The following is a 140,317-nucleotide window of genomic DNA, read 5'->3' as shown; positions in this document are numbered from 1 at the left end:
CCCTTTAAAACTCCAATGGATATTTCTCCATAACTGCAGCAGAAAACCTTCCTCATGGACTGCACCAGACCAGAGGGAAATCAAGGCAGAGCCGTGGTTTGTCAGGACTTGCTTGATCCCAGTGAGCCCCGTGGTGCATTTGGTGCTGAGTCCTTGAACCTCAGGGCCTAGGAGGAGATTGCACAAACCCTTTGAGGAGTCCAATTCAGAAGAACCTTTCAGCTGCTGCCCATGCCTGTGCCTTGGGCTGGCCCAGACTCCTTCTGGGGGATGTGTTGCATCTCAGCCCTGCTCTGGGAGAGAAATTCCTTCTCCTTGTTTCCAGTCTGGGCCTCCACAGCTGCCCTTGGTATTAATTGTTTCTTTCTCTGGATATTCTCTGTCAAAAGAGCCATCATCTCTGAAACTGCCCATCAATCCCTCCCAGGGCTCTCCTCTGCTGTCCTCAGTCTCCAGCCCACTGAGCACAGAACTCCTTTCTCCACTCCTTTGACCACTATCAAATGGTCATGTGCTTGAGGCCATGGGCACCTGGACAAGAAGGACAGTTCTTTTCCATAGAAAGGAACGTAGGGAGCCCCAGTGTTTCAAAGGCAGGGAAGAGTCGGCCCTCAGGAAGCCAAGGTAACCTACATAGTCCTGGCAGCTTTTGTCTGGGAGCTATCCTTGTATATATCCAGAATTTCAGAGGCAGTATCCCAATCTTGGCCGTCAAGGACTGTGCTTGAACGATGTTTTATTCTCCATGGAAAGAAAAGGCTCAGGGGCTGCCCCCGGGGTGCGCGGGGCTTGGCACAGGGCTGAGAAGGCAACGGAAAAACGGAAAAACGGCCATGGGGACAAACGGCCCCAGGGCTTCAGTTGCAGTTGCAGCAGCAGCAGCAGCAGCGAATCAAGCGACTTTGTCGACCCTCTGGATCTCCTCTCCCTCTCCCGCAGTCCCACAGCCTCTCTCAGTCTCCGTTTCCCGGTGTCTCCCTCCTCTCCCAGTCTCCCTCTCCCCGTTCCGAGCCGGCTCATGCCCCCAGCTCGCCCTCGGCCCCGGGCGGGGCTTCCCCGTCCCCGTCCCCGTCCCCGGCCGTCCTGCCGCGGTCTCTCCTCCGCCCGGCTCTGGCTGTACTGACAGTGGCGCTGCTGGGCGGGGATCAGTGCCTGGTGCGGCATCGCCTCCCTTTGGCTCCGCCTGCCCCGGCCCCGCCTGCCCCGGCCCCGGCCCCGCCTGCCCCGGCCCCGGCCCCGGCCCCGGCCCCGGCCCCGGCCCCGGCCCCGGCCCCGGCCCCGGCCCCGGCCCCGGCCCCGGCCCCGGCCCCGGCCCCGGCCCCGGCCCCGGCCGCAACGTGGGCTCCGACCTCGGCCTCAACGCGGGGTCCGGCCCCGACCCCGGGCCCGGCCGCAGCCCCAGCCCCAACGTGGATCCCGGTCCCGGTCCCGGTCCCGGCGCCGGCTGCTCCCGGAGCCCGCAGAGCGCACACAGGGCGCGGCCGCTCCCGCCGCCTCCGTTGGGGCTTCCCCGGCCCGAGCTCCGCCGCTCGGCAGCGCGGCCGCTGGCCCCGAGCCGCCGCTGTCGCGTTCCAAAGAGCGAACGCCAGGGGCTGCCCGGCCCGGGACGGCTGAGGGGCGCTCGGGGCCCGTGTCTGGCCCCGGGCCGAGCGCTGACAGCCGCGTCTCGCCGGCAGGGAAGGTGGAGCACGGCATTAAGGAGCGCTACCAGCTCGGTTCGCTGCCGGGGCGCGGCGGCTTCGGCAGCGTCTGGGCGGCGACGCGGCTCTCGGACGGCGCCCCGGTGAGTGGAGGGGCCGGCGGCGGGCGGAGGAGGAGGAGGCTGAGGAGGGGTCGGGGAAGGATGGGGCTCGGCAGGGCGGGCGGCGAGCTAAGCCCTCTGCTCCCCTTGGCTTGCAGGTGGCCATCAAAAGGGTGCCACGGAACCGCGTCCGACACTGGGGTGAGCTGGTGAGTGAGCGGGGGTCAGCGGGAGAAGCCGGGGCGTGCGGGGTGGGCATGAGCCGAGGCCCAGCAGGGTGGACAGCGCGTGTGGGGCCAGCAGAGCATCCCGGGCTGGGTGAGGGCTTCCCGAGCCCTGGCACGGCATCAGCCCCGCTGACGGCATCGTGGTCCTCCTGCAGCCCGACGGCACCAGCGCACCAATGGAGATCGTGCTCCTGGACAAGGTGTCCACTGGCTTCCCTGGTGTTGTCCAGCTGCTGGAGTGGCTTGAGCTCCCCAGCGACATCCTGATGGTGCTGGAGCGCCCGGAGCGGTGTCAGGACCTCTGTCATTTCATTCGGGCACGGGGGTTCCTGTCCGAGGAGGTGGCGCGGCAGCTGTTCCGCCAGGTGCTGGAGGCCGTGCAGCACTGCACCAGCTGCGGAGTCCTGCACAGGGATGTCAAACCGGAGAACATCCTCGTTGACCTGGCCAGCGGGCAGGCAAAACTGATTGATTTTGGCTGTGGCACCTACCTGCAGGACACAGCCTACACTCACTTTGCAGGTGAGCCCACACAGCGCCGTCTTCCCGCTCCCAGCATCTCCTGGCCCAACAGCTCAGGGCCCAGCCTGGCTGTGGGAGCGCGGACTCTCCTTTTTGCTGCCAGTCATGGCACTGAGTCTTCAGCTGAGTTGCTTTCCACTGGGGGGGGCTGGGGGGACAGCTTCCAGCCCTGCTGGCAGCCTTTGCCAGCCGCTGTGCCCAGGACTGGGGCTGGGGCAGCCAGCCTGACAAAAACACCCATGGGTGGGGGTAGTAGGGGAGCAGGGGAGGGGCAGAACCTGCGCACCCGCTGTTTTGGTGTGCAGGTGAGAAAGGGCTTGCACTACTGTGCTCACCTTGTTTGCCTTGGCCTCATAATTGTTTTTTGGGGCAATGCAGGCAGGGAGGATGGAGACATGGATTTCCCCACCACTGAGTGGGTTTTTCCTTGTCATGCTCAGGCCTTGCTAGGGCTTCTGCTGCCCTCTTGCAGCACCAGTGGCTCCTTTTCCAAGCCCAAGTTTGTACACAAGTCCCAGGTGCTGGCCAGAGGCAAGGGGTCACACCATGTGCCATTGGTGCAGCCCTAGCATGGCCAAGGATTCTGGGGCCAGGCTCTGGGAGCAGCAGCATTCCCCTGATGAACTCCATCTCTGTCCCATAGGAACACGGTCCTACAGCCCCCCGGAATGGACCCGCTTTGGCTGGTACTATGGCAAGCCAGCTACCATCTGGTCCCTGGGCATCCTGCTGCACCAGATGGTCTGTGGGAAGCACCCTTTCAGGAGGGGCCGGAACATCAGCTGGAACCATCAGCTCTCACTGCCACAACGGCTCTCTCAAGGTGAATCCTCATCTCTGGGCACGGGGGGAATGGGAGGCAGTGCTGGGAGACAGCAGTGGGCTCGTGAGCATCCCGCTCTGGCAGCTGCTGAGCACGTGGCACAGGTCCTGCTCTCCTGCTCTCCTCCAAAACAAAGAACTGATGGGAGGCTTTAGGCCCAGCTCTGAGCACACGCAGCATGGCTTGGGCATGGGAATAATGGGGCAAAGCAGACTGCAGCCTCCTCCAAGTGACCGGTGGTTTCTGCTTTCTCTCTCCAGACTGCCAAGATCTGATCAAAAGGTGTTTATCCATGCTCGACATAGAAAGGCCCTCATTAGAAGACCTGCTTTGTGACCCTTGGATGCAGCAAATTCACCTGACGTAGAAGAAGGGAGAGAGCCACAGGCGCACTTTGATGCAGGGCTCTGGTAAGTTCCAGCTCCACACAGGCCTTGGCAATCAGAAGCAAAGAAGCCCAGACTGTTTTGTCCTGCCTGTGCCACTGCACCCAGGTCATCAGATGGGAACACCCAGCCCTTGGGCTGGAGCTGAGCTGCTCTCTGCCCAGCACTGGTGGCCACCATCTGAGCTGGTTTGGCTTGTCCTGGTTCACTGACAGCTGGGGCCCTGGGCAGAACACTGAGAGCCTGGTCTCCCCCCCAGGGAAGGAGAAGGAGCCCCTGGAGAAGCTGTAGCAGGTGGGGCTGCTGCTGCTGGGGACAGCGAGGATGACATCAAGGATGACAACCTCTTCCTCCACCTGGCCACTGGCAAGCTGAAGATGACAGACTTGGATTCTGGCACCTTCTTCAAAGCCAGGCTCCACACAGCAAATTTACAGATGAGTCCAGACCCAGGGGGATGCTCCCAGATTTGGGCATTGCACAGCCTGCCCCGGAAACAAAGGTTCCCCCTTTGCTGGGGAGGATAAAATTGATTCTTCTGTCGTCTGCCAAGCTGCCTTTTGGCAGGACTGGGGGATGGGCTGGGGTGGGTACGAAATGGGAGTTGGCTCCTGGCCCTGCCAACAGCCCCCAGCACCCACCGTGCCCCAGCTGGGGCTGGGGCAGCCAGCTTGACACAAACAAAGCCCCGTGGTGGGAGCAGAGGTGGGGCTCCAGAATTGTGCTTGGCTGCTTTGCTTTGCAGGCAAGGAAGGGCTTGGGCTGCTCCACTGCCCTTGCTTGCTTTGGGATCACCATAACTTTTGCGGCAGCGCAGGGGGAAAGGGAGAAAGCACGGGCTTCTCTCAGCCATGGGTGGCTTTTTCCCTGGCATGTAGGGTTGGGCCTTCCTCAAGCCCTTGATAGAGATAAGATTTTTTACCATTTCTCTTTTCCCCCCCTTTGCACTGTAACCTATTTTCATTATTTTGTTGTTTGTTTCTCTAAAGGAAGTGTTCCAGGTGGGGTCCAGTGTGGATCAGGAGGTGCTTGGGACCAGCTGCGGTGTGGACGGGCCGTGCGCTTGGAGAAGGCTGAGGACATCGTTTGGGACCAGCTTTTCTGCCAGCAGCGATGGCATGAGGTGAGTCCCCGTCTTCTTTGCATGGTGGGATAAGAGCTTTTGGGAAATGGCAGCAAACACCGGAGCATCCTGCTGTGGCAGCTGCTGAGGAGGAGGATGTGCCATGGCTGGCTGCAGGCTGGGCACATGTCCTGCCCTCCTGCTCTGCTGCCCAATGAGGGGCAGCAATGATGGGCAGCTTTGGGCACTGCTCTGGGCATGGCCAGCGTGGCCTGGGCACCGTGGGAGCTGGGACAAGGGTGAGCCTTCAGGAGCCTTCAGCTGACGGGCAATTTCTGGTTTCTCTCCTTGCAGCCGGGCCCTGTGGATGCTGAGGCTGCTCTGGGCTCTGCCAGGGCTCTGCTGCAGCTCAGCACCGGGCCCGAATCAGCCAAAGGAGAAATGGTGTGACCTGCAGCAGAGACTTGCTTGAGCATTTTGGCAACGCAGCTCAAGTTTGCAGAGTGTACACCTCCAAGGGAACACAAAGTAAACCTGTTCAATACCTTCTGAAATGAAATCAATCTGGAACGACCCCAAATGACATTTTCAGCTTGCACAAGCTGTAGCTCAGCCCTCCTCTGAACAGTTCTCTCCCCCACCTGCCTTTTACTTCACAACTGCTCCCTCCTTTCCCCCACTGAGTTCCCAGCCCATCACAGTGTCCATCACGTTGTTGCCTTCCTTGATGCCCCTCACCACGAGGAACACTGATCCCCAGGCTTAGGATCTCATGCTGTCACTGGCTGAAGAGCAGCAATGTCTCAGAGGTCCAGTGAGATTTTAGTGTCATTCAGAGCTGCTCTCCAGCCCTCAGTTCTCCTCACTGCTGAGTTCCCACTCCCTTTTCCTCGTCCTTCCAGCAGGATGAACTCTGTGAATCCCCCTGAGCTTCCCCACTCTTCCCAGCCCACCCATGCACCTCAGTTAGGCTGAAGCTGAAGCTTCTTTGTCTCCTCTGGCACAGCAGTGCAGTCCCCTGTGCAGGGAGCCCCAGCCCCAGAGCACAGCACACAGCAGTGCTGGGCTGGGCTGGACCAGCTCCCCTCCACCCCTGCCTTGGCTGTCTGTGGCAACTGAATGCTCCCTGTTTGGAGCTGTCATTGCAGGACGGCCCCAGGGCAGAGCCCAGCCGGGCTCCCACTGCATCCCCTGAAGCTTGGGGCAGACACTGGGCCCTGGGCTGAGGTTCGTGGGGAGCACCCAGAGCTGTGGCTTGCAGTCAGTGTTTGCAAGCCTTGTGTTCTCATCTCCTGCAGCCTGTGGGGAAAACAACCTGTGCTGCCAGGCCAGCACTGCCCCTCTGGGCAGGGACAAGGCTGAAGGGCTTTCCCATTTCAGAGCAGCCAGCATTGAGCCTAGGCAGGGCCTGGCAGGGCTGGAGCCAGGTTTGTCTCCCGTCCAGGACTCACTGCTCACCCACCCCCACTGTGCTCACTTACCCATGGACAGAAGGGTCTGTCTATGCCAGGGGCTCTGGGATGTCTCTGTACCCATGGACTGAAGGGTCTCTCTGTGCCAGGGTTTCCATGATGTCTTTGTACCCACGGGTGTAGAATGAACACAGAGACTGAAAAGTGTCAGTCACGTTGCTTTCACACTCCTTCTTTTCTGTACAAGACACATCCATGTACTCCACCATGTATGGCTATATTAAAAGGGTTGGAAAGGATAGAGATTTCCCACCGAGCTCTAACTTTGGCATAACTCACCTTGGAAGCCAGTGGCCGGGGGATTTTTTTCACAACTCTGTGAGTAGGTGTCCAGGAGCTGAAGGGAGCAGCATTTAGAAGCAATTTCATGCCGGATTTCTATGCAGGAAGTGGAGTTGACAACCATCTGCATCTCTGCAGCTGTGCTGGGACTCTCTTCCCTCCACCTCTGCTCACAGGCACTGCCCCTGCAGGGACAGAAAAGGGTGAGGAAGACCTGTCTTGGTCACACAGGGCAGAGCAGGACGCTTTATTGTACCTCAATGCACAGTGATCATGCCTCTTTACTGTATGCTTAACACAAACACAGTACCTGCTGATGTAGCAATACTGTGACTAAAGGCATCCCTCTATGGAAAATATTATCAAAAGATAAGAAATGAATAGTAGAACACACCAAATAGAGTAACAAAAAAGACACTTGGCACAAAGCAGTCTGGGCAGTCTGTAATGAGTTCCATTCTTAAGTTTATACAGACAACAAACAGGCACTTTATTAATAGTTTCTGGAAAGCACAGAGTTGTTATATTTCTCAGGGCATCCTCAAGCTCAGGCTGTAGAGAAGGGGGGTGCAGTTTTGGAGGCACCACCAAGTAGAGAACCGACAGTGCCAGACCCAGGGATGGGCACCAGGGTGGCACAGGTGACCTTTAGGTTTTGCAGGGCCCAGGCACAGGGGCTCTTGCTTTCCATGGGTAGGTCAGCAGTGCTTCCAGGGAGAGGGGTGAGGACAGGGTCCATCTCTTGTCATGTTGTGTCCTGTGTCACCCTCTGGATTTAGGATTGCAAGAGTTGGTGACATCCATGTCCAGCCTGCTCCGGAGGCATCAGGAGATGATCATCCCTGAATGACTCCCCTGTTTTCTCTTGAGCCCAGCGACATTTCTCTTGAATAATCAACAAAACCCTTCAGACAAACCTATAGCCGTGTGTGCACGTGTATGTGTGTGTCTGGATTTATACTGTCCTGGTGTTCCACTGGCCAGGGCATTGCAGAGACCCTCTGTGGGGACGGGGCCCTTGGGGAGTGGTGGTCAGCTCCCAGCCTGGGCCAGTGGTGGTGTTGGAGCCCTGTTGAGGATGGGGTCCCTGGGACTCGGTGTGTGGGGCAGCTGTGCAGAGAGGGACCAGGTGCTCTGAGAGGGCAAAGGGGCTGCAGGTGTGACAGAGTGAGGGGCAGGGTGGGAGATATTCCCCTCTGGACTCTGCTCTGGAGCTGGAGACTGCACCAGTTTGGAGCCTGCAGGGTTGGGAAATGGGATGCTGTGGACGTGGGAAGTGCTACAACTGAGCAATCCCTGAAGCCTCAGCCTTATCTGCAGGTGATCACCATTCCCCATTGCCTGAAGATCCCAGCTATGTGGCTGATCCTATTGCCCATGACCCCATGTTCTCCCCTCCCACATGCCATATTTGGGGCTGGGGTCAGCTCTAGAGTGTCCTGCAGGGAAATCTCCAGGAGGGGAGGAGCACTGGGAGATGCAGGGACCTGGCTCTGGGGCACTGTTGAAGGATGGATTGTGTTGGAGTAGGGATACGCTTGCCATTGGCTCCATTCCCAACCCTTTGGCCCCCAGAGGCACTCAGGCCCTTGCAGGGCCATTGCCCCATGCAGGAAGTTGGAGAGATGCCAGGGGAGGGGCTGGATCTGTGCAGCAGGTGGGATGGAGTCTGTGCCAGTGCTGGGCTCCCAGCCAGTGCTGGGGTCAGTACCAAGCTAGGCTTTAGCCTGGGGGCTGTTGGGGAGGGGGCAGGGAGGAGCCCCGGCAGGGATGAAGGTGCTCCTGCCCTGGTGCAGCCTCAGGGAGCGCTGCCAAGTGCAAGAGGAAGATGAAGGTGACGGTGCTCAGTGTGACCCTGCTCTTCTCTATCCTGTTGTGTCCCTCACTACAGGCCAAGGTGAGGCCTGATATCATGATCTTGCCCTGTAGCCTCCCATCCCATCCTTTTGGCCCTCTCAGACATCTCCTCACCACGTTTTCCTCTTTGTTGTATTGCTCTAATGCCCTCCCACTGATCATTCCCAATTCCATTTCCTCCCTTTTCCCCCTCACTGCTTTGCCTTTCTCCCTGGCCACGCAGGGCTCTCCTGATGCCATTCCTGGACTCCTTGCCTACTCCCAAACCATCTTCCAGTCCTGTTGGTTTTCCCCTCATCCATGCTGTTTTTTCTGTCTCCATCAAGCCACTTCCTTGCAATCCTGTGTCCCTACAGTGGAATTCCTTTGGAATTCCTTTCCTCTCCCCAGCATCCAACAGGGCCCCTTCCCTACCCTCAGCCCAGTCCTTTGGGCTCTTCAGGTCACCCCACTTCAGTGTCTTTGATCATCCTTGGAGGCCCTCAATTCCCATCCCATTGTCTCCCCCTCCACCCTGATCCCTGCACCTGTGTTCCCCACAGTCCCACAAGGCCCAGTCCACATCAAACCTTTGTTACCCTTTCCAGGCACTTCTGCAAGGGATGGAAAATGATCTCTGGGAGGTGAGTGGGGTGTGGGGATTGGAGGGCATCCTCTCTAGGAATTGCGGGGCAGTTTTGGTCCTCTCGTCCCTTGCTGGCACTAGGGACATCCCAGGGACCTGCAAGGTCTCCTGGTGCTTCTGGAGACAGATTAAGAGAATGCTGAGATCTTGAAAACCCTGCTTGTGGGCATCATGAATTCTGCCGGCTTCAGACCCTATCTGCACATGGTCACCATACTCCAGGCAATCCCAGTCTGTCCTAGCACAGCCCAGTGCACCCCTACTGATACCCTAGACAACACCCCTGCCCCATGGAATTTTCCCAGGGAACCCTTTTCTCCAGGGCCCCTGTTGCCTTCTGATCCCTGTCACCCCAGGACCACCCTGGATGACCTAGAATGCAGCCCCTGCCCCAGCTGTGCCTCTTGGCCAGGACCCCAGTGCTTCTGGGCAGGAGCACAGCAGCTCCTGCACCCCATTGCTCCCCGTAGGTCTTCTCACGGACCCTCTTCTTTTCTCCTGCCTCCCACTCCAGCCCAGCAGCCCTCAGTGCATCTCTAATAAGTCCTTTTAGTCCCCAGCCCTGTATGGCTGAAAAGCTGGTGGGTGTTGTGTGACAGAAATGCCTGACTGCCTCTGTGGATGACTAGGTCAGCAGTGCCTGCAGAGACAGGAGTGGGGATAAGGATTTTCACATGTCCAGTGGACAAGGAAGGGTCTGGCTGTCCTCTGCTGCCCCTGTGCGTTCCCTGCACCCAGTGACACAAAAAGACCAATCCTAAAGCCAAGCAAGTCAGGCTGGGGACTGGTAGCTCCACGATGAGGTCCCCCACATTTACATGATTCCTCTCAGCTCTCCCCCAAGAAGTTTGGTGTTTTGGAAATGGAGTGAAGCCCAGCTGTGGGCAATTTCAGTGGGTGAGTGTGTGGCCAGGCTGAGCAAAGGTTGGAGGCTCCTCAGGAGCGTGGTCTGGATGTGGAAGAAGAACATTTTCTTAATCATATTTCTGTTTAAACAGAATTTTTTGTGCTTGGGCACGAGAGCAGAGTGCCGTGGTGGGACCTGTGCCAGGGAGAGCCCGAGACGCCAAAGGCACCTTGGCAGCAGCAGCTCCCTGCAGGGCATGGCCACAAGCCTCCCTTGGCAAGCTGGCCTGGTGGCCACCACTGCAGAGCTGCTGGGTCAGGGGGGGATTTCTGGCTGGGGCTCTGCCTCAGCCCACAGAGTGTGACCTCAGCCCTGGCTCTGTGCCTGGGCCCTGCAAAACCTAAAGGTCACCTGTGCCACCCTGGTGCCCATCCCTGGGTCTGGCACTGTCGGTTCTCTACTTGGTGGTGCCTCCAAAACTGTCCCCCCCCTTCTCTACAGCCTGAGCTTGAGGATGCCCTGAGGAATATAACAACTCTGTGCTTTCCAGAAACTATTAATAAAGTGCCTGTTTGTTGTCTGTATAAACTTAAGAATGGAACTCATTACAGACTGCCCAGACTGCTTTGTGCCAAGTGTCTTTTTTGTTACTCTATTTGGTGTGTTCTACTTTTCTTATCTTTTGATAATATTTTCCATAGAGGGATGCCTTTAGTCACAGTATTGCTACATCAGCAGGTACTGTGTTTGTGTTAAGCATACAGTAAAGAGGCATGATCACTGTGCATTGAGGTACAATAAAGCGTCCTGCTCTGCCCTGTGTGACCAAGACAGGTCTTCCTCACCCTTTTCTGTCCCTGCAGGGGCAGTGCCTGTGAGCAGAGGTGGAGGGAAGAGAGTCCCAGCACAGCTGCAGAGATGCAGATGGTTGTCAACTCCACTTCCTGCATAGAAATCCGGCATGAAATTGCTTCTAAATGCTGCTCCCTTCAGCTCCTGGACACCTACTCACAGAGTTGTGAAAAAAATCCCCCGGCCACTGGCTTCCAAGGTGAGTTATGCCAAAGTTAGAGCTCGGTGGGAAATCTCTATCCTTTCCAACCCTTTTAATATAGCCATACATGGTGGAGTACATGGATGTGTCTTGTACAGAAAAGAAGGAGTGTGAAAGCAACGTGACTGACACTTTTCAGTCTCTGTGTTCATTCTACACCCGTGGGTACAAAGACATCATGGAAACCCTGGCACAGAGAGACCCTTCAGTCCATGGGTACAGAGACATCCCAGAGCCCCTGGCATAGACAGACCCTTCTGTCCATGGGTAAGTGAGCACAGTGGGGGTGGGTGAGCAGTGAGTCCTGGACGGGAGACAAACCTGGCTCCAGCCCTGCCAGGCCCTGCCTAGGCTCAATGCTGGCTGCTCTGAAATGGGAAAGCCCTTCAGCCTTGTCCCTGCCCAGAGGGGCAGTGCTGGCCTGGCAGCACAGGTTGTTTTCCCCACAGGCTGCAGGAGATGAGAACACAAGGCTTGCAAACACTGACTGCAAGCCACAGCTCTGGGTGCTCCCCACGAACCTCAGCCCAGGGCCCAGTGTCTGCCCCAAGCTTCAGGGGATGCAGTGGGAGCCCGGCTGGGCTCTGCCCTGGGGCCGTCCTGCAATGACAGCTCCAAACAGGGAGCATTCAGTTGCCACAGACAGCCAAGGCAGGGGTGGAGGGGAGCTGGTCCAGCCCAGCACTGCTGTGTGCTGTGCTCTGGGGCTGGGGCTCCCTGCACAGGGGACTGCACTGCTGTGCCAGAGGAGACAAAGAAGCTTCAGCTTCAGCCTAACTGAGGTGCATGGGTGGGCTGGGAAGAGTGGGGAAGCTCAGGGGGATTCACAGAGTTCATCCTGCTGGAAGGACGAGGAAAAGGGAGTGGGAACTCAGCAGTGAGGAGAACTGAGGGCTGGAGAGCAGCTCTGAATGACACTAAAATCTCACTGGACCTCTGAGACATTGCTGCTCTTCAGCCAGTGACAGCATGAGATCCTAAGCCTGGGGATCAGTGTTCCTCGTGGTGAGGGGCATCAAGGAAGGCAACAACGTGATGGACACTGTGATGGGCTGGGAACTCAGTGGGGGAAAGGAGGGAGCAGTTGTGAAGTAAAAGGCAGGTGGGGGAGAGAACTGTTCAGAGGAGGGCTGAGCTACAGCTTGTGCAAGCTGAAAATGTCATTTGGGGTCGTTCCAGATTGATTTCATTTCAGAAGGTATTGAACAGGTTTACTTTGTGTTCCCTTGGAGGTGTACACTCTGCAAACTTGAGCTGCGTTGCCAAAATGCTCAAGCAAGTCTCTGCTGCAGGTCACACCATTTCTCCTTTGGCTGATTCGGGCCCGGTGCTGAGCTGCAGCAGAGCCCTGGCAGAGCCCAGAGCAGCCTCAGCATCCACAGGGCCCGGCTGCAAGGAGAGAAACCAGAAATTGCCCGTCAGCTGAAGGCTCCTGAAGGCTCACCCTTGTCCCAGCTCCCACGGTGCCCAGGCCACGCTGGCCATGCCCAGAGCAGTGCCCAAAGCTGCCCATCATTGCTGCCCCTCATTGGGCAGCAGAGCAGGAGGGCAGGACATGTGCCCAGCCTGCAGCCAGCCATGGCACATCCTCCTCCTCAGCAGCTGCCACAGCAGGATGCTCCGGTGTTTGCTGCCATTTCCCAAAAGCTCTTATCCCACCATGCAAAGAAGACGGGGACTCACCTCATGCCATCGCTGCTGGCAGAAAAGCTGGTCCCAAACGATGTCCTCAGCCTTCTCCAAGCGCACGGCCCGTCCACACTGCAGCTGGTCCCAAGCACCTCCTGATCCACACTGGACCCCACCTGGAACACTTCCTTTAGAGAAACAAACAACAAAATAATGAAAATAGGTTACAGTGCAAAGGGGGGGAAAAGAGAAATGGTAAAAAATCTTATCTCTATCAAGGGCTTGAGGAAGGCCCAACCCTACATGCCAGGGAAAAAGCCACCCATGGCTGAGAGAAGCCCGTGCTTTCTCCCTTTCCCCCTGCGCTGCCGCAAAAGTTATGGTGATCCCAAAGCAAGCAAGGGCAGTGGAGCAGCCCAAGCCCTTCCTTGCCTGCAAAGCAAAGCAGCCAAGCACAATTCTGGAGCCCCACCTCTGCTCCCACCACGGGGCTTTGTTTGTGTCAAGCTGGCTGCCCCAGCCCCAGCTGGGGCACGGTGGGTGCTGGGGGCTGTTGGCAGGGCCAGGAGCCAACTCCCATTTCGTACCCACCCCAGCCCATCCCCCAGTCCTGCCAAAAGGCAGCTTGGCAGACGACAGAAGAATCAATTTTATCCTCCCCAGCAAAGGGGGAACCTTTGTTTCCGGGGCAGGCTGTGCAATGCCCAAATCTGGGAGCATCCCCCTGGGTCTGGACTCATCTGTAAATTTGCTGTGTGGAGCCTGGCTTTGAAGAAGGTGCCAGAATCCAAGTCTGTCATCTTCAGCTTGCCAGTGGCCAGGTGGAGGAAGAGGTTGTCATCCTTGATGTCATCCTCGCTGTCCCCAGCAGCAGCAGCCCCACCTGCTACAGCTTCTCCAGGGGCTCCTTCTCCTTCCCTGGGGGGGAGACCAGGCTCTCAGTGTTCTGCCCAGGGCCCCAGCTGTCAGTGAACCAGGACAAGCCAAACCAGCTCAGATGGTGGCCACCAGTGCTGGGCAGAGAGCAGCTCAGCTCCAGCCCAAGGGCTGGGTGTTCCCTTCTGATGACCTGGGTGCAGTGGCACAGGCAGGACAAAACAGTCTGGGCTTCTTTGCTTCTGATTGCCAAGGCCTGTGTGGAGCTGGAACTTACCAGAGCCCTGCATCAAAGTGTGCCTGTGGCTCTCTCCCTTCTTCTACGTCAGGTGAATTTGCTGCATCCAAGGGTCACAAAGCAGGTCTTCTAATGAGGGCCTTTCTATGTCGAGCATGGATAAACACCTTTTGATCAGATCTTGGCAGTCTGGAGAGAGAAAGCAGAAACCACCGGTCACTTGGAGGAGGCTGCAGTCTGCTTTGCCCCATTATTCCCATGCCCAAGCCATGCTGCGTGTGCTCAGAGCTGGGCCTAAAGCCTCCCATCAGTTCTTTGTTTTGGAGGAGAGCAGGAGAGCAGGACCTGTGCCACGTGCTCAGCAGCTGCCAGAGCGGGATGCTCACGAGCCCACTGCTGTCTCCCAGCACTGCCTCCCATTCCCCCCGTGCCCAGAGATGAGGATTCACCTTGAGAGAGCCGTTGTGGCAGTGAGAGCTGATGGTTCCAGCTGATGTTCCGGCCCCTCCTGAAAGGGTGCTTCCCACAGACCATCTGGTGCAGCAGGATGCCCAGGGACCAGATGGTAGCTGGCTTGCCATAGTACCAGCCAAAGCGGGTCCATTCCGGGGGGCTGTAGGACCGTGTTCCTATGGGACAGAGATGGAGTTCATCAGGGGAATGCTGCTGCTCCCAGAGCCTGGCCCCAGAATCCTTGGCTATGCTAGGGCTGCACCAATGGCACATGGTGTGACCCCTTGCCTCTGGCCAGCACCTGGGACTTGTGTACAAACTTGGGCTTGGAAAAGAAGCCACTGGTGCTGCAAGAGGGCAGCAGAAGCCCTAGCAAGGCCTGAGCATGACAAGGAAAAACCCACTCAGTGGTGGGGAAATCCATGTCTCCATCCTCCCTGCCTGCATTGCCCCAAAAAACAATTATGAGGCCAAGGCAAACAAGGCGAGCACAGTAGTGCAAGCCCTTTCTCACCTGCACACCAAAACAGCGGGTGCGCAGGTTCTGCCCCTCCCCTGCTCCCCTACTACCCCCACCCATGGGTGTTTTTGTCAGGCTGGCTGCCCCAGCCCCAGTCCTGGGCACAGCGGCTGGCAAAGGCTGCCAGCAGGGCTGGAAGCTGTCCCCCCAGCCGCCCCCAGTGGAAAGCAACTCAGCTGAAGATTCAGTGCCATGACTGGCAGCAAAAAGGAGAGTCCACGCTCCCACAGCCAGGCTGGGCCCTTAGCTGTTGGGCCAGGAGATGCTGGGAGCGGGAAGACGGCGCTGTGTGGGCTCACCTGCAAAGTGAGTGTAGGCTGTGTCCTGCAGGTAGGTGCCACAGCCAAAATCAATCAGTTTTGCCTGCCCGCTGGCCAGGTCAACGAGGATGTTCTCCGGTTTGACATCCCTGTGCAGGACTCCGCAGCTGGTGCAGTGCTGCACGGCCTCCAGCACCTGGCGGAACAGCTGCCGCGCCACCTCCTCGGACAGGAACCCCCGTGCCCGAATGAAATGACGGAGGTCCTGACACCGCTCCGGGCGCTCCAGCACCATCAGGATCTCGCTGGGGAGCTCAAGCCACTCCAGCAGCTGGACAACACCAGGGAAGCCAGTGGACACCTTGTCCAGGAGCACGATCTCCATTGGTGCGCTGGTGCCGTCGGGCTGCAGGAGGACCACGATGCCGTCAGCGGGGCTGATGCCGTGCCAGGGCTCGGGAAGCCCTCACCCAGCCCGGGATGCTCTGCTGGCCCCACACGCGCTGTCCACCCTGCTGGGCCTCGGCTCATGCCCACCCAGCACGCCCCGGCTTCTCCCGCTGACCCCCGCTCACTCACCAGCTCACCCCAGTGTCGGACGCGGTTCCGTGGCACCCTTTTGATGGCCACCTGCAAGCCAAGGGGAGCAGAGGGCTTAGCTCGCCGCCCGCCCTGCCGAGCCCCATCCTTCCCCGACCCCTCCTCAGCCTCCTCCTCCTCCTCCGCCCGCCGCCGGCCCCTCCACTCACCGGGGCGCCGTCCGAGAGCCGGGTCGCCGCCCAGACGCTGCCGAAGCCGCCGCGCCCCATCAGCGAACCGAGCTGGTAGCGCTCCTTAATGCCGTGCTCCACCTTCCCTGCCGGCGAGACGCGGCTGTCAGCGCTCGGCCCGGGGCCAGACACGGGCCCCGAGCGCCCCTCAGCCGTCCCGGGCCGGGCAGCCCCTGGCGTTCGCTCTTTGGAACGCGACAGCGGCGGCTCGGGGCCAGCGGCCGCGCTGCCGAGCGGCGGAGCTCGGGCCGGGGAAGCCCCAACGGAGGCGGTGGGAGCGGCCGCGCCCTGTGTGCGCTCTGCGGGCTCCGGGAGCAGCCGGGGCCGGGGCCGGGGCCGGGGCCGGGGCCGGGGCCGGGGCCGGGGCCGGGGCCGGGGCCGGGGCCGGGGCCGGGGCCGGGGCCGGGGCCGGGGCAGGCGGAGCCAAAGGGAGGCGATGCCGCACCAGGCACTGATCCCCGCCCAGCAGCGCCACTGCCAGTACAGCCAGAGCCGGGCGGAGGAGAGACCGCGGCAGGACGGCCGGGGACGGGGACGGGGACGGGGAAGCCCCGCTCGGGGCCGAGGGCGGGCTGGGGGCATGAGCCGGCTCGGAACGGGGAGAGGGAGACTGGGAGAGGAGGGAGACACCGGGAAACGGAGACTGAGAGAGGCTGTGGGACTGCGGGAGAGGGAGAGGAGATCCAGAGGGTCGACAAAGTCGCTTGATTCGCTGCTGCTGCCGCTGCTGCCGCTGCTGCCGCTGCTGCTGCTGCTGCAACTGCAACTGAAGCCCTGGGGCCGTTTGTCCCCATGGCCGTTTTTCCGTTTTTCCGTTGCCTTCTCAGCCCTGTGCCAAGCCCCGCGCACCCCGGGGGCAGCCCCTGAGCCTTTTCTTTCCATGGAGAATAAAACATCGTTCAAGCACAGTCCTTGACGGCCAAGATTGGGATACTGCCTCTGAAATTCTGGATATATACAAGGATAGCTCCCAGACAAAAGCTGCCAGGACTATGTAGGTTACCTTGGCTTCCTGAGGGCCGACTCTTCCCTGCCTTTGAAACACTGGGGCTCCCTACATTCCTTTCTATGGAAAAGAACTGTCCTTCTTGTCCAGGTGCCCATGGCCTCAAGCACATGACCATTTGATAGTGGTCAAAGGAGTGGAGAAAGGAGTTCTGTACTCAGTGGGCTGGAGACTGAGGACAGCAGAGGAGAGCCCTGGGAGGGATTGATGGGCAGTTTCAGAGATGATGGCTCTTTTGACAGAGAATATCCAGAGAAAGAAACAATTAATACCAAGGGCAGCTGTGGAGGCCCAGACTGGAAACAAGGAGAAGGAATTTCTCTCCCAGAGCAGGGCTGAGGTGCAACACATCCCCCAGAAGGAGTCTGGGCCAGCCCAAGGCACAGGCATGGGCAGCAGCTGAAAGGTTCTTCTGAATTGGACTCCTCAAAGGGTTTGTGCAATCTCCTCCTAGGCCCTGAGGTTCAAGGTCTCAGCACCAAAAGCACCACGGGGCTCACTGGGATCAAGCAAGTCCTGACAAACCACGGCTCTGCCTTGATTTCCCTCTGGTCTGGTGCAGTCCATGAGGAAGGTTTTCTGCTGCAGTTATGGAGAAATATCCATTGGAGTTTTAAAGGGTGGATTTTATTACTGCTGATTTTAGAGCAGAGGTGATTAGAGCATTGTGTGGTTGATATTGATCCAGGGTCTCTCCTCGGCAGGTCTGGCCTGCTCAGAGAAGCTGTGCCTTGAGGTCTGACCCAGTGTGGACAACCTTGCTCCACTTTGCCCAGCCCCATCCCGTCTGTCCTCCCTCATCTGGAACCTGCTTTGCTTGGAGAACTGGCTGCGCTCAGGCAAAGAGATGTTTTCCCTTTTTAATTTTTTTAAACAATCTAAAACTCCTAATTTTCTCCACTGCAAACAGACATAGTCCTCAGGAGTGTGCCTGCCCAAGGTGCCACCACAAGCACTGCAGAGCCTGCCCTGGGCCAGCTCTGCGGGTGGATCATCATCGCATCCTGCACTGGGCCACTGCCAGGGGCTGTACAGGGCCATGGACACTGCACTGATCCCACGGCTGGGTTTGTGTGCCACGGCAACCGTGAGAAGTTCAGGTTTCCTTGGAAACATTTGGGAGAACTGGGACATACTGGGGAACACTGGGAGCACTGTGGGAAACGCTGGGACATACTGGGAGTGATACTGGGGAGAAGTGGGTCAACGTGGGAACATGGGGAATGCTGAGGGGGAATCTGGGTGGACTGGGATGGACTGTGGGGTTGCACTGAAAACTACTGGGACATACTGGGATTGATACTTGGAAGTACTGGGACAAACTAGGGACACAGGGCGCACTGTGGGGATGGCTGGGGGACACTGACGCCTACTGTGGATAATACGGGGAGGAACTGGAATGGACTGGGAACTAAGCCAGGTGTATTGGGTGGGACTGGGGTGTACTGGGATGACCTGGAGGGGCACTGGGTTTGTACGGGGCTGTACTGGGGATGGAGTGGGCTCCTGCCTCTGGTGCCTCCCATTTGCCAAGACTCCCGCCCATCACTGCACACAACCAATCAGTGCTGGGTCTTGGCACTTTGGGGGCGGTGCCTGGTGTCAGCGCCATCTTTTCTGTTTTTGCCTGTGGCTCCCGTCATGCCCCACGGCCCAGTTGAGCCCCGTTGGAGCTGGGACAACAACGCCCGTCATGCCCTGGGCTTCACAGAACCCCAGTGTCCACCCACCACATGTCACGTATGTGTCCCCCAGACCTCCCAGGATCTCTAAGTGCCCCCGCAGCACCCATTTGGCTCACCCCAAAAGCATTCCCAGACTCCAAAGTGCTCCCAACCCCATAGATGGCCGTTACAGCCACTTCTGGGAATTCATCTCATGTCATCTGGAAGAGACGGTCCGAAGTTTCCCTCATTTGCCTCACGACCATCACAAGAAGACCCCGGTGAACCCCACTCGCTCCAGACAGGAGTTTTCTGGCCTGGTTGCCTTTGAACAGTTCTGGCCTGGCCGAGGTAGAGGTTTACCAAATAACTGTTTGCAGCTGTGCTGTGCTGTGCCGTCATGGTGCACTGCTCTTCGAGGCCACACTAGCCCAGCCAGATTGGCACCTGCTTCTCTGAGCACACAACGGTCCATAAATCTCCCCACCTCTTGGCCAGACATCGCTCACTTTGAGAAAAGACTGTAAAACGGTGACTCTTTGGAGAAGCCTCTTGAGATCTCCCCACGTAAGGAAGACACGTCTATTGGCCGAAGACCACGAGGACTCCGTCCCATCCCTTGGTAGCTATTTCCCTTCCCCTCTTTTCCCCTTTTGTTTCCTTAAACTCTCCCCTCTGTCGCACAACTGAATTGTTAGCATCAAATAAAGTGCTATATTGAAGCATACTGTTGTCCCCCTGCTGTGTGTCTTGCACCTCAAGATCAAAACAAAGCATCACGATCCCCGCCTGGATTGGCGGATCGTGACATTAAATTGGCATCACGGACTGGATTATGACAGACAGAAGGGCTGCAAGGTTGTGTGTAGTCTGTAATAGGGGAAGGACATCTTGCTCCAGCCGCACCTAGCTGGTCACCTCAAAAGGAGTGAGCTTGTCCAGAAAGCAAGGGGGGCAAGTTCAGATTTCCTGCAAACTGCACAGGCCTAGGTGGAGAGCACCCCCACACTTGTTTGAGGGCTCTGTCTGTAGAATTTCACTCTAGGATCTCTTGGTGTGGAAGACAGGACTGTTTTTGTTGGTTTTTATTGTGGTTTTTTTGACTGCTTGGTGTAGCAAAGAGACAACCAGAGATTTGTACTGAAGCTAGTGCCTCCCAAGCAGCTTCGGTCTCTTCACCCACACAGGGAAGTGAAAGGGAACACAGAGAAAAGTTGTGTGTGTGTGTGTGTGTGTGTGTGTGTGTGTGTGTGTGCGCGTGTGTGTAACTTAAGTGATATACCTCCCTGCAGTGGTTTTTACTTGCCCCTTCATAAAATGAGTGAAAATTGCAGTGCAACAAATAAAGCTGCATTTTTTGCTCTATTAGCTATATATAGTGCCAGACCCTCTCAGGGAGGAGAAGAGTGGGCACCAAATAATTGGTATAATTTAGAAAATGTGATTGATGGAATATGTTCTCTGCAAAGGGAATCAAAATTCAAACTGTACAAAAATAAAACTGTACTCTGTTCTGTTTTGGGAGCCTGTCTTAGGGCAGCTCTAGAAAATCACTTCAAGCAAACAAATGAGGAGACTACAATTATAAATTCTCTACAAAAATGAGTTCAAATTTTGCCAGAACAACTAAATGAAGAAAGGAACAAGTATCTTTGTTGAAAAAATGAGTGCTCTTTGTTGCAAAATGAGAAACAGTTGTTAGAAAGTGCTCTAAGAGAGGAACACACTAAAACTTTAGAACTTCTGGACTCACTGAAAGAAGCAGAGCAATGTACCAAAAATGGTTCCACCCACTCTGGGGGCCCCATTCCCTTTTCTCCCTATACAACCCCTTCTCAGCAGACACCAGGTTCACCTTCGCGTTGTCCTGCCAAGAGCCATAAAATGTGGACATTATTAGTGTTCTGGAGAAAGCACATTCCAGACTTTTCGTTAATTGCCAGGCCTCTTTATGACTTGCTGAGGGAAGGGGTGAAATGGGATTGGACTCTTTCTCAGGAGGAAGCACTGCAAGTGCTGATTTTTGAAGCAACAGCTCATCAAGCCCTGGGCCCTGTTCACCCCACAGACCCTTTCCAGGTAGAGTGGGGATTCCCCATCTCGGGGTTGTCAGTTCACATATGGCAACAAGGCCCTGATGGTCCTACAAGGCCTGTTATTTGTTTGTAGTTCCGTGGCTTTCAAGATGCTGAATAAAGATACGCTATCTGGGTTAAATGACTGTTTGCGGTTAGCTTAGCTCTCATAGAAGTGGAGAAAATTGTAGGGCAACGACCAATTACATTAAGAGGTCCTTTCAAAGTGATCGTAGTGGTCACTACTGGGGCTCCCCTGCCTGACGCGGTGGCCCATAGATCCTCAGCTAGGAAGTGGTATGCCCAGATTGAACATTATTGTAACATCTTCTCAATAACAGAAGTTGCTATAAAACATTGGGCTATACAAGAAACTGAGAGCTTGGGGAGCAGCCAAGACAAAGCTGCCTCGGCAATTAAAGTAGCCCCTCCTTTCTCCTCTGAACAATCAGCAAATTCTTGGTTCACTGATGCTTCTGCCAAACCAGAGGGAAAGGTGTGGAAACACAGAGCAGTAGCCCTCCACACTTCTGATGAATGAATCATTACTGAGGGAGAAGGCAGTGCTCACGTTGGGGAACTGATGGCTGCCTGGAGTGTTTTCCAGTGTGAGGTACACAATACCTCTCTTGTTTGCATCTACACTGACTCTTATGCTGTGTTTCAGGGATGTACAGAGTGGCTTCCTTTTTGGCAGCAAAATGATTGGGAAGTTAACCGAATTCCAGTATGGCAAAAGAGAGAGGTGGCAAGAAATTTGAAATATCGCAAGGTAAGAGAATTTTGCCATGCGGTGGGTAGCTTCACACATGCTAGATAGTTTCATCATTTTAATTTCCTGCCTCTTCATGGCAGACTCTGTTGCGTTTACTTTTCACAGAAGAGCACCGAGGGACATGAAGAACCAGATAACCCATGATAACACTGCTGATACTTCCTGACTGTTGGTATAATTTTACTTGAACTAAACCAACAAGATTGAAATGACAAAGCTTCATGGTTACAATAACACATAAATTCATTGCTGAATCCCTCATCAAACTTGTACACAGTTATGGCACAAGACCTCACGGCCGTGTTGTACTTTGTAAAATTTAAAATCAGAATTGTTGGCTCCATTTCATTGCTGTACAGTTTTCCCATAAAATCATGTGTGGTAAAAACAATACAAAATACTGGGGGGAATTTGATGTGACTATTGTGACACCTACTACTCCACCACCGCTTATCCTGAACCCTTTTAACAAACGAATGACAAGAGACATAATCGGCGTTGTGGGAGCAGGATTGGGAATTTTCAGTAGCATTGATTCAGAAGTACTGAGGAATAAATTGGCTACTACGTCTGGAGATGTCACCAAATTACAGCAACCACTGCAGTCATCTTTGACAGCTTTGGGAACCCAACAATGGTTCCTATCAAACATTTTGGCAAATTGGGAAAAGGTAAATGCAAATGACCGCAAACCGATAACTGATGAACTCGGTGCTGCACAAAATAACATCTCTTTAGGTCTCAGCTGTATCCAGGCTCACCTGTGGGTGCGGTTTGTTGCTGCCTCAATTATCAGAGAAGGCGAGGAAGGCACTTTTCCTACTGAAATTCGGCAAAGAATTTGGGATAGTGCCACTGACTTTGAAGGAGAATTCCAATCCTGGTGGAACTTGGTACATTTTAGCTATGACCCCAGCACAAACACAGCCAGAGCCTTTGTGCTGATGATACATAATGCTTCAGTGCATTCCATATTCGCCATCATTGCATTCGGGCTGAATCGTGATGGAGCTATTCTCTATCCTTTTAAGCATAGAGAATGGGCCCGTCAAATTGGTGAGAAGTGGGAAACTGTGAATTTGGAAACTTGTACTGTCCGGGAACAACAAGGGTTTATCTGTGAAAGTAACGCAATTAGAGCTCAAGATATTTGTTTGGACACAGAGCCAAATGTTTGTAACTTTGAAATACGTCCAAACGAGATTCCTGAAACGGTGCTGATTTATATAGGCAATGGTTGTGTATGCTTAAGAACTGCTGGCAACCTGTTATCATAGAAAATTTGGTAGTGCATACTAAAAATCATTCGAATGTTTGCATTTATAACTTTACTAGAATTGTAGGATGTGATTTCCTTATGTAGTCCCAGTTACGTCTTGCCGCCTTTTGCAGTCCAATTACACATGAATCCACCATTTATTGCCTACTCCCGTTGGAATGAACCTCGCTCTGGTAAAGCAATTGCTGCTTCCCCAGGATTTAATTGAAATTTTGGAAAGGATTAAGAAAAACAGACCAAAACTCTGATAACTCTTCATCACCATGTAAAGGAACTACATCATGTTTTGGAAAGAGTAAAGAAAGATGCTGAACTCAAGTGGTGGGATACCCTCTTTGGGTGGTCACCTACTGCCACAGGTGTCCTGAACAAATTGTGTCATCCCATCACTGTCCTTTTGATTTTGGTTTTGATTGGTTTTGCTTATATCAGCAATCCTGTACAACATGAATTGGAGAATGATGAAGCAGTTAACACACTTGACATCCATAATGAATATACACAAGTCAGTCACTGATGACGTCCCCAAGGTTATTGATGCAAGATGAAAAACACATGAGTATTTAAAATGTTATATTGACGACTTGTGTTTTCAAACTCCAATTACCTAGAAATTATTTTATTTTATTAATTATCTACTTAAAATACTTCTTAATTATTTTAAATTGTGTTGAAATGATGTACTGGTATTGACTTGTTTTTTAATTATCTTACTTGTGTTTTGTACTGAAATTGCTTATTCATTATTTTAAATTGTGTTCAATTTACTTATTAATTATTTTACTTGTGTTTTAAATTGAAATTACTTAAATTAGTGTTTCAAATTGAAATTACTGATTAATAATTTTACTTGTGTTTTAAATTGAAAATACTTACTTAAATTGAAATTACTTTGAAAGATTGAACTTGTTCTTTCCCTTTCCCTTTCCCTTTCCCTTTCCCTTTCCCTTTCCCTTTCCCTTTCCCTTTCCCTTTCCTACTTTTTTCTTTGGCTGACTTTCTGTCCCTGTTTTTCGGAATATGCTACCAACCTGGATGAGTCCTGAAGACTTCGCTGTTGGAGTTGGCGGGAGAAATGCAGCACTCAGTGTGAATGATCAGCAAGTCACAATTTATTGCATGCTCTTAGTTACATTTACATCATCAATAATTAAGCTCATACATAGTGCAAAATCAAGCTCATCACTGGCTACCGCAGCAAAGGTCAGTCCCACCCAGTTCCTCATTCTTGTGATCCTTTAGCTGCGGAGGTTCTGCATACTATCTTAACGGAAGTATCCTGTTATTGCAAAAGTGGTTCCATATCTATTGCTCAAGGAAAAGCTGTCCTTCAAAATACCCACTGTGTCAGTATTTTCCCAAAGCCCTGTCAGCTAGTTCTCGCATGGGAATATGGCCTTTCTCTCTAAGCCATTCTTCTACACTTCGCAACTGAAGACACCGCAGCAACAACACTACAAAGGAGCTCTCTCGACAAAGATTGTGAGTCACGGGGTGGCGTAAGAGACGGTCCAAAGGTTCCCTCATTTTCCTCATGACCGTCGCAAGAAGATGCCCGTGTACCCCACGTGCTCCTGACCTGGTCGGCTTTGAGCAGGAGCTCTGACCCGGCCGAGGTAGACGCGTGGCAGGTGGCTGTCACAGGTGCACTGTGCCGTGCTGTGCTGTGCCGTCATAAGTGCCGGCCCAGACATGTGGGTGCCTGCTTCTCTGGACACACAGTGGTCCGTAAAAATCCCTACCTCATGGCCAGAAGCCATTCGCTTTGAGGAAAGACTTTAAGAAGGTGACTCCTTGAAGAAGCCCCTTGAGATCTCCCCACAGAGGGAAGACCCGTCCATTGGCAGAAGGCCCCCGAGCACACCCGTCTATGACCACAAGGATGGTGTCTCATCCCTTGGTAGCTATTTCCCTTCCCCTCTTTTCCCCTCTTTCTCTCTATCTCTTGACTTTGTTTCCTTAAAAACTCTGCCATCTATAGCACATAACTGTGTGCTTAGCACCAAATAAAAGTGCTCTGCTGTGAGTATTCTGAAGCATACTGTTGTCCCCTGCTGTGTCTTTTGTACCTCGAGATCAAAACGAACCATCATGATCCCCGCCTGTACTGGCAGATCGTGACAAGCTCCCAGCTTGTCATCCTCTGTACCAGAGATACTCTGAGTTGTACTTAGAGAATGCATCGTCCGTGAAATGTTCCAGCTTTAGGAGATGACTCCAGGAGCTGCAGCTGCATTGTCCTGCAGCCAGAGGCTTCCTGTGTCAAAGGCTGGGAGTGATTCCGCCCCAGTCACCTCTGAGCATCTTCCCAGCCCTGACAGATTGAAGCTCTCTGTGCCCCTGTGCTGTAGCCGGGGTGGCCGCAGGCAGTGCCCCAGCCCTGCTGGGCTGCACACAGGAGCTGCTCCTCAGTAGAAATGTCATTTTGTAGATCTTCTTGATTGGCAGGATCACCCTCTGAGCCAGGAGCCCAGCCCAGCCCAGCTCAGCAGCACAGACACAGCTGAATGACTTTAATGACCCTCTCAGGGCTTTGATGTTGTTTATATCAGACTCAGTCCCTGAGAGTGTGCTCAAAAATCTTGTCAAGAACTCAAAGTGATATTTAAAGTCCAAAGATTCTAGAAGCTGTAATGGGTGCCACTGAGGGACACATCGGAGAAAGTGTCCCCAGGTTCCAGTTAGAGCAGAACACTGGTGGAAGCGATGACAGGTGCAGACAAACAAGGGAAAGGTGTCTCTGATGCTGAGCAAACCTCAGCACAGCAAGGCTCACTTGTCCCCTGCTGGCCGAGGGCCCAGGCCCAGCAGCCATGGCCAAAGTGCTTCAGGAGGTGGCTCTGGCAGGGCCTTTCAGCTGCTGCCCATCCCTGTGCCCTCTGCAGCCCAGGCTGTCCTACGGTGTCCATGCCCTGTGCCTCTGTCCCTGCAGGCTGTCGTCAACCCCCGGCTGCCCCACCTCGCTGGCCCCTTCCTTTGCTGCCAGCTTTGCGTCCTGCCTGCCTCTGCCTGGGCTCACAAAGCCTGGGGCTCGATACCTAGAAGGCCCTACTGGATTGCTCTGTAAGAATCCTAAGTGTCAAGTGCCCAGGGAGCAGGGTTTACATGCCATGGCGGGCACCACAGAGCCCTTTTCTCCCCCATGTGCTGAGGGTGTGGCACTTGCCATTTCCAAGATCCCTGCGGTTGCCAAAGGGGCCTTTTTGGCTGCGATGAGAAGAGTCCTAAATGTGAGCCTGTCTTTCACCTGCTTTTCCTGCAAATGTACTCAAGGAATCCACTTTTTTTTGAACTCTCGGGTCCTGTGTGTGTGCAGGTGTACCAACTGAAGGATGGAACAGGTCTGTTGGGGAGGTGATCTCCTTCTCTAGTGGCTTTTGGTTTTGTTTTGGTTGTTGGATTTGTTTGTTTGTATGGATTGGTTTGGTTTTGGGGGATTCTTTTGTTGGACTTTTTTGTGTTCTTGTTTTAATCAACTCCTCCTGGCAGCTCTGGGCAGGGCTCTGGAACCGTGTCTGACACTTGTCTGTGGCACAGTGAAGGCGGCCAAGGGGACCTTCGCTGAGCTGCGTGCAGAGGAATCCACATCAGCCCAGGCTGGGGGTGCTCAGTGGCAGGTCGGTTCTGTTGACTGGAACCTTTCCATGGAGCATGTCCAGGGATGGAATGTTGGGGCTGCCATGGCTGTGCTGTCACAGACAGGGGAACGCTGGGGCTGCCCCAGCTGCGATGTGCCAGAGAGGGGAAAGCTGGGGCTGCCCTGCTCCTGGCCAGCAGGATCCAGCACGGTGATTCTTGCCCTGTACTCAGCACTGTTTGGGCAGCACCTCGAGTGCTGTCTCCAGTTCTGGGCGCCCCGATTTAGGAAGGACGAGGAGGAGCTGAAGTATTTCCCGAGAAGGGCAACAAGGCTGGTGAGGGGTCTGGAACACAAGTCCTGTGAGGAGCGGCTGAGGGATCAGGGGTTATTTATCCTGGAGAAGAGGAGGCTCAGGTGAGACAAGGTGGTGTCAGGGCACAGGTGGGATTTGAGGATCGCTTAGGTCTTTTCCATCCTTGCTGCTTTTGTGATTCTCTGAAACCAGCCCTGGAGCAGTTGCAGGATGAGCGCTGGGCCCCCTCTTCAGAAGCTCCAGCAGCCCAGGTCCCTCAGCTTCTCCACACAGTCCCCAGAGCCCATCCTGTCAGTCCTGCAGAGCCTCTCCAGCCCCTCCTCAGTGCCCAGAACAGGGAGCCCCACAGCCAGACACACCAGCCCAGATGTGCCCCCCTGGCCTGTGGTGCCCCTGGCAAGGGAGCAGCACGAGGCACTGCAGGACCCTGCAGACAATTCCTGTGGCACCACTGCAGTTTGGGCGTGGCTGCCAGGCAGCTCTCCCTGTGAGCAATGATGTCTGCAGTGGGACAGGAAACTCACAACTCCCGTGAACAAACTTTCAGAGGCCACGACAAACCTGAGTGGTTTCCCTCCCGTCCCCCAGACCTTGCTGGCCCCAGGGGCTGATGGCGTTTGTGCTCACTGAGGTCCATCTCCCCACACCAGCACCATGCTCTGCCAGCACTGATCTTCCCTCAGCTCTGCACACAGACATTGCTGCTGCAGCTCCAGAGAAGGGAACAAAAGGGGCATCTCTAGAGAAAACTTTCCGGGCAGATCCTGTTATAAATGAGAAACAAAAAGTCTTGATATTTAGCAGAATTTAGGTTGCTTTATTTGATATAGACGGAGCAAGCAGCGCTGGGGAACGTGAGGGGTCAGCGCCCACCCCACGCTCCGTTGAACCTTGGTTTGCAGCTCCTTTCTAGAGTATGGTTTTCCTTGTAGTAATCAATAATTCTTAATTTCTCTTGTTGTCATAATTCTGCCAGGTAAGCAGTGGTGGTTAAAAAAACATCCGTGGGACCGCTGTGTGAAATCTCCGGACAATTTGTCAAGTAACCACCTGGTTTTGGTAGATAAAGAACAGCAGAAGTGGGAAGTCTGGTCTTAGCAGATAGGTTGCAGTTGATTACGCAAAGGCGGGAGATCTGATTTTGCAAAATCTTTCAGGCTCTGGGAAAACCTCATTTTGCAAACTGGTATCAAATACAATTTACTTAGGAAGCACAATATTCATAACGGGGGGATTTAAACAGAATGGTTTTAAAAATGTATTTCCCTTTATCGAGTTCCATGTCTTGTCTAAGTATTCTGGTTTATACAAACTCCAAAACTTTTGCGATTAACACGAATCATTTATCAATTATCACAATTTCCCCACTTCTCTTTTTTTATCCCATTAATTCCTGTTTGGGCTTTAAATTTTGTCAGTACTTCTTGTACTAGATTTAATTCATTTACTGCCATTAATTTCGTTGCCATCTCAGGGTCTCTTGGTATTGTAGCAATTTGCATTCCTTGAACCACTGATTGGACGTGTCAAATGAAACATGGAACAAGACAAGGCATGAACAGTAGTTCTAATAATGCACATGTTAACATAAAACCTAATTTCTTCCACCAAGTTCCCCCAACAGGTTACTTCACCAATTATCATTAAGCATAGAGTTCCAGGTTTGTACAGGTACAGGGGCTATTTGTTTTAATTTTTTTTTTCTGCAATTATAGTAATTATTTCACCGTTATAAATACCATTTTTAAGCAGCATTCATAATTATTAAACTTGCCACACACTCCTTCTTCAGCTAATAGATAGTGCAGGGCTAGTCGACTTTGATATACTGCTGCTCTAGTTTGAGTAAGTTGCTTAGCTATTCCTTTCGTTGCTTGGGCTTAATCCCTCCCCCCTCTGTGGCCATTGTTCAGTTTTTTGCATTTCTCCACAGATCCAGCAGGGGGGTTCAGTTCAGTTCAGTAGTAATTTCTTTCGTTAATTCTGCTAAGAAATTCTTTTCCGAGGTGGGTAAGTCCCGTTTGCTGCTTTGTTGTTTCAATTTCTCGTGCAAGTTAAAACTTTTCTTATGGTTTGTTCTTGTTTCCTTGAGCGTTTTAATTGTGTTCTTTATTCATTCCTCCTTGCAGTGATTTTGCACTCCTCCCTGATCTGAATATCCCCACAGACCTTCTTTTGTGAAGCAGGGGTACGCTTCTCCTACTGGGCAACTTTGGTATGCCAATAGAGCCCACCATTTTTTCCAAATTGGTGGCTACCCAGTAACTTTTTCCTATAACAGTGCACGTTTCTAAGTTGTGCTTATTATAGCAGGCTGAACTGATATGAGTGTGGAGGGCAAGGGTGGATTCTGTGCGTCCGCCGTACCCGATTGTCTGGTAACACTTGGAACAAGCATCAGCACTATTTCCTTTCATCATAAGGAGCAATAGGATGACTCCCAGGACTGTTCTCATCCCTCTGCCTCCCTCAAGGCCTACGGGGTTGCTGCCAGTAGCGGAGGTTTGTTTAATCTTCTTGGCAGCACGGACTATGTCCTGGGGTCTCGCCCTTTGTCTTTCTCTTTTGGTATAATTTCTTAATTTTGTCCCAGCTTTTGGTTTTAACATTCCGGTACGAGGTACAGCAGTAACAGCACGGTATACTCAACCCTTTCCAGCACTTTTTTGCCAGTACCTCCGCTTTGGCTTTCTTTTTTTTTTTCCTTTTCCCCTTGTTCTATTCTCAAATAACTCCCACCATTTATGATCATCAATTTTGATTTCTCCTCTTGCTGATAGAGTATTAAGTACCTTAACAGTTTCCTTATATTAATTTCTTCTACACTGGATACATAATGCGAGTGGGAGACACCCACCACAGGAATGACCCCGCCACAACTCAGTACAATATGGACACCGTTTTTTGATGAACGGGCTGCAGTCACACCCAGGTTTAGGACAGGTGACTTTCAGTCCTGACTGGGAGACCTTCGAGACGAGTTGATCCGGTATCAACATCCAGTCCTGTGAATTCGCACTTCGAGGTCTCTGAGCTCGGGTGTCGCTGTCCAGCCTACAGTAGGAGGGGTTATGGGACCTTTGACTCTACTCACATGTGTTCACTCCTTTTTGGCTGTCTGTACAGCTGTTTCAGTGGTTAACAGAACTAAATATGGTCCTTCCCATTTTGGATCCAGACTTTCTTCTTTCCACACTTTAATTAACACATGTTGTCCTGGCTTAATCTTACGTATGGCAAATCCTAGACGGATGGTTTGAGCTAAAATTTCCTTCCACTTAATTCTTGCAAGTTTTTGTTGATGGTTATTATGTAACTTTGAAGAGAAGTGTCCTGAACTAAGATCAGATCAAGGTGTACTCCTTTAGGGTAAGACATACCATACAGCATTTCCTGTGGTGAAATTGAAGTTGTTTTCCAAGTTGGCATTCTTTGTATATTAGACAGGGCTAGTGGGAGGCACTTTGTCCATGGCATTTCAGTCTTAATTCTTAATTTTAACAGCTGTTGTTGAAATGTTTGACTGATCCTTTCAACTGTCCCAGAACTCTGAGGGTGCCAGGGTGTATAGTACTCCCAGCTGATGCCTAGGGCCGAGGTCAGGAACTTAAGCACCTTTGATGTAAAGTGCATGCCTGGTCGGAGTCTATTGCTGGGACCAGGACATGCTTTGGTATTATGTGTTCTATGAATATTTTGGCTACCACTTGTAATGTGGCTCTAGCTGCAGGGTGTGCCTCTAGCCAGTGGGTTAATTGGTTTACTATTACTAGTAAATATTTCCACCTTCCTACCACCTTTCCTGTGTTCAAGGGAACATTAACAAATCCAATTAATTCAGTCTCTTGTCCTGCTAATGGCACTTGCCCCAGGGGGTAAAGGGGAGCCTTTGTGTCATTATCTCTGTCCTCTCTGCTGATACCATCTCTCCTGGTATTTCTTTGACTCCAGGGAGTCCTTTGAGCTATAGGGGGAGAGGGAGCAGAGACCCTGGTTGGAGGGGGGGGGGAGGCATGGGGAAGGGGGGTCTCCTGTATTTTCTGTATTATACAGAGGTGGGAGATTATCAAGTGTTCCCAGGTAACTTTTTTTTATCCTCATCCCTTTTTTCCTTTAAAGTATATACCGAGAATGGTTTATGCTGTTCTGTCCACAGAGCAGCACAGTCACACTCCTCTCTGTAAAATGGTTCTTTACAAGCAACATATGTGTTTAATGCTCTACAAATCCAACCCTTAAACGATCCCAACATGGGCCAGTACAGATTATCTCTGCGGATCATTTCTTTGGTCCACTTTACCATACTATATTGAATCAATTTTTCTTTGCTTTTTACTTTGTATAATTCCCTTGTGTCTCAAGGTCTTACTATTACTCCCAAAGGGCTGGCTGGTGGTATTTCTGGCAACCTGCTGGGCTTATTTTATTTCTTTGTTTTTCTTTTTACTTTTATGTTTGTGATTATAAGAACTTTGACCCCGTTTGTGGGTCGTCTGGACTTGAACCCTTTTACTCTTTCTTTGTCCTATTTTTACCTCAATGGACTGTCTTGAAGTGTTTTGTGCTCCACAGAGTGGAATTTTGCTGAAAGGGTGCATTGATTATTCAGGGGAAATGGCCCAGGGCTTAAAGGGGTCAGGGTGTTCTTCAAGGGATGATCATCTCCTCATGCCACTAGAGGGGATCAGGACACCAGTGTCCCCATTACTCGTAATCCTCAAAGACAAACCCCAGAACGCTCTGGTGCCCTCCGGGGTATGAGAGGGGCCTTGTTCCCACCCCTCTCCCTGCAGGCTCTGCTCACCTAGGCATCCAGAGAGGAAGCCTGGTGCTTCTGCTGCAGAAGGCCTGCCAGCATTTCAGCCACACAGGGCTGGAGAAAAAGGCAGCATTAGAGACACACTGGGGGCACTGGGCTGGACTGGGAGGAAAGAGGAAAGCAGGGAGATCCTTGGAGAAGGGGCCTATGGGAGCAATGGGGTGCAGGAGCTGCTGTGCTCCTGCCCAGAAGCACTGGGGTCCTGGCCAAGAGGCACAGCTGGGGCAGGGGCTGCATGCTGGGTCATCCTGGGAGGTACTGGAGTGGCAGGGATGGAAATGCAGTGGGGCCCTCTGGGCAAGGGGTTCCCTGAGAAAGATCCATGGGCCTGGGGTGTTGTCTAGGACGCCAGTAGGGGTGCACTGGGCTGTGCTGGGACAGACTGGGATAATCTGGGGTGTAGTGGCCATGTAAGGGGACGGTCTGACACTGGCAGATTTCATGGTACCCACCAGAGGTGTCTTCAGGATCTCAAAGTTTTCGAAATCAATCTCCAGAAGGACCAGGAGACATCAGTGAATGCTGTGATGTCCCTGGTGCCAGCATGGGATGGGGGGACCAAACTGCTCCCCAGTTCCCTGAGGGGATGCCCTCTAATCCCAGCACCCCACTCACCTCCCAGAGACCATCTTGGGTTCCTCCCACTCCAGCGCTGTCCCTGCCTGGGACTTGGCCACAGCTCCACAAGGCTCTTGACCCCACAGTGTGACTTCAATGCCCTGGCCCTTGGCCCAGGCCAGCACTGGCTCTGAGTAGGATGTGCCCATCCTAACAGACAAGGGGAAGTGGGCATTTCTCCTCGAGCAGCCACTGGAAGCTAATTGCGCAAACAGAGATGCCCTGTGACGAGGAGGGATGTTGCTCCCATGCCAGCATCTCTGATAAGCCCTGTTTACTCAGGGCCTGAAGCACCAGGAAGAAAGTGGCAATCTCGGGCTTCCTGGAAGGAAAATCCACAGTGAAGTTGTTCCTGAAAGCTGTCCCTGTCTGTGATTCCTCTTTGACATTTCAGAGCATTAGCGAAGGCTTCTGCTTCTCTCTTTCCACAGGGACCCTGTGGATCCATCAGATATGTGTGGTGGGAAGACGTGTGCCCAGATGGGAAAACATTTCAGGCCACTGCCTTGACTGTTTGCTCTGGAACTTGTCCAAGGAGCCACAGTAGCCACGGGGGAAGATTTTCCTCTGGAATGTTGCTGCTCTGTGCCCATGGAGGAGAGAGCAGAGTGTCCCTGTTGGGGATTCTTGGCCAGATGGACAAGTGCTGTGGTGTCATTGCTGTGCAGACATCACCTTGGAGAGGAACTCGGGAAGTGTCTGCAGGGTGCTAACCGGGAACTTTGGCTAGGGAGAGGTCCAGGCTTCCTTGGAGATCAGTGCCAGTCAGGGGCATGGCATTGGATGGCCACTGACCATGTGCCAACAGTCTGGGGACAGTGACCTGGACACACACAGAGGTTTCCAGTGTGGGTGCAGTGACCCCCATTTCCAGGGAACCCCGTGGGAATGTCCCTTCATCCCTGGGGGCTGGGTCTCAGCCCTCCAGAAACTGTCCCTACAGTTGTATTTTCCTACACTTGGGCCAGCCTTTCAGGACAAATGAGTTTCCCCTCTCCTACCGACAGTGACTTCAGTATAAGCAATTTGCAAGAGGGTTCTCAGCACAGGAAAGACTCAGACCTCATGAAACTGTTCCAGGGGAGGACACCAAGACACTTGGAGAGCTGGAGCACCTCTGTGACAGAGACAGGCAGAGAGAGCTGGCAGTGTTCAGCCTGGAAAAGAAAAGGCTGCGGGGACACCCCATGACCCTTTCAGATCATCAAGGCACCTCACAGGAAACAACAAACCTGTGTTAATGCCACAGAATGTCAAACAAGAATCAGTGGCATGGGCAGCTCTCAGGAACCATTTCTTGATGGATTTTTGCTTTGTGAAAGCCCAAGATATTTGAATGTCTTCCTGGTTCCTCAGGCCCTGGATGAACAGGGCTTATCAGAGATGCTGGCAGGGGACCAACATCCCTCCCCCTGAATGGGCACCTCAGTTTTCCCAGTTTGATCCCAGTGGCTGCCTGGGGACAAACACCAACTGCCCCATATCCCTCAGGATGGGCACATCCTGCTCTGGGCCATTGCTGGCCTGGGCCCAGGGCCAGGGTATTGCAGAGACACTGAGTGGGGACAAGGGCCCTGGGGAGCTGTGGGCAAGTCCCAGTGAGGGACAGTGCTGCAATGGGAGCCTGGTTGGACATGGGGTCCCTGGAACCTCCTGTGTGTGGCACCTGTGCATAGCAGGACCCAGTGCTCTGGGAGGGCACAATGGCTGCAGGTGTGACAGGATGAGGGTCTGCCCCAGGGCAGGGGATATTCCCACCTGGACTCCACCCTGGGGCTGAAGATGGGACCAGTTTGGGGCATGCAGGGAAAGGGAAATAATGGGGTGGTGTGGATGTGTGAAGTGCCACACCTGAGCAATTCCCCGGCCTTCAGCCTTGTCTGCGGGTGATCATCATTTCCCAGTTCTGCCCAGTGTCTCTAGTGCCTAGAGACCCAAATCACCTGGCTATTTCCTAGGTTTATGACACCGTTGTCCTAGCATGCCCCAGTTTTCTGAGATTCTGGAGTCTTGTTGTCACCAGAAGAGGGGTCAGTCCATCTCCTGTTTCTCCATGGGACAGGAGGGGGAAGAGTGATGATTCTGCACTGACAGGCTGGGTGAGTAGCTGGGGTCAGCTCTGGGATATCTTGAAGAAAAAGCCCTTGGAGAGAAGGGAAACCAAAGATGGGGGAATGTGACTCTGGAGGCTGTTGGAGGATGGATTGGGTTGGAGTGGGGGTGTTCTCCACAGGTGATCCAGCTTCCTTCGGCTCCCTGACAACCCCTCTTGGACCCCAGAGGTGCCTGGGCCCTTGCAGGGGCAGGTGGCCCATGCAGGAAGCTGGAGAGATGATGGGCAAGGGGGTTGGATGTGTGCCACAGGTTGGATGGAATCTGTCCAGGGCTAGGCTTGTGGCCAGGGCTAGGGGCTGGGCCAAGCCAGGCTTTGGCCTGGGAGCTGCTGGGGAGGGAGCAGGGAGGAGTCCTGACAGGCTAAAGGTGCTCCTGCCCTGCGGCAGCCTCAGAAAGAGTAAGGGTTCAAGTCCAGACGAGCCACAAAGGGGTCAAAGTTTTTATAATCAAAAACATAAAAGTAAAAAGAAAAACAAAGAAATAAAATAAGCCCAGCAGGTTGCCTGAAATACCACCAGCCAGCCCTTTGGGAGTAATAGTAAGACCTTGAGACACAAGGGAATTATACAAAGTAAAAAGCAAAGAAAAATTGATTCAATATAGTATGGTAAAGTGGACCAAAGAAATGATCCGCAGAGATAATCTGTACTGGCCCATGTTGGGATCGTTTAAGGGTTGGATTTGTAGAGCATTAAACACATATGTTGCTTGTAAAGAACCATTTTACAGAGAGGAGTGTGACTGTGCTGCTCTGTGGACAGAACAGCATAAACCATTCTCGGTATATACTTTAAAGGAAAAAAGGGATGAGGATAAAAAAAAGTTACCTGGGAACACTTGATAATCTCCCACCTCTGTATAATACAGAAAATACAGGAGACCCCCCTTCCCCATGCCTCCCCCCCCCCTCCAACCAGGGTCTCTGCTCCCTCTCCTCCTATAGCTCAAAGGACTCCCTGGAGTCAAAGAAATACCAGGAGAGATGGTATCAGCAGAGAGGACAGAGATAATGACACAAAGGCTCCCCTTTACCCCCTGGGGCAAGTGCCATTAGCAGGACAAGAGACTGAATTAATTGGATTTGTTAATGTTCCCTTGAACACAGGAAAGGTGGTAGGAAGGTGGAAATATTTACTAGTAATAGTAAACCAATTAACCCACTGGCTAGAGGCACACCCTGCAGCTAGAGCCACATTACAAGTGGTAGCCAAAATATTCATAGAACACATAATACCAAAGCATGTCCTGGTCCCAGCAATAGACTCCGACCAGGCATGCACTTTACATCAAAGGTGCTTAAGTTCCTGACCTCGGCCCTAGGCATCAGCTGGGAGTACTATACACCCTGGCACCCTCAGAGTTCTGGGACAGTTGAAAGGATCAGTCAAACATTACAACAACAGCTGTTAAAATTAAGAATTAAGACTGAAATGCCATGGACAAAGTGCCTCCCACTAGCCCTGTCTAATATACAAAGAATGCCAACTTGGAAAACAACTTCAATTTCACCACAGGAAATGCTGTATGGTATGTCTTACCCTAAAGGAGTACACCTTGATCTGATCTTAGTTCAGGACACTTCTCTTCAAAGTTACATAATAACCATCAACAAAAACTTGCAAGAATTAAGTGGAAGGAAATTTTAGCTCAAACCATCCGTCTAGGATTTGCCATACGTAAGATTAAGCCAGGACAACATGTGTTAATTAAAGTGTGGAAAGAAGAAAGTCTGGATCCAAAATGGGAAGGACCATATTTAGTTCTGTTAACCACTGAAACAGCTGTACAGACAGCCAAAAAGGAGTGAACACATGTGAGTAGAGTCAAAGGTCCCATAACCCCTCCTACTGTAGGCTGGACAGCGACACCCGAGCTCAGAGACCTCGAAGTGCGAATTCACAGGACTGGATGTTGATACCGGATCAACTCGTCTCGAAGGTCTCCCAGTCAGGACTGAAAGTCACCTGTCCTAAACCTGGGTGTGACTGCAGCCCGTTCATCAAAAAACGGTGTCCATATTGTACTGAGTTGTGGCGGGGTCATTCCTGTGGTGGGTGTCTCCCACTCGCATTATGTATCCAGTGTAGAAGAAATTAATATAAGGAAACTGTTAAGGTACTTAATACTCTATCAGCAAGAGGAGAAATCAAAATTGATGATCATAAATGGTGGGAGTTATTTGAGAATAGAACAAGGGGAAAAGGAAAAAAAAAAAGAAAGCCAAAGCGGAGGTACTGGCAAAAAAGTGCTGGAAAGGGTTGAGTATACCGTGCTGTTACTGCTGTACCTCGTACCGGAATGTTAAAACCAAAAGCTGGGACAAAATTAAGAAATTATACCAAAAGAGAAAGACAAAGGGCGAGACCCCAGGACATAGTCCGTGCTGCCAAGAAGATTAAACAAACCTCCGCTACTGGCAGCAACCCCGTAGGCCTTGAGGGAGGCAGAGGGATGAGAACAGTCCTGGGAGTCATCCTATTGCTCCTTATGATGAAAGGAAATAGTGCTGATGCTTGTTCCAAGTGTTACCAGACAATCGGGTACGGCGGACGCACAGAATCCACCCTTGCCCTCCACACTCATATCAGTTCAGCCTGCTATAATAAGCACAACTTAGAAACGTGCACTGTTATAGGAAAAAGTTACTGGGTAGCCACCAATTTGGAAAAAATGGTGGGCTCTATTGGCATACCAAAGTTGCCCAGTAGGAGAAGCGTACCCCTGCTTCACAAAAGAAGGTCTGTGGGGATATTCAGATCAGGGAGGAGTGCAAAATCACTGCAAGGAGGAATGAATAAAGAACACAATTAAAACGCTCAAGGAAACAAGAACAAACCATAAGAAAAGTTTTAACTTGCACGAGAAATTGAAACAACAAAGCAGCAAACGGGACTTACCCACCTCGGAAAAGAATTTCTTAGCAGAATTAACGAAAGAAATTACTACTGAACTGAACTGAACCCCCCTGCTGGATCTGTGGAGAAATGCAAAAAACTGAACAATGGCCACAGAGGGGGGAGGGATTAAGCCCAAGCAACGAAAGGAATAGCTAAGCAACTTACTCAAACTAGAGCAGCAGTATATCAAAGTCGACTAGCCCTGCACTATCTATTAGCTGAAGAAGGAGTGTGTGGCAAGTTTAATAATTATGAATGCTGCTTAAAAATGGTATTTATAACGGTGAAATAATTACTATAATTGCAGAAAAAAAAAATTAAAACAAATAGCCCCTGTACCTGTACAAACCTGGAACTCTATGCTTAATGATAATTGGTGAAGTAACCTGTTGGGGGAACTTGGTGGAAGAAATTAGGTTTTATGTTAACATGTGCATTATTAGAACTACTGTTCATGCCTTGTCTTGTTCCATGTTTCATTTGACACATGCAATCAGTGGTTCAAGGAATGCAAATTGCTACAATACCAAGAGACCCTGAGATGGCAACGAAATTAATGGCAGTAAATGAATTAAATCTAGTACAAGAAGTACTGACAAAATTTAAAGCCCAAACAGGAATTAATGGGATAAGAAAAGAGAAGTGGGGAAATTGTGATAATTGATAAATGATTCGTGTTAATCGCAAAAGTTTTGGAGTTTGTATAAACCAGAATACTTAGACAAGACATGGAACTCGATAAAGGGAAATACATTTTTAAAACCATTCTGTTTAAATCCCCCCGTTATGAATATTTTGCTTCCTAAGTAAATTGTATTTGATACCAGTTTGCAAAATGAGGTTTTCCCAGAGCCTGAAAGATTTTGCAAAATCAGATCTCCCGCCTTTGCGTAATCAACTGCAACCTATCTGCTAAGACCAGACTTCCCACTTCTGCTGTTCTTTATCTACCAAAACCAGGTGGTTACTTGACAAATTGTCCGGAGATTTCACACAGCGGTCCCACGGATGTTTTTTTAACCACCACTGCTTACCTGGCAGAATTATGACAACAAAAGAAATTAAGAATTATTGATTACTACAAGGAAAACCATACTCTAGAAAGGAGCTGCAAACCAAGGTTCAACGGAGCGTGGGGTAGGCGCTGACCCCTCACGTTCCCCAGCGCTGCTGACTCCGTCTATATCAAATAAAGCAACCTAAATTCTGCTAAATATCAAGACTTTTTGTTTCTCATTTATAACAGGATCTGCCCGGAAAGTTTTCTCTAGAGATGCCCCTTTTGTTCCCTTCTCTGGAGCTGCAGCAGCAATGTCTGTGTGCAGAGCTGAGGGAAGATCAGTGCTGGCAGAGCATGGTGCTGGTGTGGGGAGATGGACCTCAGTGAGCACAAACGCCATCAGCCCCTGGGGCCAGCAAGGTCTGGGGGACGGGAGGGAAACCACTCAGGTTTGTCGTGGCCTCTGAAAGTTTGTTCACGGGAGTTGTGAGTTTCCTGTCCCACTGCAGACATCATTGCTCACAGGGAGAGCTGCCTGGCAGCCACGCCCAAACTGCAGTGGTGCCACAGGAATTGTCTGCAGGGTCCTGCAGTGCCTCGTGCTGCTCCCTTGCCAGGGGCACCACAGGCCAGGGGGGCACATCTGGGCTGGTGTGTCTGGCTGTGGGGCTCCCTGTTCTGGGCACTGAGGAGGGGCTGGAGAGGCTCTGCAGGACTGACAGGATGGGCTCTGGGGACTGTGTGGAGAAGCTGAGGGACCTGGGCTGCTGGAGCTTCTGAAGAGGGGGCCCAGCGCTCATCCTGCAACTGCTCCAGGGCTGGTTTCAGAGAATCACAAAAGCAGCAAGGATGGAAAAGACCTAAGCGATCCTCAAATCCCACCTGTGCCCTGACACCACCTTGTCTCACCTGAGCCTCCTCTTCTCCAGGATAAATAACCCCTGATCCCTCAGCCGCTCCTCACAGGACTTGTGTTCCAGACCCCTCACCAGCCTTGTTGCCCTTCTCGGGAAATACTTCAGCTCCTCCTCGTCCTTCCTAAATCGGGGCGCCCAGAACTGGAGACAGCACTCGAGGTGCTGCCCAAACAGTGCTGAGTACAGGGCAAGAATCACCGTGCTGGATCCTGCTGGCCAGGAGCAGGGCAGCCCCAGCTTTCCCCTCTCTGGCACATCGCAGCTGGGGCAGCCCCAGCGTTCCCCTGTCTGTGACAGCACAGCCATGGCAGCCCCAACATTCCATCCCTGGACATGCTCCATGGAAAGGTTCCAGTCAACAGAACCGACCTGCCACTGAGCACCCCCAGCCTGGGCTGATGTGGATTCCTCTGCACGCAGCTCAGCGAAGGTCCCCTTGGCCGCCTTCACTGTGCCACAGACAAGTGTCAGACACGGTTCCAGAGCCCTGCCCAGAGCTGCCAGGAGGAGTTGATTAAAACAAGAACACAAAAAAGTCCAACAAAAGAATCCCCCAAAACCAAACCAATCCATACAAACAAACAAATCCAACAACCAAAACAAAACCAAAAGTCACTAGAGAAGGAGATCACCTCCCCAACAGACCTGTTCCATCCTTCAGTTGGTACACCTGCACACACACAGGACCCGAGAGTTCAAAAAAAAGTGGATTCCTTGAGTACATTTGCAGGAAAAGCAGGTGAAAGACAGGCTCACAGTTAGGACTCTTCTCAGTGGAGCCAAAAAGGCCCCTTTGGCAACTGCAGGGATCTTGGAAATGGCAAGTGCCACACCCTCGGCACATGGGGGAGAAAAGGGCTCTGTGGTGCCCGCCATGGCATGTAAACCCTGCTCCCTGGGCACTTGACACTTAGGATTCTTACAGAGCAATCCAGTAGGGCCTTCTAGGTATCGAGCCCCAGGCTTTGTGAGCCCAGGCAGAGGCAGGCAGGACGCAAAGCTGGCAGCAAAGGAAGGGGCCAGCGAGGTGGGGCAGCCGGGGGTTGACGACAGCCTGCAGGGACAGAGGCACAGGGCATGGACACCGTAGGACAGCCTGGGCTGCAGAGGGCACAGGGATGGGCAGCAGCTGAAAGGCCCTGCCAGAGCCACCTCCTGAAGCACTTTGGCCATGGCTGCTGGGCCTGGGCCCTCGGCCAGCAGGGGACAAGTGAGCCTTGCTGTGCTGAGGTTTGCTCAGCATCAGAGACACCTTTCCCTTGTTTGTCTGCACCTGTCATCGCTTCCACCAGTGTTCTGCTCTAACTGGAACCTGGGGACACTTTCTCCGATGTGTCCCTCAGTGGCACCCATTACAGCTTCTAGAATCTTTGGACTTTAAATATCACTTTGAGTTCTTGACAAGATTTTTGAGCACACTCTCAGGGACTGAGTCTGATATAAACAACATCAAAGCCCTGAGAGGGTCATTAAAGTCATTCAGCTGTGTCTGTGCTGCTGAGCTGGGCTGGGCTGGGCTCCTGGCTCAGAGGGTGATCCTGCCAATCAAGAAGATCTACAAAATGACATTTCTACTGAGGAGCAGCTCCTGTGTGCAGCCCAGCAGGGCTGGGGCACTGCCTGCGGCCACCCCGGCTACAGCACAGGGGCACAGAGAGCTTCAATCTGTCAGGGCTGGGAAGATGCTCAGAGGTGACTGGGGCGGAATCACTCCCAGCCTTTGACACAGGAAGCCTCTGGCTGCAGGACAATGCAGCTGCAGCTCCTGGAGTCATCTCCTAAAGCTGGAACATTTCACGGACGATGCATTCTCTAAGTACAACTCAGAGTATCTCTGGTACAGAGGATGACAAGCTGGGAGCTTGTCACGATCTGCCAGTACAGGCGGGGATCATGATGGTTCGTTTTGATCTCGAGGTACAAAAGACACAGCAGGGGACAACAGTATGCTTCAGAATACTCACAGCAGAGCACTTTTATTTGGTGCTAAGCACACAGTTATGTGCTATAGATGGCAGAGTTTTTAAGGAAACAAAGTCAAGAGATAGAGAGAAAGAGGGGAAAAGAGGGGAAGGGAAATAGCTACCAAGGGATGAGACACCATCCTTGTGGTCATAGACGGGTGTGCTCGGGGCCTTCTGCCAATGGACGGGTCTTCCCTCTGTGGGGAGATCTCAAGGGGCTTCTTCAAGGAGTCACCTTCTTAAAGTCTTTCCTCAAAGCGAATGGCTTCTGGCCATGAGGTAGGGATTTTTACGGACCACTGTGTGTCCAGAGAAGCAGGCACCCACATGTCTGGGCCGGCACTTATGACGGCACAGCACAGCACGGCACAGTGCACCTGTGACAGCCACCTGCCACGCGTCTACCTCGGCCGGGTCAGAGCTCCTGCTCAAAGCCGACCAGGTCAGGAGCACGTGGGGTACACGGGCATCTTCTTGCGACGGTCATGAGGAAAATGAGGGAAACTTTGGACCGTCTCTTACACCACCCCGTGACTCACAATCTTTGTCGAGAGAGCTCCTTTGTAGTGTTGTTGCTGCGGTGTCTTCAGTTGCGAAGTGTAGAAGAATGGCTTAGAGAGAAAGGCCATATTCCCATGCGAGAACTAGCTGACAGGGCTTTGGGAAAATACTGACACAGTGGGTATTTTGAAGGACAGCTTTTCCTTGAGCAATAGATATGGAACCACTTTTGCAATAACAGGATACTTCCGTTAAGATAGTATGCAGAACCTCCGCAGCTAAAGGATCACAAGAATGAGGAACTGGGTGGGACTGACCTTTGCTGCGGTAGCCAGTGATGAGCTTGCTTTTGCACTATGTATGAGCTTAATTATTGATGATATAAATGTAACTAAGAGCATGCAATAAATTGTGACTTGCTGATCATTCACACTGAGTGCTGCATTTCTCCCGCCAACTCCGACAGCGAAGTCTTCAGGACTCATCCAGGTTGGTAGCATATTCCGAAAAACAGGGACAGAAAGTCAGCCAAAGAAAAAAGTAGGAAAGGGAAAGGGAAAGGGAAAGGGAAAGGGAAAGAACAAGTTCAATCTTTCAAAGTAATTTCAATTTAAGTAAGTATTTTCAATTTAAAACACAAGTAAAATTATTAATCAGTAATTTCAATTTGAAACACTAATTTAAGTAATTTCAATTGAAAACACAAGTAAAATAATTAATAAGTAAGCTGAACACAATTTAAAATAATGAATAAGCAATTTCAGTACAAAACACAAGTAAGATAATTAAAAAACAAGTCAATACCAGTACATCATTTCAACACAATTTAAAATAATTAAGAAGTATTTTAAGTAGATAATTAATAAAATAAAATAATTTCTAGGTAATTGGAGTTTGAAAACACAAGTCGTCAATATAACATTTTAAATACTCATGTGTTTTTCATCTTGCATCAATAACCTTGGGGACGTCATCAGTGACTGACTTGTGTATATTCATTATGGATGTCAAGTGTGTTAACTGCTTCATCATTCTCCAATTCATGTTGTACAGGATTGCTGATATAAGCAAAACCAATCAAAACCAAAATCAAAAGGACAGTGATGGGATGACACAATTTGTTCAGGACACCTGTGGCAGTAGGTGACCACCCAAAGAGGGTATCCCACCACTTGAGTTCAGCATCTTTCTTTACTCTTTCCAAAACATGATGTAGTTCCTTTACATGGTGATGAAGAGTTATCAGAGTTTTGGTCTGTTTTTCTTAATCCTTTCCAAAATTTCAATTAAATCCTGGGGAAGCAGCAATTGCTTTACCAGAGCGAGGTTCATTCCAACGGGAGTAGGCAATAAATGGTGGATTCATGTGTAATTGGACTGCAAAAGGTGGCAAGACGTAACTGGGACTACATAAGGAAATCACATCCTACAATTCTAGTAAAGTTACAAATGCAAACATTCGAATGATTTTTAGTATGCACTACCAAATTTTCTATGATAACAGGTTGCCAGCAGTTCTTAAGCATACACAACCATTGCCTATATAAATCAGCACCGTTTCAGGAATCTCGTTTGGACGTATTTCAAAGTTACAAACATTTGGCTCTGTGTCCAAACAAATATCTTGAGCTCTAATTGCGTTACTTTCACAGATAAACCCTTGTTGTTCCCGGACAGTACAAGTTTCCAAATTCACAGTTTCCCACTTCTCACCAATTTGACGGGCCCATTCTCTATGCTTAAAAGGATAGAGAATAGCTCCATCACGATTCAGCCCGAATGCAATGATGGCGAATATGGAATGCACTGAAGCATTATGTATCATCAGCACAAAGGCTCTGGCTGTGTTTGTGCTGGGGTCATAGCTAAAATGTACCAAGTTCCACCAGGATTGGAATTCTCCTTCAAAGTCAGTGGCACTATCCCAAATTCTTTGCCGAATTTCAGTAGGAAAAGTGCCTTCCTCGCCTTCTCTGATAATTGAGGCAGCAACAAACCGCACCCACAGGTGAGCCTGGATACAGCTGAGACCTAAAGAGATGTTATTTTGTGCAGCACCGAGTTCATCAGTTATCGGTTTGCGGTCATTTGCATTTACCTTTTCCCAATTTGCCAAAATGTTTGATAGGAACCATTGTTGGGTTCCCAAAGCTGTCAAAGATGACTGCAGTGGTTGCTGTAATTTGGTGACATCTCCAGACGTAGTAGCCAATTTATTCCTCAGTACTTCTGAATCAATGCTACTGAAAATTCCCAATCCTGCTCCCACAACGCCGATTATGTCTCTTGTCATTCGTTTGTTAAAAGGGTTCAGGATAAGCGGGGGTGGAGTAGCAGGTGTCACAATAGTAACATCAAATTCCCCCCAGTATTTTGTATTGTTTTTACCACACATGATTTTATGGGAAAACTGTACAGCAATGAAATGGAGCCAACAATTCTGATTTTAAATTTTACAAAGTACAACACGGCCGTGAGGTCTTGTGCCATAACTGTGTACAAGTTTGATGAGGGATTCAGCAATGAATTTATGTGTTATTGTAACCATGAAGCTTTGTCATTTCAATCTTGTTGGTTTAGTTCAAGTAAAATTATACCAACAGTCAGGAAGTATCAGCAGTGTTATCATGGGTTATCTGGTTCTTCATGTCCCTCGGTGCTCTTCTGTGAAAAGTAAACGCAACAGAGTCTGCCATGAAGAGGCAGGAAATTAAAATGATGAAACTATCTAGCATGTGTGAAGCTACCCACCGCATGGCAAAATTCTCTTACCTTGCGATATTTCAAATTTCTTGCCACCTCTCTCTTTTGCCATACTGGAATTCGGTTAACTTCCCAATCATTTTGCTGCCAAAAAGGAAGCCACTCTGTACATCCCTGAAACACAGCATAAGAGTCAGTGTAGATGCAAACAAGAGAGGTATTGTGTACCTCACACTGGAAAACACTCCAGGCAGCCATCAGTTCCCCAACGTGAGCACTGCCTTCTCCCTCAGTAATGATTCATTCATCAGAAGTGTGGAGGGCTACTGCTCTGTGTTTCCACACCTTTCCCTCTGGTTTGGCAGAAGCATCAGTGAACCAAGAATTTGCTGATTGTTCAGAGGAGAAAGGAGGGGCTACTTTAATTGCCGAGGCAGCTTTGTCTTGGCTGCTCCCCAAGCTCTCAGTTTCTTGTATAGCCCAATGTTTTATAGCAACTTCTGTTATTGAGAAGATGTTACAATAATGTTCAATCTGGGCATACCACTTCCTAGCTGAGGATCTATGGGCCACCGCGTCAGGCAGGGGAGCCCCAGTAGTGACCACTACGATCACTTTGAAAGGACCTCTTAATGTAATTGGTCGTTGCCCTACAATTTTCTCCACTTCTATGAGAGCTAAGCTAACCGCAAACAGTCATTTAACCCAGATAGCGTATCTTTATTCAGCATCTTGAAAGCCACGGAAATACAAACAAATAACAGGCCTTGTAGGACCATCAGGGCCTTGTTGCCATATGTGAACTGACAACCCCGAGATGGGGAATCCCCACTCTACCTGGAAAGGGTCTGTGGGGTGAACAGGGCCCAGGGCTTGATGAGCTGTTGCTTCAAAAATCAGCACTTGCAGTGCTTCCTCCTGAGAAAGAGTCCAATCCCATTTCACCCCTTCCCTCAGCAAGTCATAAAGAGGCCTGGCAATTATTGAAAAGTCTGGAATGTGCTTTCTCCAGAACACTAATAATGTCCACATTTTATGGCTCTTGGCAGGACAACGCGAAGGTGAACCTGGTGTCTGCTGAGAAGGGGTTGTATAGGGAGAAAAGGGAATGGGGCCCAGAGTCAGTGGAACCATTTTTGGTACATTGCTCTGCTTCTTTCAGTGGGTCCAGAAGTTCTAAAGTTTTAGTGTGTTCCTCTCTTAGAGCACTTTCTAACAACTGTTTCTCATTTTGCAACAAAGAGCACTCATGTTTTCCAACAAAGATACTTGTTCCTTTCTTCATTTAGTTGTTCTGGCAAAATTTGAACTCATTTTTGTAGAGAATTTATAATTGTAGTCTCCTCATTTGTTTGCTTGAAGTGATTTTCTAGAGCTGCCCTAAGACAGGCTCCCAAAACAGAACAGAGTACAGTTTTATTTTTGTACAGTTTGAATTTTGACTCCCTTTGCAGAGAACATATTCCATCAATCACATTTTCTAAATTATACCAATTATTTGGTGCCCACTCTTCTCCTCCCTGAGAGGGTCTGGCACTATATATAGCTAATAGAGCAAAAAATGCAGCTTTATTTGTTGCACTGCAATTTTCACTCATTTTATGAAGGGGCAAGTAAAAACCACTGCAGGGAGGTATATCACTTAAGTTACACACACACACACACACACACGCGCGCACACACACACACACAACTTTTCTCTGTGTTCCCTTTCACTTCCCTGTGTGGGTGAAGAGACCGAAGCTGCTTGGGAGGCACTAGCTTCAGTACAAATCTCTGGTTGTCTCTTTGCTACACCAAGCAGTCAAAAAAACCACAATAAAAACCAACAAAAACAGTCCTGTCTTCCACACCAAGAGATCCTAGAGTGAAATTCTACAGACAGAGCCCTCAAACAAGTGTGGGGGTGCTCTCCACCTAGGCCTGTGCAGTTTGCAGGAAATCTGAACTTGCCCCCCTTGCTTTCTGGACAAGCTCACTCCTTTTGAGGTGACCAGCTAGGTGCGGCTGGAGCAAGATGTCCTTCCCCTATTACAGACTACACACAACCTTGCAGCCCTTCTGTCTGTCATAATCCAGTCCGTGATGCCAATTTAATGTCACGATCCGCCAATCCAGGCGGGGATCGTGATGCTTTGTTTTGATCTTGAGGTGCAAGACACAGAGCGGGGGGACAGCAGTATGCGTCAATATAGCACTTTATTTGATGCTAACAATTCAGTTGTGCGACAGAGGGGAGAGTTTAAGGAAACAAAAGGGGAAAAGAGGGGAAGGGAAATAGCTACCAAGGGATGGGACGGAGTCCTCGTGGTCTTCGGCCAATAGACGTGTCTTCCTTACGTGGGGAGATCTCAAGAGGCTTCTCCAAAGAGTCACCGTTTTACAGTCTTTTCTCAAAGTGAGCGATGTCTGGCCAAGAGGTGGGGAGATTTATGGACCGTTGTGTGCTCAGAGAAGCAGGTGCCAATCTGGCTGGGCTAGTGTGGCCTCGAAGAGCAGTGCACCATGACGGCACAGCACAGCACAGCTGCAAACAGTTATTTGGTAAACCTCTACCTCGGCCAGGCCAGAACTGTTCAAAGGCAACCAGGCCAGAAAACTCCTGTCTGGACTGAGTGGGGTTCACCGGGGTCTTCTTGTGATGGTCGTGAGGCAAATGAGGGAAACTTCGGACCGTCTCTTCCAGATGACAGGAGATGAATTCCCAGAAGTGGCTGTAACGGCCATCTATGGGGTTGGGAGCACTTTGGAGTCTGGGGATGCTTTTGGGGTGAGCCAATTGGGTGCTGCGGGGGCACTTAGAGATCCTGGGAGGTCTGGGGGACACATACGTGACATGTGGTGGGTGGACACTGGGGTTCTGTGAAGCCCAGGGCATGACGGGCGTTGTTGTCCCAGCTCCAACGGGGCTCAACTGGGCCGTGGGGCATGACGGGAGCCACAGGCAAAAACAGAAAAGATGGCGCCGACACCAGGCACCGCCCCCAAAGTGCCAAGACCCAGCACTGATTGGTTGTGTGCAGTGATGGGCGGGAGTCTTGGCAAATGGGAGGCACCAGAGGCAGGAGCCCACTCCATCCCCAGTACAGCCCGTACAAACCCAGTGCCCCTCCAGGTCATCCCAGTACACCCCAGTCCCACCCAATACACCTGGCTTAGTTCCCAGTCCATTCCAGTTCCTCCCCGTATTATCCACAGTAGGCGTCAGTGTCCCCCAGCCATCCCCACAGTGCGCCCTGTGTCCCTAGTTTGTCCCAGTACTTCCAAGTATCAATCCCAGTATGTCCCAGTAGTTTTCAGTGCAACCCCACAGTCCATCCCAGTCCACCCAGATTCCCCCTCAGCATTCCCCATGTTCCCACGTTGACCCACTCCTCCCCAGTATCACTCCCAGTATGTCCCAGCGTTTCCCACAGTGCTCCCAGTGTTGCCCAGTATGTCCCAGTTCTCCCAAATGTTTCCAAGGAAACCTGAACTTCTCACGGTTGCCGTGGCACACAAACCCAGCCGTGGGATCAGTGCAGTGTCCATGGCCCTGTACAGCCCCTGGCAGTGGCCCAGTGCAGGATGCGATGATGATCCACCCGCAGAGCTGGCCCAGGGCAGGCTCTGCAGTGCTTTTGGTGGCACCTTGGGCAGGCACACTCCTGAGGACTATGTCTGTTTGCAGTGGAGAAAATTAGGAGTTTTAGATTGTTTAAAAAAATTAAAAAGGGAAAACATTTCTTTCCTGAGCGCAGCCAGTTCTCCAAGCAAAGCAGGTTCCAGATGAGGGAGGACAGACGGGATGGGGCTGGGCAAAGTGGAGCAAGGTTGTCCACACTGGGTCAGACCTCAAGGCACAGCTTCTCTGAGCAGGCCAGACCTGCCGAGGAGAGACCCTGAATCAATATCAACCACATAATGCTCTAATCACCTCTGCTCTAAAATCAGCAGTAATAAAATACACCCTTTAAAACTCCAATGGATATTTCTCCATAACTGCAGCAGAAAACCTTCCTCATGGACTGCACCAGACCAGAGGGAAATCAAGGCAGAGCCGTGGTTTGTCAGGACTTGCTTGATCCCAGTGAGCCCCGTGGTGCATTTGGTGCTGAGTCCTTGAACCTCAGGGCCTAGGAGGAGATTGCACAAACCCTTCGAGGAGTCCAATTCAGAAGAACCTTTCAGCTGCTGCCCATGCCTGTGCCTTGGGCTGGCCCAGACTCCTTCTGGGGGATGTGTTGCATCTCAGCCCTGCTCTGGGAGAGAAATTCCTTCTCCTTGTTTCCAGTCTGGGCCTCCACAGCTGCCCATGGTATTAATTGTTTCTTTCTCTGGATATTCTCTGTCAAAAGAGCCATCATCTCTGAAACTGCCCATCAATCCCTCCCAGGGCTCTCCTCTGCTGTCCTCAGTCTCCAGCCCACTGAGCACAGAACTCCTTTCTCCACTCCTTTGACCACTATCAAATGGTCATGTGCTTGAGGCCATGGGCACCTGGACAAGAAGGACAGTTCTTTTCCATAGAAAGGAACGTAGGGAGCCCCAGTGTTTCAAAGGCAGGGAAGAGTCGGCCCTCAGGAAGCCAAGGTAACCTACATAGTCCTGGCAGCTTTTGTCTGGGAGCTATCCTTGTATATATCCAGAATTTCAGAGGCAGTATCCCAATCTTGGCCGTCAAGGACTGTGCTTGAACGATGTTTTATTCTCCATGGAAAGAAAAGGCTCAGGGGCTGCCCCCGGGGTGCGCGGGGCTTGGCACAGGGCTGAGAAGGCAACGGAAAAACGGAAAAACGGATAAACGGCCATGGGGACAAACGGCCCCAGGGCTTCAGTTGCAGTTGCAGCAGCAGCAGCAGCGGCAGCAGCAGCAGCAGCAGCGAATCAAGCGACTTTGTCGACCCTCTGGATCTCCTCTCCCTCTCCCGCAGTCCCACAGCCTCTCTCAGTCTCCGTTTCCCGGTGTCTCCCTCCTCTCCCAGTCTCCCTCTCCCCGTTCCGAGCCGGCTCATGCCCCCAGCCCGCCCTCGGCCCCGGGCGGGGCTTCCCCGTCCCCGTCCCCGTCCCCGGCCGTCCTGCCGCGGTCTCTCCTCCGCCCGGCTCTGGCTGTACTGGCAGTGGCGCTGCTGGGCGGGGATCAGTGCCTGGTGCGGCATCGCCTCCCTTTGGCTCCGCCTGCCCCGGCCCCGGCCCCGGCCCCGGCCCCGGCCCCGGCCCCGGCCCCGGCCCCGGCCCCGGCCCCGGCCCCGGCCGCAACGTGGGCTCCGACCTCGGCCTCAACGCGGGGTCCGGCCCCGACCCCGGGCCCGGCCGCAGCCCCAGCCCCAACGTGGGTCCCAGTCCCGGTCCCGGTCCCGGTCCCGGCGCCGGCTGCTCCGGGAACCCGCAGAGCGCACACAGGGCGCGGCCGCTCCCGCCGCCTCCGTTGGGGCTTCCCCGGCCCGAGCTCCGCCGCTCGGCAGCGCGGCCGCTGGCCCCGAGCCGCCGCTGTCGCGTTCCAAAGAGCGAACGCCAGGGGCTGCCCGGCCCGGGACGGCTGAGGGGCGCTCGGGGCCCGTGTCTGGCCCCGGGCCGAGCGCTGACAGCCGCGTCTCGCCGGCAGGGAAGGTGGAGCACGGCATTAAGGAGCGCTACCAGCTCGGTTCGCTGCCGGGGCGCGGCGGCTTCGGCAGCGTCTGGGCGGCGACGCGGCTCTCGGACGGCGCCCCGGTGAGTGGAGGGGCCGGCGGCGGGCGGAGGAGGAGGAGGCTGAGGAGGGGTCGGGGAAGGATGGGGCTCGGCAGGGCGGGCGGCGAGCTAAGCCCTCTGCTCCCCTTGGCTTGCAGGTGGCCATCAAAAGGGTGCCACGGAACCGCGTCCGACACTGGGGTGAGCTGGTGAGTGAGCGGGGGTCAGCGGGAGAAGCCGGGGCGTGCGGGGTGGGCATGAGCCGAGGCCCAGCAGGGTGGACAGCGCGTGTGGGGCCAGCAGAGCATCCCGGGCTGGGTGAGGGCTTCCCGAGCCCTGGCACGGCATCAGCCCCGCTGACGGCATCGTGGTCCTCCTGCAGCCCGACGGCACCAGCGCACCAATGGAGATCGTGCTCCTGGACAAGGTGTCCACTGGCTTCCCTGGTGTTGTCCAGCTGCTGGAGTGGCTTGAGCTCCCCAGCGACATCCTGATGGTGCTGGAGCGCCCGGAGCGGTGTCAGGACCTCTGTCATTTCATTCGGGCACGGGGGTTCCTGTCCGAGGAGGTGGCGCGGCAGCTGTTCCGCCAGGTGCTGGAGGCCGTGCAGCACTGCACCAGCTGCGGAGTCCTGCACAGGGACGTCAAACCGGAGAACATCCTCGTTGACCTGGCCAGCGGGCAGGCAAAACTGATTGATTTTGGCTGTGGCACCTACCTGCAGGACACAGCCTACACTCACTTTGCAGGTGAGCCCACACAGCGCCGTCTTCCCGCTCCCAGCATCTCCTGGCCCAACAGCTCAGGGCCCAGCCTGGCTGTGGGAGCGCGGACTCTCCTTTTTGCTGCCAGTCATGGCACTGAGTCTTCAGCTGAGTTGCTTTCCACTGGGGGGGGCTGGGGGGACAGCTTCCAGCCCTGCTGGCAGCCTTTGCCAGCCGCTGTGCCCAGGACTGGGGCTGGGGCAGCCAGCCTGACAAAAACACCCATGGGTGGGGGTAGTAGGGGAGCAGGGGAGGGGCAGAACCTGCGCACCCGCTGTTTTGGAGTGCAGGTGAGAAAGGGCTTGCACTACTGTGCTCACCTTGTTTGCCTTGGCCTCATAATTGTTTTTTGGGGCAATGCAGGCAGGGAGGATGGAGACATGGATTTCCCCACCACTGAGTGGGTTTTTCCTTGTCATGCTCAGGCCTTGCTAGGGCTTCTGCTGCCCTCTTGCAGCACCAGTGGCTTCTTTTCCAAGCCCAAGTTTGTACACACGTCCCAGGTGCTGGCCAGAGGCAAGGGGTCACACCATGTGCCATTGGTGCAGCCCTAGCATGGCCAAGGATTCTGGGGCCAGGCTCTGGGAGCAGCAGCATTCCCCTGATGAACTCCATCTCTGTCCCATAGGAACACGGTCCTACAGCCCCCCGGAATGGACCCGCTTTGGCTGGTACTATGGCAAGCCAGCTACCATCTGGTCCCTGGGCATCCTGCTGCACCAGATGGTCTGTGGGAAGCACCCTTTCAGGAGGGGCCGGAACATCAGCTGGAACCATCAGCTCTCACTGCCACAACGGCTCTCTCAAGGTGAATCCTCATCTCTGGGCACGGGGGGAATGGGAGGCAGTGCTGGGAGACAGCAGTGGGCTCGTGAGCATCCCGCTCTGGCAGCTGCTGAGCACGTGGCACAGGTCCTGCTCTCCTGCTCTCCTCCAAAACAAAGAACTGATGGGAGGCTTTAGGCCCAGCTCTGAGCACACGCAGCATGGCTTGGGCATGGGAATAATGGGGCAAAGCAGACTGCAGCCTCCTCCAAGTGACCGGTGGTTTCTGCTTTCTCTCTCCAGACTGCCAAGATCTGATCAAAAGGTGTTTATCCATGCTCGACATAGAAAGGCCCTCATTAGAAGACCTGCTTTGTGACCCTTGGATGCAGCAAATTCACCTGACGTAGAAGAAGGGAGAGAGCCACAGGCGCACTTTGATGCAGGGCTCTGGTAAGTTCCAGCTCCACACAGGCCTTGGCAATCAGAAGCAAAGAAGCCCAGACTGTTTTGTCCTGCCTGTGCCACTGCACCCAGGTCATCAGATGGGAACACCCAGCCCTTGGGCTGGAGCTGAGCTGCTCTCTGCCCAGCACTGGTGGCCACCATCTGAGCTGGTTTGGCTTGTCCTGGTTCACTGACAGCTGGGGCCCTGGGCAGAACACTGAGAGCCTGGTCTCCCCCCCAGGGAAGGAGAAGGAGCCCCTGGAGAAGCTGTAGCAGGTGGGGCTGCTGCTGCTGGGGACAGCGAGGATGACATCAAGGATGACAACCTCTTCCTCCACCTGGCCACTGGCAAGCTGAAGATGACAGACTTGGATTCTGGCACCTTCTTCAAAGCCAGGCTCCACACAGCAAATTTACAGATGAGTCCAGACCCAGGGGGATGCTCCCAGATTTGGGCATTGCACAGCCTGCCCCGGAAACAAAGGTTCCCCCTTTGCTGGGGAGGATAAAATTGATTCTTCTGTCGTCTGCCAAGCTGCCTTTTGGCAGGACTGGGGGATGGGCTGGGGTGGGTACGAAATGGGAGTTGGCTCCTGGCCCTGCCAACAGCCCCCAGCACCCACCGTGCCCCAGCTGGGGCTGGGGCAGCCAGCTTGACACAAACAAAGCCCCGTGGTGGGAGCAGAGGTGGGGCTCCAGAATTGTGCTTGGCTGCTTTGCTTTGCAGGCAAGGAAGGGCTTGGGCTGCTCCACTGCCCTTGCTTGCTTTGGGATCACCATAACTTTTGCGGCAGCGCAGGGGGAAAGGGAGAAAGCACGGGCTGCTCTCAGCCATGGGTGGCTTTTTCCCTGGCATGTAGGGTTGGGCCTTCCTCAAGCCCTTGATAGAGATAAGATTTTTTACCATTTCTCTTTTCCCCCCCTTTGCACTGTAACCTATTTTCATTATTTTGTTGTTTGTTTCTCTAAAGGAAGTGTTCCAGGTGGGGTCCAGTGTGGATCAGGAGGTGCTTGGGACCAGCTGCGGTGTGGACGGGCCGTGCGCTTGGAGAAGGCTGAGGACATCGTTTGGGACCAGCTTTTCTGCCAGCAGCGATGGCATGAGGTGAGTCCCCGTCTTCTTTGCATGGTGGGATAAGAGCTTTTGGGAAATGGCAGCAAACACCGGAGCATCCTGCTGTGGCAGCTGCTGAGGAGGAGGATGTGCCATGGCTGGCTGCAGGCTGGGCACATGTCCTGCCCTCCTGCTCTGCTGCCCAATGAGGGGCAGCAATGATGGGCAGCTTTGGGCACTGCTCTGGGCATGGCCAGCGTGGCCTGGGCACCGTGGGAGCTGGGACAAGGGTGAGCCTTCAGGAGCCTTCAGCTGACGGGCAATTTCTGGTTTCTCTCCTTGCAGCCGGGCCCTGTGGATGCTGAGGCTGCTCTGGGCTCTGCCAGGGCTCTGCTGCAGCTCAGCACCGGGCCTGAATCAGCTAAAGGAGAAATGGTGTGACCTGCAGCAGAGACTTGCTTGAGCATTTTGGCAACGCAGCTCAAGTTTGCAGAGTGTACACCTCCAAGGGAAAACAAAGTAAACCTGTTCAATACCTTCTGAAATGAAATCCATCTGGAACGACCCCAAATGACATTTTCAGCTTGCACAAGCTGTAGCTCAGCCCTCCTCTGAACAGTTCTCTCCCCCACCTGCCTTTTACTTCACAACTGCTCCCTCCTTTCCCCCACCGAGTTCCCAGCCCATCACAGTCTCCATCACGTTGTTGCCTTCCTTGATGCCCCTCACCACGAGGAACACTGATCCCCAGGCTTAGGATCTCATGCTGTCACTGGCTGAAGAGCAGCAATGTCTCAGAGGTCCAGTGAGATTTTAGTGTCATTCAGAGCTGCTCTCCAGCCCTCAGTTCTCCTCACTGCTGAGTTCCCACTCCCTTTTCCTCGTCCTTCCAGCAGGATGAACTCTGTGAATCCCCCTGAGCTTCCCCACTCTTCCCAGCCCACCCATGCACCTCAGTTAGGCTGAAGCTGAAGCTTCTTTGTCTCCTCTGGCACAGCAGTGCAGTTCCCTGTGCAGGGAGCCCCAGCCCCAGAGCACAGCACACAGCAGTGCTGGGCTGGACCAGCTCCCCTCCACCCCTGCCTTGGCTGTCTGTGGCAACTGAATGCTCCCTGTTTGGAGCTGTCATTGCAGGACGGCCCCAGGGCAGAGCCCAGCCGGGCTCCCACTGCATCCCCTGAAGCCTGGGGCAGACACTGGGCCCTGGGCTGAGGTTCGTGGGGAGCACCCAGAGCTGTGGCTTGCAGTCAGTGTTTGCAAGCCTTGTGTTCTCATCTCCTGCAGCCTGTGGGGAAAACAACCTGTGCTGCCAGGCCAGCACTGCCCCTCTGGGCAGGGACAAGGCTGAAGGGCTTTCCCATTTCAGAGCAGCCAGCATTGAGCCTTGGCAGGGCCTGGCAGGGCTGGAGCCAGGTTTGTCTCCCGTCCAGGACTCACTGCTCACCCACCCCCACTGTGCTCACTTACCCATGGACAGAAGGGTCTGTCTATGCCAGGGGCTCTGGGATGTCTCTGTACCCATGGACTGAAGGGTCTCTCTGTGCCAGGGTTTCCATGATGTCTTTGTACCCACGGGTGTAGAATGAACACAGAGACTGAAAAGTGTCAGTCACGTTGCTTTCACACTCCTTCTTTTCTGTACAAGACACATCCATGTACTCCACCATGTATGGCTATATTAAAAGGGTTGGAAAGGATAGAGATTTCCCACCGAGCTCTAACTTTGGCATAACTCACCTTGGAAGCCAGTGGCCAGGGGATTTTTTTCACAACTCTGTGAGTAGGTGTCCAGGAGCTGAAGGGAGCAGCATTTAGAAGCAATTTCATGCCGGATTTCTATGCAGGAAGTGGAGTTGACAACCATCTGCATCTCTGCAGCTGTGCTGGGACTCTCTTCCCTCCACCTCTGCTCACAGGCACTGCCCCTGCAGGGACAGAAAAGGGTGAGGAAGACCTGTCTTGGTCACACAGGGCAGAGCAGGACGCTTTATTGTACCTCAATGTACAGTGATCATGCCTCTTTACTGTCTGCTTAACACAAACACAGTACCTGCTGATGTAGCAATACTGTGACTAAAGGCATCCCTCTATGGAAAATATTATCAAAAGATAAGAAAAGTAGAACACACCAAATAGAGTAAGAAAAAAGACACTTGGCACAAAGCAGTCTGGGCAGTCTGTAATGAGTTCCATTCTTAAGTTTATACAGACAACAAACAGGCACTTTATTAATAGTTTCTGGAAAGCACAGAGTTGTTATATTCCTCAGGGCATCCTCAAGCTCTGGCTGTAGAGAAGGGGGGGGACAGTTTTGGAGGCACCACCAAGTAGAGAACCGACAGTGCCAGACCCAGGGATGGGCACCAGGGTGGCACAGGTGACCTTTAGATTTTGCAGGGCCCAGGCACAGAGCCAGGGCTGAGGTCACACTCTGTGGGCTGAGGCAGAGCCCCAGCCAGAAATCCCCCCCTGACCCAGCAGCTCTGCAGTGGTGGCCACCAGGCCAGCTTGCCAAGGGAGGCTTGTGGCCATGCCCTGCAGGGAGCGGCTGCTGCCAAGGTGCCTTTGGCGTCTCGGGCTCTCCCTGGCACAGGTCCCACCACGGCACTCTGCTCTCGTGCCCAAGCACAAAAAATTCTGTTTAAACAGAAATATGATTAAGAAAATGTTCTTCTTCCACATCCAGACCACGCTCCTGAGGAGCCTCCAACCTTTGCTCAGCCTGGCCACACACTCACCCACTGAAATTGCCCACAGCTGGGCTTCACTCCGTTTCCAAAACACCAAACATCTTGGGGGAGAGCTGAGAGGAATCATGTAAATGTGGGGGACCTCATCGTGGAGCTACCAGTCCCCAGCCTGACTTGCTTGGCTTTAGGATTGGTCTTTTTGTGTCACTGGGTGCAGGGAACGCACAGGGGCAGCAGAGGACAGCCAGACCCTTCCTTGTCCACTGGACATGTGAAAATCCTTATCCCCACTCCTGTCTCTGCAGGCACTGCTGACCTAGTCATCCACAGAGGCAGTCAGGCATTTCTGTCACACAACACCCACCAGCTTTTCAGCCATACAGGGCTGGGGACTAAAAGGACTTATTAGAGATGCACTGAGGGCTGCTGGGCTGGAGTGGGAGGCAGGAGAAAAGAAGAGGGTCCGTGAGAAGACCTACGGGGAGCAATGGGGTGCAGGAGCTGCTGTGCTCCTGCCCAGAAGCACTGGGGTCCTGGCCAAGAGGCACAGCTGGGGCAGGGGCTGCATTCTAGGTCATCCAGGGTGGTCCTGGGGTGACAGGGATCAGAAGGCAACAGGGGCCCTGGAGAAAAGGGTTCCCTGGGAAAATTCCATGGGGCAGGGGTGTTGTCTAGGGTATCAGTAGGGGTGCACTGGGCTGTGCTAGGACAGACTGGGATTGCCTGGAGTATGGTGACCATGTGCAGATAGGGTCTGAAGCCGGCAGAATTCATGATGCCCACAAGCAGGGTTTTCAAGATCTCAGCATTCTCTTAATCTGTCTCCAGAAGCACCAGGAGACCTTGCAGGTCCCTGGGATGTCCCTAGTGCCAGCAAGGGACGAGAGGACCAAAACTGCCCCGCAATTCCTAGAGAGGATGCCCTCCAATCCCCACACCCCACTCACCTCCCAGAGATCATTTTCCATCCCTTGCAGAAGTGCCTGGAAAGGGTAACAAAGGTTTGATGTGGACTGGGCCTTGTGGGACTGTGGGGAACACAGGTGCAGGGATCAGGGTGGAGGGGGAGACAATGGGATGGGAATTGAGGGCCTCCAAGGATGATCAAAGACACTGAAGTGGGGTGACCTGAAGAGCCCAAAGGACTGGGCTGAGGGTAGGGAAGGGGCCCTGTTGGATGCCGGGGAGAGGAAAGGAATTCCAAAGGAATTCCACTGTAGGGACACAGGATTGCAAGGAAGTGGCTTGATGGAGACAGAAAAAACAGCATGGATGAGGGGAAAACCAACAGGACTGGAAGATGGTTTGGGAGTAGGCAAGGAGTCCAGGAATGGCATCAGGAGAGCCCTGCGTGGCCAGGGAGAAAGGCAAAGCAGTGAGGGGGAAAAGGGAGGAAATGGAATTGGGAATGATCAGTGGGAGGGCATTAGAGCAATACAACAAAGAGGAAAACGTGGTGAGGAGATGTCTGAGAGGGCCAAAAGGATGGGATGGGAGGCTACAGGGCAAGATCATGATATCAGGCCTCACCTTGGCCTGTAGTGAGGGACACAACAGGATAGAGAAGAGCAGGGTCACACTGAGCACCGTCACCTTCATCTTCCTCTTGCACTTGGCAGCGCTCCCTGAGGCTGCACCAGGGCAGGAGCACCTTCATCCCTGCCGGGGCTCCTCCCTGCCCCCTCCCCAACAGCCCCCAGGCTAAAGCCTAGCTTGGTACTGACCCCAGCACTGGCTGGGAGCCCAGCACTGGCACAGACTCCATCCCACCTGCTGCACAGATCCAGCCCCTCCCCTGGCATCTCTCCAACTTCCTGCATGGGGCAATGGCCCTGCAAGGGCCTGAGTGCCTCTGGGGGCCAAAGGGTTGGGAATGGAGCCAATGGCAAGCGTATCCCTACTCCAACACAATCCATCCTTCAACAGTGCCCCAGAGCCAGGTCCCTGCATCTCCCAGTGCTCCTCCCCTCCTGGAGATTTCCCTGCAGGACACTCTAGAGCTGACCCCAGCCCCAAATATGGCATGTGGGAGGGGAGAACATGGGGTCATGGGCAATAGGATCAGCCACATAGCTGGGATCTTCAGGCAATGGGGAATGGTGATCACCTGCAGATAAGGCTGAGGCTTCAGGGATTGCTCAGTTGTAGCACTTCCCACGTCCACAGCATCCCATTTCCCAACCCTGCAGGCTCCAAACTGGTGCAGTCTCCAGCTCCAGAGCAGAGTCCAGAGGGGAATATCTCCCACCCTGCCCCTCACTCTGTCACACCTGCAGCCCCTTTGCCCTCTCAGAGCACCTGGTCCCTCTCTGCACAGCTGCCCCACACACCGAGTCCCAGGGACCCCATCCTCAACAGGGCTCCAACACCACCACTGGCCCAGGCTGGGAGCTGACCACCACTCCCCAAGGGCCCCGTCCCCACAGAGGGTCTCTGCAATGCCCTGGCCAGTGGAACACCAGGACAGTATAAATCCAGACACACACATACACGCGCACACACGGCTATAGGTTTGTCTGAAGGGTTTTGTTGATTATTCAAGAGAAATGTCGCTGGGCTCAAGAGAAAACAGGGGAGTCATTCAGGGATGATCATCTCCTGATGCCTCCGGAGCAGGCTGGACATGGATGTCACCAACTCTTGCAATCCTAAAGCACGGACACCAGAGGGTGACACAGGACACAACATGACAAGAGATGGACCCTGTCCTCACCCCTCTCCCTGGAAGCACTGCTGACCTACCCATGGAAAGCAAGAGCCAGGCGCTTCTGCCTCAAGGGACCCACCAGCTTTTCAGCACAGGGAGCTGGGGACAGAAACGACTTATTAGAGACACACTGGAGGCACTGGGCTGAACTGAGAAAAAAAGGGGAAAGTGAGGGGATCCTGGGGGAAGGGGCCTGTGGGAGCAATGGGGTGCAGGAGCTGCTGCTCTCCTGCTCAGAAGCAGTGGGGTCCTGGCCAAGAGGCACAGCTGGGGCAGGGGCTGCATGCTGGGTCATCCAGGGGATGCTGGGGTGACAGGGATGGGAAGGCAACGGGGAGTCCTGGTCAAGGGGGTTTCCTAGCAAAACTCAAAAGGTGCAGGGGTGTTGTCTGGGGTGTCAGTAGGGGTGCACCGGGCTGTGCTTCCAGCACAGGGATGACCTAGAGTACGGTGGCCATGCAAGGGGAGGGTCTGACACTGGCAGAACTCGTGGTACTCACCAGCGGCGTCTTCAGGATCACAACATTGTCTAAATCCATCTGCAGAGAGATCAGGAGACCTCACTTGTCACTGGGATGCCCTCGGTACCAGCAAGAGATGGGGGGACTAAACTGTCCCCCAGCTCCCTGAGGGGATGCCCTCCAATCCCACCCCCCACTCACCTCCTGGAGATCATTTTCAGTTCCTTGCAGGAGTGTCTGGGAAAGGAGGACAAACCATGGTTCTGGACTGGAACATGTGGGGCTGTGGGACAACAAGGGTTCAGGGACCAAAGGGGGGTTGCGTGGGGGGCAGGCAAAGGGATTGGAATTCAGGGCCTCCAAGGAGGTTGTGGTGAGGCAGCAGGGACCCAAAGGCACCGAGCTGGAGTGAACTGGGGAGGCCAAGGGACTGGGCTGGGGATATGGAAGGGGCCCTGTTTGGGATGCAGGGGAGAAGAAAGGAATTCCAGTGTAGGGACATGGGAGTGAAACAGAGGGGATTGGAGTGGGCAGAAGAAGTAGGACAGATGAGGAGAAGACGAGACTGGGACAGGGTTTGTGAGTGGCAGGTGAATTCACAAATGATGCCAGGAGACACCACTGCAGTGGCCAGAGAGAAAAGCAAAGGATTGAAGTGAAAAAAGGAAAGGAACTGGGAATGATCAGTGCGAGGCCATTCATAGACCCTGGGTGGGATAAAGAGGAGATCCCAGGGCGATTTTGCAAGAAACCAAAGATGGGAAGCTACAAAGGACAGCATGTGGGGACACCATGACATCGGGGCCTCACCTTGGCCTGTGTCAGGGGGCACAGCAGGATGGAGAAGAGCAGGGCCACACTGAGCACACACTGAGCCACCTTCATCTTCCTCTAGCACTGGCAGCACGGGTGGAGGATGCACCAAGTGAGGAGCACATTTATCCCTCACAGGACTCCTCCCTGTGCCCTCCCTGACAAGACCCAAGGCCAAAGCCTGGCTTGGCACAGCCCCCAGTCCTGGCAACAAGCCCAGCCCTGGCACAGAGTACATCCCACCTGCAATATGGATCCAGCCCCCTTTCCCAGCATCTCTCCAGCTTCCTGTATGGGGCAGCCGCCCCTGGAAGGGCCCAGGTACCTGGGGGAAGGGAGCTGGAGACAGGTGAATCCCCACTCCAACACCATCCATCTTCCACCAGACCCCCAGAGCGCTGGGGGATTGGGATCACCTGAAGATGAGGCTGAGGCTTGGAGAATTACACAGGTGTGGCACATCCCACATCCGTACCACCCCATTTTCCAGCGCTGCAGGTCCCAGCTGGTCCAGTCTCCAGCCCCAGAGCACATTCCAGAGGGGAATATCTCCTGTCCTGACCCTCAGCCTGTCACACTTGTGGCCACTGTGCCATCCCAGAGTACCTGGCTCCCACTCTGCACAGCTGCTCTACATGGGGCTTGCCAGGAACCCCATCCCCAACAAGGTTCTCACTCCAGCACTGTCCCTGTCTGGGACTTGCCCACACCTCCCCAAGGCCCTTGTCCCCCCACAGTGTCTCTGCAATGCCCTGGCCCTGGGCCCAGCTCAGTGCTCACCCCGAGCAGGATGTGCCCATCCTGAGGGTTATCGGGGAGTGGGTGTTTGTCCCCAGGCAGCCACTGGGATCAAACTGGGCAAGCAGGTTTCAGCATTTTTAAACCAAAAGCATCATGGTCCCACTCTTCATTTTCCACTGGGAGCTTTGCTAACAGAGGCTTCTAGGAGATGTTTGAGCCCATTCCAGGCAGAGCCTCCTACTCCAGGAGGAACTGCGTTTCCTGTGCCATGGCCAGAGCAGATCCTGCTGCAGGAAAAGCCTCGAGCCAACCCCAACACAGGAAAGGGCTCGGGCACAAGAGCAGAGTGCCGGGGTGGGACCTGTGCCAGGGAGAGCCCGAGACACCAAAGGCACCTTGGCAGCAGCAGCTCCCTGCAGGGCATGGCCACAAGCCTCCCTTGGCAAGCTGGCCTGGTGGCCACCACTGCAGAGCTGCTGGGTCAGGGGGGGATTTCTGGCTGGGGATCTGCCTCAGCCCACAGAGTGTGACCTCAGCCCTGGCTCTGGCACAGCCCCTGTGCCTGGGCCCTGCAAAACCTAAAGGTCACCTGTGCCACCCTGGTGCCCATCCCTGGGTCTGGCACTGTCGGTTCTCTACTTGGTGGTGCCTCCAAAACTGCACCTCCCCTCTCTACAGCCTGAGCTTGAGGATGCCCTGAGGAATATAACAACTCTGTGCTTTCCAGAAACTATTAATAAAGTGCCTGTTTGTTGTCTGTATAAACTTAAGAATGGAACTCATTACAGACTGCCCAGACTGCTTTGTGCCATGTGTCTTTTTTGTTACTCTATTTGGTGTGTTCTACTATTCATTTCTTATCTTTTGATAATATTTTCCATAGAGGGATGCCTTTAGTCACAGTATTGCTACATCAGCAGGTACTGTGCTTGTGTTAAGCAGACAGTAAAGAGGCATGATCACTGTGCATTGAGGTACAATGAAGCGTCCTGCTCTGCCCTGTGTGACCAAGACAGGTCTTCCTCACCCTTTTCTGTCCCTGCAGGGGCAGTGCCTGTGAGCAGAGGTGGAGGGAAGAGAGTCCCAGCACAGCTGCAGAGATGCAGATGGTTGTCAACTCCACTTCCTGCATAGAAATCCGGCATGAAATTGCTTCTAAATGCTGCTCCCTTCAGCTCCTGGACACCTACTCACAGAGTTGTGAAAAAAATCCCCCGGCCACTGGCTTCCAAGGTGAGTTATGCCAAAGTTAGAGCTCGGTGGGAAATCTCTATCCTTTCCAACCCTTTTAATATAGCCATACATGGTGGAGTACATGGATGTGTCTTGTACAGAAAAGAAGGAGTGTGAAAGCAACGTGACTGACACTTTTCAGTCTCTGTGTTCATTCTACACCCATGGGTACAAAGACATCAGGGAAACCCTGGCACAGAGAGACCCTTCAGTCCATGGGTACAGAGACATCCCAGAGCCCCTGGCATAGACAGACCCTTCTGTCCATGGGTAAGTGAGCACAGTGGGGGTGGGTGAGCAGTGAGTCCTGGACGGGAGACAAACCTGGCTCCAGCCCTGCCAGGCCCTGCCAAGGCTCAATGCTGGCTGCTCTGAAATGGGAAAGCCCTTCAGCCTTGTCCCTGCCCAGAGGGGCAGTGCTGGCCTGGCAGCACAGGTTGTTTTCCCCACAGGCTGCAGGAGATGAGAACACAAGGCTTGCAAACACTGACTGCAAGCCACAGCTCTGGGTGCTCCCCACGAACCTCAGCCCAGGGCCCAGTGTCTGCCCCAAGCTTCAGGGGATGCAGTGGGAGCCCGGCTGGGCTCTGCCCTGGGGCCGTCCTGCAATGACAGCTCCAAACAGGGAGCATTCAGTTGCCACAGACAGCCAAGGCAGGGGTGGAGGGGAGCTGGTCCAGCCCAGCACTGCTGTGTGCTGTGCTCTGGGGCTGGGGCTCCCTGCACAGGGGACTGCACTGCTGTGCCAGAGGAGACAAAGAAGCTTCAGCTTCAGCCTAACTGAGGTGCATGGGTGGGCTGGGAAGAGTGGGGAAGCTCAGGGGGATTCACAGAGTTCATCCTGCTGGAAGGACGAGGAAAAGGGAGTGGGAACTCAGCAGTGAGGAGAACTGAGGGCTGGAGAGCAGCTCTGAATGACACTAAAATCTCACTGGACCTCTGAGACATTGCTGCTCTTCAGCCAGTGACAGCATGAGATCCTAAGCCTGGGGATCAGTGTTCCTCGTGGTGAGGGGCATCAAGGAAGGCAACAACGTGATGGACACTGTGATGGGCTGGGAACTCAGTGGGGGAAAGGAGGGAGCAGTTGTGAAGTAAAAGGCAGGTGGGGGAGAGAACTGTTCAGAGGAGGGCTGAGCTACAGCTTGTGCAAGCTGAAAATGTCATTTGGGGTCGTTCCAGATGGATTTCATTTCAGAAGGTATTGAACAGGTTTACTTTGTTTTCCCTTGGAGGTGTACACTCTGCAAACTTGAGCTGCGTTGCCAAAATGCTCAAGCAAGTCTCTGCTGCAGGTCACACCATTTCTCCTTTGGCTGATTCGGGCCCGGTGCTGAGCTGCAGCAGAGCCCTGGCAGAGCCCAGAGCAGCCTCAGCATCCACAGGGCCCGGCTGCAAGGAGAGAAACCAGAAATTGCCCGTCAGCTGAAGGCTCCTGAAGGCTCACCCTTGTCCCAGCTCCCACGGTGCCCAGGCCACGCTGGCCATGCCCAGAGCAGTGCCCAAAGCTGCCCATCATTGCTGCCCCTCATTGGGCAGCAGAGCAGGAGGGCAGGACATGTGCCCAGCCTGCAGCCAGCCATGGCACATCCTCCTCCTCAGCAGCTGCCACAGCAGGATGCTCCGGTGTTTGCTGCCATTTCCCAAAAGCTCTTATCCCACCATGCAAAGAAGACGGGGACTCACCTCATGCCATCGCTGCTGGCAGAAAAGCTGGTCCCAAACGATGTCCTCAGCCTTCTCCAAGCGCACGGCCCGTCCACACCGCAGCTGGTCCCAAGCACCTCCTGATCCACACTGGACCCCACCTGGAACACTTCCTTTAGAGAAACAAACAACAAAATAATGAAAATAGGTTACAGTGCAAAGGGGGGGAAAAGAGAAATGGTAAAAAATCTTATCTCTATCAAGGGCTTGAGGAAGGCCCAACCCTACATGCCAGGGAAAAAGCCACCCATGGCTGAGAGCAGCCCGTGCTTTCTCCCTTTCCCCCTGCGCTGCCGCAAAAGTTATGGTGATCCCAAAGCAAGCAAGGGCAGTGGAGCAGCCCAAGCCCTTCCTTGCCTGCAAAGCAAAGCAGCCAAGCACAATTCTGGAGCCCCACCTCTGCTCCCACCACGGGGCTTTGTTTGTGTCAAGCTGGCTGCCCCAGCCCCAGCTGGGGCACGGTGGGTGCTGGGGGCTGTTGGCAGGGCCAGGAGCCAACTCCCATTTCGTACCCACCCCAGCCCATCCCCCAGTCCTGCCAAAAGGCAGCTTGGCAGACGACAGAAGAATCAATTTTATCCTCCCCAGCAAAGGGGGAACCTTTGTTTCCGGGGCAGGCTGTGCAATGCCCAAATCTGGGAGCATCCCCCTGGGTCTGGACTCATCTGTAAATTTGCTGTGTGGAGCCTGGCTTTGAAGAAGGTGCCAGAATCCAAGTCTGTCATCTTCAGCTTGCCAGTGGCCAGGTGGAGGAAGAGGTTGTCATCCTTGATGTCATCCTCGCTGTCCCCAGCAGCAGCAGCCCCACCTGCTACAGCTTCTCCAGGGGCTCCTTCTCCTTCCCTGGGGGGGAGACCAGGCTCTCAGTGTTCTGCCCAGGGCCCCAGCTGTCAGTGAACCAGGACAAGCCAAACCAGCTCAGATGGTGGCCACCAGTGCTGGGCAGAGAGCAGCTCAGCTCCAGCCCAAGGGCTGGGTGTTCCCATCTGATGACCTGGGTGCAGTGGCACAGGCAGGACAAAACAGTCTGGGCTTCTTTGCTTCTGATTGCCAAGGCCTGTGTGGAGCTGGAACTTACCAGAGCCCTGCATCAAAGTGCGCCTGTGGCTCTCTCCCTTCTTCTACGTCAGGTGAATTTGCTGCATCCAAGGGTCACAAAGCAGGTCTTCTAATGAGGGCCTTTCTATGTCGAGCATGGATAAACACCTTTTGATCAGATCTTGGCAGTCTGGAGAGAGAAAGCAGAAACCACCGGTCACTTGGAGGAGGCTGCAGTCTGCTTTGCCCCATTATTCCCATGCCCAAGCCATGCTGCGTGTGCTCAGAGCTGGGCCTAAAGCCTCCCATCAGTTCTTTGTTTTGGAGGAGAGCAGGAGAGCAGGACCTGTGCCACGTGCTCAGCAGCTGCCAGAGCGGGATGCTCACGAGCCCACTGCTGTCTCCCAGCACTGCCTCCCATTCCCCCCGTGCCCAGAGATGAGGATTCACCTTGAGAGAGCCGTTGTGGCAGTGAGAGCTGATGGTTCCAGCTGATGTTCCGGCCCCTCCTGAAAGGGTGCTTCCCACAGACCATCTGGTGCAGCAGGATGCCCAGGGACCAGATGGTAGCTGGCTTGCCATAGTACCAGCCAAAGCGGGTCCATTCCGGGGGGCTGTAGGACCGTGTTCCTATGGGACAGAGATGGAGTTCATCAGGGGAATGCTGCTGCTCCCAGAGCCTGGCCCCAGAATCCTTGGCCATGCTAGGGCTGCACCAATGGCACATGGTGTGACCCCTTGCCTCTGGCCAGCACCTGGGACGTGTGTACAAACTTGGGCTTGGAAAAGAAGCCACTGGTGCTGCAAGAGGGCAGCAGAAGCCCTAGCAAGGCCTGAGCATGACAAGGAAAAACCCACTCAGTGGTGGGGAAATCCATGTCTCCATCCTCCCTGCCTGCATTGCCCCAAAAAACAATTATGAGGCCAAGGCAAACAAGGTGAGCACAGTAGTGCAAGCCCTTTCTCACCTGCACACCAAAACAGCGGGTGCGCAGGTTCTGCCCCTCCCCTGCTCCCCTACTACCCCCACCCATGGGTGTTTTTGTCAGGCTGGCTGCCCCAGCCCCAGTCCTGGGCACAGCGGCTGGCAAAGGCTGCCAGCAGGGCTGGAAGCTGTCCCCCCAGCCGCCCCCAGTAGAAAGCAACTCAGCTGAAGATTCAGTGCCATGACTGGCAGCAAAAAGGAGAGTCCACGCTCCCACAGCCAGGCTGGGCCCTGAGCTGTTGGGCCAGGAGATGCTGGGAGCGGGAAGACGGCGCTGTGTGGGCTCACCTGCAAAGTGAGTGTAGGCTGTGTCCTGCAGGTAGGTGCCACAGCCAAAATCAATCAGTTTTGCCTGCCCGCTGGCCAGGTCAACGAGGATGTTCTCCGGTTTGACATCCCTGTGCAGGACTCCGCAGCTGGTGCAGTGCTGCACGGCCTCCAGCACCTGGCGGAACAGCTGCCGCGCCACCTCCTCGGACAGGAACCCCCGTGCCCGAATGAAATGACGGAGGTCCTGACACCGCTCCGGGCGCTCCAGCACCATCAGGATCTCGCTGGGGAGCTCAAGCCACTCCAGCAGCAGGACAACACCAGGGAAGCCAGTGGACACCTTGTCCAGGAGCACGATCTCCATTGGTGCGCTGGTGCCGTCGGGCTGCAGGAGGACCACGATGCCGTCAGCGGGGCTGATGCCGTGCCAAGGCTCGGGAAGCCCTCACCCAGCCCGGGATGCTCTGCTGGCCCCACACGCGCTGTCCACCCTGCTGGGCCTCGGCTCATGCCCACCCAGCACGCCCCGGCTTCTCCCGCTGACCCCCGCTCACTCACCAGCTCACCCCAGTGTCGGACGCGGTTCCGTGGCACCCTTTTGATGGCCACCTGCAAGCCAAGGGGAGCAGAGGGCTTAGCTCGCCGCCCGCCCTGCCGAGCCCCATCCTTCCCCGACCCCTCCTCAGCCTCCTCCTCCTCCTCCGCCCGCCGCCGGCCCCTCCACTCACCGGGGCGCCGTCCGAGAGCCGGGTCGCCGCCCAGACGCTGCCGAAGCCGCCGCGCCCCATCAGCGAACCGAGCTGGTAGCGCTCCTTAATGCCGTGCTCCACCTTCCCTGCCGGCGAGACGCGGCTGTCAGCGCTCGGCCCGGGGCCAGACACGGGCCCCGAGCGCCCCTCAGCCGTCCCGGGCCGGGCAGCCCCTGGCGTTCGCTCTTTGGAACGCGACAGCGGCGGCTCGGGGCCAGCGGCCGCGCTGCCGAGCGGCGGAGCTCGGGCCGGGGAAGCCCCAACGGAGGCGGCGGGAGCGGCCGCGCCCTGTGTGCGCTCTGCGGGCTCCGGGAGCAGCCGGCGCCGGGACCGGGACCGGGACCGGGATCCACGTTGGGGCTGGGGCTGCGGCCGGGCCCGGGGCCGGGGCCGGACCCCGCGTTGAGGCCGAGGCCGGAGCCCACGTTGCGGCCGGGGCCGGGGCCGGGGCCGGGGCCGGGGCCGGGGCCGGGGCCGGGGCCGGGGCCGGGGCCGGGGCCGGGGCCGGGGCCGGGGCCGGGACAGGCGGAGCCAAAGGGAGGCGATGCCGCACCAGGCACTGATCCCCGCCCAGCAGCGCCACTGCCAGTACAGCCAGAGCCGGGCGGAGGAGAGACCGCGGCAGGACGGCCGGGGACGGGGTCGGGGACGGGGACGGGGACGGGGAAGCCCCGCTCGGGGCCGAGGGCGGGCTGGGGGCATGAGCCGGCTCGGAACGGGGAGAGGGAGACTGGGAGAGGAGGGAGACACCGGGAAACGGAGACTGAGAGAGGCTGTGGGACTGCGGGAGAGGGAGAGGAGATCCAGAGGGTCGACAAAGTCGCTTGATTCGCTGCTGCTGCTGCTGCTGCTGCTGCCGCTGCTGCTGCAACTGCAACTGAAGCCCTGGGGCCGTTTGTCCCCATGGCCGTTTTTCCGTTTTTCCGTTGCCTTCTCAGCCCTGTGCCAAGCCCCGCGCACCCCGGGGGCAGCCCCTGAGCCTTTTCTTTCCATGGAGAATAAAACATCTTTCAAGCACAGGCATTGGCGGCCAAGATTGGGATACTGCCTCTGAAATTCTGGATATATACAAGGATAGCTCCCAGACAAAAGCTGCCAGGACTATGTAGGTTACCTTGGCTTCCTGAGGGCCGACTCTTCCCTGCCTTTGAAACACTGGGGCTCCCTACGTTCCTTTCTATGGAAAAGAACTGTCCTTTTTGTCAGGTGCCCATGGCCTCAAGCACATGACCATTTGATAGTGGTCAAAGGTGTGGAGAAAGGAGTTCTGTGCTCAGTGGGCTGGAGACTGAGGACAGCAGAGGAGAGCCCTGGGAGGGATTGATGGGCAGTTTCAGAGATGATGGCTCTTTTGACAGAGAATATCCAGAGAAAGAAACAATTAATACCAAGGGCAGCTGTGGAGGCCCAGACTGGAAACAAGGAGAAGGAATTTCTCTCCCAGAGCAGGGCTGAGATGCAACACATCCCCCAGAAGGAGTCTGGGCCAGCCCAAGGCACAGGCATGGGCAGCAGCTGAAAGGTTCTTCTGAATTGGACTCCTCGAAGGGTTTGTGCAATCTCCTCCTAGGCCCTGAGGTTCAAGGACTCAGCACCAAATACACCACGGGGCTCACGGGGATCAAGCAAGTCCTGACAAACCACGGCTCTGCCTTGATTTCCCTCTGGTCTGGTTCAGTCCATGAGGAAGGTTTTCTGCTGCAGTTATGGAGAAATATCCATTGGAGTTTTAAAGGGTGGATTTTATTACTGCTGATTTTAGAGCAGAGGTGATTAGAGCATTGTGTGGTTGATATTGATCCAGGGTCTCTCCTCGGCAGGTCTGGCCTGCTCAGAGAAGCTGTGCCTTGAGGTCTGACCCAGTGTGGACAACCTTGCTCCACTTTGCCCAGCCCCATCCCGTCTGTCCTCCCTCATCTGGAACCTGCTTTGCTTGGAGAACTGGCTGCGCTCAGGCAAAGAGATGTTTTCCCTTTTTAATTTTTTTAAACAATCTAAAACTCCTAATTTTCTCCACTGCAAACAGACATAGTCCTCAGGAGTGTGCCTGCCCAAGGTGCCACCAAAAGCACTGCAGAGCTGCCCTGGGCCAGCTCTGCGGGTGGATCATCATCGCATCCTGCACTGGGCCACTGCCAGGGGCTGTACAGGGCCATGGACACTGCACTGATCCCACGGCTGGGTTTGTGTGCCACGGCAACCGTGAGAAGTTCAGGTTTCCTTGGAAACATTTGGGAGAACTGGGACATACTGGGGAACACTGGGAGCACTGTGGGAAACGCTGGGACATACTGGGAGTGATACTGGGGAGGAGTGGGTCAACGTGGGAACATGGGGAATGCTGAGGGGGAATCTGGGTGGACTGGGATGGACTGTGGGGTTGCACTGAAAACTACTGGGACATACTGGGATTGATACTTGGAAGTACTGGGACAAACTAGGGACACAGGGCGCACTGTGGGGATGGCTGGGGGACACTGACGCCTACTGTGGATAATACGGGGAGGAACTGGAATGGACTGGGAACTAAGCCAGGTGTATTGGGTGGGACTGGGGTGTACTGGGATGACCTGGAGGGGCACTGGGTTTGTACGGGGCTGTACTGGGGATGGAGTGGGCTCCTGCCTCTGGTGCCTCCCATTTGCCAAGACTCCCGCCCATCACTGCACACAACCAATCAGTGCTGGGTCTTGGCACTTTGGGGGCGGTGCCTGGTGTCAGCGCCATCTTTTCTGTTTTTGCCTGTGGCTCCCGTCATGCCCCACGGCCCAGTTGAGCCCCGTTGGAGCTGGGACAACAACGCCCGTCATGCCCTGGGCTTCACAGAACCCCAGTGTCCACCCACCACATGTCACGTATGTGTCCCCCAGACCTCCCAGGATCTCTAAGTGCCCCCGCAGCACCCAATTGGCTCACCCCAAAAGCATCCCCAGACTCCAAAGTGCTCCCAACCCCATAGATGGCCGTTACAGCCACTTCTGGGAATTCATCTCCTGTCATCTGGAAGAGACGGTCCGAAGTTTCCCTCATTTGCCTCACGACCATCACAAGAAGACCCTGGTGAACCCCACTCGGTCCAGACAGGAGTTTTCTGGCCTGGTTGCCTTTGAACAGTTCTGGCCTGGCCGAGGTAGAGGTTTACCAAATAACTGTTTGCAGCTGTGCTGTGCTGTGCCGTCATGGTGCACTGCTCTTCGAGGCCACACTAGCCCAGCCAGATTGGCACCTGCTTCTCTGAGCACACAACGGTCCATAAATCTCCCCACCTCTTGGCCAGACATCGCTCACTTTGAGAAAAGACTGTAAAACGGTGACTCTTTGGAGAAGCCTCTTGAGATCTCCCCACGTAAGGAAGACACGTCTATTGGCCGAAGACCACGAGGACTCCGTCCCATCCCTTTGTAGCTATTTCCCTTCCCCTCTTTTCCCCTTTTGTTTCCTTAAACTCTCCCCTCTGTCGCACAACTGAATTGTTAGCATCAAATAAAGTGCTATATTGAAGCATACTGCTGTCCCCCTGCTCTGTGTCTTGCACCTCAAGATCAAAACAAAGCATCACGATCCCCGCCTGGATTGGCGGATCGTGACATTAAATTGGCATCACGGACTGGATTATGACAGACAGAAGGGCTGCAAGGTTGTGTGTAGTCTGTAATAGGGGAAGGACATCTTGCTCCAGCCGCACCTAGCTGGTCACCTCAAAAGGAGTGAGCTTGTCCAGAAAGCAAGGGGGGCAAGTTCAGATTTCCTGCAAACTGCACAGGCCTAGGTGGAGAGCACCCCCACACTTGTTTGAGGGCTCTGTCTGTAGAATTTCACTCTAGGATCTCTTGGTGTGGAAGACAGGACTGTTTTGTTGGTTTTTATTGTGGTTTTTTTGACTGCTTGGTGTAGCAAAGAGACAACCAGAGATTTGTACTGAAGCTAGTGCCTCCCAAGCAGCTTCGGTCTCTTCACCCACACAGGGAAGTGAAAGGGAACACAGAGAAAAGTTGTGTGTGTGTGTGTGTGTGTGTGTGTGTGTGTGTAACTTAAGTGATATACCTCCCTGCAGTGGTTTTTACTTGCCCCTTCATAAAATGAGTGAAAATTGCAGTGCAACAAATAAAGCTGCATTTTTTGCTCTATTAGCTATATATAGTGCCAGACCCTCTCAGGGAGGAGAAGAGTGGGCACCAAATAATTGGTATAATTTAGAAAATGTGATTGATGGAATATGTTCTCTGCAAAGGGAGTCAAAATTCAAACTGTACAAAAATAAAACTGTACTCTGTTCTGTTTTGGGAGCCTGTCTTAGGGCAGCTCTAGAAAATCACTTCAAGCAAACAAATGAGGAGACTACAATTATAAATTCTCTACAAAAATGAGTTCAAATTTTGCCAGAACAACTAAATGAAGAAAGGAACAAGTATCTTTGTTGGAAAACATGAGTGCTCTTTGTTGCAAAATGAGAAACAGTTGTTAGAAAGTGCTCTAAGAGAGGAACACACTAAAACTTTAGAACTTCTGGACCCACTGAAAGAAGCAGAGCAATGTACCAAAAATGGTTCCACCCACTCTGGGCCCCATTCCCTTTTCTCCCTATACAACCCCTTCTCAGCAGACACCAGGTTCACCTTCGCGTTGTCCTGCCAAGAGCCATAAAATGTGGACATTATTAGTGTTCTGGAGAAAGCACATTCCAGACTTTTCAATAATTGCCAGGCCTCTTTATGACTTGCTGAGGGAAGGGGTGAAATGGGATTGGACTCTTTCTCAGGAGGAAGCACTGCAAGTGCTGATTTTTGAAGCAACAGCTCACCAAGCCCTGGGCCCTGTTCACCCCACAGACCCTTTCCAGGTAGAGTGGGGATTCCCCATCTCGGGGTTGTCAGTTCACATATGGCAACAAGGCCCTGATGGTCCTACAAGGCCTGTTATTTGTTTGTAGTTCCGTGGCTTTCAAGATGCTGAATAAAGATACGCTATCTGGGTTAAATGACTGTTTGCGGTTAGCTTAGCTCTCATAGAAGTGGAGAAAATTGTAGGGCAACGACCAATTTCATTAAGAGGTCCTTTCAAAGTGATCGTAGTGGTCACTACTGGGGCTCCCCTGCCTGACGCGGTGGCCCATAGATCCTCAGCTAGGAAGTGGTATGCCCAGATTGAACATTATTGTAGCATCTTCTCAATAACAGAAGGAGCTATAAAACATTGGGCTATACAAGAAACTGAGAGCTTGGGGAGCAGCCAAGACAAAGCTGCCTCGGCAATTAAAGTAGCCCCTCCTTTCTCCTCTGAACAATCAGCAAATTCTTGGTTCACTGATGCTTCTGCCAAACCAGAGGGAAAGGTGTGGAAACACAGAGCAGTAGCCCTCCACACTTCTGATGAATGAATCATTACTGAGGGAGAAGGCAGTGCTCACGTTGGGGAACTGATGGCTGCCTGGAGTGTTTTCCAGTGTGAGGTACACAATACCTCTCTTGTTTGCATCTACACTGACTCTTATGCTGTGTTTCAGGGATGTACAGAGTGGCTTCCTTTTTGGCAGCAAAATGATTGGGAAGTTAACCGAATTCCAGTATGGCAAAAGAGAGAGGTGGCAAGAAATTTGAAATATCGCAAGGTAAGAGAATTTTGCCATGCGGTGGGTAGCTTCACACATGCTAGATAGTTTCATCATTTTAATTTCCTGCCTCTTCATGGCAGACTCTGTTGCGTTTACTTTTCACAGAAGAGCACCGAAGGACATGAAGAACCAGATAACCCATGATAACACTGCTGATACTTACTGACTGTTGGTATAATTTTACTTGAACTAAACCAACAAGATTGAAATGACAAAGCTTCATGGTTACAATAACACATAAATTCATTGCTGAATCCCTCATCAAACTTGTACACAGTTATGGCACAAGACCTCACGGCCGTGTTGTACTTTGTAAAATTTAAAATCAGAATTGTTGGCTCCATTTCATTGCTGTACAGTTTTCCCATAAAATCATGTGTGGTAAAAACAATACAAAATACGGGGGGGAATTTGATGTGACTATTGTGACACCTGCTACTCCACCACCGCTTATCCTGAACCCTTTTAACAAACGAATGACAAGAGACATAATCGGCGTTGTGGGAGCAGGATTGGGAATTTTCAGTAGCATTGATTCAGAAGTACTGAGGAATAAATTGGCTACTACGTCTGGAGATGTCACCAAATTACAGCAACCACTGCAGTCATCTTTGACAGCTTTGGGAACCCAACAATGGTTCCTATCAAACATTTTGGCAAATTGGGAAAAGGTAAATGCAAATGACCGCAAACCGATAACTGATGAACTCGGTGCTGCACAAAATAACATCTCTTTAGGTCTCAGCTGTATCCAGGCTCACCTGTGGGTGCGGTTTGTTGCTGCCTCAATTATCAGAGAAGGCGAGGAAGGCACTTTTCCTACTGAAATTCGGCAAAGAATTTGGGATAGTGCCACTGACTTTGAAGGAGAATTCCAATCCTGGCGGAACTTGGTACATTTTAGCTATGACCCCAGCACAAACACAGCCAGAGCCTTTGTGCTGATGATACATAATGCTTCAGTGCATTCCATATTCGCCATCATTGCATTCGGGCTGAATCGTGATGGAGCTATTCTCTATCCTTTTAAGCATAGAGAATGGGCCCGTCAAATTGGTGAGAAGTGGGAAACTGTGAATTTGGAAACTTGTACTGTCCGGGAACAACAAGGGTTTATCTGTGAAAGTAACGCAATTAGAGCTCAAGATATTTGTTTGGACACAGAGCCAAATGTTTGTAACTTTGAAATACGTCCAAACGAGATTCCTGAAACGGTGCTGAATTATATAGGCAATGGTTGTGTATGCTTAAGAACTGCTGGCAACCTGTTATCATAGAAAATTTGGTAGTGCATACTAAAAATCATTCGAATGTTTGCATTTGTAACTTTACTAGAATTGTAGGATGTGATTTCCTTATGTAGTCCCAGTTACGTCTTGCCACCTTTTGCAGTCCAATTACACATGAATCCACCATTTATTGCCTACTCCCGTTGGAATGAACCTCGCTCTGGTAAAGCAATTGCTGCTTCCCCAGGATTTAATTGAAATTTTGGAAAGGATTAAGAAAAACAGACCAAAACTCTGATAACTCTTCATCACCATGTAAAGGAACTACATCATGTTTTGGAAAGAGTAAAGAAAGATGCTGAACTCAAGTGGTGGGATACCCTCTTTGGGTGGTCACCTACTGTCACAGGTGTCCTGAACAAATTGTGTCATCCCATCACTGTCCTTTTGATTTTGGTTTTGATTGGTTTTGCTTATATCAGCAATCCTGTACAACATGAATTGGAGAATGATGAAGCAGTTAACACACTTGACATCCATAATGAATACACACAAGTCAGTCACTGTTGACGTCCCTAAGGTTATTGATGCAAGATGAAAAACACATGAGTATTTAAAATAAGGTGTTATATTGAGGACTTGTGTTTTCAAACTCCAATTACCTAGAAATTATTTTATTAATTATCTACTTAAAATACTTCTTAATTATTTTAAATTGTGTTGAAATGATGTACTGGTATTGACTTGTTTTTTAATTATCTTACTTGTGTTTTGTACTGAAATTGCTTATTCATTATTTTAAATTGTGTTCAACTTACTTATTAATTATTTTACTTGTGTTTTCAATTGAAATTACTTAAATTAGTGTTTCAAATTGAAATTACTGATTAATAATTTTACTTGTGTTTTAAATTGAAAATACTTACTTAAATTGAAATTACTTTGAAAGATTGAACTTGTTCTTTCCCTTTCCCTTTCCCTTTCCCTTTCCCTTTCCCTTTCCCTTTCCCTTTCCTACTTTTTTCTTTGGCTGACTTTCTGTCCCTGTTTTTCGGAATATGCTACCAACCTGGATGAGTCCTGAAGACTTCGCTGTCGGAGTTGGCGGGAGAAATGCAGCACTCAGTGTGAATGATCAGCAAGTCACAATTTATTGCATGCTCTTAGTTACATTTATATCATCAATAATTAAGCTCATACATAGTGCAAAAGCAAGCTCATCACTGGCTACCGCAGCAAAGGTCAGTCCCACCCAGTTCCTCATTCTTGTGATCCTTTAGCTGCGGAGGTTCTGCATACTATCTTAACGGAAGTATCCTGTTATTGCAAACGTGGTTCCATATCTATTGCTCAAGGAAAAGCTGTCCTTCAAAATACCCACTGTGTCAGTATTTTCCCAAAGCCCTGTCAGCTAGTTCTCGCATGGGAATATGGCCTTTCTCTCTAAGCCATTCTTCTACACTTCGCAACTGAAGACACCGCAGCAACAACACTACAAAGGAGCTCTCTCGACAAAGATTGTGAGTCACGGGGTGGTGTAAGAGACGGTCCAAAGGTTCCCTCATTTTCCTCATGACCGTCGCAAGAAGATGCCCGTGTACCCCACGTGCTCCTGACCTGGTCGGCTTTGAGCAGGAGCTCTGACCCGGCCGAGGTAGACGCGTGGCAGGTGGCTGTCACAGGTGCACTGTGCCGTGCTGTGCTGTGCCGTCATAAGTGCTGGCCCAGACATGTGGGTGCCTGCTTCTCTGGACACACAGTGGTCCGTAAAAATCCCTACCTCATGGCCAGAAGCCATTCGCTTTGAGGAAAGACTTTAAGAAGGTGACTCCTTGAAGAAGCCCCTTGAGATCTCCCCACAGAGGGAAGACCCGTCCATTGGCAGAAGGCCCCCGAGCACACCCGTCTATGACCACAAGGATGGTGTCTCATCCCTTGGTAGCTATTTCCCTTCCCCTCTTTTCCCCTCTTTCTCTCTATCTCTTGACTTTGTTTCCTTAAAAACTCTGCCATCTATAGCACATAACTGTGTGCTTGGCACCAAATAAAAGTGCTCTGCTGTGAGTATTCTGAAGCATACTGTTGTCCCCTGCTGTGTCTTTTGTACCTCGAGATCAAAACGAACCATCATGATCCCTGCCTGTACTGGCAGATCGTGACAAGCTCCCAGCTTGTCATCGTCTGTACCAGAGATACTCTGAGTTGTACTTAGAGAATGCATCGTCCGTGAAATGTTCCAGCTTTAGGAGACCACTCCAGGAGCTGCAGCTGCATTGTGCTGCAGCCAGAGGCTTCCTGTGTCAAAGGCTGGGAGTGATTCCGCCCCAGTCACCTCTGAGCATCTTCCCAGCCCTGACAGATTGAAGCTCTCTGTGCCCCTGTGCTGTAGCCGGGGTGGCCGCAGGCAGTGCCCCAGCCCTGCTGGGCTGCACACAGGAGCTGCTCCTCAGTAGAAATGTCATTTTGTAGATCTTCTTGATTGGCAGGATCACCCTCTGAGCCAGGAGCCCAGCCCAGCCCAGCTCAGCAGCACAGACACAGCTGAATGACTTTAATGACCCTCTCAGGGCTTTGATGTTGTTTATATCAGACTCAGTCCCTGAGAGTGTGCTCAAAAATCTTGTCAAGAACTCAAAGTGATATTTAAAGTCCAAAGATTCTAGAAGCTGTAATGGGTGCCACTGAGGGACACATCGGAGAAAGTGTCCCCAGGTTCCAGTTGGAGCAGAACACTGGTGGAAGCGATGACAGGTGCAGACAAACAAGGGAAAGGTGTCTCTGATGCTGAGCAAACCTCAGCACAGCAAGGCTCACTTGTCCCCTGCTGGCCGAGGGCCCAGGGCCAGCAGCCATGGCCAAAGTGCTTCAGGAGGTGGCTCTGGCAGGGCCTTTCAGCTGCTGCCCATCCCTGTGCCCTCTGCAGCCCAGGCTGTCCTACGGTGTCCATGCCCTGTGCCTCTGTCCCTGCAGGCTGTCGTCAACCCCCGGCTGCCCCACCTCGCTGGCCCCTTCCTTTGCTGCCAGCTTTGCGTCCTGCCTGCCTCTGCCTGGGCTCACAAAGCCTGGGGCTCGATACCTAGAAGGCCCTACTGGATTGCTCTGTAAGAATCCTAAGTGTCAAGTGCCCAGGGAGCAGGGTTTACATGCCATGGCGGGCACCACAGAGCCCTTTTCTCCCCCATGTGCTGAGGGTGTGGCACTTGCCATTTCCAAGATCCCTGCGGTTGCCAAAGGGGCCTTTTTGGCTGCGCTGAGAAGAGTCCTAACTGTGAGCCCGTCTTTCACCTGCTTTTCCTGCAAATGTACTCAAGGTATCCACTTTTTTTTGAACTCTCGAGTCCTGTGTGTGTGCAGGTGTACCAACTGAAGGATGGAACAGGTCTGTTGGGGAGGTGATCTCCTTCTCTAGTGGCTTTTGGTTTTGTTTTGGTTGTTGGATTTGTTTGTTTGTATGGATTGGTTTGGTTTTGGGGGATTCTTTTGTTGGACTTTTTTGTGTTCTTGTTTTAATCAACTCCTCCTGGCAGCTCTGGGCAGGGCTCTGGAACCGTGTCTGACACTTGTCTGTGGCACAGTGAAGGCGGCCAAGGGGACCTTCGCTGAGCTGCGTGCAGAGGAATCCACATCAGCCCAGGCTGGGGGTGCTCAGTGGCCAGTCGGTTCTGTTGACTGGAACCTTTCCATGGAGCATGTCCAGGGATGGAATGTTGGGGCTGCCATGGCTGTGCTGTCACAGACAGGGGAACGCTGGGGCTGCCCCAGCTGCGATGTGCCAGAGAGGGGAAAGCTGGGGCTGCCCTGCTCCTGGCCAGCAGGATCCAGCACGGTGATTCTTGCCCTGTACTCAGCACTGTTTGGGCAGCACCTCGAGTGCTGTCTCCAGTTCTGGGCGCCCCGATTTAGGAAGGACGAGGAGGAGCTGAAGTATTTCGCGAGAAGGGCAACAAGGCTGGTGAGGGGTCTGGAACACAAGTCCTGTGAGGAGCGGCTGAGGGATCAGGGGTTATTTATCCTGGAGAAGAGGAGGCTCAGGTGAGACAAGGTGGTGTCAGGGCACAGGTGGGATTTGAGGATCGCTTAGGTCTTTTCCACCCTTGCTGCTTTTGTGATTCTCTGAAACCAGCCCTGGAGCACTTGCAGGATGAGCGCTGGGCCCCCTCTTCAGAAGCTCCAGCAGCCCAGGTCCCTCAGCTTCTCCACACAGTCCCCAGAGCCCATCCTGTCAGTCCTGCAGAGCCTCTCCAGCCCCTCCTCAGTGCCCAGAACAGGGAGCCCCACAGCCAGACACACCAGCCCAGATGTGCCCCCCTGGCCTGTGGTGCCCCTGGCAAGGGAGCAGCACGAGGCACTGCAGGACCCTGCAGACAATTCCTGTGGCACCACTGCAGTTTGGGCGTGGCTGCCAGGCAGCTCTCCCTGTGAGCAATGATGTCTGCAGTGGGACAGGAAACTCACAACTCCCGTGAACAAACTTTCAGAGGCCACGACAAACCTGAGTGGTTTCCCTCCCATCCCCCAGACCTTGCTGGCCCCAGGGGCTGATGGCGTTTGTGCTCACTGAGGTCCATCTCCCCACACCAGCACCATGCTCTGCCAGCACTGATCTTCCCTCAGCTCTGCACACAGACATTGCTGCGGCAGCTCCAGAGAAGGGAACAAAAGGGGCATCTCTAGAGAAAACTTTCCGGGCAGATCCTGTTATAAATGAGAAACAAAAAGTCTTGATATTTAGCAGAATTTAGGTTGCTTTATTTGATATAGACGGAGCAAGCAGCGCTGGGGAACGTGAGGGGTCAGCGCCCACCCCACGCTCCGTTGAACCTTGGTTTGCAGCTCCTTTCTAGAGTATGGTTTTCCTTGTAGTAATCAATAATTCTTAATTTCTTTTGTTGTCATAATTCTGCCAGGTAAGCAGTGGTGGTTAAAAAAACATCCGTGGGACCGCTGTGTGAAATCTCCGGACAATTTGTCAAGTAACCACCTGGTTTTGGTAGATAAAGAACAGCAGAAGTGGGAAGTCTGGTCTTAGCAGATAGGTTGCAATTGATTACGCAAAGGCAGGAGATCTGATTTTGCAAAATCTTTCAGGCTCTGGGAAAACCTCATTTTGCAAACTGGTATCAAATACAATTTACTTAGGAAGCACAATATTCATAACAGGGGGATTTAAACAGAATGGTTTTAAAAATGTATTTCCCTTTATCGAGTTCCATGTCTTGTCCAAGTATTCTGGTTTATACAAACTCCAAAACTTTTGCGATTAACACGAATCATTTATCAATTATCACAATTTCCCCACTTCTCTTTTTTTTATCCCATTAATTCCTGTTTGGGCTTTAAATTTTGTCAGTACTTCTTGTACTAGATTTAATTCATTTACTGCCATTAATTTCGTTGCCATCTCAGGGTCTCTTGGTATTGTAGCAATTTGCATTCCTTGAACCACTGATTGGACGTGTCAAATGAAACATGGAACAAGACAAGGCATGAACAGTAGTTCTAATAATGCACATGTTAACATAAAACCTAATTTCTTCCACCAAGTTCCCCCAACAGGTTACTTCACCAATTATCATTAAGCATAGAGTTCCAGGTTTGTACAGGTACAGGGGCTATTTGTTTTAATTTTTTTTTTCTGCAATTATAGTAATTATTTCACCGTTATAAATACCATTTTTAAGCAGCATTCATAATTATTAAACTTGCCACACACTCCTTCTTCAGCTAATAGATAGTCCAGGGCTAGTCGACTTTGATATACTGCTGCTCTAGTTTGAGTAAGTTGCTTAGCTATTCCTTTCGTTGCTTGGGCTTAATCCCTCCCCCCTCTGTGGCCATTGTTCAGTTTTTTGCATTTCTCCACAGATCCAGCAGGGGGGTTCAGTTCAGTTCAGTAGTAATTTCTTTCGTTAATTCTGCTAAGAAATTCTTTTCCGAGGTGGGTAAGTCCCGTTTGCTGCTTTGTTGTTTCAATTTCTCGTGCAAGTTAAAACTTTTCTTATGGTTTGTTCTTGTTCCCTTGAGCGTTTTAATTGTGTTCTTTATTCATTCCTCCTTGCAGTGATTTTGCACTCCTCCCTGATCTGAATATCCCCACATACCTTCTTTTGTGAAGCAGGGGTACGCTTCTCCTACTGGGCAACTTTGGTATGCCAATAGAGCCCACCATTTTTTCCAAATTGGTGGCTACCCAGTAACTTTTTCCTATAATAGTGCACGTTTCTAAGTTGTGCTTATTATAGCAGGCTGAACTGATATGAGTGTGGAGGGCAAGGGTGGATTCTGTGCGTCCGCCGTACCCGATTGTCTGGTAACACTTGGAACAAGCATCAGCACTATTTCCTTTCATCATAAGGAGCAATAGGATGACTCCCAGGACTGTTCTCATCCCTCTGCCTCCCTCAAGGCCTACGGGGTTGCTGCCAGTAGCGGAGGTTTGTTTAATCTTCTTGGCAGCACGGACTATGTCCTGGGGTCTCGCCCTTTGTCTTTCTCTTTTGGTATAATTTCTTAATTTTGTCCCAGCTTTTGGTTTTAACATTCCGGTACGAGGTACAGCAGTAACAGCACGGTATACTCAACCCTTTCCAGCACTTTCTTGCCAGTACCTCCGCTTTGGCTTTCTTTTTTTTTTTTTTTTCCTTTTCCCCTTGTTCTATTCTCAAATAACTCCCACCATTTATGATCATCAATTTTGATTTCTCCTCTTGCTGATAGAGTATTAAGTACCTTAACAGTTTCCTTATATTAATTTCTTCTACACTGGATACATAATGCGAGTGGGAGACACCCACCACAGGAATGACCCCGCCACAACTCAGTACAATATGGACACCGTTTTTTGATGAACGGGCTGCAGTCACACCCAGGTTTAGGACAGGTGACTTTCAGTCCTGACTGGGAGACCTTCGAGACGAGTTGATCCGGTATCAACATCCAGTCCTGTGAATTCGCACTTCGAGGTCTCTGAGCTCGGGTGTCGCTGTCCAGCCTACAGTAGGAGGGGTTATGGGACCTTTGACTCTACTCACATGTGTTCACTCCTTTTTGGCTGTCTGTACAGCTGTTTCAGTGGTTAACAGAACTAAATATGGTCCTTCCCATTTTGGATCCAGACTTTCTTCTTTCCACACTTTAATTAACACATGTTGTCCTGGCTTAATCTTACGTATGGCAAATCCTAGACGGATGGTTTGAGCTAAAATTTCCTTCCACTTAATTCTTGCAAGTTTTTGTTGATGGTTATTATGTAACTTTGAAGAGAAGTGTCCTGAACTAAGATCAGATCAAGGTGTACTCCTTTAGGGTAAGACATACCATACAGCATTTCCTGTGGTGAAATTGAAGTTGTTTTCCAAGTTGGCATTCTTTGTATATTAGACAGGGCTAGTGGGAGGCACTTTGTCCATGGCATTTCAGTCTTAATTCTTAATTTTAACAGCTGTTGTTGAAATGTTTGACTGATCCTTTCAACTGTCCCAGAACTCTGAGGGTGCCAGGGTGTATAGTACTCCCAGCTGATGCCTAGGGCCGAGGTCAGGAACTTAAGCACCTTTGATGTAAAGTGCATGCCTGGTCGGAGTCTATTGCTGGGACCAGGACATGCTTTGGTATTATGTGTTCTATGAATATTTTGGCTACCACTTGTAATGTGGCTCTAGCTGCAGGGTGTGCCTCTAGCCAGTGGGTTAATTGGTTTACTATTACTAGTAAATATTTCCACCTTCCTACCACCTTTCCTGTGTTCAAGGGAACATTAACAAATCCAATTAATTCAGTCTCTTGTCCTGCTAATGGCACTTGCCCCAGGGGGTAAAGGGGAGCCTTTGTGTCATTATCTCTGTCCTCTCTGCTGATACCATCTCTCCTGGTATTTCTTTGACTCCAGGGAGTCCTTTGAGCTATAGGAGGAGAGGGAGCAGAGACCCTGGTTGGAGGGGGGGGGGAGGGATGGGGAAGGGGGGTCTCCTGTATTTTCTGTATTATACAGAGGTGGGAGATTATCAAGTGTTCCCAGGTAACTTTTTTTTATCCTCATCCCTTTTTTCCTTTAAAGTATATACCGAGAATGGTTTATGCTGTTCTGTCCACAGAGCAGCACAGTCACACTCCTCTCTGTAAAATGGTTCTTTACAAGCAACATATGTGTTTAATGCTCTACAAATCCAACCCTTAAACGATCCCAACATGGGCCAGTACAGATTATCTCTGCGGATCATTTCTTTGGTCCACTTTACCATACTATATTGAATCAATTTTTCTTTGCTTTTTACTTTGTATAATTCCCTTGTGTCTCAAGGTCTTACTATTACTCCCAAAGGGCTGGCTGGTGGTATTTCTGGCAACCTGCTGGGCTTATTTTATTTCTTTGTTTTTCTTTTTACTTTTATGTTTGTGATTATAAGAACTTTGACCCCGTTTGTGGGTCGTCTGGACTTGAACCCTTACTCTTTCTGAGGCTGCCGCAGGGCAGGAGCACCTTTAGCCTGTCAGGACTCCTCCCTGCTCCCTCCCCAGCAGCTCCCAGGCCAAAGCCTGGCTTGGCCCAGCCCCTAGCCCTGGCCACAAGCCTAGCCCTGGACAGATTCCATCCAACCTGTGGCACACATCCAACCCCCTTGCCCATCATCTCTCCAGCTTCCTGCATGGGCCACCTGCCCCTGCAAGGGCCCAGGCACCTCTGGGGTCCAAGAGGGGTGGTCAGGGAGCCGAAGGAAGCTGGATCACCTGTGGAGAACACCCCCACTCCAACCCAATCCATCCTCCAACAGCCTCCAGAGTCACATTCCCCCATCTTTGGTTTCCCTTCTCTCCAAGGGCTTTTTCTTCAAGATATCCCAGAGCTGACCCCAGCTACTCACCCAGCCTGTCAGTGCAGAATCATCACTCTTCCCCCTCCTGTCCCATGGAGAAACAGGAGATGGACTGACCCCTCTTCTGGTGACAACAAGACTCCAGAATCTCAGAAAACTGGGGCATGCTAGGACAACGGTGTCATAAACCTAGGAAATAGCCAGGTGATTTGGGTCTCTAGGCACTAGAGACACTGGGCAGAACTGGGAAATGATGATCACCCGCAGACAAGGCTGAAGGCCGGGGAATTGCTCAGGTGTGGCACTTCACACATCCACACCACCCCATTATTTCCCTTTCCCTGCATGCCCCAAACTGGTCCCATCTTCAGCCCCAGGGTGGAGTCCAGGTGGGAATATCCCCTGCCCTGGGGCAGACCCTCATCCTGTCACACCTGCAGCCATTGTGCCCTCCCAGAGCACTGGGTCCTGCTATGCACAGGTGCCACACACAGGAGGTTCCAGGGACCCCATGTCCAACCAGGCTCCCATTGCAGCACTGTCCCTCACTGGGACTTGCCCACAGCTCCCCAGGGCCCTTGTCCCCACTCAGTGTCTCTGCAATACCCTGGCCCTGGGCCCAGGCCAGCAATGGCCCAGAGCAGGATGTGCCCATCCTGAGGGATATGGGGCAGTTGGTGTTTGTCCCCAGGCAGCCACTGGGATCAAACTGGGAAAACTGAGGTGCCCATTCAGGGGGAGGGATGTTGGTCCCCTGCCAGCATCTCTGATAAGCCCTGTTCATCCAGGGCCTGAGGAACCAGGAAGACATTCAAATATCTTGGGCTTTCACAAAGCAAAAATCCATCAAGAAATGGTTCCTGAGAGCTGCCCATGCCACTGATTCTTGTTTGACATTCTGTGGCATTAACACAGGTTTGTTGTTTCCTGTGAGGTGCCTTGATGATCTGAAAGGGTCATGGGGTGTCCCCGCAGCCTTTTCTTTTCCAGGCTGAACACTGCCAGCTCTCTCTGCCTGTCTCTGTCACAGAGGTGCTCCAGCTCTCCAAGTGTCTTGGTGTCCTCCCCTGGAACAGTTTCATGAGGTCTGAGTCTTTCCTGTGCGGAGAACCCTCTTGCAAATTGCTTATACTGAAGTCACTGTCGGTAGGAGAGGGGAAACTCATTTGTCCTGAAAGGCTGGCCCAAGTGTAGGAAAATACAACTGTAGGGACAGTTTCTGGAGGGCTGAGACCCAGCCCCCAGGGATGAAGGGACATTCCCACGGGGTTCCCTGGAAATGGGGGTCACTGCACCCACACTGGAAACCTCTGTGTGTGTCCAGGTCACTGTCCCCAGACTGTTGGCACATGGTCAGTGGCCATCCAATGCCATCCCCCTGACTGGCACTGATCTCCAAGGAAGCCTGGACCTCTCCCTAGCCAAAGTTCCCGGTTAGCACCCTGCAGACACTTCCCGAGTTCCTCTCCAAGGTGATGTCTGCACAGCAATGACACCACAGCACTTGTCCATCTGGCCAAGAATCCCCAACAGGGACACTCTGCTCTCTCCTCCATGGGCACAGAGCAGCAACATTCCAGAGGAAAATCTTCCCCCGTGGCTACTGTGGCTCCTTGGACAAGTTCCAGAGCAAACAGTCAAGGCAGTGGCCTGAAATGTTTTCCCATCTGGGCACACGTCTTCCCACCACACATATCTGATGGATCCACAGGGTCCCTGTGGAAAGAGAGAAGCAGAAGCCTTCGCTAATGCTCTGAAATGTCAAAGAGGAATCACAGACAGGGACAGCTTTCAGGAACAACTTCACTGTGGATTTTCCTTCCAGGAAGCCCGAGATTGCCACTTTCTTCCTGGTGCTTCAGGCCCTGAGTAAACAGGGCTTATCAGAGATGCTGGCATGGGAGCAACATCCCTCCTCGTCACAGGGCATCTCTGTTTGCGCAATTAGCTTCCAGTGGCTGCTCGAGGAGAAATGCCCACTTCCCCTTGTCTGTTAGGATGGGCACATCCTACTCAGAGCCAGTGCTGGCCTGGGCCAAGGGCCAGGGCATTGAAGTCACACTGTGGGGTCAAGAGCCTTGTGGAGCTGTGGCCAAGTCCCAGGCAGGGACAGAGCTGGAGTGGGAGGAACCCAAGATGGTCTCTGGGAGGTGAGTGGGGTGCTGGGATTAGAGGGCATCCCCTCAGGGAACTGGGGAGCAGTTTGGTCCCCCCATCCCATGCTGGCACCAGGGACATCACAGCATTCACTGATGTCTCCTGGTCCTTCTGGAGATTGATTTCGAAAACTTTGAGATCCTGAAGACACCTCTGGTGGGTACCATGAAATCTGCCAGTGTCAGACCGTCCCCTTACATGGCCACTACACCCCAGATTATCCCAGTCTGTCCCAGCACAGCCCAGTGCACCCCTACTGGCGTCCTAGACAACACCCCAGGCCCATGGATCTTTCTCAGGGAACCCCTTGCCCAGAGGGCCCCACTGCATTTCCATCCCTGCCACTCCAGTACCTCCCAGGATGACCCAGCATGCAGCCCCTGCCCCAGCTATGCCTCTTGGCCAGGACCCCAGTGCTTCTGGGCAGGAGCACAGCAGCTCCTGCACCCCATTGCTCCCATAGGCCCCTTCTCCAAGGATCTCCCTGCTTTCCTCTTTCCTCCCAGTCCAGCCCAGTGCCCCCAGTGTGTCTCTAATGCTGCCTTTTTCTCCAGCCCTGTGTGGCTGAAATGCTGGCAGGCCTTCTGCAGCAGAAGCACCAGGCTTCCTCTCTGGATGCCTAGGTGAGCAGAGCCTGCAGGGAGAGGGGTGGGAACAAGGCCCCTCTCATACCCCGGAGGGCACCAGAGCGTTCTGGGGTTTGTCTTTGAGGATTACGAGTAATGGGGACACTGGTGTCCTGATCCCCTCTAGTGGCATGAGGAGATGATCATCCCTTGAAGAACACCCTGACCCCTTTAAGCCCTGGGCCATTTCCCCTGAATAATCAATGCACCCTTTCAGCAAAATTCCACTCTGTGGAGCACAAAACACTTCAAGACAGTCCATTGAGGTAAAAATAGGAGAAAGAAAGAGTAAAAGGGTTCAAGTCCAGACGACCCGCAAAGGGGTCAAAGTTCTTATAATCACAAACATAAAAGTAAAAAGAAAAACAAAGAAATAAAATAAGCCCAGCAGGTTGCCAGAAATACCACCAGCCAGCCCTTTGGGAGTAATAGTAAGACCTTGAGACACAAGGGAATTATACAAAGTAAAAAGCAAAGAAAAATTGATTCAATATAGTATGGTAAAGTGGACCAAAGAAATGATCCGCAGAGATAATCTGTACTGGCCCATGTTGGGATCGTTTAAGGGTTGGATTTGTAGAGCATTAAACACATATGTTGCTTGTAAAGAACCATTTTACAGAGAGGAGTGTGACTGTGCTGCTCTGTGGACAGAACAGCATAAACCATTCTCGGTATATACTTTAAAGGAAAAAAGGGATGAGGATAAAAAAAAGTTACCTGGGAACACTTGATAATCTCCCACCTCTGTATAATACAGAAAATACAGGAGACCCCCCCCATTTACCCCCCCCTCCCCCCCCCCTCCAACCAGGGTCTCTGCTCCCTCTCCTCCTATAGCTCAAAGGACTCCCTGGAGTCAAAGAAATACCAGGAGAGATGGTATCAGCAGAGAGGACAGAGATAATGACACAAAGGCTCCCCTTTACCCCCTGGGGCAAGTGCCATTAGCAGGACAAGAGACTGAATTAATTGGATTTGTTAATGTTCCCTTGAACACAGGAAAGGTGGTAGGAAGGTGGAAATATTTACTAGTAATAGTAAACCAATTAACCCACTGGCTAGAGGCACACCCTGCAGCTAGAGCCACATTACAAGTGGTAGCCAAAATATTCATAGAACACATAATACCAAAGCATGTCCTGGTCCCAGCAATAGACTCCGACCAGGCATGCACTTTACATCAAAGGTGCTTAAGTTCCTGACCTCGGCCCTAGGCATCAGCTGGGAGTACTATACACCCTGGCACCCTCAGAGTTCTGGGACAGTTGAAAGGATCAGTCAAACATTTCAACAACAGCTGTTAAAATTAAGAATTAAGACTGAAATGCCATGGACAAAGTGCCTCCCACTAGCCCTGTCTAATATACAAAGAATGCCAACTTGGAAAACAACTTCAATTTCACCACAGGAAATGCTGTATGGTATGTCTTACCCTAAAGGAGTACACCTTGATCTGATCTTAGTTCAGGACACTTCTCTTCAAAGTTACATAATAACCATCAACAAAAACTTGCAAGAATTAAGTGGAAGGAAATTTTAGCTCAAACCATCCGTCTAGGATTTGCCATACGTAAGATTAAGCCAGGACAACATGTGTTAATTAAAGTGTGGAAAGAAGAAAGTCTGGATCCAAAATGGGAAGGACCATATTTAGTTCTGTTAACCACTGAAACAGCTGTACAGACAGCCAAAAAGGAGTGAACACATGTGAGTAGAGTCAAAGGTCCCATAACCCCTCCTACTGTAGGCTGGACAGCGACACCCGAGCTCAGAGACCTCGAAGTGCGAATTCACAGGACTGGATGTTGATACCGGATCAACTCGTCTCGAAGGTCTCCCAGTCAGGACTGAAAGTCACCTGTCCTAAACCTGGGTGTGACTGCAGCCCGTTCATCAAAAAACGGTGTCCATATTGTACTGAGTTGTGGCGGGGTCATTCCTGTGGTGGGTGTCTCCCACTCGCATTATGTATCCAGTGTAGAAGAAATTAATATAAGGAAACTGTTAAGGTACTTAATACTCTATCAGCACAAGGAGAAATCAAAATTGATGATCATAAATGGTGGGAGTTATTTGAGAATAGAACAAGGGGAAAAGGAAAAAAAAAAAGAAAGCCAAAGCGGAGGTACTGGCAAGAAAGTGCTGGAAAGGGTTGAATATACCGTGCTGTTACTGCTGTACCTCGTACCGGAATGTTAAAACCAAAAGCTGGGACAAAATTAAGAAATTATACCAAAAGAGAAAGACAAAGGGCGAGACCCCAGGACATAGTCCGTGCTGCCAAGAAGATTAAACAAACCTCCGCTACTGGCAGCAACCCCGTAGGCCTTGAGGGAGGCAGAGGGATGAGAACAGTCCTGGGAGTCATCCTATTGCTCCTTATGATGAAAGGAAATAGTGCTGATGCTTGTTCCAAGTGTTACCAGACAATCGGGTACGGCGGACGCACAGAATCCACCCTTGCCCTCCACACTCATATCAGTTCAGCCTGCTATAATAAGCACAACTTAGAAACGTGCACTGTTATAGGAAAAAGTTACTGGGTAGCCACCAATTTGGAAAAAATGGTGGGCTCTATTGGCATACCAAAGTTGCCCAGTAGGAGAAGCGTACCCCTGCTTCACAAAAGAAGGTCTGTGGGGATATTCAGATCAGGGAGGAGTGCAAAATCACTGCAAGGAGGAATGAATAAAGAACACAATTAAAACGCTCAAGGAAACAAGAACAAACCATAAGAAAAGTTTTAACTTGCACGAGAAATTGAAACAACAAAGCAGCAAACGGGACTTACCCACCTCGGAAAAGAATTTCTTAGCAGAATTAACGAAAGAAATTACTGCTGAACTGAACTGAACCCCCCTGCTGGATCTGTGGAGAAATGCAAAAAACTGAACAATGGCCACAGAGGGGGGAGGGATTAAGCCCAAGCAACGAAAGGAATAGCTAAGCAACTTACTCAAACTAGAGCAGCAGTATATCAAAGTCGACTAGCCCTGCACTATCTATTAGCTGAAGAAGGAGTGTGTGGCAAGTTTAATAATTATGAATGCTGCTTAAAAATGGTATTTATAACGGTGAAATAATTACTATAATTGCAGAAAAAAAAAATTAAAACAAATAGCCCCTGTACCTGTACAAACCTGGAACTCTATGCTTAATGATAATTGGTGAAGTAACCTGTTGGGGGAACTTGGTGGAAGAAATTAGGTTTTATGTTAACATGTGCATTATTAGAACTACTGTTCATGCCTTGTCTTGTTCCATGTTTCATTTGACACATGCAATCAGTGTTTCAAGGAATGCAAATTGCTACAATACCAAGAGACCCTGAGATGGCAACGAAATTAATGGCAGTAAATGAATTAAATCTAGTACAAGAAGTACTGACAAAATTTAAAGCCCAAACAGGAATTAATGGGATAAAAAAGAGAAGTGGGGAAATTGTGATAATTGATAAATGATTCGTGTTAATCGTAAAAGTTTTGGAGTTTGTATAAACCAGAATACTTAGACAAGACATGGAACTCGATAAAGGGAAATACATTTTTAAAACCATTCTGTTTAAATTCCCCTGTTATGAATATTTTGCTTCCTAAGTAAATTGTATTTGATACCAGTTTGCAAAATGAGGTTTTCCCAGAGCCTGAAAGATTTTGCAAAATCAGATCTCCCGCCTTTGCGTAATCAACTGCAACCTATCTGCTAAGACCAGACTTCCCACTTCTGCTGTTCTTTATCTACCAAAACCAGGTGGTTACTTGACAAATTGTCCGGAGATTTCACACAGCGGTCCCACGGATGTTTTTTTAACCACCACTGCTTACCTGGCAGAATTATGACAACAAAAGAAATTAAGAATTATTGATTACTACAAGGAAAACCATACTCTAGAAAGGAGCTGCAAACCAAGGTTCAACGGAGCGTGGAGTGGGCGCTGACCCCTCACGTTCCCCAGCGCTGCTTGCTCCGTCTATATCAAATAAAGCAACCTAAATTCTGCTAAATATCAGATCCTCATTTATAACAGGATCTGCCCGGAAAGTTTTCTCTAGAGATGCCCCTTTTGTTCCCTTCTCTGGAGCTGCAGCAGCAATGTCTGTGTGCAGAGCTGAGGGAAGATCAGTGCTGGCAGAGCATGGTGCTGGTGTGGGGAGATGGACCTCAGTGAGCACAAACGCCATCAGCCCCTGGGGCCATCAAGGTCTGGGGGACGGGAGGGAAACCACTCAGGTTTGTCGTGGCCTCTGAAAGTTTGTTCACGGGAGTTGTGAGTTTCCTGTCCCACTGCAGACATCATTGCTCACAGGGAGAGCTGCCTGGCAGCCACGCCCAAACTGCAGTGGTGCCACAGGAATTGTCTGCAGGGTCCTGCAGTGCCTCGTGCTGCTCCCTTGCCAGGGGCACCACAGGCCAGGGGGGCACATCTGGGCTGGTGTGTCTGGCTGTGGGGCTCCCTGTTCTGGGCACTGAGGAGGGGCTGGAGAGGCTCTGCAGGACTGACAGGATGGGCTCTGGGGACTGTGTGGAGAAGCTGAGGGACCTGGGCTGCTGGAGCTTCTGAAGAGGGGGCCCAGCGCTCATCCTGCAACTGCTCCAGGGCTGGTTTCAGAGAATCACAAAAGCAGCAAGGATGGAAAAGACCTAAGCGATCCTCAAATCCCACCTGTGCCCTGACACCACCTTGTCTCACCTGAGCCTCCTCTTCTCCAGGATAAATAACCCCTGATCCCTCAGCCGCTCCTCACAGGACTTGTGTTCCACACCCCTCACCAGCCTTGTTGCCCTTCTCGGGAAATACTTCAGCTCCTCCTCGTCCTTCCTAAATCGGGGCGCCCAGAACTGGAGACAGCACTCGAGGTGCTGCCCAAACAGTGCTGAGTACAGGGCAAGAATCACCGTGCTGGATCCTGCTGGCCAGGAGCAGGGCAGCCCCAGCTTTCCCCTCTCTGGCACATCGCAGCTGGGGCAGCCCCAGCGTTCCCCTGTCTGTGACAGCACAGCCATGGCAGCCCCAACATTCCATCCCTGGACATGCTCCATGGAAAGGTTCCAGTCAACAGAACCGACTGGCCACTGAGCACCCCCAGCCTGGGCTGATGTGGATTCCTCTGCACGCAGCTCAGCGAAGGTCCCCTTGGCCGCCTTCACTGTGCCACAGACAAGTGTCAGACACGGTTCCAGAGCCCTGCCCAGAGCTGCCAGGAGGAGTTGATTAAAACAAGAACACAAAAAAGTCCAACAAAAGAATCCCCCAAAACCAAACCAATCCATACAAACAAACAAATCCAACAACCAAAACAAAACCAAAAGCCACTAGAGAAGGAGATCACCTCCCCAACAGACCTGTTCCATCCTTCAGTTGGTACACCTGCACACACACAGGACTCGAGAGTTCAAAAAAAAGTGGATACCTTGAGTACATTTGCAGGAAAAGCAGGTGAAAGACGGGCTCACAGTTAGGACTCTTCTCAGCGCAGCCAAAAAGGCCCCTTTGGCAACCGCAGGGATCTTGGAAATGGCAAGTGCCACACCCTCAGCACATGGGGGAGAAAAGGGCTCTGTGGTGCCCGCCATGGCATGTAAACCCTGCTCCCTGGGCACTTGACACTTAGGATTCTTACAGAGCAATCCAGTAGGGCCTTCTAGGTATCGAGCCCCAGGCTTTGTGAGCCCAGGCAGAGGCAGGCAGGACGCAAAGCTGGCAGCAAAGGAAGGGGCCAGCGAGGTGGGGCAGCCGGGGGTTGACGACAGCCTGCAGGGACAGAGGCACAGGGCATGGACACCGTAGGACAGCCTGGGCTGCAGAGGGCACAGGGATGGGCAGCAGCTGAAAGGCCCTGCCAGAGCCACCTCCTGAAGCACTTTGGCCATGGCTGCTGGCCCTGGGCCCTTGGCCAGCAGGGGACAAGTGAGCCTTGCTGTGCTGAGGTTTGCTCAGCATCAGAGACACCTTTCCCTTGTTTGTCTGCACCTGTCATCGCTTCCACCAGTGTTCTGCTCCAACTGGAACCTGGGGACACTTTCTCCGATGTGTCCCTCAGTGGCACCCATTACAGCTTCTAGAATCTTTGGACTTTAAATATCACTTTGAGTTCTTGACAAGATTTTTGAGCACGCTCTCAGGGACTGAGTCTGATATAAACAACATCAAAGCCCTGAGAGGGTCATTAAAGTCATTCAGCTGTGTCTGTGCTGCTGAGCTGGGCTGGGCTGGGCTCCTGGCTCAGAGGGTGATCCTGCCAATCAAGAAGATCTACAAAATGACTTTTCTACTGAGGAGCAGCTCCTGTGTGCAGCCCAGCAGGGCTGGGGCACTGCCTGCGGCCACCCCGGCTACAGCACAGGGGCACAGAGAGATTCAATCTGTCAGGGCTGGGAAGATGCTCAGAGGTGACTAGGGCGGAATCACTCCCAGCCTTTGACACAGGAAGCCTCTGGCTGCAGGACAATGCAGCTGCAGCTCCTGGAGTCATCTCCTAAAGCTGGAACATTTCACGGACGATGCATTCTCTAAGTACAACTCAGAGTATCTCTGGTACAGAGGATGACAAGCTGGGAGCTTGTCACGATCTGCCAGTACAGGCGGGGATCATGATGGTTCGTTTTGATCTCGAGGTACAAAAGACACAGCAGGGGACAACAGTATGCTTCAGAATACTCACAGCAGAGCACTTTTATTTGGTGCCAAGCACACAGTTATGTGCTATAGATGGCAGAGTTTTTAAGGAAACAAAGTCAAGAGATAGAGAGAAAGAGGGGAAAAGAGGGGAAGGGAAATAGCTACCAAGGGATGAGACACCATCCTTGTGGTCATAGACGGGTGTGCTCGGGGCCTTCTGCCAATGGACGGGTCTTCCCTCTGTGGGGAGATCTCAAGGGGCTTCTTCAAGGAGTCACCTTCTTAAAGTCTTTCCTCAAAGCGAATGGCTTCTGGCCATGAGGTAGGGATGTTTACGGACCACTGTGTGTCCAGAGAAGCAGGCACCCACATGTCTGGGCCGGCACTTATGACGGCACAGCACAGCACGGCACAGTGCACCTGTGACAGCCACCTGCCACGCGTCTACCTCGGCCGGGTCAGAGCTCCTGCTCAAAGCCGACCAGGTCAGGAGCACGTGGGGTACACGGGCATCTTCTTGCGACGGTCATGAGGAAAATGAGGGAACCTTTGGACCGTCTCTTACACCACCCCGTGACTCACAATCTTTGTCGAGAGAGCTCCTTTGTAGTGTTGTTGCTGCGGTGTCTTCAGTTGCGAAGTGTAGAAGAATGGCTTAGAGAGAAAGGCCATATTCCCATGCGAGAACTAGCTGACAGGGCTTTGGGAAAATACTGACACAGTGGGTATTTTGAAGGACAGCTTTTCCTTGAGCAATAGATATGGAACCACGTTTGCAATAACAGGATACTTCCGTTAAGATAGTATGCAGAACCTCCGCAGCTAAAGGATCACAAGAATGAGGAACTGGGTGGGACTGACCTTTGCTGCGGTAGCCAGTGATGAGCTTGCTTTTGCACTATGTATGAGCTTAATTATTGATGATATAAATGTAACTAAGAGCATGCAATAAATTGTGACTTGCTGATCATTCACACTGAGTGCTGCATTTCTCCCGCCAACTCCGACAGCAAAGTCTTCAGGACTCATCCAGGTTGGTAGCATATTCCGAAAAACAGGGACAGAAAGTCAGCCAAAGAAAAAAGTAGGAAAGGGAAAGGGAAAGGGAAAGGGAAAGGGAAAGGGAAAGAACAAGTTCAATCTTTCAAAGTAATTTCAATTTAAGTAAGTATTTTCAATTTAAAACACAAGTAAAATCATTAATCAGTTATTTCAATTTGAAACACTAATTTAAGTAATTTCAATTTAAAACACAAGTAAAATAATTAATAAGTAAATGGAACACAATTTAAAATAATGAATAAGCAATTTCAGTACAAAACACAAGTAAGATAATTAAAAAACAAGTCCATACCAGTACATCATTTCAGCACAATTTAAAATAATTAAGAAGTATTTTAAGTAGATAATTAATAAAATAAAATAATTTCTAGGTAATTGGAGTTTGAAAACACAAGTCGTCAATATAACACCTTATTTTAAATACTCATGTGTTTTTCATCTTGCATCAATAACCTTGGGGACGTCATCAGTGACTGACTTGTGTATATTCATTATGGATGTCAAGTGTGTTAACTGCTTCATCATTCTCCAATTCATGTTGTACAGGATTGCTGATATAAGCAAAACCAATCAAAACCAAAATCAAAAGGACAGTGATGGGATGACACAATTTGTTCAGGACACCTGTGGCAGTAGGTGACCACCCAAAGAGGGTATCCCACCACTTGAGTTCAGCATCTTTCTTTACTCTTTCCAAAACATGATGTAGTTCCTTTACATGGTGATGAAGAGTTATCAGAGTTTTGGTCTGTTTTTCTTAATCCTTTCCAAAATTTCAATTAAATCCTGGGGAAGCAGCAATTGCTTTACCAGAGCGAGGTTCATTCCAACGGGAGTAGGCAATAAATGGTGGATTCATGTGTAATTGGACTGCAAAAGGTGGCAAGACGTAACTGGGACTACATAAGGAAATCACATCCTACAATTCTAGTAAAGTTACAAATGCAAACATTCGAATGATTTTTAGTATGCACTACCAAATTTTCTATGATAACAGGTTGCCAGCAGTTCTTAAGCATACACAACCATTGCCTATATAAATCAGCACCGTTTCAGGAATCTCGCTTGGACGTATTTCAAAGTTACAAACATTTGGCTCTGTGTCCAAACAAATATCTTGAGCTCTAATTGCGTTACTTTCACAGATAAACCCTTGTTGTTCCCGGACAGTACAAGTTTCCAAATTCACAGTTTCCCACTTCTCACCAATTTGACGGGCCCATTCTCTATGCTTAAAAGGATAGAGAATAGCTCCATCACGATTCAGCCCGAATGCAATGATGGCGAATATGGAATGCACTGAAGCATTATGTATCATCAGCACAAAGGCTCTGGCTGTGTTTGTGCTGGGGTCATAGCTAAAATGTACCAAGTTCCACCAGGATTGGAATTCTCCTTCAAAGTCAGTGGCACTATCCCAAATTCTTTGCCGAATTTCAGTAGGAAAAGTGCCTTCCTCGCCTTCTCTGATAATTGAGGCAGCAACAAACCGCACCCACAGCTGAGCCTGGATACAGCTGAGACCTAAAGAGATGTTATTTTGTGCAGCACCGAGTTCATCAGTTATCGGTTTGCGGTCATTTGCATTTACCTTTTCCCCATTTGCCAAAATGTTTGATAGGAACCATTGTTGGGTTCCCAAAGCTGTCAAAGATGACTGCAGTGGTTGCTGTAATTTGGTGACATCTCCAGATGTAGTAGCCAATTTATTCCTCAGTACTTCTGAATCAATGCTACTGAAAATTCCCAATCCTGCTCCCACAACGCCCATTATGTCTCTTGTCATTCGTTTGTTAAAAGGGTTCAGGATAAGCGGTGGTGGAGTAGTAGGTGTCACAATAGTCACATCAAATTCCCCCCATTATTTTGTATTGTTTTTACCACACATGATTTTATGGGAAAACTGTACAGCAATGAAATGGAGCCAACAATTCTGATTTTAAATTTTACAAAGTACAACACGGCCGTGAGGTCTTGTGCCATAACTGTGTACAAGTTTGATGAGGGATTCAGCAATGAATTTATGTGTTATTGTAACCATGAAGCTTTGTCATTTCAATCTTGTTGGTTTAGTTCAAGTAAAATTATACCAACAGTCAGTAAGTATCAGCAGTGTTATCATGGGTTATCTGGTTCTTCATGTCCCTCGGTGCTCTTCTGTGAAAAGTAAACGCAACAGAGTCTGCCATGAAGAGGCAGGAAATTAAAATGATGAAACTATCTAGCATGTGTGAAGCTACCCACCGCATGGCAAAATTCTCTTACCTTGCGATATTTCAAATTTCTTGCCACCTCTCTCTTTTGCCATACTGGAATTCGGTTAACTTCCCAATCATTTTGCTGCCAAAAAGGAAGCCACTCTGTACATCCCTGAAACACAGCATAAGAGTCAGTGTAGATGCAAACAAGAGAGGTATTGTGTACCTCACACTGGAAAACACTCCAGGCAGCCATCAGTTCCCCAACGTGAGCACTGCCTTCTCCCTCAGTAATGATTCATTCATCAGAAGTGTGGAGGGCTACTGCTCTGTGTTTCCACACCTTTCCCTCTGGTTTGGCAGAAGCATCAGTGAACCAAGAATTTGCTGATTGTTCAGAGGAGAAAGGAGGGGCTACTTTAATTGCCGAGGCAGCTTTGTCTTGGCTGCTCCCCAAGCTCTCAGTTTCTTGTATAGCCCAATGTTTTATAGCAACTTCTGTTATTGAGAAGATGTTACAATAATGTTCAATCTGGGCATACCACTTCCTAGCTGAGGATCTATGGGCCACCGCGTCAGGCAGGGGAGCCCCAGTAGTGACCACTACGATCACTTTGAAAGGACCTCTTAATGTAATTGGTCGTTGCCCTACAATTTTCTCCACTTCTATGAGAGCTAAGCTAACCGCAAACAGTCATTTAACCCAGATAGCGTATCTTTATTCAGCATCTTGAAAGCCACGGAACTACAAACAAATAACAGGCCTTGTAGGACCATCAGGGCCTTGTTGCCATATGTGAACTGACAACCCCGAGATGGGGAATCCCCACTCTACCTGGAAAGGGTCTGTGGGGTGAACAGGGCCCAGGGCTTGATGAGCTGTTGCTTCAAAAATCAGCACTTGCAGTGCTTCCTCCTGAGAAAGAGTCCAATCCCATTTCACCCCTTCCCTCAGCAAGTCATAAAGAGGCCTGGCAATTATTGAAAAGTCTGGAATGTGCTTTCTCCAGAACACTAATAATGTCCACATTTTATGGCTGTTGGCAGGACAACGCGAAGGTGAACCTGGTGTCTGCTGAGAAGGGGTTGTATAGGGAGAAAAGGGAATGGGGCCCCCAGAGTGGGTGGAACCATTTTTGGTACATTGCTCTGCTTCTTTCAGTGGGTCCAGAAGTTCTAAAGTTTTAGTGTGTTCCTCTCTTAGAGCACTTTCTAACAACTGTTTCTCATTTTGCAACAAAGAGCACTCATGTTTTCAACAAGGATACTTGTTCCTTTCTTCATTTAGTTGTTCTGGCAAAATTTGAACTCATTTTTGTAGAGAATTTATAATTGTAGTCTCCTCATTTGTTTGCTTGAAGTGATTTTCTAGAGCTGTCCTAAGAAAGGCTCCCAAAACAGAACAGAGTACAGTTTTATTTTTGTACAGTTTGAATTTTGACTCCCTTTGCAGAGAACATATTCCATCAATCACATTTTCTAAATTATACCAATTATTTGGTGCCCACTCTTCTCCTCCCTGAGAGGGTCTGGCACTATATATAGCTAATAGAGCAAAAAATGCAGCTTTATTTGTTGCACTGCAATTTTCACTCATTTTATGAAGGGGCAAGTAAAAACCACTGCAGGGAGGTATATCACTTAAGTTACACACACACGCGCACACACACACACACACACACACACACACACACACACACACACAACTTTTCTCTGTGTTCCCTTTCACTTCCCTGTGTGGGTGAAGAGACCGAAGCTGCTTGGGAGGCACTAGCTTCAGTACAAATCTCTGGTTGTCTCTTTGCTACACCAAGCAGTCAAAAAAACCACAATAAAAACCAACAAAAACAGTCCCGTCTTCCACACCAAGAGATCCTAGAGTGAAATTCTACAGACAGAGCCCTCAAACAAGTGTGGGGGTGCTCTCCACCTAGGCCTGTGCAGTTTGCAGGAAATCTGAACTTGCCCCCCTTGCTTTCTGGACAAGCTCACTCCTTTTGAGGTGACCAGCTAGGTGCGGCTGGAGCAAGATGTCCTTCCCCTATTACAGACTACACACAACCTTGCAGCCCTTCTGTCTGTCATAATCCAGTCCGTGATGCCAATTTAATGTCACGATCCGCCAATCCAGGCGGGGATCGTGATGCTTTGTTTTGATCTTGAGGTGCAAGACACAGAGCAGGGGGACAGCAGTATGCTTCAATATAGCACTTTATTTGATGCTAACAATTCAGTTGTGCGACAGAGAGGAGAGTTTAAGGAAACAAAAGGGGAAAAGAGGGGAAGGGAAATAGCTACCAAGGGATGGGACGGAGTCCTCGTGGTCTTCGGCCAATAGACGTGTCTTCCTTACGTGGGGAGATCTCAAGAGGCTTCTCCAAAGAGTCACCGTTTTACAGTCTTTTCTCAAAGTGAGCGATGTCTGGCCAAGAGGTGGGGAGATTTATGGACCGTTGTGTGCTCACAGAAGCAGGTGCCAATCTGGCTGGGCTAGTGTGGCCTCGAAGAGCAGTGCACCATGACGGCACCATGACGGCACATGACAGCACAGCACAGCACAGCACAGCACAGCTGCAAACAGTTATTTGGTAAACCTCTACCTCGGCCAGGCCAGAACTGTTCAAAGGCAACCAGGCCAGAAAACTCCTGTCTGGACCGAGTGGGGTTCACCAGGGTCTTCTTGTGATGGTTGTGAGGCAAATGAGGGAAACTTCGGACCGTCTCTTCCAGATGACAGGAGATGAATTCCCAGAAGTGGCTGTAACGGCCATCTATGGGGTTGGGAGCATTTTGGAGTCTGGGGATGCTTTTGGGGTGAGCCAAATGGGTGCTGCGGGGGCACTTAGAGATCCTGGGAGGTCTGGGGGACACATACGTGACATGTGGTGGGTGGACACTGGGGTTCTGTGAAGCCCAGGGCATGACGGGTGTTGTTGTCCCAGCTCCAACGGGGCTCAACTGGGCCGTGGGGCATGACGGGAGCCACAGGCAAAAACAGAAAAGATGGCGCCGACACCAGGCACCGCCCCCAAAGTGCCAAGACCCAGCACTGATTGGTTGTGTGCAGTGATGGGCGGGAGTCTTGGCAAATGGGAGGCACCAGAGGCAGGAGCCCACTCCATCCCCAGTACAGCCCCGTACAAACCCAGTGCCCCTCCAGGTCATCCCAGTACACCCCAGTCCCACCCAATACACCTGGCTTAGTTCCCAGTCCATTCCAGTTCCTCCCCGTATTATCCACAGTAGGCGTCAGTGTCCCCCAGCCATCCCCACAGTGCGCCCTGTGTCCCTAGTTTGTCCCAGTACTTCCAAGTATCAATCCCAGTATGTCCCAGTAGTTTTCAGTGCAACCCCACAGTCCATCCCAGTCCACCCAGATTCCCCCTCAGCATTCCCCATGTTCCCACGTTGACCCACTCCTCCCCAGTATCACTCCCAGTATGTCCCAGCGTTTCCCACAGTGCTCCCAGTGTTCCCCAGTATGTCTCAGTTCTCCCAAATGTTTCCAAGGAAACCTGAACTTCTCACGGTTGCCGTGGCACACAAACCCAGCCGTGGGATCAGTGCAGTGTCCATGGCCCTGTACAGCCCCTGGCAGTGGCCCAGTGCAGGATGCGATGATGATCCACCCGCAGAGCTGGCCCAGGGCAGCTCTGCAGTGCTTTTGGTGGCACCTTGGGCAGGCACACTCCTGAGGACTATGTCTGTTTGCAGTGGAGAAAATTAGGAGTTTTAGATTGTTTAAAAAAATTAAAAAGGGAAAACATCTCTTTGCCTGAGCGCAGCCAGTTCTCCAAGCAAAGCAGGTTCCAGATGAGGGAGGACAGACAGGATGGGGCTGGGCAAAGTGGAGCAAGGTTGTCCACACTGGGTCAGACCTCAAGGAACAGCTTCTCTGAGCAGGCCAGACCTGCCGAGGAGAGACCCTGGATCAATATCAACCACACAATGCTCTAATCACCTCTGCTCTAAAATCAGCAGTAATAAAATACACCCTTTAAAACTCCAATGGATATTTCTCCATAACTGCAGCAGAAAACCTTCCTCATGGACTGCACCAGACCAGAGGGAAATCAAGGCAGAGCCGTGGTTTGTCAGGACTTGCTTGATCCCCGTGAGCCCCGTGGTGCATTTGGTGCTGAGTCCTTGAACCTCAGGGCCTAGGAGGAGATTGCACAAACCCTTTGAGGAGTCCAATTCAGAAGAACCTTTCAGCTGCTGCCCATGCCTGTGCCTTGGGCTGGCCCAGACTCCTTCTGGGGGATGTGTTGCACCTCAGCCCTGCTCTGGGAGAGAAATTCCTTCTCCTTGTTTCCAGTCTGGGCCTCCACAGCTGCCCTTGGTATTAATTGTTTCTTTCTCTGGATATTCTCTGTCAAAAGAGCCATCATCTCTGAAACTGCCCATCAATCCCTCCCAGGGCTCTCCTCTGCTGTCCTCAGTCTCCAGCCCACTGAGCACAGAACTCCTTTCTCCACTCCTTTGACCACTATCAAATGGTCATGTGCTTGAGGCCATGGGCACCTGGACAAGAAGGACAGTTCTTTTCCATAGAAAGGAACGTAGGGAGCCCCAGTGTTTCAAAGGCAGGGAAGAGTCGGCCCTCAGGAAGCCAAGGTAACCTACATAGTCCTGGCAGCTTTTGTCTGGGAGCTATCCTTGTATATATCCAGAATTTCAGAGGCAGTATCCCAATCTTGGCCGCCAATGCCTGTGCTTGAACGATGTTTTATTCTCCATGGAAAGAAAAGGCTCAGGGGCTGCCCCCGGGGTGCGCGGGGCTTGGCACAGGGCTGAGAAGGCAACGGAAACACGGAAAAACGGAAAAACGGCCATGGGGACAAACGGCCCCAGGGCTTCAGTTGCAGTTGCAGCAGCAGCAGCAGCAGCGGCAGCGGCAGCAGCAGCAGCGAATCAAGCGACTTTGTCGACCCTCTGGATCTCCTCTCCCTCTCCCGCAGTCCCACAGCCTCTCTCAGTCTCCGTTTCCCGGTGTCTCCCTCCTCTCCCAGTCTCCCTCTCCCCGTTCCGAGCCGGCTCATGCCCCCAGCCCGCCCTCGGCCCCGAGCGGGGCTTCCCCGTCCCCGTCCCCGTCCCCGACCCCGTCCCCGGCCGTCCTGCCGCGGTCTCTCCTCCGCCCGGCTCTGGCTGTACTGGCAGTGGCGCTGCTGGGCGGGGATCAGTGCCTGGTGCGGCATCGCCTCCCTTTGGCTCCGCCTGCCCCGGCCCCGGCCCCGGCCCCGGCCCCGGCCCCGGCCCCGGCCCCGGCCCCGGCCCCGGCCCCGGCCCCGGCCGCAACGTGGGCTCCGACCTCGGCCTCAACGCGGGGTCCGGCCCCGACCCCGGGCCCGGCCGCAGCCCCAGCCCCAACGTGGATCCCAGTCCCGGTCCCGGTCCCGGCGCCAGCTGCTCCCGGAGCCCGCAGAGCGCACACAGGGCGCGGCCGCTCCCGCCGCCTCCGTTGGGGCTTCCCCGGCCCGAGCTCCGCCGCTCGGCAGCGCGGCCGCTGGCCCCGAGCCGCCGCTGTCGCGTTCCAAAGAGCGAACGCCAGGGGCTGCCCGGCCCGGGACGGCTGAGGGGCGCTCGGGGCCCGTGTCTGGCCCCGGGCCGAGCGCTGACAGCCGCGTCTCGCCGGCAGGGAAGGTGGAGCACGGCATTAAGGAGCGCTACCAGCTCGGTTCGCTGCTGGGGCGCGGCGGCTTCGGCAGCGTCTGGGCGGCGACGCGGCTCTCGGACGGCGCCCCGGTGAGTGGAGGGGCCGGCGGCGGGCGGAGGAGGAGGGGAAGAGCAGGAGGAGGAGGAGGAGGAGGAGGAGGGGTCGGGGAGGGATGGGGCTCGGCAGGGCGGGCGGCGAGCTAAGCCCTCTGCTCCCCTTGGCTTGCAGGTGGCCATCAAAAGGGTGCCACGGAACCGAGTCCGACACTGGGGTGAGCTGGTGAGTGAGCGGGGGTCAGCGGGAGAAGCCGGGGCGTGCGGGGTGGGCATGAGCCGAGGCCCAGCAGGGTGGACAGCGCGTGTGGGGCCAGCAGAGCATCCCGGGCTGGGTGAGGGCTTCCCGAGCCCTGGCACGGCATCAGCCCCGCTGACGGCATCGTGGTCCTCCTGCAGCCCGACGGCACCAGCGCACCAATGGAGATCGTGCTCCTGGACAAGGTGTCCACTGGCTTCCCTGGTGTTGTCCAGCTGCTGGAGTGGCTTGAGCTCCCCAGCGAGATCCTGATGGTGCTGGAGCGCCCGGAGCGGTGTCAGGACCTCCGTCATTTCATTCGGGCACGGGGGTTCCTGTCCGAGGAGGTGGCGCGGCAGCTGTTCCGCCAGGTGCTGGAGGCCGTGCAGCACTGCACCAGCTGCGGAGTCCTGCACAGGGACGTCAAACCGGAGAACATCCTCGTTGACCTGGCCAGCGGGCAGGCAAAACTGATTGATTTTGGCTGTGGCACCTACCTGCAGGACACAGCCTACACTCACTTTGCAGGTGAGCCCACACAGCGCCGTCTTCCCGCTCCCAGCATCTCCTGGCCCAACAGCTCAGGGCCCAGCCTGGCTGTGGGAGCGTGGACTCTCCTTTTTGCTGCCAGTCATGGCACTGAATCTTCAGCTGAGTTGCTTTCCACTGGGGGCGGCTGGGGGGACAGCTTCCAGCCCTGCTGGCAGCCTTTGCCAGCCGCTGTGCCCAGGACTGGGGCTGGGGCAGCCAGCCTGACAAAAACACCCATGGGTGGGGGTAGTAGGGGAGCAGGGGAGGGGCAGAACCTGCGCACCCGCTGTTTTGGTGTGCAGGTGAGAAAGGGCTTGCACTACTGTGCTCACCTTGTTTGCCTTGGCCTCATAATTGTTTTTTGGGGCAATGCAGGCAGGGAGGATGGAGACATGGATTTCCCCACCACTGAGTGGGTTTTTCCTTGTCATGCTCAGGCCTTGCTAGGGCTTCTGCTGCCCTCTTGCAGCACCAGTGGCTTCTTTTCCAAGCCCAAGTTTGTACACACGTCCCAGGTGCTGGCCAGAGGCAAGGGGTCACACCATGTGCCATTGGTGCAGCCCTAGCATGGCCAAGGATTCTGGGGCCAGGCTCTGGGAGCAGCAGCATTCCCCTGATGAACTCCATCTCTGTCCCATAGGAACACGGTCCTACAGCCCCCCGGAATGGACCCGCTTTGGCTGGTACTATGGCAAGCCAGCTACCATCTGGTCCCTGGGCATCCTGCTGCACCAGATGGTCTGTGGGAAGCACCCTTTCAGGAGGGGCCGGAACATCAGCTGGAACCATCAGCTCTCACTGCCACAACGGCTCTCTCAAGGTGAATCCTCATCTCTGGGCACGGGGGGAATGGGAGGCAGTGCTGGGAGACAGCAGTGGGCTCGTGAGCATCCCGCTCTGGCAGCTGCTGAGCACGTGGCACAGGTCCTGCTCTCCTGCTCTCCTCCAAAACAAAGAACTGATGGGAGGCTTTAGGCCCAGCTCTGAGCACACGCAGCATGGCTTGGGCATGGGAATAATGGGGCAAAGCAGACTGCAGCCTCCTCCAAGTGACCGGTGGTTTCTGCTTTCTCTCTCCAGACTGCCAAGATCTGATCAAAAGGTGTTTATCCATGCTCGACATAGAAAGGCCCTCATTAGAAGACCTGCTTTGTGACCCTTGGATGCAGCAAATTCACCTGACGTAGAAGAAGGGAGAGAGCCACAGGCGCACTTTGATGCAGGGCTCTGGTAAGTTCCAGCTCCACACAGGCCTTGGCAATCAGAAGCAAAGAAGCCCAGACTTTTTTGTCCTGCCTGTGCCACTGCACCCAGGTCATCAGATGGGAACACCCAGCCCTTGGGCTGGAGCTGAGCTGCTCTCTGCCCAGCACTGGTGGCCACCATCTGAGCTGGTTTGGCTTGTCCTGGTTCACTGACAGCTGGGGCCCTGGGCAGAACACTGAGAGCCTGGTCTCCCCCCCAGGGAAGGAGAAGGAGCCCCTGGAGAAGCTGTAGCAGGTGGGGCTGCTGCTGCTGGGGACAGCGAGGATGACATCAAGGATGACAACCTCTTCCTCCACCTGGCCACTGGCAAGCTGAAGATGACAGACTTGGATTCTGGCACCTTCTTCAAAGCCAGGCTCCACACAGCAAATTTACAGATGAGTCCAGACCCAGGGGGATGCTCCCAGATTTGGGCATTGCACAGCCTGCCCAGGAAACAAAGGTTCCCCCTTTGCTGGGGAGGATAAAATTGATTCTTCTGTCGTCTGCCAAGCTGCCTTTTGGCAGGACTGGGGGATGGGCTGGGGTGGGTACGAAATGGGAGTTGGCTCCTGGCCCTGCCAACAGCCCCCAGCACCCACCGTGCCCCAGCTGGGGCTGGGGCAGCCAGCTTGACACAAACAAAGCCCCGTGGTGGGAGCAGAGGTGGGGCTCCAGAATTGTGCTTGGCTGCTTTGCTTTGCAGGCAAGGAAGGGCTTGGGCTGCTCCACTGCCCTTGCTTGCTTTGGGATCACCATAAATAACTTTTGCGGCAGCGCAGGGGGAAAGGGAGAAAGCATGGGCTTCTCTCAGCCATGGGTGGCTTTTTCCCTGGCATGTAGGGTTGGGCCTTCCTCAAGCCCTTGATAGAGATAAGATTTTTTACCATTTCTCTTTTCCCCCCCTTTGCACTGTAAGCTATTTTCATTAATTTTTTGTTTGTTTCTCTAAAGGAAGTGTTCCAGGTGGGGTCCAGTGTGGATCAGGAGGTGCTTGGGACCAGCTGCGGTGTGGACGGGCCGTGCGCTTGGAGAAGGCTGAGGACATCGTTTGGGACCAGCTTTTCTGCCAGCAGCGATGGCATGAGGTGAGTCCCCGTCTTCTTTGCATGGTGGGATAAGAGCTTTTGGGAAATGGCAGCAAACACCGGAGCATCCTGCTGTGGCAGCTGCTGAGGAGGAGGATGTGCCATGGCTGGCTGCAGGCTGGGCACATGTCCTGCCCTCCTGCTCTGCTGCCCAATGAGGGGCAGCAATGATGGGCAGCTTTGGGCACTGCTCTGGGCATGGCCAGCGTGGCCTGGACACCATGGGAGCTGGGACAAGGGTGAGCCTTCAGGAGCCTTCAGCTGACGGGCAATTTCTGGTTTCTCTCCTTGCAGCCGGGCCCTGTGGATGCTGAGGCTGCTCTGGGCTCTGCCAGGGCTCTGCTGCAGCTCAGCACCGGGCCCGAATCAGCCAAAGGAGAAATGGTGTGACCTGCAGCAGAGACTTGCTTGAGCATTTTGGCAACGCAGCTCAAGTTTGCAGAGTGTACACCTCCAAGGGAAAACAAAGTAATCCTGTTCAATACCTTCTGAAATGAAATCAATCTGGAACGACCCCAAATGACATTTTCAGCTTGCACAAGCTGTAGCTCAGCCCTCCTCTGAACAGTTCTCTCCCCCACCTGCCTTTTACTTCACAACTGCTCCCTCCTTTCCCCCACTGAGTTCCCAGCCCATCACAGTCTCCATCACATTGTTGCCTTCCTTGATGCCCCTCACCACGAGGAACACTGATCCCCAGGCTTAGGATCTCATGCTGTCACTGGCTGAAGAGCAGCAATGTCTCAGAGGTCCAGTGAGATTTTAGTGTCATTCAGAGCTGCTCTCCAGCCCTCAGTTCTCCTCACTGCTGAGTTCCCACTCCCTTTTCCTCGTCCTTCCAGCAGGATGAACTCTGTGAATCCCCCTGAGCTTCCCCACTCTTCCCAGCCCACCCATGCACCTCAGTTAGGCTGAAGCTGAAGCTTCTTTGTCTCCTCTGGCACAGCAGTGCAGTCCCCTGTGCAGGGAGCCCCAGCCCCAGAGCACAGCACACAGCAGTGCTGGGCTGGACCAGCTCCCCTCCACCCCTGCCTTGGCTGTCTGTGGCAACTGAATGCTCCCTGTTTGGAGCTGTCATTGCAGGACGGCCCCAGGGCAGAGCCCAGCCGGGCTCCCACTGCATCCCCTGAAGCTTGGGGCAGACACTGGGCCCTGGGCTGAGGTTCGTGGGGAGCACCCATAGCTGTGGCTTGCAGTCAGTGTTTGCAAGCCTTGTGTTCTCATCTCCTGCAGCCTGTGGGGAAAACAACCTGTGCTGCCAGGCCAGCACTGCCCCTCTGGGCAGGGACAAGGCTGAAGGGCTTTCCCATTTCAGAGCAGCCAGCATTGAGCCTTGGCAGGGCCTGGCAGGGCTGGAGCCAGGTTTGTCTCCCGTCCAGGACTCACTGCTCACCCACCCCCACTGTGCTCACTTACCCATGGACAGAAGGGTCTGTCTATGCCAGGGGCTCTGGGATGTCTCTGTACCCATGGACTGAAGGGTCTCTCTGTGCCAGGGTTTCCCTGATGTCTTTGTACCCACGGGTGTAGAATGAACACAGAGACTGAAAAGTGTCAGTCACGTTGCTTTCACACTCCTTCTTTTCTGTACAAGACACATCCATGTACTCCACCATGTATGGCTATATTAAAAGGGTTGGAAAGGATAGAGATTTCCCACCGAGCTCTAACTTTGGCATAACTCACCTTGGAAGCCAGTGGCCGGGGGATTTTTTTCACAACTCTGTGAGTAGGTGTCCAGGAGCTGAAGGGAGCAGCATTTAGAAGCAATTTCATGCCGGATTTCTATGCAGGAAGTGGAGTTGACAACCATCTGCATCTCTGCAGCTGTGCTGGGACTCTCTTCCCACCACCTCTGCTCACAGGCACTGCCCCTGCAGGGACAGAAAAGGGTGAGGAAGACCTGTCTTGGTCACACAGGGCAGAGCAGGACGCTTTATTGTACCTCAATGCACAGTGATCATGCCTCTTTACTGTCTGCTTAACACAAGCACAGTACCTGCTGATGTAGCAATACTGTGACTAAAGGCATCCCTCTATGGAAAATATTATCAAAAGATAAGAAAAGTAGAACACACCAAATAGAGTAACAAAAAAGACACTTGGCACAAAGCAGTCTGGGCAGTCTGTAATGAGTTCCATTCTTAAGTTTATACAGACAACAAATAGGCGCTTTATTAATAGTTTCTGGAAAGCACAGAGTTGTTATATTCCTCAGGGCATCCTCAAGCTCAGGCTGTAGAGAAGGGGGGGGACAGTTTTGGAGGCACCACCAAGTAGAGAACCGACAGTGCCAGACCCAGGGATGGGCACCAGGGTGGCACAGGTGACCTTTAGGTTTTGCAGGGCCCAGGCACAGAGCCAGGGCTGAGGTCACACTCTGAGGGCTGAGGCAGAGCCCCAGCCAGAAATCCCCCCCTGACCCAGCAGCTCTGCAGTGGTGGCCACCAGGCCAGCTTGCCAAGGGAGGCTTGTGGCCATGCCCTGCAGGGAGCTGCTGCTGCCAAGGTGCCTTTGGCGTCTCGGGCTCTCCCTGGCACAGGTCCCACCACGGCACTCTGCTCTCGTGCCCAAGCACAAAAAATTCTGTTTAAACAGGAATATGATTAAGAAAATGTTCTTCTTCCACATCCAGACCATGCTCCTGAGGAGCCTCCAACCTTTGCTCAGCCTGGCCACACACTCACCCACTGAAATTGCCCACAGCTGGGCTTCACTCCGTTTCCAAAACACCAAACATCTTGGGGGAGAGCTGAGAGGAATCATGTAAATGTGGGGGACCTCATCGTGGAGCTACCAGTCCCCAGCCTGACTTGCTTGGCTTTAGGATTGGTCTTTTTGTGTCACTGGGTGCAGGGAACGCACAGGGGCAGCAGAGGACAGCCAGACCCTTCCTTGTCCACTGGACATGTGAAAATCCTTATCCCCACTCCTGTCTCTGCAGGCACTGCTGACCTAGTCATCCACAGAGGCAGTCAGGCATTTCTGTCACACAACACCCACCAGCTTTTCAGCCATACAGGGCTGGGGACTAAAAGGACTTATTAGAGATGCACTGAGGGCTGCTGGGCTGGAGTGGGAGGCAGGAGAAAAGAAGAGGGTCCGTGAGAAGACCTACGGGGAGCAATGGGGTGCAGGAGCTGCTGTGCTCCTGCCCAGAAGCACTGGGGTCCTGGCCAAGAGGCACAGCTGGGGCAGGGGCTGCATTCTAGGTCATCCAGGGTGGTCCTGGGGTGACAGGGATCAGAAGGCAACAGGGGCCCTGGAGAAAAGGGTTCCCTGGGAAAATTCCATGGGGCAGGGGTGTTGTCTAGGGTATCAGTAGGGGTGCACTGGGCTGTGCTAGGACAGACTGGGATTGCCTGGAGTATGGTGACCATGTGCAGATAGGGTCTGAAGCTGGCAGAATTCATGATGCCCACAAGCAGGGTTTTCAAGATCTCAGCATTCTCTTAATCTGTCTCCAGAAGCACCAGGAGACCTTGCAGGTCCCTGGGATGTCCCTAGTGCCAGCAAGGGACGAGAGGACCAAAACTGCCCCGCAATTCCTAGAGAGGATGCCCTCCAATCCCCACACCCCACTCACCTCCCAGAGATCATTTTCCATCCCTTGCAGAAGTGCCTGGAAAGGGTAACAAAGGTTTGATGTGGACTGGGCCTTGTGGGACTGTGGGGAACACAGGTGCAGGGATCAGGGTGGAGGGGGAGACAATGGGATGGGAATTGAGGGCCTCCAAGGATGATCAAAGACACTGAAGTGGGGTGACCTGAAGAGCCCAAAGGACTGGGCTGAGGGTAGGGAAGGGGCCCTGTTGGATGCTGGGGAGAGGAAAGGAATTCCAAAGGAATTCCACTGTAGGGACACAGGATTGCAAGGAAGTGGCTTGATGGAGACAGAAAAAACAGCATGGATGAGGGGAAAACCAACAGGACTGGAAGATGGTTTGGGAGTAGGCAAGGAGTCCAGGAATGGCATCAGGAGAGCCCTGCGTGGCCAGGGAGAAAGGCAAAGCAGTGAGGGGGAAAAGGGAGGAAATGGAATTGGGAATGATCAGTGGGAGGGCATTAGAGCAATACAACAAAGAGGAAAACGTGGTGAGGAGATGTCTGAGAGGGCCAAAAGGATGGGATGGGAGGCTACAGGGCAAGATCATGATATCAGGCCTCACCTTGGCCTGTAGTGAGGGACACAACAGGATAGAGAAGAGCAGGGTCACACTGAGCACCGTCACCTTCATCTTCCTCTTGCACTTGGCAGCGCTCCCTGAGGCTGCACCAGGGCAGGAGCACCTTCATCCCTGCCGGGGCTCCTCCCTGCCCCCTCCCCAACAGCCCCCAGGCTAAAGCCTAGCTTGGTACTGACCCCAGCACTGGCTGGGAGCCCAGCACTGGCACAGACTCCATCCCACCTGCTGCACAGATCCAGCCCCTCCCCTGGCATCTCTCCAACTTCCTGCATGGGGCAATGGCCCTGCAAGGGCCTGAGTGCCTCTGGGGGCCAAAGGGTTGGGAATGGAGCCAATGGCAAGCGTATCCCTACTCCAACACAATCCATCCTTCAACAGTGCCCCAGAGCCAGGTCCCTGCATCTCCCAGTGCTCCTCCCCTCCTGGAGATTTCCCTGCAGGACACTCTAGAGCTGACCCCAGCCCCAAATATGGCATGTGGGAGGGGAGAACATGGGGTCATGGGCAATAGGATCAGCCACATAGCTGGGATCTTCAGGCAATGGGGAATGGTGATCACCTGCAGATAAGGCTGAGGCTTCAGGGATTGCTCAGTTGTAGCACTTCCCACGTCCACAGCATCCCATTTCCCAACCCTGCAGGCTCCAAACTGGTGCAGTCTCCAGCTCCAGAGCAGAGTCCAGAGGGGAATATCTCCCACCCTGCCCCTCACTCTGTCACACCTGCAGCCCCTTTGCCCTCTCAGAGCACCTGGTCCCTCTCTGCACAGCTGCCCCACACACCGAGTCCCAGGGACCCCATCCTCAACAGGGCTCCAACACCACCACTGGCCCAGGCTGGGAGCTGACCACCACTCCCCAAGGGCCCCGTCCCCACAGAGGGTCTCTGCAATGCCCTGGCCAGTGGAACACCAGGACAGTATAAATCCAGACACACACATACACGCGCACACACGGCTATAGGTTTGTCTGAAGGGTTTTGTTGATTATTCAAGAGAAATGTCGCTGGGCTCAAGAGAAAACAGGGGAGTCATTCAGGGATGATCATCTCCTGATGCCTCCAGAGCAGGCTGGACATGGATGTCACCAACTCTTGCAATCCTAAAGCACGGACACCAGAGGGTGACACAACATGACAAGAGATGGACCCTGTCCTCACCCCTCTCCCTGGAAGCACTGCTGACCTACCCATGGAAAGCAAGAGCCAGGCGCTTCTGCCTCAAGGGACCCACCAGCTTTTCAGCACAGGGAGCTGGGGACAGAAACGACTTATTAGAGACACACTGGAGGCACTGGGCTGAACTGAGAAAAAAAGGGGAAAGTGAGGGGATCCTGGGGGAAGGGGCCTGTGGGAGCAATGGGGTGCAGGAGCTGCTGCTCTCCTGCTCAGAAGCAGTGGGGTCCTGGCCAAGAGGCACAGCTGGGGCAGGGGCTGCATGCTGGGTCATCCAGGGGATGCTGGGGTGACAGGGATGGGAAGGCAACGGGGAGTCCTGGTCAAGGGGGTTTCCTAGCAAAACTCAAAAGGTGCAGGGGTGTTGTCTGGGGTGTCAGTAGGGGTGCACCGGGCTGTGCTTCCAGCACAGGGATGACCTAGAGTACGGTGGCCATGCAAGGGGAGGGTCTGACACTGGCAGAACTCGTGGTACTCACCAGCGGCGTCTTCAGGATCACAACATTGTCTAAATCCATCTGCAGAGAGATCAGGAGACCTCACTTGTCACTGGGATGCCCTCGGTACCAGCAAGAGATGGGGGGACTAAACTGTCCCCCAGCTCCCTGAGGGGATGCCCTCCAATCCCACCCCCCACTCACCTCCTGGAGATCATTTTCAGTTCCTTGCAGGAGTGTCTGGGAAAGGAGGACAAACCATGGTTCTGGACTGGAACATGTGGGGCTGTGGGACAACAAGGGTGCAGGGACCAAAGGGGGGTTGCGTGGGGGGCAGGCAAAGGGATTGGAATTCAGGGCCTCCAAGGAGGTTGTGGTGAGGCAGCAGGGACCCAAAGGCACCGAGCTGGAGTGAACTGGGGAGGCCAAGGGACTGGGCTGGGGATATGGAAGGGGCCCTGTTTGGGATGCAGGGGAGAAGAAAGGAATTCCAGTGTAGGGACATGGGAGTGAAACAGAGGGGATTGGAGTGGGCAGAAGAAGTAGGACAGATGAGGAGAAGACGAGACTGGGACAGGGTTTGTGAGTGGCAGGTGAATTCACAAATGATGCCAGGAGACACCACTGCAGTGGCCAGAGAGAAAAGCAAAGGATTGAAGTGAAAAAAGGAAAGGAACTGGGAATGATCAGTGCGAGGCCATTCATAGACCCTGGGTGGGATAAAGAGGAGATCCCAGGGCGATTTTGCAAGAAACCAAAGATGGGAAGCTACAAAGGACAGCATGTGGGGACACCATGACATCGGGGCCTCACCTTGGCCTGTGTCAGGGGGCACAGCAGGATGGAGAAGAGCAGGGCCACACTGAGCACACACTGAGCCACCTTCATCTTCCTCTAGCACTGGCAGCACGGGTGGAGGATGCACCAAGTGAGGAGCACATTTATCCCTCACAGGACTCCTCCCTGTGCCCTCCCTGACAAGACCCAAGGCCAAAGCCTGGCTTGGCACAGCCCCCAGTCCTGGCAACAAGCCCAGCCCTGGCACAGAGTACATCCCACCTGCAATATGGATCCAGCCCCCTTTCCCAGCATCTCTCCAGCTTCCTGTATGGGGCAGCCGCCCCTGGAAGGGCCCAGGTACCTGGGGGAAGGGAGCTGGAGACAGGTGAATCCCCACTCCAACACCATCCATCTTCCACCAGACCCCCAGAGCGCTGGGGGATTGGGATCACCTGAAGATGAGGCTGAGGCTTGGAGAATTACACAGGTGTGGCACATCCCACATCCGTACCACCCCATTTTCCAGCGCTGCAGGTCCCAGCTGGTCCAGTCTCCAGCCCCAGAGCACATTCCAGAGGGGAATATCTCCTGTCCTGACCCTCAGCCTGTCACACTTGTGGCCACTGTGCCATCCCAGAGTACCTGGCTCCCACTCTGCACAGCTGCTCTACATGGGGCTTGCCAGGAACCCCATCCCCAACAAGGTTCTCACTCCAGCACTGTCCCTGTCTGGGACTTGCCCACACCTCCCCAAGGCCCTTGTCCCCCCACAGTGTCTCTGCAATGCCCTGGCCCTGGGCCCAGCTCAGTGCTCACCCCGAGCAGGATGTGCCCATCCTGAGGGTTATCGGGGAGTGGGTGTTTGTCCCCAGGCAGCCACTGGGATCAAACTGGGCAAGCAGGTTTCAGCATTTTTAAACCAAAAGCATCATGGTCCCACTCTTCATTTTCCACTGGGAGCTTTGCTAACAGAGGCTTCTAGGAGATGTTTGAGCCCATTCCAGGCAGAGCCTCCTACTCCAGGAGGAACTGCGTTTCCTGTGCCATGGCCAGAGCACATCCTGCTGCAGGAAAAGCCTCGAGCCAACCCCAACACAGGAAAGGGCTCGGGCACAAGAGCAGAGTGCCGGGGTGGGACCTGTGCCAGGGAGAGCCCGAGACACCAAAGGCACCTTGGCAGCAGCAGCTCCCTGCAGGGCATGGCCACAAGCCTCCCTTGGCAAGCTGGCCTGGTGGCCACACTGGAGAGCTGCTGGGTCGGGGGGGATTTCTGGCTGGGGATCTGCCTCAGCCCACAGAGTGTGACCTCAGCACTGGCTCTGGCACAGCCCCTGTGCCTGGGCCCTGCAAAACCTAAAGGTCACCTGTGCCACCCTGGTGCCCATCCCTGGGTCTGGCACTGTCGGTTCTCTACTTGGTGGTGCCTCCAAAACTGTCCCCCCCCTTCTCTACAGCCTGAGCTTGAGGATGCCCTGAGGAATATAACAACTCTGTGCTTTCCAGAAACTATTAATAAAGTGCCTGTTTGTTGTCTGTATAAACTTAAGAATGGAACTCATTACAGACTGCCCAGACTGCTTTGTGCCAAGTGTCTTTTTTGTTACTCTATTTGGTGTGTTCTACTTTTCTTATCTTTTGATAATATTTTCCATAGAGGGATGCCTTTAGTCACAGTATTGCTACATCAGCAGGTACTGTGTTTGTGTTAAGCATACAGTAAAGAGGCATGATCACTGTGCATTGAGGTACAATAAAGCGTCCTGCTCTGCCCTGTGTGACCAAGACAGGTCTTCCTCACCCTTTTCTGTCCCTGCAGGGGCAGTGCCTGTGAGCAGAGGTGGAGGGAAGAGAGTCCCAGCACAGCTGCAGAGATGCAGATGGTTGTCAACTCCACTTCCTGCATAGAAATCCGGCATGAAATTGCTTCTAAATGCTGCTCCCTTCAGCTCCTGGACACCTACTCACAGAGTTGTGAAAAAAATCCCCCGGCCACTGGCTTCCAAGGTGAGTTATGCCAAAGTTAGAGCTCGGTGGGAAATCTCTATCCTTTCCAACCCTTTTAATATAGCCATACATGGTGGAGTACATGGATGTGTCTTGTACAGAAAAGAAGGAGTGTGAAAGCAACGTGACTGACACTTTTCAGTCTCTGTGTTCATTCTACACCCGTGGGTACAAAGACATCATGGAAACCCTGGCACAGAGAGACCCTTCAGTCCATGGGTACAGAGACATCCCAGAGCCCCTGGCATAGACAGACCCTTCTGTCCATGGGTAAGTGAGCACAGTGGGGGTGGGTGAGCAGTGAGTCCTGGACGGGAGACAAACCTGGCTCCAGCCGTGCCAGGCCCTGCCAAGGCTCAATGCTGGCTGCTCTGAAATGGGAAAGCCCTTTAGCCTTGTCCCTGCCCAGAGGGGCAGTGCTGGCCTGGCAGCACAGGTTGTTTTCCCCACAGGCTGCAGGAGATGAGAACACAAGGCTTGCAAACACTGACTGCAAGCCACAGCTCTGGGTGCTCCCCACGAACCTCAGCCCAGGGCCCAGTGTCTGCCCCAAGCTTCAGGGGATGCAGTGGGAGCCCGGCTGGGCTCTGCCCTGGGGCCGTCCTGCAATGACAGCTCCAAACAGGGAGCATTCAGTTGCCACAGACAGCCAAGCCAGGGGTGGAGGGGAGCTGGTCCAGCCCAGCACTGCTGTGTGCTGTGCTCTGGGGCTGGGGCTCCCTGCACAGGGGACTGCACTGCTGTGCCAGAGGAGACAAAGAAGCTTCAGCTTCAGCCTAACTGAGGTGCATGGGTGGGCTGGGAAGAGTGGGGAAGCTCAGGGGGATTCACAGAGTTCATCCTGCTGGAAGGACGAGGAAAAGGGAGTGGGAACTCAGCAGTGAGGAGAACTGAGGGCTGGAGAGCAGCTCTGAATGACACTAAAATCTCACTGGACCTCTGAGACATTGCTGCTCTTCAGCCAGTGACAGCATGAGATCCTAAGCCTGGGGATCAGTGTTCCTCGTGGTGAGGGGCATCAAGGAAGGCAACAACATGATGGACACTGTGATGGGCTGGGAACTCACTGGGGGAAAGGAGGGAGCAGTTGTGAAGTAAAAGGCAGGTGGGGGAGAGAACTGTTCAGAGGAGGGCTGAGCTACAGCTTGTGCAAGCTGAAAATGTCATTTGGGGTCGTTCCAGATTGATTTCATTTCAGAAGGTATTGAACAAGTTTACTTTGTTTTCCCTTGGAGGTGTACACTCTGCAAACTTGAGCTGCGTTGCCAAAATGCTCAAGCAAGTCTCTGCTGCAGGTCACACCATTTCTCCTTTGGCTGATTCGGGCCCGGTGCTGAGCTGCAGCAGAGCCCTGGCAGAGCCCAGAGCAGCCTCAGCATCCACAGGGCCCGGCTGCAAGGAGAGAAACCAGAAATTGCCCGTCAGCTGAAGGCTCCTGAAGGCTCACCCTTGTCCCAGCTCCCACGGTGTCCAGGCCACGCTGGCCATGCCCAGAGCAGTGCCCAAAGCTGCCCATCATTGCTGCCCCTCATTGGGCAGCAGAGCAGGAGGGCAGGACATGTGCCCAGCCTGCAGCCAGCCATGGCACATCCTCCTCCTCAGCAGCTGCCACAGCAGGATGCTCCGGTGTTTGCTGCCATTTCCCAAAAGCTCTTATCCCACCATGCAAAGAAGACGGGGACTCACCTCATGCCATCGCTGCGGGCAGAAAAGCTGGTCCCAAACGATGTCCTCAGCCTTCTCCAAGCACACGGCCCGTCCACACCGCAGCTGGTCCCAAGCACCTCCTGATCCACACTGGACCCCACCTGGAACACTTCCTTTAGAGAAACAAACAACAAAATAATGAAAATAGGTTACAGTGCAAAGGGGGGGAAAAGAGAAATGGTAAAAAATCTTATCTCTATCAAGGGCTTGAGGAAGGCCCAACCCATGGCTGGGAGCAGCCCGTGCTTTCTCCCTTTCCCCCTGCGCTGCCGCAAAAGTTATGGTGATCCCAAAGCAAGCAAGGGCAGTGGAGCAGCCCAAGCCCTTCCTTGCCTGCAAAGCAAAGCAGCCAAGCACAATTCTGGAGCCCCACCTCTGCTCCCACCACGGGGCTTTGTTTGTGTCAAGCTGGCTGCCCCAGCCCCAGCTGGGGCACGGTGGGTGCTGGGGGCTGTTGGCAGGGCCAGGAGCCAACTCCCATTTCGTACCCACCCCAGCCCATCCCCCAGTCCTGCCAAAAGGCAGCTTGGCAGACGACAGAAGAATCAATTTTATCCTCCCCAGCAAAGGGGGAACCTTTGTTTCCTGGGCAGGCTGTGCAATGCCCAAATCTGGGAGCATCCCCCTGGGTCTGGACTCATCTGTAAATTTGCTGTGTGGAGCCTGGCTTTGAAGAAGGTGCCAGAATCCAAGTCTGTCATCTTCAGCTTGCCAGTGGCCAGGTGGAGGAAGAGGTTGTCATCCTTGATGTCATCCTCGCTGTCCCCAGCAGCAGCAGCCCCACCTGCTACAGCTTCTCCAGGGGCTCCTTCTCCTTCCCTGGCGGGGAGACCAGGCTCTCAGTGTTCTGCCCAGGGCCCCAGCTGTCAGTGAACCAGGACAAGCCAAACCAGCTCAGATGGTGGCCACCAGTGCTGGGCAGAGAGCAGCTCAGCTCCAGCCCAAGGGCTGGGTGTTCCCATCTGATGACCTGGGTGCAGTGGCACAGGCAGGACAAAAAAGTCTGGGCTTCTTTGCTTCTGATTGCCAAGGCCTGTGTGGAGCTGGAACTTACCAGAGCCCTGCATCAAAGTGCGCCTGTGGCTCTCTCCCTTCTTCTACGTCAGGTGAATTTGCTGCATCCAAGGGTCACAAAGCAGGTCTTCTAATGAGGGCCTTTCTATGTCGAGCATGGATAAACACCTTTTGATCAGATCTTGGCAGTCTGGAGAGAGAAAGCAGAAACCACCGGTCACTTGGAGGAGGCTGCAGTCTGCTTTGCCCCATTATTCCCATGCCCAAGCCATGCTGCGTGTGCTCAGAGCTGGGCCTAAAGCCTCCCATCAGTTCTTTGTTTTGGAGGAGAGCAGGAGAGCAGGACCTGTGCCACGTGCTCAGCAGCTGCCAGAGCGGGATGCTCACGAGCCCACTGCTGTCTCCCAGCACTGCCTCCCATTCCCCCCGTGCCCAGAGATGAGGATTCACCTTGAGAGAGCCGTTGTGGCAGTGAGAGCTGATGGTTCCAGCTGATGTTCCGGCCCCTCCTGAAAGGGTGCTTCCCACAGACCATCTGGTGCAGCAGGATGCCCAGGGACCAGATGGTAGCTGGCTTGCCATAGTACCAGCCAAAGCGGGTCCATTCCGGGGGGCTGTAGGACCGTGTTCCTATGGGACAGAGATGGAGTTCATCAGGGGAATGCTGCTGCTCCCAGAGCCTGGCCCCAGAATCCTTGGCCATGCTAGGGCTGCACCAATGGCACATGGTGTGACCCCTTGCCTCTGGCCAGCACCTGGGACTTGTGTACAAACTTGGGCTTGGAAAAGGAGCCACTGGTGCTGCAAGAGGGCAGCAGAAGCCCTAGCAAGGCCTGAGCATGACAAGGAAAAACCCACTCAGTGGTGGGGAAATCCATGTCTCCATCCTCCCTGCCTGCATTGCCCCAAAAAACAATTATGAGGCCAAGGCAAACAAGGTGAGCACAGTAGTGCAAGCCCTTTCTCACCTGCACACCAAAACAGCGGGTGCGCAGGTTCTGCCCCTCCCCTGCTCCCCTACTACCCCCACCCATGGGTGTTTTTGTCAGGCTGGCTGCCCCAGCCCCAGTCCTGGGCACAGCGGCTGGCAAAGGCTGCCAGCAGGGCTGGAAGCTGTCCCCCCAGCCGCCCCCAGTGGAAAGCAACTCAGCTGAAGACTCAGTGCCATGACTGGCAGCAAAAAGGAGAGTCCACGCTCCCACAGCCAGGCTGGGCCCTGAGCTGTTGGGCCAGGAGATGCTGGGAGCGGGAAGACGGCGCTGTGTGGGCTCACCTGCAAAGTGAGTGTAGGCTGTGTCCTGCAGGTAGGTGCCACAGCCAAAATCAATCAGTTTTGCCTGCCCGCTGGCCAGGTCAACGAGGATGTTCTCTGGTTTGACGTCCCTGTGCAGGACTCCGCAGCTGGTGCAGTGCTGCACGGCCTCCAGCACCTGGCGGAACAGCTGCCGCGCCACCTCCTCGGACAGGAACCCCCGTGCCCGAATGAAATGACGGAGGTCCTGACACCGCTCCGGGCGCTCCAGCACCATCAGGATCTCGCTGGGGAGCTCAAGCCACTCCAGCAGCTGGACAACACCAGGGAAGCCAGTGGACACCTTGTCCAGGAGCACGATCTCCATTGGTGCTCTGGTGCTGTCGGGCTGCAGGAGGACCACGATGCCGTCAGCGGGGCTGATGCCGTGCCAGGGCTCGGGAAGCCCTCACCCAGCCCGGGATGCTCTGCTGGCCCCACACGCACTGTCCACCCTGCTGGGCCTCGGCTCATGCCCACCCAGCACGCCCCGGCTTCTCCCGCTGACCCCCGCTCACTCACCAGCTCACCCCAGTGTCGGACGCGGTTCCGTGGCACCCTTTTGATGGCCACCTGCAAGCCAAGGGGAGCAGAGGGCTTAGCTCGCCGCCCGCCCTGCCGAGCCCCATCCCTCCCCGACCCCTCCTCCTCCTCCTCCTCCTCCTCCTGCTCTTCCCCTCCTCCTCCGCCCGCCGCCGGCCCCTCCACTCACCGGGGCGCCGTCCGAGAGCCGCGTCGCCGCCCAGACGCTGCCGAAGCCGCCGCGCCCCAGCAGCGAACCGAGCTGGTAGCGCTCCTTAATGCCGTGCTCCACCTTCCCTGCCGGCGAGACGCGGCTGTCAGCGCTCGGCCCGGGGCCAGACACGGGCCCCGAGCGCCCCTCAGCCGTCCCGGGCCGGGCAGCCCCTGGCGTTCGCTCTTTGGAACGCGACAGCGGCGGCTCGGGGCCAGCGGCCGCGCTGCCGAGCGGCGGAGCTCGGGCCGGGGAAGCCCCAACGGAGGCGGCGGGAGCGGCCGCGCCCTGTGTGCGCTCTGCGGGCTCCGGGAGCAGCTGGCGCCGGGACCGGGACCGGGACTGGGATCCACGTTGGGGCTGGGGCTGCGGCCGGGGCCGGGGCCGGGGCCGGGGCCGGGGCCGGGGCCGGGGCCGGGGCCGGGGCAGGCGGAGCCAAAGGGAGGCGATGCCGCACCAGGCACTGATCCCCGCCCAGCAGCGCCACTGCCAGTACAGCCAGAGCCGGGCGGAGGAGAGACCGCGGCAGGACGGCCGGGGACGGGGACGGGGACGGGGACGGGGACGGGGAAGCCCCGCTCGGGGCCGAGGGCGGGCTGGGGGCATGAGCCGGCTCGGAACGGGGAGAGGGAGACTGGGAGAGGAGGGAGACACCGGGAAACGGAGACTGAGAGAGGCTGTGGGACTGCGGGAGAGGGAGAGGAGATCCAGAGGGTCGACAAAGTCGCTTGATTCGCTGCTGCTGCCGCTGCTGCCGCTGCTGCTGCTGCTGCTGCAACTGCAACTGAAGCCCTGGGGCCGTTTGTCCCCATGGCCGTTTTTCCGTTTTTCCGTTGCCTTCTCAGCCCTGTGCCAAGCCCCGCGCACCCCGGGGGCAGCCCCTGAGCCTTTTCTTTCCATGGAGAATAAAACATCGTTCAAGCACAGTCCTTGACGGCCAAGATTGGGATACTGCCTCTGAAATTCTGGATATATACAAGGATAGCTCCCAGACAAAAGCTGCCAGGACTATGTAGGTTACCTTGGCTTCCTGAGGGCCGACTCTTCCCTGCCTTTGAAACACTGGGGCTCCCTACGTTCCTTTCTATGGAAAAGAACTGTCCTTCTTGTCCAGGTGCCCATGGCCTCAAGCACATGACCATTTGATAGTGGTCAAAGGAGTGGAGAAAGGAGTTCTGTGCTCAGTGGGCTGGAGACTGAGGACAGCAGAGGAGAGCCCTGGGAGGGATTGATGGGCAGTTTCAGAGATGATGGCTCTTTTGACAGAGAATATCCAGAGAAAGAAACAATTAATACCAAGGGCAGCTGTGGAGGCCCAGACTGGAAACAAGGAGAAGGAATTTCTCTCCCAGAGCAGGGCTGAGGTGCAACACATCCCCCAGAAGGAGTCTGGGCCAGCCCAAGGCACAGGCATGGGCAGCAGCTGAAAGGTTCTTCTGAATTGGACTCCTCAAAGGGTTTGTGCAATCTCCTCCTAGGCCCTGAGGTTCAAGGTCTCAGCACCAAAAGCACCACGGGGCTCACTGGGATCAAGCAAGTCCTGACAAACCACGGCTCTGCCTTGATTTCCCTCTGGTCTGGTGCAGTTCATGAGGAAGGTTTTCTGCTGCAGTTATGGAGAAATATCCATTGGAGTTTTAAAGGGTGGATTTTACTACTGCTGATTTTAGAGCAGAGGTGATTAGAGCATTGTGTGGTTGATATTGATCCAGGGTCTCTCCTCGGCAGGTCTGGCCTGCTCAGAGAAGCTGTTCCTTGAGGTCTGACCCAGTGTGGACAACCTTGCTCCACTTTGCCCAGCCCCATCCCGTCTGTCCTCCCTCATCTGGAACCTGCTTTGCTTGGAGAACTGGCTGCGCTCAGGCAAAGAAATGTTTTCCCTTTTTAATTTTTTTAAACAATCTAAAACTCCTAATTTTCTCCACTGCAAACAGACATAGTCCTCAGGAGTGTGCCTGCCCAAGGTGCCACCAAAAGCACTGCAGAGCTGCCCTGGGCCAGCTCTGCGGGTGGATCATCATTGCATCCTGCACTGGGCCACTGCCAGGGGCTGTACAGGGCCATGGACACTGCACTGATCCCACGGCTGGGTTTGTGTGCCACGGCAACCGTGAGAAGTTCAGGTTTCCTTGGAAACATTTGGGAGAACTGGGACATACTGGGGAACACTGGGAGCACTGTGGGAAACGCTGGGACATACTGGGAGTGATACTGGGGAGGAGTGGGTCAACGTGGGAACATGGGGAATACTGAGGGGGAATCTGGGTGGACTGGGATGGACTGTGGGGTTGCACTGAAAACTACTGGGACATACTGGGATTGATACTTGGAAGTACTGGGACAAACTAGGGACACAGGGCGCACTGTGGGGATGGCTGGGGGACACTGACGCCTACTGTGGATAATACGGGGAGGAACTGGAATGGACTGGGAACTAAGCCAGGTGTATTGGGTGGGACTGGGGTGTACTGGGATGACCTGGAGGGGCACTGGGTTTGTACGGGGCTGTACTGGGGATGGAGTGGGCTCCTGCCTCTGGTGCCTCCCATTTGCCAAGACTCCCGCCCATCACTGCACACAACCAATCTGTGCTGGGTCTTGGCACTTTGGGGGCGGTGCCTGGTGTCGGCGCCATCTTTTCTGTTTTTGCCTGTGGCTCCCGTCATGCCCCACGGCCCAGTTGAGCCCCGTTGGAGCTGGGACAACAACGCCCGTCATGCCCTGGGCTTCACAGAACCCCAGTGTCCACCCACCACATGTCACGTATGTGTCCCCCAGACCTCCCAGGATCTCTAAGTGCCCCCGCAGCACCCAATTGGCACACCCCAAAAGCATCCCCAGACTCCAAAGTGCTCCCAACCCCATAGATGGCCGTTACAGCCACTTCTGGGAATTCATCTCCTGTCATCTGGAAGAGACGGTCCGAAGTTTCCCTCATTTGCCTCACGACCATCACAAGAAGACCCCGGTGAACCCCACTCGGTCCAGACAGGAGTTTTCTGGCCTGGTTGCCTTTGAACAGTTCTGGCCTGGCCGAGGTAGAGGTTTACCAAATAACTGTTTGCAGCTGTGCTGTGCTGTGCCGTCACGGTGCACTGCTCTTCGAGGCCACACTAGCCCAGCCAGATTGGCACCTGCTTCTGTGAGCACACAACGGTCCATAAATCTCCCCACCTCTTGGCCAGACATCGCTCACTTTGAGAAAAGACTGTAAAACGGTGACTCTTTGGAGAAGCCTCTTGAGATCTCCCCACGTAAGGAAGACACGTCTATTGGCCGAAGACCACGAGGACTCCGTCCCATCCCTTGGTAGCTATTTCCCTTCCCCTCTTTTCCCCTTTTGTTTCCTTAAACTCTCCTCTCTGTCGCACAACTGAATTGTTAGCATCAAATAAAGTGCTATATTGAAGCATACTGCTGTCCCCCTGCTCTGTGTCTTGCACCTCAAGATCAAAACAAAGCATCACGATCCCCGCCTGGATTGGCAGATCGTGACATTAAATTGGCATCACGGACTGGATTATGACAGACAGAAGGGCTGCAAGGTTGTGTGTAGTCTGTAATAGGGGAAGGACATCTTGCTCCAGCCGCACCTAGCTGGTCACCTCAAAAGGAGTGAGCTTGTCCAGAAAGCAAGGGGGGCAAGTTCAGATTTCCTGCAAACTGCACAGGCCTAGGTGGAGAGCACCCCCACACTTGTTTGAGGGCTCTGTCTGTAGAATTTCACTCTAGGATCTCTTGGTGTGGAAGACGGGACTGTTTTTGTTGGTTTTTATTGTGGTTTTTTTGACTGCTTGGTGTAGCAAAGAGACAACCAGAGATTTGTACTGAAGCTAGTGCCTCCCAAGCAGCTTCGGTCTCTTCACCCACACAGGGAAGTGAAAGGGAACACAGAGAAAAGTTGTGTGTGTGTGTGTGTGTGTGTGTGTGCGCGTGTGTGTAACTTAAGTGATATACCTCCCTGCAGTGGTTTATACTTGCCCCTTCATAAAATGAGTGAAAATTGCAGTGCAACAAATAAAGCTGCATTTTTTGCTCTATTAGCTACATATAGTGCCAGACCCTCTCAGGGAGGAGAAGAGTGGGCACCAAATAATTGGTATAATTTAGAAAATGTGATTGATGGAATATGTTCTCTGCAAAGGGAGTCAAAATTCAAACTGTACAAAAATAAAACTGTACTCTGTTCTGTTTTGGGAGCCTGTCTTAGGGCAGCTCTAGAAAATCACTTCAAGCAAACAAATGAGGAGACTACAATTATAAATTCTCTACAAAAATGAGTTCAAATTTTGCCAGAACAACTAAATGAAGAAAGGAACAAGTATCTTTGTTGAAAACATGAGTGCTCTTTGTTGCAAAATGAGAAACAGTTGTTAGAAAGTGCTCTAAGAGAGGAACACACTAAAACTTTAGAACATCTGGACTCACTGAAAGAAGCAGAGCAATGTGCCAAAAATGGTTCCACCGACTCTGGGCCCCATTCCCTTTTCTCCCTATACAACCCCTTCTCAGCAGACACCAGGTTCACCTTCGCGTTGTCCTGCCAACAGCCATAAAATGTGGACATTATTAGTGTTCTGGAGAAAACACATTCCAGATTTTTCAATAATTGCCAGGCCTCTTTATGACTTGCTGAGGGAAGGGGTGAAATGGGATTGGACTCTTTCTCAGGAGGAAGCACTGCAAGTGCTGATTTTTGAAGCAACAGCTCATCAAGCCCTGGGCCCTGTTCACCACACAGACCCTTTCCAGGTAGAGTGGGGATTCCCCATCTCGGGGTTGTCGGTTCACATATGGCAACAAGGCCCTGATGGTCCTACAAGGCCTGTTATTTGTTTGTATTTCCGTGGCTTTCAAGATGCTGAATAAAGATACGCTATCTGGGTTAAATGACTGTTTGCGGTTAGCTTAGCTCTCATAGAAGTGGAGAAAATTGTAGGGCAACAACCAATTACATTAAGAGGCCCTTTCAAAGTGATCGTAGTGGTCACTACTGGGGCTCCCCTGCCTGACGCGGTGGCCCATAGATCCTCAGCTAGGAAGTGGTATGCCCAGATTGAACATTATTGTAACATCTTCTCAATAACAGAAGTTGCTATAAAACATTGGGCTATACAAGAAACTGAGAGCTTGGGGAGCAGCCAAGACAAAGCTGCCTCGGCAATTAAAGTAGCCCCTCCTTTCTCCTCTGAACAATCAGCAAATTCTTGGTTCACTGATGCTTCTGCCAAACCAGAGGGAAAGGTGTGGAAACACAGAGCAGTAGCCCTCCACACTTCTGATGAATGAATCATTACTGAGGGAGAAGGCAGTGCTCACGTTGGGGAACTGATGGCTGCCTGGAGTGTTTTCCAGTGTGAGGTACACAATACCTCTCTTGTTTGCATCTACACTGACTCTTATGCTGTGTTTCAGGGATGTACAGAGTGGCTTCCTTTTTGGCAGCAAAATGATTGGGAAGTTAACCGAATTCCAGTATGGCAAAAGAGAGAGGTGGCAAGAAATTTGAACTATCGCAAGGTAAGAGAATTTTGCCATGCGGTGGGTAGCTTCACACATGCTAGATAGTTTCATCATTTTAATTTCCTGCCTCTTCATGGCAGACTCTGTTGCGTTTACTTTTCACAGAAGAGCACCGAGGGACATGAAGAACCAGATAACCCATGATAACACTGCTGATACTTCCTGACTGTTGGTATAATTTTACTTGAACTAAACCAACAAGATTGAAATGACAAAGCTTCATGGTTACAATAACACATAAATTCATTGCTGAATCCCTCATCAAACTTGTACACAGTTATGGCACAAGACCTCACGGCCGTGTTGTACTTTGTAAAATTTAAAATCAGAATTGTTGGCTCCATTTCATTGCCGTACAGTTTTCCCATAAAATCATGTGTGGTAAAAACAATACAAAATACTGGGGGGAATTTGATGTGACTATTGTGACACCTGCTACTCCACCACCGCTTATCCTGAACCCTTTTAACAAACGAATGACAAGAGACATAATCGGCGTTGTGGGAGCAGGATTGGGAATTTTCAGTAGCATTGATTCAGAAGTACTGAGGAATAAATTGGCTACTACGTCTGGAGACGTCACCAAATTACAGCAACCACTGCAGTCATCTTTGACAGCTTTGGGAACCCAACAATGGTTCCTATCAAACATTTTGGCAAATTGGGAAAAGGTAAATGCAAATGACCGCAAACCGATAACTGATGAACTCGGTGCTGCACAAAATAACATCTCTTTAGGTCTCAGCTGTATCCAGGCACAGCTGTGGGTGCGGTTTGTTGCTGCCTCAATTATCAGAGAAGGCGAGGAAGGCACTTTTCCTACTGAAATTCGGCAAAGAATTTGGGATAGTGCCACTGACTTTGAAGGAGAATTCCAATCCTGGTGGAACTTGGTACATTTTAGCTATGACCCCAGCACAAACACAGCCAGAGCCTTTGTGCTGATGATACATAATGCTTCAGTGCATTCCATATTCGCCATCATTGCATTCGGGCTGAATCGTGATGGAGCTATTCTCTATCCTTTTAAGCATAGAGAATGGGCCCGTCAAATTGGTGAGAAGTGGGAAACTGTGAATTTGGAAACTTGTACTGTCCGGGAACAACAAGGGTTTATCTGTGAAAGTAACGCAATTAGAGCTCAAGATATTTGTTTGGACACAGAGCCAAATGTTTGTAACTTTGAAATACGTCCAAGCGAGATTCCTGAAACGGTGCTGATTTATATAGGCAATGGTTGTGTATGCTTAAGAACTGCTGGCAACCTGTTATCATAGAAAATTTGGTAGTGCATACTAAAAATCATTCGAATGTTTGCATTTGTAACTTTACTAGAATTGTAGGATGTGATTTCCTTATGTAGTCCCAGTTACGTCTTGCCACCTTTTGCAGTCCAATTACACATGAATCCACCATTTATTGCCTACTCCCGTTGGAATGAACCTCGCTCTGGTAAAGCAATTGCTGCTTCCCCAGGATTTAATTGAAATTTTGGAAAGGATTAAGAAAAACAGACCAAAACTCTGATAACTCTTCATCACCATGTAAAGGAACTACATCATGTTTTGGAAAGAGTAAAGAAAGATGCTGAACTCAAGTGGTGGGATACCCTCTTTGGGTGGTCACCTACTGCCACAGGTGTCCTGAAGAAATTGTGTCATCCCATCACTGTCCTTTTGATTTTGGTTTTGATTGGTTTTGCTTATATCAGCAATCCTGTACAACATGAGTTGGAGAATGATGAAGCAGTTAACACACTTGACATCCATAATGAATATACACAAGTCAGTCACTGTTGACGTCCCTAAGGTTATTGATGCAAGATGAAAAACACATGAGTATTTAAAATGTTATATTGACGACTTGTGTTTTCAAACTCCAATTAACTAGAAATTATTTTATTTTATTCATTATCTACTTAAAATACTTCTTAATTATTTTAAATTGTGTTGAAATGATGTACTGGTATGGACTTGTTTTTTAATTATCTTACTTGTGTTTTGTACTGAAATTGCTTATTCATTATTTTAAATTGTGTTCCATTTACTGAATAATTATTTTACTTGTGTTTTAAATTGAAATTACTTAAATTAGTGTTTCAAATTGAAATTACTGATTAATAATTTTACTTGTGTTTTAAATTGAAAATACTTACTTAAATTGAAATTACTTTGAAAGATTGAACTTGTTCTTTCCCTTTCCCTTTCCCTTTCCCTTTCCCTTTCCCTTTCCCTTTCCCTTTCCCTTTCCCTTTCCTACTTTTTTCTTTGGCTGACTTTCTGTCCCTGTTTTTCGGAATATGCTACCAACCTGGATGAGTCCTGAAGACTTTGCTGTCGGAGTTGGCGGGAGAAATGCAGCACTCAGTGTGAATGATCAGCAAGTCACAATTTATTGCATGCTCTTAGTTACATTTATATCATCAATAATTAAGCTCTTACATAGTGCAAAAGCAAGCTCATCACTGGCTACCGCAGCAAAGGTCAGTCCCACCCAGTTCCTCATTCTTGTGATCCTTTAGCTGCGGAGGTTCTGCATACTATCTTAACGGAAGTATCCTGTTATTGCAATAGTGGTTCCATATCTATTGCTCAAGGAAAAGCTGTCCTTCAAAATACCCACTGTGTCAGTATTTTCCCAAAGCCCTGTCAGCTAGTTCTCGCATGGGAATATGGCCTTTCTCTCTAAGCCATTCTTCTACACTTCGCAACTGAAGACACCGCAGCAACAACACTACAAAGGAGCTCTCTCGACAAAGATTGTGAGTCACGGGGTGGTGTAAGAGACGGTCCAAAGTTTCCCTCATTTTCCTCATGACCGTCGCAAGAAGATGCCCGTGTACCCCACGTGCTCCTGACCTGGTCGGCTTTGAGCAGGAGCTCTGACCCGGCCGAGGTAGACGCGTGGCAGGTGGCTGTCACAGGTGCACTGTGCCGTGCTGTGCTGTGCCCTCATAAGTGCCAGCCCAGACATGTGGGTGCCTGCTTCTCTGGACACACAGTGGTCCGTAAACATCCCTACCTCATGGCCAGAAGCCATTCGCTTTGAGGAAAGACTTTAAGAAGGTGACTCCTTGAAGAAGCCCCTTGAGATCTCCCCACAGAGGGAAGACCCGTCCATTGGCAGAAGGCCCCGAGCACACCCGTCTATGACCACAAGGATGGTGTCTCATCCCTTGGTAGCTATTTCCCTTCCCCTCTTTTCCCCTCTTTCTCTCTATCTCTTGACTTTGTTTCCTTAAAAACTCTGCCATCTATAGCACATAACTGTGTGCTTAGCACCAAATAAAAGTGCTCTGCTGTGAGTATTCTGAAGCATACTGTTGTCCCCTGCTGTGTCTTTTGTACCTCGAGATCAAAACGAACCATCATGATCCCCGCCTGTACTGGCAGATCGTGACAAGCTCCCAGCTTGTCATCCTCTGTACCAGAGATACTCTGAGTTGTACTTAGAGAATGCATCGTCCGTGAAATGTTCCAGCTTTAGGAGATGACTCCAGGAGCTGCAGCTGCATTGTCCTGCAGCCAGAGGCTTCCTGTGTCAAAGGCTGGGAGTGATTCCGCCCCAGTCACCTCTGAGCATCTTCCCAGCCCTGACAGATTGAAGCTCTCTGTGCCCCTGTGCTGTAGCCGGGGTGGCCGCAGGCAGTGCCCCAGCCCTGCTGGGCTGCACACGGGAGCTGCTCCTCAGTAGAAAAGTCATTTTGTAGATCTTCTTGATTGGCAGGATCACCCTCTGAGCCAGGAGCCCAGCCCAGCCCAGCTCAGCAGCACAGACACAGCTGAATGACTTTAATGACCCTCTCAGGGCTTTGATGTTGTTTATATCAGACTCAGTCCCTGAGAGTGTGCTCAAAAATCTTGTCAAGAACTCAAAGTGATATTTAATGTCCAAAGATTCTAGAAGCTGTAATGGGTGCCACTGAGGGACACATCGGAGAAAGTGTCCCCAGGTTCCAGTTAGAGCAGAACACTGGTGGAAGCGAAGACAGGTGCAGACAAACAAGGGAAAGGTGTCTCTGATGCTGAGCAAACCTCAGCACAGCAAGGCTCACTTGTCCCCTGCTGGCCAAGGGCCCAGGGCCAGCAGCCATGGCCAAAGTGCTTCAGGAGGTGGCTCTGGCAGGGCCTTTCAGCTGCTGCCCATCCCTGTGCCCTCTGCAGCCCAGGCTGTCCTACGGTGTCCATGCCCTGTGCCTCTGTCCCTGCAGGCTGTCGTCAACCCCCGGCTGCCCCACCTCGCTGGCCCCTTCCTTTGCTGCCAGCTTTGCGTCCTGCCTGCCTCTGCCTGGGCTCACAAAGCCTGGGGCTCGATACCTAGAAGGCCCTACTGGATTGCTCTGTAAGAATCCTAAGTGTCAAGTGCCCAGGGAGCAGGGTTTGCATGCCATGGTGGGCACCACAGAGCCCTTTTCTCCCCCATGTGCTGAGGGTGTGGCACTTGCCATTTCCAAGATCCCTGCGGTTGCCAAAGGGGCCTTTTTGGCTCCGCTGAGAAGAGTCCTAACTGTGAGCCTGTCTTTCACCTGCTTTTCCTGCAAATGTACTCAAAGAATCCACTTTTTTTTGAACTCTCGGGTCCTGTGTGTGTGCAGGTGTACCAACTGAAGGATGGAACAGGTCTGTTGGGGAGGTGATCTCCTTCTCTAGTGACTTTTGGTTTTGTTTTGGTTGTTGGATTTGTTTGTTTGTATGGATTGGTTTGGTTTGGGGGGATTCTTTTGTTGGACTTTTTTGTGTTCTTGTTTTAATCAATTCCTCCTGGCAGCTCTTGGCAGGGCTCTGGAACCGTGTCTGACACTTGTCTGTGGCACAGTGAAGGCGGCCAAGGGGACCTTCGCTGAGCTGCGTGCAGAGGAATCCACATCAGCCCAGGCTGGGGGTGCTCAGTGGCCAGTCGGTTCTGTTGACTGGAACCTTTCCATGGAGCATGTCCAGGGATGGAATGTTGGGGCTGCCATGGCTGTGCTGTCACAGACAGGGGAACGCTGGGGCTGCCCCAGCTGCGATGTGCCAGAGAGGGGAAAGCTGGGGCTGCCCTGCTCCTGGCCAGCAGGATCCAGCACGGTGATTCTTGCCCTGTACTCAGCACTGTTTGGGCAGCACCTCGAGTGCTGTCTCCAGTTCTGGGCGCCCCGATTTAGGAAGGACGAGGAGGAGCTGAAGTATTTCGCGAGAAGGGCAACAAGGCTGGTGAGGGGTCTGGAACACAAGTCCTGTGAGGAGCGGCTGAGGGATCAGGGGTTATTTATCCTGGAGAAGAGGAGGCTCAGGTGAGACAAGGTGGTGTCAGGGCACAGGTGGGATTTGAGGATCGCTTAGGTCTTTTCCATCCTTGCTGCTTTTGTGATTCTCTGAAACCAGCCCTGGAGCAGTTGCAGGATGAGCGCTGGGCCCCCTCTTCAGAAGCTCCAGCAGCCCAGGTCCCTCAGCTTCTCCACACAGTCCCCAGAGCCCATCCTGTCAGTCCTGCAGAGCCTCTCCAGCCCCTCCTCAGTGCCCAGAACAGGGAGCCCCACAGCCAGACACACCAGCCCAGATGTGCCCCCCTGGCCTGTGGTGCCCCTGGCAAGGGAGCAGCACGAGGCACTGCAGGACCCTGCAGACAATTCCTGTGGCACCACTGCAGTTTGGGCGTGGCTGCCAGGCAGCTCTCCCTGTGAGCAATGATGTCTGCAGTGGGACAGGAAACTCACAACTCCCGTGAACAAACTTTCAGAGGCCACGACAAACCTGAGTGGTTTCCCTCCCGTCCCCCAGACCTTGCTGGCCCCAGGGGCTGATGGCGTTTGTGCTCACTGAGGTCCATCTCCCCACACCAGCACCATGCTCTGCCAGCACTGATCTTCCCTCAGCTCTGCACACAGACATTGCTGCGGCAGCTCCAGAGAAGGGAACAAAAGGGGCATCTCTAGAGAAAACTTTCCGGGCAGATCCTGTTATAAATGAGAAACAAAAAGTCTTGATATTTAGCAGAATTTAGGTTGCTTTATTTGATATAGACGGAGCAAGCAGCGCTGGGGAACGTGAGGGGTCAGCGCCCACCCCACGCTCCGTTGAACCTTGGTTTGCAGCTCCTTTCTAGAGTATGGTTTTCCTTGTAGTAATCAATAATTCTTAATTTCTTTTGTTGTCATAATTCTGCCAGGTAAGCAGTGGTGGTTAAAAAAACATCCGTGGGACCGCTGTGTGAAATCTCCGGACAATTTGTCAAGTAACCACCTGGTTTTGGTAGATAAAGAACAGCAGAAGTGGGAAGTCTGGTCTTAGCAGATAGGTTGCAATTGATTACGCAAAGGCAGGAGATCTGATTTTGCAAAATCTTTCAGGCTCTGGGAAAACCTCATTTTGCAAACTGGTATCAAATACAATTTACTTAGGAAGCACAATATTCATAACAGGGGGATTTAAACAGAATGGTTTTAAAAATGTATTTCCCTTTATCGAGTTCCATGTCTTGTCTAAGTATTCTGGTTTATACAAACTCCAAAACTTTTGCGATTAACACGAATCATTTATCAATTATCACAATTTCCCCACTTCTCTTTTTTTATCCCATTAATTCCTGTTTGGGCTTTAAATTTTGTCAGTACTTCTTGTACTAGATTTAATTCATTTACTGCCATTAATTTCGTTGCCATCTCAGGGTCTCTTGGTATTGTAGCAATTTGCATTCCTTGAACCACTGATTGCATGTGTCAAATGAAACATGGAACAAGACAAGGCATGAACAGTAGTTCTAATAATGCACATGTTAACATAAAACCTAATTTCTTCCACCAAGTTCCCCCAACAGGTTACTTCACCAATTATCATTAAGCATAGAGTTCCAGGTTTGTACAGGTACAGGGGCTATTTGTTTTAATTTTTTTTTTCTGCAATTATAGTAATTATTTCACCGTTATAAATACCATTTTTAAGCAGCATTCATAATTATTAAACTTGCCACACACTCCTTCTTCAGCTAATAGATAGTCCAGGGCTAGTCGACTTTGATATACTGCTGCTCTAGTTTGAGTAAGTTGCTTAGCTATTCCTTTCGTTGCTTGGGCTTAATCCCTCCCCCCTCTGTGGCCATTGTTCAGTTTTTTGCATTTCTCCACAGATCCAGCAGGGGGGTTCAGTTCAGTTCAGTAGTAATTTCTTTCGTTAATTCTGCTAAGAAATTCTTTTCCGAGGTGGGTAAGTCCCGTTTGCTGCTTTGTTGTTTCAATTTCTCGTGCAAGTTAAAACTTTTCTTATGGTTTGTTCTTGTTTCCTTGAGCGTTTTAATTGTGTTCTTTATTCATTCCTCCTTGCAGTGATTTTGCACTCCTCCCTGATCTGAATATCCCCACAGACCTTCTTTTGTGAAGCAGGGGTACGCTTCTCCTACTGGGCAACTTTGGTATGCCAATAGAGCCCACCATTTTTTCCAAATTGGTGGCTACCCAGTAACTTTTTCCTATAACAGTGCACGTTTCTAAGTTGTGCTTATTATAGCAGGCTGAACTGATATGTGTGTGGAGGGCAAGGGTGGATTCTGTGCGTCCGCCGTACCCGATTGTCTGGTAATACTTGGAACAAGCATCAGCACTATTTCCTTTCATCATAAGGAGCAATAGGATGACTCCCAGGACTGTTCTCATCCCTCTGCCTCCCTCAAGGCCTACGGGGTTGCTGCCAGTAGCGGAGGTTTGTTTAATCTTCTTGGCAGCACGGACTATGTCCTGGGGTCTCGCCCTTTGTCTTTCTCTTTTGGTATAATTTCTTAATTTTGTCCCAGCTTTTGGTTTTAACATTCCGGTACGAGGTACAGCAGTAACAGCACGGTATACTCAACCCTTTCCAGCACTTTCTTGCCAGTACCTCCGCTTTGGCTTTCTTTTTTTTTTTTTTTTCCTTTTCCCCTTGTTCTATTCTCAAATAACTCCCACCATTTATGATCATCAGTTTTGATTTCTCCTCTTGCTGATAGAGTATTAAGTACCTTAACAGTTTCCTTATATTAATTTCTTCTACACTGGATACATAATGCGAGTGGGAGACACCCACCACAGGAATGACCCCGCCACAACTCAGTACAATATGGACACCGTTTTTTGATGAACGGGCTGCAGTCACACCCAGGTTTAGGACAGGTGACTTTCAGTCCTGACTGGGAGACCTTCGAGACGAGTTGATCCGGTGTCAACATCCAGTCCTGTGAATTCGCACTTCGAGGTCTCTGAGCTCGGGTGTCGCTGTCCAGCCTACAGTAGGAGGGGTTATGGGACCTTTGACTCTACTCACATGTGTTCACTCCTTTTTGGCTGTCTGTACAGCTGTTTCAGTGGTTAACAGAACTAAATATGGTCCTTCCCATTTTGGATCCAGACTTTCTTCTTTCCACACTTTAATTAACACATGTTGTCCTGGCTTAATCTTACGTATGGCAAATCCTAGACGGATGGTTTGAGCTAAAATTTCCTTCCACTTAATTCTTGCAAGTTTTTGTTGATGGTTATTATGTAACTTTGAAGAGAAGTGTCCTGAACTAAGATCAGATCAAGGTGTACTCCTTTAGGGTAAGACATACCATACAGCATTTCCTGTGGTGAAATTGAAGTTGTTTTCCAAGTTGGCATTCTTTGTATATTAGACAGGGCTAGTGGGAGGCACTTTGTCCATGGCATTTCAGTCTTAATTCTTAATTTTAACAGCTGTTGTTGAAATGTTTGACTGATCCTTTCAACTGTCCCAGAACTCTGAGGGTGCCAGGGTGTATAGTACTCCCAGCTGATGCCTAGGGCCGAGGTCAGGAACTTAAGCACCTTTGATGTAAAGTGCATGCCTGGTCGGAGTCTATTGCTGGGACCAGGACATGCTTTGGTATTATGTGTTCTATGAATATTTTGGCTACCACTTGTAATGTGGCTCTAGCTGCAGGGTGTGCCTCTAGCCAGTGGGTTAATTGGTTTACTATTACTAGTAAATATTTCCACCTTCCTACCACCTTTCCTGTGTTCAAGGGAACATTAACAAATCCAATTAATTCAGTCTCTTGTCCTGCTAATGGCACTTGCCCCAGGGGGTAAAGGGGAGCCTTTGTGTCATTATCTCTGTCCTCTCTGCTGATACCATCTCTCCTGGTATTTCTTTGACTCCAGGGAGTCCTTTGAGCTATAGGAGGAGAGGGAGCAGAGACCCTGGTTGGAGGGGGGGGGGAGGCATGGGGAAGGGGGGTCTCCTGTATTTTCTGTATTATACAGAGGTGGGAGATTATCAAGTGTTCCCAGGTAACTTTTTTTTATCCTCATCCCTTTTTTCCTTTAAAGTATATACCGAGAATGGTTTATGCTGTTCTGTCCACAGAGCAGCACAGTCACACTCCTCTCTGTAAAATGGTTCTTTACAAGCAACATATGTGTTTAATGCTCTACAAATCCAACCCTTAAACGATCCCAACATGGGCCAGTACAGATTATCTCTGCGGATCATTTCTTTGGTCCACTTTACCATACTATATTGAATCAATTTTTCTTTGCTTTTTACTTTGTATAATTCCCTTGTGTCTCAAGGTCTTACTATTACTCCCAAAGGGCTGGCTGGTGGTATTTCTGGCAACCTGCTGGGCTTATTTTATTTCTTTGTTTTTCTTTTTACTTTTATGTTTGTGATTATAAGAACTTTGACCCCGTTTGTGGGTCGTCTGGACTTGAACCCTTACTCTTTCTGAGGCTGCCGCAGGGCAGGAGCACCTTTAGCCTGTCAGGACTCCTCCCTGCTCCCTCCCCAGCAGCTCCCAGGCCAAAGCCTGGCTTGGCCCAGCCCCTAGCCCTGGCCACAAGCCTAGCCCTGGACAGATTCCATCCAACCTGTGGCACACATCCAACCCCCTTGCCCATCATCTCTCCAGCTTCCTGCATGGGCCACCTGCCCCTGCAAGGGCCCAGGCACCTCTGGGGTCCAAGAGGGGTGGTCAGGGAGCCGAAGGAAGCTGGATCACCTGTGGAGAACACCCCCACTCCAACCCAATCCATCCTCCAACAGCCTCCAGAGTCACATTCCCCCATCTTTGGTTTCCCTTCTCTCCAAGGGCTTTTTCTTCAAGATATCCCAGAGCTGACCCCAGCTACTCACCCAGCCTGTCAGTGCAGAATCATCACTCTTCCCCCTCCTGTCCCATGGAGAAACAGGAGATGGACTGACCCCTCTTCTGGTGACAACAAGACTCCAGAATCTCAGAAAACTGGGGCATGCTAGGACAACGGTGTCATAAACCTAGGAAATAGCCAGGTGATTTGGGTCTCTAGGCACTAGAGACACTGGGCAGAACTGGGAAATGATGATCACCCGCAGACAAGGCTGAAGGCTGGGGAATGGCTCAGGTGTGGCACTTCACACATCCACACCACCCCATTATTTCCCTTTCCCTGCATGCCCCAAACTGGTCCCATCTTCAGCCCCAGGGTGGAGTCCAGGTGGGAATATCCCCTGCCCTGGGGCAGACCCTCATCCTGTCACACCTGCAGCCATTGTGCCCTCCCAGAGCACTGGGTCCTGCTATGCACAGGTGCCACACACAGGAGGTTCCAGGGACCCCATGTCCAACCAGGCTCCCATTGCAGCACTGTCCCTCACTGGGACTTGCCCACAGCTCCCCAGGGCCCTTGTCCCCACTCAGTGTCTCTGCAATACCCTGGCCCTGGGCCCAGGCCAGCAATGGCCCAGAGCAGGATGTGCCCATCCTGAGGGATATGGGGCAGTTGGTGTTTGTCCCCAGGCAGCCACTGGGATCAAACTGGGAAAACTGAGGTGCCCATTCAGGGGGAGGGATGTTGGTCCCCTGCCAGCATCTCTGATAAGCCCTGTTCATCCAGGGCCTGAGGAACCAGGAAGACATTCAAATATCTTGGGCTTTCACAAAGCAAAAATCCATCAAGAAATGGTTCCTGAGAGCTGCCCATGCCACTGATTCTTGTTTGACATTCTGTGGCATTAACACAGGTTTGTTGTTTCCTGTGAGGTGCCTTGATGATCTGAAAGGGTCATGGGGTGTCCCCGCAGCCTTTTCTTTTCCAGGCTGAACACTGCCAGCTCTCTCTGCCTGTCTCTGTCACAGAGGTGCTCCAGCTCTCCAAGTGTCTTGGTGTCCTCCCCTGGAACAGTTTCATGAGGTCTGAGTCTTTCCTGTGCTGAGAACCCTCTTGCAAATTGCTTATACTGAAGTCACTGTCGGTAGGAGAGGGGAAACTCATTTGTCCTGAAAGGCTGGCCCAAGTGTAGGAAAATACAACTGTAGGGACAGTTTCTGGAGGGCTGAGACCCAGCCCCCAGGGATGAAGGGACATTCCCACGGGGTTCCCTGGAAATGGGGGTCACTGCACCCACACTGGAAACCTCTGTGTGTGTCCAGGTCACTGTCCCCAGACTGTTGGCACATGGTCAGTGGCCATCCAATGCCATCCCCCTGACTGGCACTGATCTCCAAGGAAGCCTGGACCTCTCCCTAGCCAAAGTTGCCGGTTAGCACCCTGCAGACACTACCCGAGTTCCTCTCCAAGGTGATGTCTGCACAGCAATGACACCACAGCACTTGTCCATCTGGTCAAGAATCCCCAACAGGGACACTCTGCTCTCTCCTCCATGGGCACAGAGCAGCAACATTCCAGAGGAAAATCTTCCCCCGTGGCTACTGTGGCTCCTTGGACAAGTTCCAGAGCAAACAGTCAAGGCAGTGGCCTGAAATGTTTTCCCATCTGGGCACACGTCTTCCCACCACACATATCTGATGGATCCACAGGGTCCCTGTGGAAAGAGAGAAGCAGAAGCCTTCGCTAATGCTCTGAAATGTCAAAGAGGAATCACAGACAGGGACAGCTTTCAGGAACAACTTCACTGTGGATTTTCCTTCCAGGAAGCCCGAGATTGCCACTTTCTTCCTGGTGCTTCAGGCCCTGAGTAAACAGGGCTTATCAGAGATGCTGGCATGGGAGCAACATCCCTCCTCGTCACAGGGCATCTCTGTTTGCGCAATTAGCTTCCAGTGGCTGCTCGAGGAGAAATGCCCACTTCCCCTTGTCTGTTAGGATGGGCACATCCTACTCAGAGCCAGTGCTGGCCTGGGCCAAGGGCCAGGGCATTGAAGTCACACTGTGGGGTCAAGAGCCTTGTGGAGCTGTGGCCAAGTCCCAGGCAGGGACAGCGCTGGAGTGGGAGGAACCCAAGATGGTCTCTGGGAGGTGAGTGGGGTGCTGGGATTAGAGGGCATCCCCTCAGGGAACTGGGGAGCAGTTTGGTCCCCCCATCCCATGCTGGCACCAGGGACATCACAGCATTCACTGATGTCTCCTGGTCCTTCTGGAGATTGATTTCGAAAACTTTGAGATCCTGAAGACACCTCTGGTGGGTACCATGAAATCTGCCAGTGTCAGACCGTCCCCTTACATGGCCACTACACCCCAGATTATCCCAGTCTGTCCCAGCACAGCCCAGTGCACCCCTACTGGCGTCCTAGACAACACCCCAGGCCCATGGATCTTTCTCAGGGAACCCCTTGCCCAGAGGGCCCCACTGCATTTCCATCCCTGCCACTCCAGTACCTCCCGGGATGACCCAGCATGCAGCCCCTGCCCCAGCTGTGCCTCTTGGCCAGGACCCCAGTGCTTCTGGGCAGGAGCACAGCAGCTCCTGCACCCCATTGCTCCCATAGGCCCCTTCTCCAAGGATCTCCCTGCTTTCCTCTTTCCTCCCAGTCCAGCCCAGTGCCCCCAGTGTGTCTCTAATGCTGCCTTTTTCTCCAGCCCTGTGTGGCTGAAATGCTGGCAGGCCTTCTGCAGCAGAAGCACCAGGCTTCCTCTCTGGATGCCTAGGTGAGCAGAGCCTGCAGGGAGAGGGGTGGGAACAAGGCCCCTCTCATACCCCGGAGGGCACCAGAGCGTTCTGGGGTTTGTCTTTGAGGATTACGAGTAATGGGGACACTGGTGTCCTGATCCCCTCTAGTGGCATGAGGAGATGATCATCCCTTGAAGAACACCCTGACCCCTTTAAGCCCTGGGCCATTTCCCCTGAATAATCAATGCACCCTTTCAGCAAAATTCCACTCTGTGGAGCACAAAACACTTCAAGACAGTCCATTGAGGTAAAAATAGGAGAAAGAAAGAGTAAAAGGGTTCAAGTCCAGACGACCCACAAATGGGGTCAAAGTTCTTATAATCACAAACATAAAAGTAAAAAGAAAAACAAAGAAATAAAATAAACCCAGCAGGTTGCCAGAAATACCACCAGCCAGCCCTTTGGGTGTAATAGTAAGACCTTGAGACACAAGGGAATTATACAAAGTAAAAAGCAAAGAAAAATTGATTCAATATAGTATGGTAAAGTGGACCAAAGAAATGATCCGCAGAGATAATCTGTACTGGCCCATGTTGGGATCGTTTAAGGGTTGGATTTGTAGAGCATTAAACACATATGTTGCTTGTAAAGAACCATTTTACAGAGAGGAGTGTGACTGTGCTGCTCTGTGGACAGAACAGCATAAACCATTCTCGGTATATACTTTAAAGGAAAAAAGGGATGAGGATAAAAAAAAGTTACCTGGGAACACTTGATAATCTCCCACCTCTGTATAATACAGAAAATACAGGAGACCCCCCACCATCCCCCCCCCCCCCCCCCCCCTCCAACCAGGGTCTCTGCTCCCTCTCCTCCTATAGCTCAAAGGACTCCCTGGAGTCAAAGAAATACCAGGAGAGATGGTATCAGCAGAGAGGACAGAGATAATGACACAAAGGCTCCCCTTTACCCCCTGGGGCAAGTGCCATTAGCAGGACAAGAGACTGAATTAATTGGATTTGTTAATGTTCCCTTGAACACAGGAAAGGTGGTAGGAAGGTGGAAATATTTACTAGTAATAGTAAACCAATTAACCCACTGGCTAGAGGCACACCCTGCAGCTAGAGCCACATTACAAGTGGTAGCCAAAATATTCATAGAACACATAATACCAAAGCATGTCCTGATCCCAGCAATAGACTCCGACCAGGCATGCACTTTACATCAAAGGTGCTTAAGTTCCTGACCTCGGCCCTAGGCATCAGCTGGGAGTACTATACACCCTGGCACCCTCAGAGTTCTGGGACAGTTGAAAGGATCAGTCAAACATTTCAACAACAGCTGTTAAAATTAAGAATTAAGACTGAAATGCCATGGACAAAGTGCCTCCCACTAGCCCTGTCTAATATACAAAGAATGCCAACTTGGAAAACAACTTCAATTTCACCACAGGAAATGCTGTATGGTATGTCTTACCCTAAAGGAGTACACCTTGATCTGATCTTAGTTCAGGACACTTCTCTTCAAAGTTACATAATAACCATCAACAAAAACTTGCAAGAATTAAGTGGAAGGAAATTTTAGCTCAAACCATCCATCTAGGATTTGCCATACGTAAGATTAAGCCAGGACAACATGTGTTAATTAAAGTGTGGAAAGAAGAAAGTCTGGATCCAAAATGGGAAGGACCATATTTAGTTCTGTTAACCACTGAAACAGCTGTACAGACAGCCAAAAAGGAGTGAACACATGTGAGTAGAGTCAAAGGTCCCATAACCCCTCCTACTGTAGGCTGGACAGCGACACCCGAGCTCAGAGACCTCGAAGTGCGAATTCACAGGACTGGATGTTGATACCGGATCAACTCGTCTCGAAGGTCTCCCAGTCAGGACTGAAAGTCACCTGTCCTAAACCTGGGTGTGACTGCAGCCCGTTCATCAAAAAACGGTGTCCATATTGTACTGAGTTGTGGCGGGGTCATTCCTGTGGTGGGTGTCTCCCACTCGCATTATGTATCCAGTGTAGAAGAAATTAATATAAGGAAACTGTTAAGGTACTTAATACTCTATCAGCAAGAGGAGAAATCAAAACTGATGATCATAAATGGTGGGAGTTATTTGAGAATAGAACAAGGGGAAAAGGAAAAAAAAAAAGAAAGCCAAAGCGGAGGTACTGGCAAGAAAGTGCTGGAAAGGGTTGAGTATACCGTGCTGTTACTGCTGTACCTCGTACCGGAATGTTAAAACCAAAAGCTGGGACAAAATTAAGAAATTATACCAAAAGAGAAAGACAAAGGGCGAGACCCCAGGACATAGTCCGTGCTGCCAAGAAGATTAAACAAACCTCCGCTACTGGCAGCAACCCTGTAGGCCTTGAGGGAGGCAGAGGGATGAGAACAGTCCTGGGAGTCATCCTATTGCTCCTTATGATGAAAGGAAATAGTGCTGATGCTTGTTCCAAGTGTTACCAGACAATCGGGTACGGCGGACGCACAGAATCCACCCTTGCCCTCCACACTCATATCAGTTCAGCCTGCTATAATAAGCACAACTTAGAAACGTGCACTGTTATAGGAAAAAGTTACTGGGTAGCCACCAATTTGGAAAAAATGGTGGGCTCTATTGGCATACCAAAGTTGCCCAGTAGGAGAAGCGTACCCCTGCTTCACAAAAGGTCTGTGGGGATATTCAGATCAGGGAGGAGTGCAAAATCACTGCAAGGAGGAATGAATAAAGAACACAATTAAAACGCTCAAGGAAACAAGAACAAACCATAAGAAAAGTTTTAACTTGCACGAGAAATTGAAACAACAAAGCAGCAAACGGGACTTACCCACCTCGGAAAAGAATTTCTTAGCAGAATTAACGAAAGAAATTACTGCTGAACTGAACTGAACCCCCCTGCTGGATCTGTGGAGAAATGCAAAAAACTGAACAATGGCCACAGAGGGGGGAGGGATTAAGCCCAAGCAACGAAAGGAATAGCTAAGCAACTTACTCAAACTAGAGCAGCAGTATATCAAAATTGACTAGCCCTGGACTATCTATTAGCTGAAGAAGGAGTGTGTGGCAAGTTTAATAATTATGAATGCTGCTTAAAAATGGTATTTATAACGGTGAAATAATTACTATAATTGCAGAAAAAAAAAATTAAAACAAATAGCCCCTGTACCTGTACAAACCTGGAACTCTATGCTTAATGATAATTGGTGAAGTAACCTGTTGGGGGAACTTGGTGGAAGAAATTAGGTTTTATGTTAACATGTGCATTATTAGAACTACTGTTCATGCCTTGTCTTGTTCCATGTTTCATTTGACACATGCAATCAGTGGTTCAAGGAATGCAAATTGCTACAATACCAAGAGACCCTGAGATGGCAACGAAATTAATGGCAGTAAATGAATTAAATCTAGTACAAGAAGTACTGACAAAATTTAAAGCCCAAACAGGAATTAATGGGATAAAAAAAGAGAAGTGGGGAAATTGTGATAATTGATAAATGATTCGTGTTAATCGCAAAAGTTTTGGAGTTTGTATAAACCAGAATACTTAGACAAGACATGGAACTCGATAAAGGGAAATACATTTTTAAAACCATTCTGTTTAAATCCCCCTGTTATGAATATTGTGCTTCCTAAGTAAATTGTATTTGATACCAGTTTGCAAAATGAGGTTTTCCCAGAGCCTGAAAGATTTTGCAAAATCAGATCTCCCGCCTTTGCGTAATCAACTGCAACCTATCTGCTAAGACCAGACTTCCCACTTCTGCTGTTCTTTATCTACCAAAACCAGGTGGTTACTTGACAAATTGTCCAGAGATTTCACACAGCGGTCCCACGGATGTTTTTTTAACCACCACTGCTTACCTGGCAGAATTATGACAACAAAAGAAATTAAGAATTATTGATTACTACAAGGAAAACCATACTCTAGAAAGGAGCTGCAAACCAAGGTTCAACGGAGCGTGGGGTGGGCGCTGACCCCTCACGTTCCCCAGCGCTGCTTGCTCCGTCTATATCAAATAAAGCAACCTAAATTCTGCTAAATATCAAGACTTTTTGTTTCTCATTTATAACAGGATCTGCCCGGAAAGTTTTCTCTAGAGATGCCCCTTTTGTTCCCTTCTCTGGAGCTGCAGCAGCAATGTCTGTGTGCAGAGCTGAGGGAAGATCAGTGCTGGCAGAGCATGGTGCTGGTGTGGGGAGATGGACCTCAGTGAGCACAAACGCCATCAGCCCCTGGGGCCAGCAAGGTCTGGGGGACGGGAGGGAAACCACTCAGGTTTGTCGTGGCCTCTGAAAGTTTGTTCACGGGAGTTGTGAGTTTCCTGTCCCACTGCAGACATCATTGCTCACAGGGAGAGCTGCCTGGCAGCCACGCCCAAACTGCAGTGGTGCCACAGGAATTGTCTGCAGGGTCCTGCAGTGCCTCGTGCTGCTCCCTTGCCAGGGGCACCACAGGCCAGGGGGGCACATCTGGGCTGGTGTGTCTGGCTGTGGGGCTCCCTGTTCTGGGCACTGAGGAGGGGCTGGAGAGGCTCTGCAGGACTGACAGGATGGGCTCTGGGGACTGTGTGGAGAAGCTGAGGGACCTGGGCTGCTGGAGCTTCTGAAGAGGGGGCCCAGCGCTCATCCTGCAAGTGCTCCAGGGCTGGTTTCAGAGAATCACAAAAGCAGCAAGGATGGAAAAGACCTAAGCGATCCTCAAATCCCACCTGTGCCCTGACACCACCTTGTCTCACCTGAGCCTCCTCTTCTCCAGGATAAATAACCCCTGATCCCTCAGCCGCTCCTCACAGGACTTGTGTTCCAGACCCCTCACCAGCCTTGTTGCCCTTCTCGCGAAATACTTCAGCTCCTCCTCGTCCTTCCTAAATCGGGGCGCCCAGAACTGGAGACAGCACTCGAGGTGCTGCCCAAACAGTGCTGAGTACAGGGCAAGAATCACCGTGCTGGATCCTGCTGGCCAGGAGCAGGGCAGCCCCAGCTTTCCCCTCTCTGGCACATCGCAGCTGGGGCAGCCCCAGCGTTCCCCTGTCTGTGACAGCACAGCCATGGCAGCCCCAACATTCCATCCCTGGACATGCTCCATGGAAAGGTTCCAGTCAACAGAACCGACTGGCCACTGAGCACCCCCAGCCTGGGCTGATGTGGATTCCTCTGCACGCAGCTCAGCGAAGGTCCCCTTGGCCGCCTTCACTGTGCCACAGACAAGTGTCAGACACGGTTCCAGAGCCCTGCCCAGAGCTGCCAGGAGGAGTTGATTAAAACAAGAACACAAAAAAGTCCAACAAAAGAATCCCCCCAAACCAAACCAATCCATACAAACAAACAAATCCAACAACCAAAACAAAACCAAAAGCCACTAGAGAAGGAGATCACCTCCCCAACAGACCTGTTCCATCCTTCAGTTGGTACACCTGCACACACACAGGACTCGAGAGTTCAAAAAAAAGTGGATACCTTGAGTACATTTGCAGGAAAAGCAGGTGAAAGACGGGCTCACAGTTAGGACTCTTCTCAGCGCAGCCAAAAAGGCCCCTTTGGCAACCGCAGGGATCTTGGAAATGGCAAGTGCCACACCCTCAGCACATGGGGGAGA

General features: G+C 52.2%; 5 protein-coding genes across 5 annotated transcripts; 2 read left to right on the top strand and 3 right to left on the bottom strand.

The window, feature by feature from the left end:
* Nucleotides 1-12,192: 12,192 nt before the first annotated feature.
* Nucleotides 12,193-16,227, bottom strand: LOC134055581 (serine/threonine-protein kinase pim-1-like). Its single transcript, XM_062511985.1, is given in 7 exon segments — nt 12,193-12,247; nt 12,583-12,716; nt 13,683-13,831; nt 14,092-14,271; nt 14,915-15,281; nt 15,455-15,505; nt 15,625-16,227. Coding segments are annotated over 7 exon segments (1,539 nt in total).
* Nucleotides 16,228-48,863: 32,636 nt separating this feature from the next.
* LOC134055580 (serine/threonine-protein kinase pim-1-like) lies at nt 48,864-55,560 on the top strand. The gene is made up of 7 exons (XM_062511984.1): nt 48,864-49,000; nt 49,316-49,562; nt 49,679-49,729; nt 49,903-50,269; nt 50,913-51,092; nt 52,468-52,601; nt 55,546-55,560. The coding sequence occupies exons 1-7, from the start codon at nt 48,864-48,866 to the stop codon at nt 55,558-55,560; spliced, it is 1,131 nt and encodes a 376-aa protein (XP_062367968.1).
* A 6,931-nt stretch (nt 55,561-62,491) lies between these two features.
* On the bottom strand, nt 62,492-75,005 carry LOC134055578 (serine/threonine-protein kinase pim-3-like). Its single transcript, XM_062511983.1, has 11 exons — nt 74,892-75,005; nt 69,452-69,512; nt 68,861-69,060; nt 66,505-66,674; nt 65,924-66,170; nt 65,754-65,804; nt 65,214-65,580; nt 64,391-64,570; nt 64,033-64,130; nt 62,882-63,015; nt 62,492-62,546 (listed from the first exon to the last, which is right to left on the bottom strand). Exons 1-11 carry the CDS (start codon nt 75,003-75,005, stop codon nt 62,492-62,494), a joined length of 1,677 nt encoding a protein of 558 aa, XP_062367967.1.
* Nucleotides 75,006-97,182: 22,177 nt separating this feature from the next.
* LOC134055577 (serine/threonine-protein kinase pim-3-like) lies at nt 97,183-103,463 on the top strand. Its single transcript, XM_062511982.1, has 9 exons — nt 97,183-97,250; nt 99,275-99,590; nt 99,669-100,007; nt 100,147-100,197; nt 100,371-100,737; nt 101,381-101,560; nt 101,821-101,918; nt 102,940-103,073; nt 103,409-103,463. Exons 1-9 carry the CDS (start codon nt 97,183-97,185, stop codon nt 103,461-103,463), a joined length of 1,608 nt encoding a protein of 535 aa, XP_062367966.1.
* A 9,184-nt stretch (nt 103,464-112,647) lies between these two features.
* On the bottom strand, nt 112,648-119,117 carry LOC134055576 (serine/threonine-protein kinase pim-2-like). The gene is made up of 8 exons (XM_062511981.1): nt 119,050-119,117; nt 116,379-117,291; nt 116,189-116,239; nt 115,649-116,015; nt 114,826-115,005; nt 114,468-114,565; nt 113,341-113,474; nt 112,648-112,720 (listed from the first exon to the last, which is right to left on the bottom strand). The coding sequence occupies exons 1-8, from the start codon at nt 119,115-119,117 to the stop codon at nt 112,648-112,650; spliced, it is 1,884 nt and encodes a 627-aa protein (XP_062367965.1).
* Between the last annotated feature and the right edge of the window lie 21,200 nt (nt 119,118-140,317).

Source organism: Cinclus cinclus, chromosome 33, assembly GCF_963662255.1.
Source record: "Cinclus cinclus chromosome 33, bCinCin1.1, whole genome shotgun sequence".
In the NCBI taxonomy this organism is placed as follows: Eukaryota; Metazoa; Chordata; class Aves; order Passeriformes; family Cinclidae; genus Cinclus; species Cinclus cinclus.
This window is presented reverse-complemented; position numbering and strand designations above follow the sequence as displayed.

What these genes read in the sequence shown, in the direction of transcription:
- LOC134055577 (XM_062511982.1), top strand. Translation starts at nt 97,183, where the DNA reads ATGACGGGTGTTGTTGTCCCAGCTCCAACGGGGCTCAACTGGGCCGTG. An exon ending in TCCGACACTGGGGTGAGCTG is followed by an intron (nt 100,198 to 100,370) that starts GTGAGTGAGCGG and finishes GTCCTCCTGCAG; the next exon opens with CCCGACGGCACCAGCGCACC. An exon ending in GCCACAACGGCTCTCTCAAG is followed by an intron (nt 101,561 to 101,820) that starts GTGAATCCTCAT and finishes TTCTCTCTCCAG; the next exon opens with ACTGCCAAGATCTGATCAAA.
- LOC134055576 (XM_062511981.1), bottom strand. Translation starts at nt 119,117, where the DNA reads ATGACGGGCGTTGTTGTCCCAGCTCCAACGGGGCTCAACTGGGCCGTG. An exon ending in GGGCATGACGGGAGCCACAG is followed by an intron (nt 117,292 to 119,049) that starts GCAAAAACAGAA and finishes CTCCATGGAAAG; the next exon opens with AAAAGGCTCAGGGGCTGCCC. An exon ending in TCCGACACTGGGGTGAGCTG is followed by an intron (nt 116,016 to 116,188) that starts GTGAGTGAGCGG and finishes GTCCTCCTGCAG; the next exon opens with CCCGACAGCACCAGAGCACC.
- LOC134055578 (XM_062511983.1), bottom strand. Translation starts at nt 75,005, where the DNA reads ATGCATTCTCTAAGTACAACTCAGAGTATCTCTGGTACAGACGATGAC. An exon ending in AGCCTACACTCACTTTGCAG is followed by an intron (nt 64,571 to 65,213) that starts GTGAGCCCACAC and finishes TCTGTCCCATAG; the next exon opens with GAACACGGTCCTACAGCCCC. An exon ending in CTTGGATGCAGCAAATTCAC is followed by an intron (nt 63,016 to 64,032) that starts CTGACGTAGAAG and finishes GTTTCTCTAAAG; the next exon opens with GAAGTGTTCCAGGTGGGGTC.
- LOC134055580 (XM_062511984.1), top strand. Translation starts at nt 48,864, where the DNA reads ATGCCCCCAGCCCGCCCTCGGCCCCGGGCGGGGCTTCCCCGTCCCCGT. An exon ending in TGGGCGGGGATCAGTGCCTG is followed by an intron (nt 49,001 to 49,315) that starts GTGCGGCATCGC and finishes GCCGCTCGGCAG; the next exon opens with CGCGGCCGCTGGCCCCGAGC. An exon ending in GCCACAACGGCTCTCTCAAG is followed by an intron (nt 51,093 to 52,467) that starts GTGAATCCTCAT and finishes GTTTCTCTAAAG; the next exon opens with GAAGTGTTCCAGGTGGGGTC.